Source organism: Pelodiscus sinensis, chromosome 3 (genome assembly GCF_049634645.1).
Source record: "Pelodiscus sinensis isolate JC-2024 chromosome 3, ASM4963464v1, whole genome shotgun sequence".
NCBI lineage: Eukaryota > Metazoa > Chordata > Testudines > Trionychidae > Pelodiscus > Pelodiscus sinensis.
In genome coordinates this window covers 15,789,112-15,933,290 of record NC_134713.1, presented here as the reverse complement: position 1 = coordinate 15,933,290, position 144,179 = coordinate 15,789,112, and the positions used below count along the sequence as shown (strand labels likewise).

The 144,179-nt window shown below is 42.1% G+C and overlaps 1 long non-coding RNA gene across 1 annotated transcript; it reads right to left on the bottom strand.

Moving 5' to 3' along the window:
• Window positions 1–34,935: 34,935 nt before the first annotated feature.
• LOC112545058 (uncharacterized) lies at window positions 34,936–135,911 on the bottom strand. The gene is made up of 4 exons (XR_003088462.2): window positions 135,774–135,911; window positions 123,301–123,419; window positions 72,505–72,657; window positions 34,936–35,262 (listed from the first exon to the last, which is right to left on the bottom strand). It is a non-coding gene; the product is annotated as an uncharacterized LOC112545058 (long non-coding RNA).
• Window positions 135,912–144,179: the final 8,268 nt, after the last annotated feature.

Genomic DNA, 144,179 nt, shown 5'->3' with positions numbered 1-144,179 from the left:
ACATAGAAGTCCCATTGAGTGGACTAATGCAGAGCAGAATGCAGGGGAATGTCCCTGTTTGCTGTTTACTACTCTCTACTCACTTTAGGGTTCAAGTTGCCTCAAGGGAAGTAGAGAGGGTGCACTTCCCACACTACTTTCAATGTAAAGATTGCAATTGTGTGTGGCTTTTTTATAGGCTGTGAAAAAATAGTAAAGATTACATTTTGTGTCCTCCTCTCCAACTCCCTCTTGATCATCCACACCTTGGTTCATAGCTTTTAGCACTGAGAGCAGCAGCGCCAGAATGGATTTTTTCCCAACTCTGCTCTGAGGCACTTTCTAAAATATATTTGCTTTTCTTCCTGTTTTTAGCAAAATAATTCTTTTCCCCTATGCTCCGAGATGGCAGCCTGAAATATATATGTGTTATCAGCTATGCAAAAGTTATTTCCCATTTCCCCCCTCTAAGCCATAGCCTGAAAAATATATTCCCTTCTCTGATTTGCAGAAGCGATTTCTCCCCTTCAGGATCTTAAACTATACGCAGCAGCCTGTAAAATATTTTCCCCTGTGCTTTGCAACAGGTATTTTTTCCCTTTTGAGCTTTTAAACTACAGCTTTAGAAATTGTGTGGGTGTTTTCATTCAAATTCCATTGTTTCTGGCCCATCTGTAACCTCATTTTTATCTCTTCTCTCCCCAACAGAGTTGAACAGGAGGTAGCTACAAAACAGGGATGTTTCTATGGGCTTCAAATCTCCCACAGCAAACATTTTAATGAGATTTCAGTCTACGAGGAAGGAGGTGGTGCCTTTTTTGTGACCTGTGGTTGGAGGAGTGTTTCTCTTGGTAGAGAAGTCAAGTTTCACTTGTATTGAACAGAAAGGAGATTCTCTGTTTCTTGTACAGGACAGACAATTCCTGGGCTCTTTCTGACTCACATACTGATTAACACAACCTGCCGCACCACAGGATCTCCATAAATCCTGACCTGAATAGACTATGGGTTGCACTCCAATAATGTATGTTTTGAAGCGTTAAGGAGTAGCCTGAGTTGCACAAAGCAAGGTGCGTGAATGGCACTAATTTCCAAAGCCTCAAGACTTCAGTAACTTTCAGATGATTAGAAAAAAGGCAGGTATTTTTAACAGCAAGGGTGATGCACTTTTGGAACAAACTGCCAAGGGAAGAGGTGGATTCGCTGTCTCTGGATGTCTTCAACTCAAGACTAGATGATGGCTGTCTGGAAGAGGTGATTTAGCCAAACACAATGCAGAAATAACTTGGTGACATTCTACACCCTCTGTTATGCAGGAGATTAGACCATCTGGGGGTTGGACTTGATGACTTCCTGAGGTCTCTTCCAACCCTACAATCATAGTGTTCCATTTTGACATAAATACTGTGAATTACTGAACACAGATTTGCCATTCTTCATTCCTCTCCCCAAACCGCATTTTAACTCTATCAATATTTAATTCTGATTTTCTTCCTAAAAAGGTATAGACTGAAAGATGAAAACCAGTGTGCAGAAAAAAGAAGAGCTGAGGAAGTCAGAACTTTTTTACCAGTGGTTTTTTTTCCCCATTGAAGAATTTTTTAGCTGTCATACTAGTCGCAGGTCCCAGAGGTTAGAATAACAGAATCATATAAATGTAGGACTAGAAGAGACCGCAGTGGGTTATCTAATCCAGCCCTGTGCATGAGGCAAGACTAAATACTGAGGGAGGTTTCTGTATTTCCTGTTGTGGTGCTTTCTACCAATAAACTTCCTTTCCATTTAAATTATGTTTAAGAAAAGCATTCCCTGAGATGTACATAGTAAGGCCCACACATGGCAGTCCTTGTGCTGACTTCAATGAGGCTCCTGGCAGAGTAAGGTCCAGAGTAATCCTTATCCTATTGACATCAGAGACAAAATTCCCATTAACTTGAACGGAACAAGTAGTTGGACCTACCGATGTCATCACCTGGTTTCTAAGTAGATCTTTGTTCTGCCTGCTTTTCTTCCAGCTGCAAAAGAAAAAAAGGGGACTAAAAAAAAGATTTAAAAAAATAAAAAAGCCTAATATCAATATTAATGAAACCATAATTAGAGAAAGCTGGTGTGATATATATTAGTCAGACGGGGAAATGGTTCTCTTCATAAAGTTAAGAAGATGAGGCTTCAAATGAAAAAGGAACCAAATCCTTCTAAAGGGTGGTGACATGCAGTCCCCTGTGTTGTCTAACACTGTATTGCAATCACACAAGCCCTCAGACAAAATTTGTTTGCAAACATGGGAAAAATAGTAATAATAAAAGTCAATTAATTTGTGGGTGCCCAGGACCAAAAGTCTCCAAGCACTTTAGCAGAAAAATCATTATAAACATAGTAACATCCTCTAAGGCAATAAGCTTATATATAACAAAAATTCAAAAGTCCTAATTCACAGTGTATCACCTGAGATACATTAGGAATTAATCTGGCAGAGATAATAGTATGTACTCTAAGATTTTTTCTAAGGAAGTGTGAAAAGATAGGCTTCTAAGCCCTTATTGGGACACAAATGGAACTGATGGGGAATTGATTTTGAAAACCAATTGTGGGCATCCATTTAAGAAAAAAAACCAACCTTGGCATAAGCTATGTAAGACCTAACTGGGAAGTTTAAAGAAATGACTAGTGTAGCTAACAAATACCCACAAATCAAAACCCAAATGGAAACAGTCAAACCTTACCTTGTCAGGCTGGCAAGCATAATCCAATTTGTGTGATATTTATGCATTTGGTAGCCCTACCATCCATTCCTTATAAAGCTCAATTGCTGGAATGGCCTGTCACTACAGCTGATAGTGATAAGAACAGGTAACAAGATGGCCACACCCTGTAAGATCACTGGCTCAAGGCACTGACACTTGCAGTCTGCTTCCTGACCCTGGGTGGCTGAGGGAATTATTTTCACTGTGTTGCTTTCGTCTGCTACCTAGAGGATCAGAAATGCTCAAACATATCCTTAACTTGAGTCTTTGAGATACAGTAGCACGGTTTCAAAAAAGTGCTTTTCTTTGTTCTACTTCACTGGTGGCTGTCATGCAAAGAAAGGGGGTGAGTGACTGTTTACTGCAGCTAAAGCTTTCATTGCTATTCAGAAGGGGATTTTTCATGCAAGCAGTAATTAACTCTGTCCCTCTGGAAACCAAACACTGTAGAATAGATCTGACATGGCATGTAGTCTTCCGTTTAGCAGCCAATAACCAAACAGAACCAGCCAACATCCTTGGGTCTCCACAGCAACATGATCTAAAAACCCCGGTCAAGCTGGCCTGAAATGGTGCTCTAAGTCTGTCATTTTGCAAGTCAGCCTTTACAACACTGTTATTTATATCAGCACTTTTGCAGAGCACGGATTTGTATAAATATTTCAGTGCTTAATGGTCAACGAGTTAATTATGCCATTGTTCTGTGGCTCAATGTCTATAAAACAAAGACTAACATGATCACACTTAAAAAACAATGACTAGTCTAACAGCACCTTAGAGATTAACAAAACATGTAGATGGTATCATTATCAAACGTGGGTACCTAAAATCAGGCACATAGGATGAAATTTCCATAGTAGCCCACAGGAGTAAGTACCTATCTATGATAAGCCCACTGGAAAATCACAACCTCAAATAAATAAAGTAGTTTGATAATTCTCTGTATTTGTCCCAGTTCCAATGCAGGTTGAACCTCTCTAGGCCGGCACTCTGTGGTTCAACAACATCTGGGGTCTGGTATAATTTTGGTTAGCTGGATGCCCACTTATCTGTGGCCAAGTTTCTCACAGTCCCATAAAATTTGTTTACAGCCACCAGCTCTGGCTCTCAGTGTTCTGTGCTGTTTTTTAGATCTATTTAACCTTCTAAGAGCCCAGTGAGCAGTGGACGTACTGGTAATGCAGCTAGACAATATTGACCTCCTCATGGGCAGCCAATATTCTAGGCCAGGGAAGGCATTGCCTTCCCAAATTGCCAACTTGGCCCTGCCCTCACTCCTCCCGCAGAATGTCTACTATAGGCATACTAGGGGCGCAGTGTAGCTCCCCCTGACCTCCTGCTGTCCCTGTTCTCCAGGCAGGGAGGCTGCATCCATGTGCTCTCCTCCCTTCCCAGTGCTCCAGGGTGAGGAGACTGGGGCCACACGCCCTCCTCCCGCCGCAGTACTCCAGGGCCAGGGAGGCTTGGGCTGTGCCGTGTGTCCTCCTCCTTCCCCAGTGCTCTGGGGCCAGAGAGGCTGGGGCTGTGCCAAATGCTCTCCTCCCTTCCCAGTGTTCTGGGACCAGGGAGGATGGGGCATGTGCAAACCTGCCTGCTCCCCTCCCCATGGGGGCGGGGCCACAGCAGGAGGGGCAGAGCTGGAGGTGGCACTGGGGGCAGCCCTACCTTTACTGACCACCCATGGACCTCCCGCGGTCTGGTAAATTCTCTGGTTCTACACCAGCCAGGTCCGGAAGTTGCCAGACTACAGATGTTCAACCTGTGTATCTTTTTTTGATATGGGGTGACCAGAATTGCATGCAGTATGCAAGGTGTGAGCATTTAATGGATTTCTATAGTGGCATTATGATATTTTTGTCTTACTATTTATCCCTTTCCTAATGGGTCCAACTTCCTTTTAGCATTTTTGACTATTGCTGCCCATTGAGCAGATGTTTGCAAAGATCTCTTCATAATGTCACCAAGATCTGTTTCTTAAGACTTAACAGTTAATTTAGAGCCAGTCATTTTCTATGTATAGCTGGGATTATGTGTTCTAATGAGCATTGCTTTGCATTTATCACAATTAATTTAATCTGCCATTCATAACAACCAGTTTACAGTTAAATAATGTTTGTCAATATGGGGACTGTCATAGCAGATTGGACCAGTGCCTCATTTCATTTTTGAGATTGTAGCCAATACCTGAAGCAACAACAACAAAAAAAGTAAAAAAACAATGATAAATTTAGCTAACTGCATGAAATAGGAGAGAAAGAAATTCCTTCTCCACCTCCATATGTGATCCCTGGAACATGATATGTGATTATTTCATGTGACTACTAACTGGCATTGAATCATCAATTACTTAGCAAATGCTTCTAATTTTCTTATCAAAATATACAAACTGTATCTATTTATTAATATACAAATAATTAAGGAGTTCATCTGCAAACATTTGGAAAATAATAAGGTGATAGCACAATGTCAAACCAATCTGTAAGGAAAAATCATGTCAAACCAACCTGATATCTTTCTTTGATAGGATAATAAGTCTTGTGGATAAGGGAGAAACTGTGAGTGTGGTTTACCTAGACTTTAGTAAAGTATTTGATAAGGTCTCTCATGACCTTCTTAGCAATAAAGCAGGGAAATACAACCTAGCTGGGGCTACTATAAGGTAGGTGCATAACTAGCTAGATAATCATTCTTAGAGAGTAGTAGTTAATGGTTCATGGTCATGCTGGAAAGCCATAAAAAGTGGGGTTTCACGGGGGTCTGATGTGGGACCGGTTCTGTTCAATATCTTCATCTACTATTTAGAAATTGGCATACAGAGTATGATTATTAAGTTTGCAGAGGACACTAAGCTGGGAGGGGGCTGCAAGTGGATAGAGTCATAATTCAAAATGATCTGGACAAACTAGAGAAATGGTCTGAGCCAAATAGGATGAAGTTTAATAAGGACAAATGCAAAGTACTCCACTTAGGAAAACACAGTCATTTTCACACATACAGAATGGGAAGTGACTGTCTAGGAAGGAGAGCTGCAGAAAAGGATCTAGGGGTCATAGTGGAGTCAACAGTGTGACACTGTTGCAAAAAAAGCAAACATGATTCTCAGTTGTATCAACAAGAGTGTTGTGAGCAAGACACGAGAAGTCATTATTCCCTTCTACGCTGCACTGATTAGCCTCAGTTGGAGTATTCTGTCCAGTTCTGGGCACTACATTTCAAGGAAGATGTGGAGAAATAGGAGACGGTCCAGAGAAGAGCAACAAAAATGATTAAAGGTCTAGAAAACTTGACTGGTAAGGGAAGACTGAAAGGCTTGATTAGTTTACAAAAGAGAAGACTTAGACGGGACACAATAGAAGTTTTCAAGTATCTAAAAGGGTGTTAAAAGTAGGAGGGAGAAAAATTGTTCTCCTTGGCCTCTGATGATAGGACAAGAAGCAAAAGGTTAAATTGAAGCAAGGGAGGTTTAGGTTGGACATTAGGTAAAACTTCCTGTCAGTGAGGTTAAACTCTGAAATAGATTGTCTAGGGAGGTTATGGAATCTCTGGAAATATTTAAGAGCACATTAGATAGACATCTATCAGGGATGATCTAGTTAGTACTTGGTCTTGCCATGAGGGCAGGGGACAGGACTTGATGACTTCAAGGTCCCTTCCAGTTCTAGTATTTTATGATTTTATTATTCTATATGGCAGTTTAACGTGAACTTATAAAATGATTGTGTATGTTTACTAGTAAGATCAATAGATTTTTAACTGTGAGTCTGTGTCTAGACTACACCTCTCTGTTGACAGAGAGATGTATATTAGGCACATCGAAATTGCTAATGAAGCGGAGATTTAAATACCCCATGCTTCATTAGCATAAACATGACCATCGCTTTTTTTCTAAACGGAGTTTTTTTGAAAAAAAAAAACCGGCAGTCTAGACATGGATCTTTCAAAAAATAAACCCTTTTTTGAAAGATCCTACAAACCTCAGCGTCTAGACTGCAATTTTTTTCTAAAAAGCTCCTTTTCGAAAAAAAGTGGCGGCCATGTTTATGTGCTCTCTTGCGCAAGAAAATATGCAAATGAGATGAGGTGGTGAATATTGCCACACCTCATTTGCATATTTAATGAGCCACCATTTTTTGCGCAAGGGCTGTTCTGCCACTTTTTTTTCAGGCAAAATGGCTCTTGCACAAGAGGGGGGGTTTGCGCAGAAAGGAGCTGTCTAGATGGCTCCTTTTTGCACACAAGCCCCTTCCACAAAAATCGTGGCTTGTTAAGTATGCAAATGAGGCACAGTGATATTCACCACTTCCCCTCATTTGCATATTTTCTTGCACAAGAGAGCACAGTATAAATGTAGCCTTGGAGTTGCCCTTGCATTTTGCTCTCATAGAATCCTTCTGCAAGACTTGCAGAATACTTCTTTATGCTTCCATTGCAGCCTAGACCATTTTCACATCCAGTGCATGGGGCCACGCTTTCAAAGAACAATTCGTCTATGTAGTCTAAGGATCCCAAAAATGAGTAATCCAATCAATATCTATGTGTAAAATGAACAGAATTAGGGCTGAATTTGCCTTTTTTTCTGTGACACTCTCTTTCTGAAGTTATAATTTTTAAAAAGAAGCAAAAATGCAAGCAAATCTTTACCACACTGGGGACATATTTTCTCAAAAAATATGTTTCTAATTTGTCCTTTGTGCAGCAGGGAGCTGCCGTTGCCGTGCTGTGATCTCAGGTGCTCCTGTGTTTCTTTGCATGCAATTGTTCTTCATGCTGTTGATCAAAATGTTTCTATTGTGAAGGGCCTAATTTTATTTAGTTGAGGAATTTCTTATACACAGTAATATCTAAGGCTCAGATCCTGCAATAGATAGCGTCTGGGGCAGGCTGCTAAGGCCTCAGGGAGGCTGTTTGTCTTCAACTTGTTGTTATGTGCCGTTTTTTATCCCTTGCTTCTGTGGGGTTCTGCCAGGGTTGCAGCAGTCCACTCAGCTGCCATCTTTTGCGGAATCAAGGCCTTATTATTGGTTGTTTCTCATCTTATTTGGAGGCATGACTTGAAAAAAACCACAAGAGGCACCTAATGTGAAACCCTAGTCCACTGAAAGTTCATGGGAGTTTGCTGTTGATTTCAGGGGATCTGTCATTTCCCCTGTGAGAGATTAATGCATATTTAGAGTGGAAAAAGTTTTGAGACTGTTTGTTTGTGATGCCCTTCATACAGCAGTGTAACTTTCAAGTTTTATAGATATTACAAATTAAAATAGGGAAACTAATTATGTCTATCATCATTCTTATTGTTGCAATCCTGCAACCAGAGTAAGGCCACAGTGGCTTTCATGGAGCTACGCCATTTAACATCCACTGAGAATCTGACCCAAAGGTTGTAATTTTTATTCAGGTTTGCTACTTTCTTCTTGACAGTAATCCAAAGAGGAAGGAAAACTACACTGTTGTTCCTCAAATAGAAAAGCAAATCTGAGGGCTTTTGTGGCTGGTTTATTGCAGTGCAACAGCCAAAGACCCTTGTTTAAAAAAAAAAAAACTTCTTCTACCTGACATACTCAGTAATGACATATTTTATCATAGCTTGACATAGTATAATTTAAAAATTGAAAAGCTATGATATTATTATAATGAGCTCAAAGAAATGCCTGGCATAATAAAAACAAGATTAAAATGCAATAAAAGCGTAATTTAAAACACTCTCAATAAAATCCTAACAAATAAAGCCTTTCAAGGAGACCCAGTACAGCAGGAAAGGGGAAAAAAGGAACTAGAGGTCAGGATAGGCAAACAAAAAACAAGGGTATTCAGTGGTTGTGCTGAAATACACCCGTGAAACACATGTGGTAGGAATCTCAGGGGTAGCCATGTTAGTCTTCAATGTTAAAAACAATGAGTAGTCCTGTGGTACCCTAGAAATAATAAATATATATTTATATTGTATCATGAGCTTTCATGCGCAAAACCTATTTCTTCAGATGAGAGAGACTGAGAAGGAGTACCTCTTGGAGCTACATTACCCGACACATTATCAGCAGCCAGCCTAAATCCCAAAAGTGAGTAATACTTAAATCTTGTAGTGGTGTTTGAACTACAGATGTGAATGGTTAATTGGTTAACCCATTAACTAGTAAGCCTCAGCCTTAATGGGCAAGGCTTACTGGTTCTGGTTAACCACACTTCAGCCCAGCTGGGTTGGAGGAGCCCCCTCTCGTACCCCTTCTTTAATCAGTTAACTGGTTAAACTTTACGTTAACTAATTAAACAGGATTTTACATCCCTCGTCTGAACACAGATAACCCTCAGAGGCTAAAGAAGGCGGCCCTACTATAGGCGTATCCCACTGAGGGCTTTAAAAGGCAACAGTGTTAACTCATAATCAATCTGTCATCTCTCGGTGTTAATTATTCCACCAACTGTAATGTTAATCTGCCTTCTGTCTATATATTTAAGTCCCCGCCGCACTATTAGGGCTGTGCAGTAATGTTCACTTCACTCTGTTGAGGGAAATGATCCCCCCCCACCACCTTGTCTGTACATGATTTGAGCTCAGTAAATTCACTGTAGAATGGCTAGGGAAGAAATGCTGGTGAGAGAAATGTTTGCAAGCTGGTCATTTTGATGAGGGGAGTTTGCAAGCTATGAATATGTCATTAGGGACAGGAAACCCATCCTTTAAGCACATGGTCAAGTCTCACTGTGAGCACAGAATTTATCACCTGTCCAAAGTAAGAAATGGGGTCAGCCAGAAGGAGGGAAATGGGGCCTCTTGGATGATTGTGGGTGTAAATATTAACACGGGGACTCTTGAGTTGAGCTGTCATGTCACCTAACCCCCAAATTTAAACGTAGCCTGTGAAGTCTCCTTGCCTGCACCAAGGACTTGATCTTGCAAGATGCTGAACACTCTGGCCAAGACCCAGCGAAGCATCTAAGTGAATGTTTGCATGCAAGCGCACATGCATGCACACACTTTGTCATTAATAGTTCTAGTGATGTTCTCCCTGGCCAATCCTGTCTAACTGAAGTTATGGTGAGCATTGAAATTTAGTGTCATATGTACATCACAAGGCCACGCTGCTTAGTGAGTTTCATTATATATCTCACTCAAACTCTTTTAGCTCCAATCCTGCAAACACTTAAGCATCTTCTTAACTTCACACATGAGTAAAACTGTAGATTTGCCAAAGAATTTGCAGGATCAAGTCTTTCATCTTGTGTCTCTCCTCTTCTTCTATCCTCCTACCCTGGCTGTGAGACCTCACTGTGTATAGCATTTGCCTGCATGCTGTGAAGATGCACTCCCATAATTGCCTTTTTTATGAAACCAGTGAAAAAAGCCAAATGATTCCCATTTTTGTTTCCATTTGAAATATTTCACATAGCTCTATCATTCGTGACATCTCTGACTGTTTATCTTCTATACACACAGGAGAGTGTGAAACTATATCCATAGATTAAACGTGTTATTCATCAGCTGCCTGTAGTTGCAGATAATTATTTCAACTGCCATTTTTTAAAAAACATCAGAATGGTGCCAAATTAAAAAATCTGTTCCTCACTTCTCTTGGTGCACAAGGTCCCTTGTTGGGTTATTGAAATTGCTAGGCTGGTCTCGTAGCCAAGAAAGAGAGAGAAGACAGATGGAGCCATGCATTTTAGTAAAAACTCTTAAGAACTGTCCTCGTGACAACCCCTCTTCTGTCTCTAAGGCAGTGGGTAAATCTTGTTATGTGCCCTGCTCTGCACTAAAGATATTCCTAGCAATGCCTGACAACTCTGGCATGTTTTCTATGGGGATTTTCTTGTGCTGCATCATTAAAGAAAAATATTTCTCATATTATCAACTAAAATTAAAAACAAGAAACCAAAGTAAAGGCTCCCCCTTTTCAGCAAACACATATTCTTCAGTATTTTACTATTGATAATGAAATTAAGTATTTATTTTTTTACAAATTATTTCATTTTAATTGTTGTGGTAATATATTTAAATCATGCACAGGATAAAAACCCGGAGGCAATGCAGATCATGTTCTAATGTGTCCCGGGTGTTACACAGGCAATACACTTAATTTCACACAGAAGTAAATCCCATTCAGCAGACCTACATAAGAAGTTAGGCTTTTTCAACTCTGCATATAAAACATTTAAATCTTCCCTTTCACTTTTCATCAGCTGCGAACAAAAAAAGGTTTCCCATCAGTCTCTGAAGTCACTTTAGCATTGCCCTCCTGCTTTTCAAGAGGATTTGTTACACTCCTTTTTTCTGACCTCATATTAACCTCCTCTGTCCACTATTTTGCTTCTCAAAATCACAGCATTGTATCTGTACTCCTCTCAACTCTCTATAAAGTATATTTCTTCACCTTTTGCCACCCATCCCTAGATCTTCAGAGATAATGCAAATGTCATATTACCATATTTTGCACTTCAATAGCACCTTCCATCCAAAGTGCTTTACAAATATCAATTAGTTAAGTTGAACACCAGCACACCACCCTTAAGAGGCATGGAAGTGTAAATATCCTCATTGGCAGGTGATAAAATAGGCTTCAAAAGATTATTTTTAAGTGGTCTTATTTTTAAAGGTGTTGAGCACTCTCAGCTGTCTTCCACTACAGCAAGAGATGCAGATACTCACCACCTTGAAAATAAAGGATCTCTCCTTGGCCCCTTCTGATATGGGCTGAAGTGCCTAAAGTTCTGTAATTCAACTGCAGAGATATGGGCTTAATGAAATGATCCCTGGATAAGAATCCTTGACCTGTGCTACAGAATCATAGAAACATAGTGTTGGAAGAGACCTAAAGAATCCAGTTCTGCCCACCCTGAGCTGAGGCAAGACCAAATAAACCTAGACCATCCCTGACAGGTGTTTGTCCAACCTGTTCTTAAAAAACAGGTGACGGGAATTCTACAACTTCTCTTGGAAGCCTACTCCAGTGCTTAATTAGAAAGTTTTCCTTAACATCTAAGTTGCATCTCCCTTGCTGCATATTAAGACCATTACTTTTTGTCCTACCTTCAGTGGATATGGAAAACTGTTGATCACCATCCTATTTATAACAACCCGTAACATAGGTGCTTGGTCCTGCAGTGAGGGCAGGGGACTGGACTTGATGACCTCTTGAGGTCCCAGTTCTTCCAGTTCTAGTGTTCTATGATTCTATACAGGCAGTCCCCGAGTTACGCAGATCCGACTTATGTCGGATCCGCAGTTACAAACGGGGCCCTCCCTCTCCCTGGTCCCCAGCAGACCAGGGAGAGGAATCAAAGCGGCGGAACACGCGGGCAGCAGACAGCCCAGACTCGTCTGGGCTGTCCACTGACCGCGTGCTCTGCCGCTTTGCTCTGCTTTGCTCCCCGTCCCCCTGGTTTGTAGACCAGGGGGACGGGGAGCAAAGCGGCGGAACACGTGGGCAGCGGACAGCCCAGACGCGTCTGGGCTGTCTGCTGCCCGCGTGCTCCGCGGCTTTGCTCTGCTTTGCTCCCCGTCCCCCTGGACTGCAGACCAGGAGGACGGGGAGCAAAGCTGCGGAGCCTGGGGTTCTTAAGTTGAATCTGTATGTAAGTCAGAACTGGCGTCCAGATTCAGCCGCTGTTGAAACTGATCAGTTTCAGCAGCGGCTGAATCTGGACGCCAGTTCCGACTTACATACAGATTCAACTTAAGAACAAACCTACAGTCCCTATCTTGTACGTAACCCGGGGACTGCCTGTAGTTGAAAATGGTTATTAGGTCCCAGCTCGGTGTTCTTTTCTCAAGTCTAAATATGACCAGTTTTTTAAGCTTTCCTGAAAGGTCAGGCTTTTTAAAACCTTTTTATCATTTTTGTTGCTCTCCTCTAGATTCTCTCCAACCTATCAACATCTCTCCAAAAGCGTGGTACCCAGCTGAGTCCTCACCCATATCAAGAAGAGCAGGGCAGTTACCTTCTGTTTCTTGCATATAATACTCCTGTTAATACATCCCAAAATGATGTTACCCTTTTTCATAGCTGAATCACACTGACTCACATTCCATTTGTGATTCAGTATAACCCCCTGATCCTTTTCAGCAGAACTGCCTCCATGCCAGTTATGCCCCTTTTCGTATTTATGCATTTAATCTTTTTCTTCATAAGTAAAGTATTTTGCACTTATCTTTACTGAAATTCATTTGTTGAACTCAGACCAATTTTCCCATTTGTCAAGGGTGTTTTGAATTTTAATCTGATCCTCCAGAGTGTTTACAAACTCTCCCAGCATAGTGTCATCTGCAATTTTTTTTAAGCATACTCTCCACTCCATTATCCAAGTCATTAGTGAAAATGTTGAATACAGGACTGACTCCTACAGCCCCGCTATATTTTCTCTCTGGCTACGTCTACACTGGCATGATTTTCCAAAAATGCTTTTAACCGAAAAGTTTTCCGTTAAAAGCATTTTCGGAAAAGCACGTCTAGATTGGCAGGATGCTTTTCCGCAAAAGCACTTTTCGCGGAAAAGCATCCATGGCCAATCTAGATGCAGTTTTCTGCAAAAAAGCCCCGATCGCCATTTTCGCGATCGGGGCTTTTTTGCAGAAAACAGTACTGTGCTGTTTACACTGGCCCTCTTGTGCAAATGATTTGCACAAGAGGGCTTTTTCCCAAACGGGAGCAGCGCAGTATTTCCGCAAGAACACTGACGATCTTACATGAGATCATCAGTGTTCTTGCGGAAATTCAAACGGCCAGTATAGACAGCTGGCAAGTTTTTCCACAAAATCAGATGATTTTGAGGAAAAACTTGCCAGTCTAGACACAGCCTCTGAGTTTTTCAACCATCTTATAGAAATGTCATCTAGAACAGGGGTGGGCAAGATAGGGCCCGCTGGCCGGATTTGGCCCATGAAGCCATTTGATCCAGCCTGCAACTGGCCTGCCATCCCCCTGCCACTAGCCAATCCAGAACAGGGATGAGGGAGCCTGCAAGGTCTCTTCCCCCTATCAGGGGCATGTGGCACCAGAGGGCACCTCCAGCCTTTCAAAATGGCTGGCAGCTCCCTGTAGATGCCACGCAGCCCTAGCAGAGTGGGATGGGGGAGGGGTTGAGGAACTTCACATGCTCCCCCGCCCGCAGGCCCTGATTGGCCTGAGGGTGGAGGGAACATGCAAAGTCTTCTCCCACCACTAGGGTCATGTGGTGCCTACAAGGAACTGCTAGCTGGTCACAATGACTAGCAGTTCTCCCTAGGCCCTTCGCGCCACTGGCAAGGTGGGATTGGAGCCGGGGGCAAAGACTTCACGTGCTCCTCCACCCCAGGCTAATCAGGACTGGTCTATAATTTCCTGGATCTCCTTTGTTCCCCCATGAATTTTCAACAATAGTTGTTAACAGTACCTAGATTGCTTCAGCTAGTTCCTAACATACCCTCGGAAGAATATCATCAGGTCCTGTCCACTTCAATGGATCAAACTTATCTAGATATTCATTAACCAGTTCTTTTCTTGTTTTGATGTGCATTACTTCCTCCTTCTTATTAATATAATGTTCACTGTCTGGGCACAATTAATTTTTTAGCAAAGAATGAAACAAAATAGGCATTGGATACCTCAGTTTTCTTGATGTCAGCAGTTATTAGTACGTCCTTCATGCTAAGTAGGGGACCTACACCTCATTTTGTCTTTCTCTTGTGCCTACTATATTTAGAGAGCCTATACTTATTGTCCTTTAAGATCCTCACCAAGTATATCTCATATTGTTCTGTAGCCTTTCCAGTGTTGTCTCACATTGCCTTAAGATCTAGGAGAATATAATTTTTTGAAACTGTTAGCTTAGGTAATTTGACCACAGTAAGTCTTTGATCAAGTTAGGAATAGAACCTAAATCTCTGTACTCTCAAAATATTCGAATTAATTTTTGAGATGGATAAAGACAAAAATTATGCATCATTGTATCAGAATAACCAGTATTAATGTTTAGAAAGTACACTGGTCGTTACATCACAGAACAGTGCAGTATACATGATGCATTAGCCAATAATAAATTCATTTACAGAATACTGTGTTTAAAAAAGATTATTTATAACAAGTCCTTTGCTTGTTATCAGTTTATTGTACTATATCACAGCACAATGTCCTTTTTTTAAGATGAGGGACAGAATTGATTATATGATTACACTAGAACATACTGTCCCTGGGAGTCAAATTTGCTGAGTTAGTTACAAGGGTGAATTTCTCTTCTTTTGTTGTTTGACAGAGAACAAAAAAATTGCCACATATATTCTGTCTCAGTGGTATTTTAGAAAAAAAAAACCACATTATTCCTCAGCCTTCAGTCATTTTTGTCCATGTAATTAATCTAGGCTCAATAAGCAGTGTTAATAATATGAAGTTAAATTAATGTAAAGACTGTTTCAAGAATGGCATGCTAAGAATAATGAAAAGTTACATTTGTTTTCAGTGAGGGGATAAAATGCAAAGAAATGAATATTGCACAGGATGAAAACAATCCTACTCTTTTTTATTATCTCAGAAACTCCACAGTCACTTTGTGGTTTATGTTTTCTCCTTTCCTTTGATTTATAAGTAAGTTATTGTTCAATCTAATTGTTAACAATATATCACCAGAGTACATTTGCATTTCACCATGTATAGCTTCATAGAAAAAATTATACTAATAAAAGCTCTTGTTTTGTTTTATTTTTCCCCCAAAGAAGTCTATGAAATCAGATCATGCCAAAGGCATCGGTAAATCAATAAGTGCAATGCATTAATGCAATGTATTATGTACTATAGGCTACCAGGCAAGTATGTAAATATAGCCTGATGAACCCCTATTTCCTTTGCTCCCTATGTAAAAATGGTATTTTTGGAATCTTATGGTTATTATTGAGGAGTACATGAAATGGCTCAAATCAAAGGTTACAAAATAGCAGAGTAATTTATGAGCCAAACTGGTACAAAGTGTGAAATATCAGCATATTCCTTTCCAAACAGTCCCTGAAGCATTCCATTTTAGCAGGACTTGTCCAGACCCCTCCTGGTGAGAAAGAGCTATATGGATCAGCCAAAAGGCTATTGTTTGCACCTTTTGCCTATTGAACATTTTTATATTGCTTTAAAAACTAAAGCTATTCCCAGCTGGGCCATTCACAGCGTTAGTCAGTTCACCCTACCCCACAGTCAGATAAGTCTCCTTTCCCTCAGGAGACTTTGCCCTGCATAGTGCTGTGGGACCACCAGAACCATAGGGCAGCTCCTCCTCTCTCTGCTACTCATCAGGGAAAGGTCCCAGGAGGTCGCCAGCCCCAAAATGGAGGAAGTCCAATGTCAGCGGTGAAGGGCTGCAATGTCAGCAGCATCTAAAGTCATGAGAGTGCCTCTTGGCAACCCTGTTGACTCACAGGAATGTCACGCCCCACACTTGGGAAGGCCACGCTGTTCATTGTGACTGAGGCTCAGAGCTCACTTCAGGACATAAGCCTTCCAGAAGGGGTTTACCCTCTAACTGTTGAGCATGGGATTGCCCAGATCTCTTTGCTTCTAGGGCTGTCTGTAAGGCTGGGCAAAGACGGCTATTTGGGGCATGTGACTTGCGGATTGAGGTTGCTCTTCCTCTCTCCATTGCTAATTCTGAGCTCAGGAGCAGGAAGGGTGCCCAAGCTGTGCTGCTTACCCCCCACTAAGGTGGAGCTGAATCTGCTTGCTGTGGACTCCTTAATATTTATGATCCATTCACTGCAGATTTACTAGGTGACATTTGCCTTCTGCTGGGGCTGAAAGCAAGCCCAAGGAAATGATTCAGTGTACTCTAGGCATTCTAGCCCACCAGACTAAGATGCGACTGAATTTTTGAACGACCTGTTTATCAGCGAGGTGTCAGCAGCAATTGAGGAAACCCTAAAAGCCCTGGTTAAACAGCATGCAGCACGAGGGTGGAGAGCACAAGATGCTGTGTGCGCTGTGTTACTAAGCAAAAAGCAAGCCACTAGCACTTTCATTCTTCTCCCATCTGTGAAGAAATATTCAAAGTAGAATTAATAAGAAAGCACCATGAGCCACTGTGGTGAGGACAGGTCATAATGGACTTGTGAGACAAAACCCCTTTTGAAGCTTTGCTCTATGCAATGATATAATGTCAATAGAGCAGATAAATAACTGAAATCTGACCTTTCAGGGTTCATTGAAAATCCTGGCTGATTTTCTCACATAAAAGGTTATTATTATGGTTGCAAATACCTATTTTCTTCCTCTCACAGTTAAAACTAATTGTAGTGATGATGGTAGTCTCTTTAATTACAATGAATGTCCTATACTTGTGGGCATGTGTGTGCACACACACACACGTACATACTCAGTGATGTGTCATTTGTAATTCCCATTGTGGAGACCCAGCTATTGCCCTCTCCAGCACAGCATTGCATAAATATCACCTGGTGGTTTCAGAATTTTCCAGCAGTATTATATTTCTGCCCGAATGCAATAAGGAGTCTGAACCTGATGCAGATCTCTCCACATTGTAATTCACGAATCACCCCAACGAAGTCCACAGAGTTCAGCTATTATAAATGAGAAGAGAATCAGGTCCTGTAATCAGTGTCTTAGTTCAAGTGCTGCCAGCAATCAACTTGCACTGCTGCTCATACATGAGCACAGGACACCAGAAGAATTTGCAATGTGTGTATTGAGGTACAGCCAAGTGATCAGTGAGTGTCCCAGATGTCAACAGGAATACAGAATAGCAGCAACCATATTTATAGTGATGATATTAAAAATGTATCTATAGTGTGTGAATTGGTTAATGCACATTGTTAATGAGATTAAGTCTATAATTACGGCAGTCACATGCAGAGCTCTGAGAACTTGGGAAAACTTGCTTAGAAAGCAAGCTCACATAAAAGAATCAGCTTTCCAGATTGAACAAACCATGACCTCAGGGTGGTGAATAGCACTAGAGAAAAGCAGGGAGAAAATTGCAGCCAATAAAAGGAAAAGAAATAGCTGGAGAAGGAAGGAAGAGGAGAAATAGAGCAACGCAAGGAAAACAAACATGTTGTGTCTTAATTGTGCTGCTAGCTTTCTCGCTGGAAGACTACCTGCCCCACTAAGTAAAGCCAGTTGCATGTGACGTGGGCTCTACAGATGCAAAAATCATAGCTCCATGCAGCATTATCTGGTTAAAAACAAACCACAGTCCAAAGAGCAGGGTTGTTCTCACAGGCAGGAGGAGAAACTTCTGAAGTAACTTGGAATAAATGCAAAGATCATCAGTCACTTTTCATTGGGTAGCCTAGCACAATCTCAGCTATTTGGCCTCTAGATACAAATGGCTGGCTAGGAAAGTGTCAGGATTTTGGCAGATAGTGGCAATCATTGTGGCTTTTCTGCACAGAAAAAAAGAGAGTCTCCTGCTAATAATATTCCTACAACACAGATGTAAATCTGGTGTCTCTTGTCGAGACTGTCTGCTTTCCTCTTCTTGCCTGATTTGCAGTCACCAAATTGATATAACTGAACAGTTAGGCTACATCTAGACTACATACCTGTCAGCAGAGGCATGTAAATTAGGCACTTCGAAATTGCAAATGAAGCCGGGATTTGAATTTCCCACGCATCATTTGCATAATCGCATTGTGGCGCTCTTTTGAAAAAGCGCTATTTCAAAAGTAAAACTGCAGTCTAGACCTTGAGGTTTACAGGATCATTGGAAAAAGCCTTCCCTTTTCGAAAGAACCGCATCTAGACTGCGGTTTTGCTTTCAAAATAGCGCTTTTTCGAAAGAACACCATGACACGATTATGCAAATGAAGCATGGGAAATTCAAATCCTGGCTTCATTTGTAATTTTGAAGTGCCTAATTTACATCCCTCTGTCAAAAGATGTACCTTTAGGGTACGTCTAGACTACACGCTTCTTCCGAAAGAAGCTTTTTCATAAGAATCTTTTGAAAAAGCTTCTTTCAAAAGAGATCATTTAGACAGCCACAACTTTTTTCGAAAAAGCGATCCGCTTTTTTGAAAGAGAGCACCCAGGCAATCTGATTGTGGTCAAGAACTCCTTTTTTCTAAAGAGTTCTGTTAGAAAAAAAAAAGGCATTCTCCCTCATAAAATGAGGTTTACCACTGTCAAAAAAAATGCCACATTCTTTCGATTTAATTTCGAAAGAATGCGGTGGCAGTCTAGAAGCAGGTGAAGTTAAAAAAAAAACACTTTTCAAAAAAACTCTGTGGTCTAGACATAGCCTTAGGGTGGACACGAGCAAGGTACCTTGTGCAGAAGTAACTCTACAAATTAGACAATCTAGTATTTCATATGGGAATGGCTATTCTAGTGCAAGTGTTAATCCTCTCTGCATGCCTAGTCTGATCAATATGTCAGTGAGCTGAGATCAAGCATACACTGATCTGCCCTTCCACCATCAGGAAGCTTGGGAGAACTTCAATTTACCCCTCGGTTTAGAACAGTGTCAAAAACTTAAAGATTCTGCTTTTATCTTGCAATAATGTGAAATGCTTGCCTAAAAAATGCATGAACAGTGGTCTAAGTGATGCATAGATACAGAGCTTCAGCTATCCAAATGTAGAAACCACTCATTGGTAGTACCCAAGTCACATGGCAATTGTCTCCTGACAAATACGTCATGCAAACGATTTGTGTTACAGATCATGAGACGTGGTGACTCGGTCAACTGCTCCCACAGGAAAAGTGCTACCAATATGGTAACAGAGACAAGGTGGGTGAGGTATTATCTTTTAGTGGACCAACTTCTCATAGTGAAAGAGGCTAACAAGCTTACACACAATGTCTTCAGCTGCTGTAGCACTTATATGAAGACACTCCCACACCAATGCTTCTGTTGACGTGGTTAATTCACCTCTGCGAGATGGGAGACATTCCCTTGCCAACACAGCGGTGTTTACACTTGCGGTTCATCAATCTAAATACCGACAATACACTGATATAAATCGGTAGCCTAGACCAGCCCACAGTTCTTCAGGTCTGAGAAGGGCATGTCTACACTACACAGCTTTTAGGGTGTATCTAGAGTTTTGTTGACAAAAGTGACCTTTTGTCGACAAAACTATACCTGCGTTTACACTACTGCTGAGTTCTGTTGACATAACATTGACAGAACTCGGCAGTTTTGTCGACGGCGGTAAACCTCATTCTAGGAGGAACATCGTCTTTTGTTGTAGAGTTCTGTCAACAGAAGGTGTTATTGCATCTACACTATCCTTTGCGTCTATACTCTCATGTCAACAAAGCGGCTTGCTTTGTCGACAGAACTGGACATAGTCTAGACACTCTTTGTCGACGGAAGCTTTGTCAACAGTATCTGTCGAGAAAGCCTCTGTCGACAAAAGCTTGTAGTCTAGACGTACCCTTAGTGATATGGCTGTGTTGACACAACTGTATCTCTAAGGCCTGGCCTACATTAAATGGAAAGGTTAAAGTAAGATACACAACTCCAGCTATGTAAATTACGTGGCTGTAGTCAATGTATCTTACATTGCATTTCCATGCTGTCTACACAGCTGGAGGCCAATGGGAGCAAATGCTCCTGTCAACTTCCCTTACTCCTTGTGAGGAGCAAGAGTACAGGTGCTGATGGGGGCACTAAGTCAAACCCTGGAAATTCGATCGCCGCAGCATCAATGTTCTATGTAGTGTAGACATGCCCTAAAAGTCAGGCAGTGTAGAAACTGTTTGTCAGCACTTTTGATGACAAAAAAAACTTTCACCTCCTAGGAGCAGAGTTTGAAAAGCACTCCTGCTGACAAAGTATTGTTTACATTATTACTTGTCCTGGCAAAACTTTTGTGATTGTGGGGAGGAGAGGAGCTAAACACCTGCAAATGACAAAATCTTTGCCCCTGAATTAAACAGATCAGATGACACATGTATCAGAACACCATTCAAGGTGAAGTGGGCAGTTAACACTTTTACAGCCATAGAACAAGGAGGTTAGGGAATTGCAGATCGTGAATTTGCAGATGTTTCTGGAGACCTCCTCTCAAGCAAGGAAAGGTACCAAGGGAGAAAGCTTATTTAAAAATGTAACAAGTGGACCATGGGGCCTGGCATCCTGGAGTAAAAGCTGACATTTTAGTACTGCAAGAGAGGCTAGATAGAGTGGGGACAGATTATGAAGGGCCTTGAAAATGAAGGTGAATATCTTGTGTTGAATAGATAGAGCTAGTGAAGGAATGCCAAGAGAGAGGTGTTGTAGTCAAAAGCGATAGACGAGGAAAACGATCTTTGCAACAGCATTCTGATAGGACATGAGCAGGGTATGGTTTTACTTGTAAAGGCCAGAGAGAAGGATGTTGCAGTAATTGGGATGAGAGATGGTGAGAGCCTGGACATACATTTTGGCTGTGTGGCATATAAGAAAGGGCATATGTAGTTTTGATTTAAAGACCTAAATCTCAGTGGAAAATCATTCTGTTTAAAGATAAATCTTACCAAAGCATATGTTATGTTTTCTATTTTTTGTTTTACTTGCAGAAAAACTGGATACAAGTGATGATCATGGGAATATTGGTATTTGTCATAATTAACATTACCATAGCATGGCACATAACCCTTCTATTAAGTATAGTTCGTGCTATACCTCTCATACTTAGATAATGTTATTTTCAGACACTAACATTTTAATAGCAAGCACTCCACATGATGCTTGGAAAATCGTTAACTCCCATTCTTAATTCTTCTCCTGAACTCATAACCATCAGCATGGACCATGGTGAACCAAGGGCTTGGCCTGCTAACCCCCAGCCAGCCAAGTGGCCTCTCACACTGAGAGATACCTCTGGTTGCTTAAGCTCTGACCCTTACTGCTCTGCGTAGTGGGTGGCCCGGCAGTGCAACCCACAGCCTGAGCCCCACAGTGGCAGGCAGGCAGGAAGCTGGGCATGGTCCCCCGTGCTGCGGGGAGGCAGCATGCACCCCAGCCCTGGAGATCGACGCTGATGGGCATCATTCTTGGCCCTAAAATGTGGGAGGGACCATGCAGGCAGTTTGAGTAGGCTTAGCTTTCCCCCGCCTCTGATTCCTGCCACCTGTGATTCTTCATTTGTGAGATCTCAGTTGTTTCCATGGCAATATGTTCTAATGTCACAAACGGGGTGTCTTCAGAGCAGGAAATATGGAGGAATAAGCACGGAATGCTTTAGCAATGATCCATTTTTGATGGCAAATTCCCTGACTATAAGGACTCTTGAAGGGAAAGATGGTTACTGACGACTGATTAACTTTCCTGGTTAAATCTGATGTTTCCGCTTTGTCCCACTGAGTTGTACTGTATATTTCAGTGAGAGTGCTGGTGCACTTTCAATAAAGCCAAGGGATCTTCAAATTAAGCCAACATTTTCTTCACTGCATCTGGGGACTTGCAGGAAGCCTAACATTCATTTGGGTAGTGTCTCCTTCATTCTAGCCTCTCTTATACTGCCCTCTTGAGTTAGGGGCATGAGAAGTCTTGTAGATGATTTATCCATTGGCCAAATCTTTTTATCTGAAGACCTAATGTATCCCCTATAAACAAGGATGTACTGCTCATAAAAGAAAAATTGTCACCAGACAGAATGCTTGTCAAAGTTTTCCATGATGCATCAGTGGGTCTTCAAGGCTAAGTTGTGAGCCTGAAGATGTTGAACTGTTCTGAAAAACATTGACAATTTAGTTAAGTCCAGTAGAAAGATTCAGTGCCAAATAAATCCTTTCCAGTATACCACAGGCATGGTTTTACTGCCTCATAGGTCTCAAGTATTATAAACATAGATTGCTGGATTTATTCTCATTGACCAGCAGAAGTTGGAGGAAAAACTATTCCACAGACACCATGGAATACTTAATTGGCAATGTTGGGAAAACAAGCACATATACCATATCTAAATGGCAGTAGCACTCCAGCACAGTCAATGTCATGTCCTTAAAATGCTATTGAATAGAACATATCCTTAGCTGGTTTATACAGACGTGCCTCCACTTACTTCAATAGAATTGATGTACACCTGAAAAGGCTTAAATTTGTATTTAGACCCAGATCTGAAGAAGAGCCCTGGGTAAGCTTTGAAACTTATCTCTCTCACCAACAGAAGTTGGTACAATAAAAGATATTATCTCACCCACCCTGTCTCTCTAATATCCTGAGACTGTCACAGCAACAACAATACTACATTTGAAATTGTTACACTTTGAAATGAGGGACAGCAGAGGAAAGACAAATGCAGAAGTAAATTAAATTATTTTCTATGGAATGGATTAGCAGCTTTCTACGGAATGGGTTAGAGTGGATTTTCCATCCCTGGCAATTGTCAAAGCAAGATTAGATATTTTTCTGAAAGATGTGCTTTAATTCAAGCAGCAATTATTTTGGAGAAGTTCACCTGAATGACACAGGCCATAGGTCTGATGATCACAGTGATCCCTTCTGGCTTAGGAATCTATGAGGCTAGCTGCAGCATAGCATAGAGCATAATAGTTTTCAGACCTCTGCCAGGAAATGCTTGCTCAGTTTTGTAAGTTTCTAATGCAGCCATTATCTTAAATTACAACAGGACATTACACTCATTTTTGGAAAGGGGTGTTTATTAAGCACAGTGGAGAATGTCTAAGTTTTCTGAGGTTCCTTCTACTGCAGATATCTTCGCCACAAACAACCTAGTTATAACTTTGGAAAAAATACTTAGAAATTCAGTCATTCCGCTAGCTCTAATTAGTGGATCATCTAATCCAGTACCCTGACAGTAGCCAGAACCTAATACTTCAGAGGAAGGTTCATAACCTCTCCATGGATAATTTTGTAATTATATGCCAATGAGGAAAGTTTCACCTCCCCACCCCCCATCTGTTAGCAGCCATATTCTTTTCTGAAAATAGGGCTAAAATATTTATCTTAGCAATGGATAATATTCTTATTAGTGCCTGATTGCTTAAATACTTATTCACTGTATCATAGTTCTCTCTCTTTAAAACTAAACTGGCAGAATTATTCTTGATGACTGCTAAAAGTTGGAATACAAAGAATACACAGAGTTAATGGACATGGCTCAAATACTACAGTGATGAATTCTATAAAAGAATCTAAACAGTTACAAGACATAAAACCTTTATTTTAGCTTACAGCTTTATTGATTTATTGATTAAGCCCTAACTATAGCTTGTGGCAGTGAGTTACACAAGTTAATTCAATCAGCCCTTTCCAAAGGAATTCACAGATTCATAGAATACTAGAATTGGAAGGGACCTTAAAAGGTCATCAAGTCCAGTCCCCTGCTCTCACGGCAGGACCACGCACTATTGATCATCCCTAATAGATGTTTATCTAACATGTTCTTAAATCTCTCAATGGTGGAGATTCCACAACCTCCCTAGGCAATTTATCTCAGTGCTTAATCACTCTGACAGTTAGGAAGTTTTTCCTAATGTCCAACCTAAACCTCCCTTGCTGCAATTTAAGGCGATTGCTTCTTGTCCTATCACCAGAAGTTAAGAAGAATAATTTTTCTCCCTCTTCCTTGTAACATCCTTTTAGGTACTTGTTATGTCCTCTCTCAATCATCTCTTTTCTAAACTAAATGAGTCCAGTTCTTTCAGTTTTCCCTTATAGGTTATGTTTTGTAGATCTTTAATAATACTTGTTGTCCTTCTCTGGACCTTCTCTAATTGGTCCACTTTTTTCTTGAAATGTGGCACCCAGAACTGGACACAGTACTGTAAATGAGGCCTTATTAGCTCATGGTAGATCAGAAGAATTATTTCTTGTGTCTTACTTACAACACTCCTGTTAATGCATCCCATAATGATGTTTCCTTTTTAGCAGCAGTGTCACACTGTTGACTCATATTTAGCTTGTGGTCCACTATGATCCCTAGATCCCTTTCTGCAGTACTCCTTCCTAGACAGTCGCTTCCCATTCTGTATGGGTACGTCTAGACGGAACCATGTAGATTAGGTTTCTAGACATAGGGAAATGAAGCGACGATTTAAATAATCGCCGCTTCATTTACATCAAAATGGCTGCCGCGCTGTGCTGATCAGCAGTTTGGTGGCACAGTGCAGTAGTCTGGACACTCCGCAGTCGACAAGGCCTTGTCAACCACCCTGTTATGACTCGTGGAATGAAGTTTACCGGGGCAGTTGACAAGGACTTCTCTTCGACTGCAGAACATCCAGACTACTGCGCTGTGCCACCAAACAGCTGATCGGCACAGCGCGGCAGCCATTTTGATGTAAATGAAGTGGTGATTATTTAAATCGCCACTTCATTTCCCTTTTTTGAGTACACTAATCTACATGGCTCTGTCGACAGAGCCATGTAGTCTAGACGTACCCTACATGTGAAACTGATTTTTTTCCTCCCTATTTAGAGTAGTTTGCATTTGCCCTCATTGAACTTCATCTTATTTATCTCAGACCATTTCTCCAGTTTGTCCAGATCATTTTGACTTATGACCCTATCTTCCAAAGCACTTGCAACCCCTCCCAGTTTGGCATAATCTACAAACTTTATAAGCATACCCTCTATGCCATTATCTCAATCTTTGATGAAGATATTGAATGGAAGTGCTACCAGAACTGATCCCTGCAGAACCCCTCTTTCTATGCCCTTCACATGTTCTCAGCCATTGCTCCTAATAGCAATGTATTATCACGTAAACACATACTAAGGGTATGTCAATACAACACAACTTTTAGCAACACAGCCATGTTGCTAAATCTCAAACAATGTAAACACTGTTTGTTATCATTGTTACCGATAAAAAACAAAAAAAGACAAAGCCTAAGACTCTCTTAACTCAGGATGTTTGTGCCCCAAAGGGCTCAGACCTCAGGGCCAATTTGGGTTAGGCTTTATCTCCACGACACAGCTTTTAGTGACATGACCATGTCAAAATGGCCCAGTTGCTAAAAGTCAGGCAGTGTATATGCTATTTGTCAGTACTTTGGTGGACAAAAAATTTTCACCCCTCTGAGCGGTGTTGGTGTTGTTGGCAGGATTTCAAAGCTTTTGTCATTCAGGGTGGAGGGTAGGCTAAGTCCCTGTGAATGACAAAAGCTTTGTTGTTCCATTATCATTGTAGACAAAGCCTATCAAAATAATATATTTATCTTAACGATTTGAAACTTCAAAACTGGGCAAGAAATCTCAGAGAAAAGAAGCGATTTCTTATATTTCTGCTTCTGACATTGAGTTTTGGCACTTTGAGCTCTGATCTCAGGCAGAAAATAAAAAATGAATAATAATTATTCAGTCATTACAGAATCTTAAATAATGTTTGGTTATTTTGAAGGAATGAAATTTTATTTATTTTACTGATTTATCCATTCCTCCTCCCACTATATTATGGGGCTTTTCTTTCTCTATGCTGTTAATTCATCAAGATATGTAAATATGTGCCTCCTATTGGAGCATTAGCATAGCCCCAAAGATTGTAATGGGATTATGGATGGTCTTAGGGTGTGTCTAGATTACAGGGTTTTGTCGACAAAAGTGGACTTTTTTCAACAAAACTATACCTGCGTCTACACTACTGCCGAGTTCTGTTGACAGTAAGTCAACAGAACATAGTAGTTTTGTCGATGGTGGTAAACCTCATTCTACGAGAAATAATGCCCTTTTTTTGACAGTTATGTCGAAAAAAGGTGCTATTGCATCCACACTGTGCTTTTTCAAAAGAAAGCGTCTAGACTCTGTTGAAAAAGCGGCTTGCTTTGTCGACAGGACTGGCTGTAGTCTAGATGCTCTTTTTCGACAGAGGCTTTGTTGATAGTATCTGTCGACAAAGACTGTCGACAAAAGCCTGTAGTCTAGATGTACCCTTAGAGTTCAGCATGTGCTTGAATACCTTGCCAGACTGGTTTAATTTGGCATTACACTGAATCTAGGTAATAGAACTAGTCATTCTTTAACTATTGCTTCACAAGCATGGCAGATTATAAAATGTCTACAATAAATGTGTTGAGAGGAGAAGGGTTGTGAGTTTATTGTTGCTAGACTAGGACTTGGGAGTCTTAAGTTCTCTATTCCAATATAAACTTCCTGGCAAGCTCTTTTGTGCCTCGGTTCCCCTCTTATAAAATGGGTTAAAAAGTAAAGTTTCCTTTCCTCAAAGGGCAGTTGAGGACATATTAAAATTGTGAGGTGCTTTCATACTGGGCCAATTGAGGCTACATAATTACTATAGAGAATGATTGACTTTAATGACATTTTCCTAAAATATAAAAGAAGACTCTGCATTCTACAATTAATTCTGCATTTTTATAGAGTGGTTGAGCTTGTGAAATAAGGATTTTTATTAGAAGCCCTGACATGATCTAAATTATAGTGTCATAAACATGATGCTTAAATTAAAATAGAGCACTCTTGGAACTTCATTGTATGTCTTTTTCAGTGAATTTTTCATTTGAATGTAGTGCTTATTAAAAAAAGAGGCAGATTGACAGCCCTAGAAATGCAAGTTTTCTGTCGGTGCACAAAAATGTGCAGTGCGGGCAACAGAAAAGAGAGCTTCCACAATGTTCCTAAACTCTGATCTGAAGGGACCCTTGTTAGCTCATTACAGTCCTTGTCCTTTTGGCTGAGACTGGTAACAAGGGTGCCAATTAATGCTGCCAAGTGAGATGATGGCTTTTCTGATGTGGATCCTCTCCACTCAAAACTAGAGCGACAAAACTCATTTGAAATAGCCCATTGAACAGCTATCAGATGGTAACAACTTTCAGTCATGCCGACCCAGGGTGCCACCGCAGAGGCAACTTTGAAATGAAAGGCTGTTTCCTATTACCAGTCCCTTGAGCCATCCAGTCTCCCTTTCTATTGTATTTCTGCAGAGGAGAGAGATTGCATAGATTCACAGATAAATCATATGAATGGAGGTGTCTGAAATGTTTTCGGCTCTTCCAGTTCAATCCCCACTTTAATCGGCTTTAAATACTTGTAAATATCTGCCCAGATGGGAAGAAGGAAAAATGAATGGTAGGGATAGGTGAAGAAATATAGAACCTCTCATCTGTAGGTCACTGGTCTGGATTCATCTATCATAGGTTAGTGTGTGATGGAAAGTTGTTACTTTCTTATGGCTATATGCTGGGCAGTAATGTGAAATGTGTTGATTATTTCAGTCTGGATCCTAGCAGACAAATGCCCACATTTCAAAAACCACACAATTAACAAGTTACCTCCTTGACACTCTTAGTAGAGAGTCTTGACAAAGGATGGACTAGCCTAATACCCTTACAGATAATTCCTCCGGCACATTATCGAGGCTCATTGGCAGCACACTGAAGGGAAGTGTACACAGTTTCTATCCAGGTTGCACCTGTTTGGTGGATAGTGTGAAAGATTTAGTGGTGGATAGTGTGAGTTTCTTTGCATTGCAACTCAGTGCTTTTGAGAAGAACTAAATTCACTTAAAATATTTTAACTACTCTCCTGCTGTGAGATAAGGCATTCTTTAGATTCATACACATCATTCCCATTAGCACTGATGGGAGTTACTTAGACATTTGACAGGAATATAGCTCTGATACTATGGTGATGGACAGCAGTAGAAAACTCTGCCTTTTTTGTCTTCAAAATCTCTCACACACACACACGCACGCACGCACCTGCACATGCACATGCACATGCACACACATACACATGCACAGCCAAAGGCATCTTAAGCGTGACTGTTTTTTAGTCCCTATGATTTTTCATGTGGACAAATATCTCCTTAGAAAATAAACTATAATAACATGAAACCATTTAGTATTTACATTTTCAGGCTGGCTTTTTTCCCCTTGGTTATACCCATTACAGTATGAAGGATGCTGTTCTTTCCTATACATCATTCTGAAATGTCTCAAGCAACTGAAGCACAAGACATCTGCTCAGCTGAGGTAAGAAAAAGTTTCTAGGTCATAGGGATTTAGGGAACACATATGAGCAGTTGGGATGAAAAAAAATCCTGGAAGCTCGACAGTTACCAATAGACAGTGGCTGTGTCTAGACTGGCAAGTTTTTCGGCAAAAGCAGCTGCTTTTGTGCAAAAACTTGCCAGCTGTCTACACTGGCCGCTTGAATTTCCTCAAGAACACTGACTTCCTACTGTCTGAAATCAGTGCTTCTTGCAGAAATATTATGCTGCCCCCATTCGAGCAAAAGTCTCTTTTGCGCAAAGCTTTTGCGCGAAAGGGCCAGTGTAGACAGCTCAGATTTGTTTTGCGCAAAAAAGCCCCAATCGCAAAAATGGCGATCAGGGCTTTTTTGCACAAAACTGCGTCTAGATTGGCACGGACGCTTTTCTGCAAAAAGTGCTTTTGTGGAAAAGCGTCCATGCCAATCTAGACACTCTTTTCCGCAAATGTTTTTAACGGAAAACTTTTCCGTTAAAAGCATTTGCGGAAAATCATGCCAGTCTAGACGTAGCCCGTATGTATAGCAGAACCCAACACTAAGGAGTGTATTCAAATGTCATTGCTACTCTAGCATGTAACCTGGTTCCTGAGATTCTCTTAATCTTAAATGCCTTTAAATTGAATACACTAGAAGGAGCTAAGTCATTAAAGCTCCCTTCTCCCTCCGCCTTTTGCAACAGACATGAGTAGAAAAGGTACAAAATTGCATTTTTATGTATTGGAGACAGGCCCTGCCCCTTCCGTTGACCCAGACGCACCTTGCACAAAGAACGGATCAAATCAGGACTGAATATTATGATCTCTGCAGAGAAACTTCTTTTCAATCTTAGAGCCCCAATTCTGCTGCACATCATAGACTCTAGTCCCCACAGAACTCCACTGATGTCAGTGCACCCTTTCAGAGGCAATAGTGTTGAACTCTCTGGGTATGCCTACGCTACAGAGGTTTTCCGGAAAAACATCTGGTTATCTGGAAAAAATACTTACACATCCACACTGCAATTGCATTCTTTCAACAGAAAGTCGAAACAATGCAGGGGGTTTTCAGACAGCAGTAAACCTCTTTCTATGAGGAAGAAGCCTTTTTCAGAAAGAACTCTCTCAGAAAAAGGTGTGTGTGTATGGGGGAAGAGGTTTTTTTGTATATATAAGAGGCCTCCAGGAAAAAATATAGGTGCCTTGGTGACCACTCCATCCATAGTAATTACAACTGAAATGCAAGATAGTGTCCACACTGATTGGATGTTATCTTTCGAAAAAATAGATTGCTTTTTCAATACACTTTTGCTGTGCGGACGCTCTCTTTCGAAAGAAGTTTTTCCGGAAGATGTCTTCCAGAAAAGCTTCTTCCGAAAGAAGACTGCAGTCTGGACATAGCCGCTGAGTCCAGTTGTAGACTCGGTGCCCATGACTGAGAAAGCAGCCCAGAGAATGATTGAAGTAATGAGCGTGAAGCATACCATGGGAAGCCAAATCTACAGTCCTTACCCTGGCAGCACTCCCACTGCAGAGAACTGGAGTTTGAATAGTAAGGTTTAAGCAAACACCTATGCAAGGACTTTATGTTTTGGCCTGACATCAGTTGCACACATACAAATAAATGAAATGCACTGATTCCTGCTTGATTGTTCTATTAATTATGTTTTATTTGATATTATAGGGAATTCCAGGGGGCTCATTTTACAAAACCAATCTTGGAGGCTTTGAGTTGGCAGAATGCTAAGTTGCTATTAATTATACCTATGTTACATTAACTGGAGTGAATGTCAGTCATCTTATTTTAAAACAGCAAGAATGCAGATGATCTCTTTGAGTGCATATATAGTTTATAGCATGATAGTTTAGTATAAATGTGGAATAAAAGTATTACTATTACAATTTGATCAACTGCTCCTAGAGGGATATCACTCCACAGACATTATTTAGCACTAAGGCCCTAACCCTGCAATAAGTTGCATACAAGGAGATCTATGCGTCTGTACAGAGTTCATTGCAATATAAAGGCTTTCGATTCTACAGTGAAGGGAGCTATAGAAGAGCTCAGCTAGATGGACACATAGGAGACTTAAAACTATGTTTGATGATTTAAACTGTTAGTTATAATGGCATACATCCACCACAAATTCTGCTTTTACATTTGCTGGTGTACTTTCACAGAGAGACAACTAACTTTAATTGTTTTCATTGTTCTAAAGGATAATTTTTTTCCGGAAACAGTAGGCTCATCAACAGAGCCAGGGCAATGAGACAATTGCCCCAGGTGCCAGCAATTCTAAAGGGCCCAGGTTTCCCAGCCATCATCCCTGCTACTGTGGCAAAGGTATAGCCAGAGCTTCGGGCCCTTTACAGTCACTGCTAGAGCACTGCACGGAATGTTCCAAAGCCCCACGCCATGCACTTGGGCAGCTCCGAGGGCCAGCGGGGATACATGGGCACCACACAACTGGGCAGTGCTGGAGGTTGGCTGTCCCAAAACCCAAAGCTCCGCCCCTTGCTGGAGCATGGAGCTGCCCCCCCAACACACAGTGATTTTTGTGGGTTTTCTTAGAGAGGAAAAGTCAGAATGTAAAGTGTGTCTGAAAGGCACATGTGTCTGCAAGCCCCACCATATAGTACTTATTTTCCCAAATGGCTCTCTGTAGGATAAACTTTGCAGGCCAGGCTGAGGTCCCTTTCATTTACACATGCGCACAAGTGGATGCACGGCTTCTGCTCACTATAAACAATGCCTGCAAATGGCAAGCACAGCATGGTCAAAATCTATTTGCACCTTGGTTGTACAAGCAAATGACAAGATGTATCCATGTGGCTTCTAGTGATTATTCAAGTGATGATAGTGCAGGAAGATGCAAGTGAGCACAATGCAATGTTTCATGTGCAGAGGAAACACACTTTGAAAATGTGTCACCATATGTACTAGACATCCTTTACAGATGCCTATGCCTTTTTTTTAGTTACATGACAGACTGCAGAGAATCCTAAGAAGCTGTTACTCTCATATTCATCTATTTATTGTCACTTCCCCTTTTTGTCTTTTGTATTTTAGTAATACTTTAAGATTTTGCATGATTGGCCCTTTGAAGTACACCTTCCCAATGAAGTACACCTTCCCAACACAATTTCTGGATGATGTTGCATGCCATATACACAGCTATGCATAGGCAAAAAGATAAACAGTACTAACAACCTACTTTCATGGAGCTTATCACAACAGCATCCCACTATCACTGATGAATTTGTTCTCACAATACACCCTGTGAGCTAGGAAAATATTATCTCCCTATTATAGTTCAAGAGCTGAGGCACAGGGACTTTTATCCCAAGTCACAGAGGAAGTCTGTGGCTGAAGCCAGAATTTACCTAGGTTTACTGAATACACTCCGGCTATGTCTACACTGGCATGAATTTCCGAAAATGCTTTTAACGGAAAAGTTTTCCGTTAAAAGCTTTTTCGGAAAAGCGTGTCTAGATTGGCAGGATGCTTTTCTGGAAAAGCACTTTTTCTGGAAAAGCGTCCATGGCCAATGTAGACGCGCTTTTCCGCAAAAAAGCCCCGATCGTCATTTTCGGGATGGGGGCTTTTTTGCGGAAAACACCACTGTGCTGTCTACACTGGCCCTTTTCCAGAACAGTTTTCCTGAAAAAGACTTTTGCCCGAATGGGAGCAGCATAGTTTTTCCGGAAAAGCACTGATGATTTTACATTAGATCTTCGGTGCTTTTCTGGAAATTCAAGAGGCCAGTGTAGACAGCTGGCAAGTTTTTCCGGAAAAGCAGCTGATTTTCCGGAATAACTTGCCAGTGTAGACACAGCCTCCAAGTATTCTAGCCAACTGTGTTTACGCTGCCTGACTTTTAGCGACATGGTTGTGTCGACACAGCTGTATCTCTAAAAGCTCTATAGAGTAGACATACCCTAATTTTGCTGCTACTCTGTTGGCCTCTCATGCACTTATTTTGACCTGCTCTACTCTTCTTTTCTACACATGGACTACTGTCATACATCCCAAATGACTTAGCCTCCCTTCTCTGTCTAGATTTCTACTTCATTTCCAGTCTGCACTATTTCTCTTCCCATTAGATGTCCAAAGGAGAGATTCCCCCTCCCCATGCTCTCTTTTTATAAATCCATTTTGGTGACTTGAAGGCTCTGCTCTACTGTGTTCCCCCCGTTTAAAGAACCTTCAGTAATACCCCCACTAGAAAGCAGAGAGAAAGCATAAGGTTAAACTGCTAATGAACAGATCAAAGGATAAGGATCCTAATTCTGAAATAAACTGACTATAGGAAAAGATTAAAATGGAGAAAGAGCAGGGATTATAGAGTGATAATTGTGAAAGAAGACTGTGAGGGAATTGGATGGAAAACAGAGAGTAAGCTTTACTCTAGAGTTCAGAGAGAGCAAAATGCATATGGAATGGAGATTTGAAAGATAATTAAAAATCAAGTGGACCCCAGGGGAAGAATGGAGGCTAAACATAGATGATACTCAAGCATCAGAAAAAGATGAAAGCTCACAAAGGAATGCTGTACCCTCAGTGAATTCCAGGATAAACCCACCACCACCCATATCCATTGCCGTTTCCTTCCTCAGAGTTGTGTGCTCTGGTTGTTCATCCCTGAGAAACAGAAGTCCACTACAAGGGTATAAGACAATAGAAATTTCCAGCTTTACCGCCATCTGCGTGTTAAGTCCCTATCAAAGGTGTTTCTTCCAGACATTGGGAGGCCCTGGCCATGCCTAGTTATCTACAGTAGCAAAGGTGATGCATGGGAGTCGGTGAAGGCAAGGGTAACTTCCTTCCCCAGTTTGACCAATCATGTGGCGTATCCATCCCGCTCCTGGCAGGGAAAGGCAGAGGCAGGAAGCACAGCTGGAAGCTGCAGAGAGGGACTGCTGCTTTCCAATAAGGGGAAAAGCACTACCTTCCAAGTGGTGTGTGGGGAGGCTGCCTGGGTGAAACCTGACTTAAGCTGTTCTGGGGTACTGCCCTTCACTATCAGCAGGCACATCTCTGGTGCTGGAGGCTTCTGTTCAAGCACCATTTTCTTAGTCCCTGAAAGGGGGACTACGCCCATTGCAGTATTTTTTTTTGTCTTTCCCAATGAGGGATCAAAAGGAAAATACATGTTCCACTGTGCCAGAGAATAAATTCTCCTCAGATCAATCTCAAAGGGGAAAGGGCTAACAGTACATCTTATTTCAAGGCTATTTGTGCAGTTACTTTCTAGGAATCCTTCTGGATAGGTTGCTGAATCGGATTCACTCTGTCAAAATTGACCCGGGAGTTTCTCTGGTTCAGACTAGCTTTTGATTTAGTTTGTAAACTAATTAGACTGAAAAAGGTTGTGAAGGAGAAAAAAGCCAAAACTGATGCAAAAATGAAATTTAAATGTAACTATTGACTCCCACTGAAAAAGATTTTTTTTTGTTTGTGAAGATTTTTGAGATTTTGAATTTTTGTCTCGATTTTGACCTGTAAAAAATGTTTAAACTTGTAGCACTATTTACAAAGCAAAATAAATGTTTCCTGCTCATCTCTAGTCTCCAAAGAAGATGTAAACTGTGAGTTATCAAGAGGAAAGGGAAACTGGGAAGTGCCTCTCTAGTTTTGAGGAGGCTATCTTTCCAGCCAATACTGACATTGTGGCTAGGTCTACACTACACCCTTCTGTCAGCAGAGGGATGTAAATAAAGCACATCAAAAGTGCAAATGAAGTGGGGATTTAAATATCCCGTGCTTCATTTGCATAAACACGTTCTGGCACTGTTTTGAACAAGCGCTATTTCAAAACTGAAACTGCAGTTTAGATGTGGTTCTACCAACAGCGGGGTGATTTTTTGACAGATCCTATACTCCCTGCTTCAGTTTGCTTTATTTACATCCCTCTGCCGTCAGAGGGGGGTAGTGTAGACCTAGCCTGTGATATATTGGTCTGATTCTGCTTCCATTGAAGTCAATAGAAATTTACACTGACTAAAATGGGAACCAAAGAAAAACCACACTCCTGAACAAGTGGCAATAAAACAGAGTATTGATACAGTTTGGAAAGCCAAACCATCTGTGGTGGGCCACTCATGTCTGGCCCTCCCACAGGACCTCTTAAGTCCAAGGACCTCCAACCTGAGTCCAAAACACAGTTCAGGGTTGTAGCAGGGATGCACTCCAGGTAGGGGGACCCGGGCCCACCCTACTCCACTGGGTCCCGGCCCAGGGCCCTGTGAGTGACCGGATAGTGGGTCACTCCCTCGGTGGGGCAATCCGGCCAAAACACGCCGAGGTTCTCAGGGCGGGAGAGGCGGTTCCTGCCCCTGCCCTGGGCCACTTCCTACCTGGTTCACTAGGATTCCTTCCCATGTACTCATCCAGCTTGCTGCAGCCTCCGGGCCGGCGTCTCCTCGGCGGGCAGTCTCTGGGATACACCAGCTCACCTCCGCATCCCCACAAGTCTCTTCTGGAGTCTCTGGTGACCGCTGTGCGGGAGTTCCCTTCACAGGTCCTTCTCCTCCAGCTGTCACCCCTGACTGAGTCCTTCCCCAGGTTTTTATAGTGGAGCTACAGCCCAGGCATGCTCGGTAGGGCTGTGGGGGGAGAGGCCACTGTAGCCAGGTAACCCTGGCTGGGCCCTGCAGGCTCAGTGCGGGGCTGCCTCGCCCTGTCACACCATCTGAAAAAATTATATGAATAAAGAAAGAGTTTATAAAGGACTTCAGCAGACTATAGATGTGAGTATATTCCAAAAGCCTCAACCTATAAACTTTTCAGCAAGGAACTGCTTATCACGAGTATGAGAAATTTCTGTTGCCACTCTTCAAGCATGTGTAAATGAGGCAACTTTTCTCGAAAGTAGCTGCTGTATCTGAATCTTCAACTTGTGTAGTGCAGGACCCCAAAATCCAGCGCCTCTGTCAAACTATTCTGTAGGAAATATAAATTCATCTGTGAGTGAAATCCTTACCCTATTAAACTGAACGGAAGCTTTGCTATTGATTTCACCAGGAGTTTCATGCATACGTCTTGGGTCTTGATTTTCCAGAGTGATGTCTCAGAAACGTCGCTGATTTCATGCCAATACAACTACCACAAGCAGTAGCAGTGAAGCAGGCCCTATGCCTTTTTCTAGTGATTAGAGATGGCACTGCTTCCCTCTGTCTTTTTTAGTCAGGATTTTTGCTTGAAAACATTATATTTCATTGAGATTGCCACAGCCAGTTATGGAACTTAGACAAACTAATGGGAGTTATATATTTAAACCCCATTTTTGGATTTAATAATCTCAGCTTTTGTTTCTGACAAGGTAATCTGCTCTCTTGAAAGCTATTCTCTACCCAAAGTCATATTCCTGTGGTGCGGTGCATATGTAACAGAATGGATTACTATGGAAAAGATTATGACACTGTTTCACAATCAGAGTATTATATCTTCAGTTGGTACATGAACTGCAGGAACACAAGATGCAAAGATTGTGATTTCATACAAACTTCATTAACAATCAAAATGAGAGACGTAAAAGGCAGTTAAAAATATATATATACAAGTAAAATGTCTTCTTCAAGGTTCAGTAGCTCAGATAGATCTAGGAGCTTCATAAAGAGGAGACATTGTACTGTACTATAATTTTCAGCCTCATATTATTTAATCTCTAACCATAATTTTCATTCCCCTAATATGTATATAAAGCCCGTGATTTTCCTGTGCTTATTGTCTTAAATAAATGACAGAACTGTTTGCTTCTCCCCAAAGAGTAATCAACCTTGTGTTAATAAGCTCAGGCCTAGGAACACTTTTTCAATAAGAAAAACATTACACATTATAAAATCAATAACACAATCTGACAAATGAGGCTGTGGATACATTTTTGACATGCACTCATAGGCTGAAGTCTAAATTTACATTTGGCAATGCTTTCAACGGCTTCATCTTTATGATGCACAGAAAGTAATCACTTCATTTATATATTGTAGGATGCATTTGTGCAACTGGTGCAATAAAAATACTTTGTCATGATCAAAGCGGGGTTGCTCCTGATCAAACTTGCAATAGGAACCTGAAAATACAGGGATACTCCAAACCCCAGGGGAGTCTGACCGGCTGCTGTGGAAAATCATGTAAATAAAACATTTAGCACAGATCTAATAGTCTTCACCCTCACAGCACTTTACAAATATTAACTAATTAATCCTCACAACATTGTTGTGAGGTAGCTGTTAGAGCTGAGTGAACTAAGGAATCACTCATTTGACAGATGGAGGCTCTTTTTCTGTTTGTGAGTTAACAACAGATGGATTTTGCTTTTTGTTCACTTTTCTGCTATTGAAAAGTGTTTTACAGTTAGTGTGTAATGCCGACAGGTGTAACCAAACTTGGGAATTTCTGGAGCTTAGTGCTATTCCGGAGGATCGGGCCAGTCTAGATGCTTTTTTCCGGCTTTTCCCCAAGCCGGAAAAAAAGCGGCGGCCATGTTTATTTAAATCCCACGGGGGATATTTAAATCCCCTGCGGATTTCCCTATTCTGACTTTCAAAATTAGCATGCCCCTTCCAAAGAAGGGGCCAGTGTAGACGTAGCCCCAGTGTTGAGTGACCTCTGCTCTGTCTCTGCAGGGGACTTGGGGACAGGATGGGTTGCCAGAGTAGTCATGAGCTGCAATTATTCTGTGGTTCTTTGAAACTCCAAACGAACCTCTGAAGTAGGGCTGCATCAGTCCCAACGGCAGTTGCATAGGGAGGTACAAACTACCACCTTTCTCAGCATGAATTGGCACATGCATTGGTACGGGGATGAATGTGGCTCACAACATTGGGGTTCTGTTTCAGTATGTCATGGAATAAACACACGCTAGCTTTAGGGTTCAAGTCAGACAAAACCACGTTAATAACCCAGCTGGAGGGGTTGTCGCAGATAGCAGGGAATCAACTCTTACTGATACAAGGCCCCTTTTACATTAAAAAATCTGATATATTTATACCTTTTTACAAGGGCACAGTGGAAATTTACAGAGAAAAGAGGAAGTAAGGCACTTTACTCTTAAATGGTAACATCTGCTTGACCTATTTACCTCTTGCAAGCAGTGTGGGGTTTTTTTTGCTTAATGGCATTGTGGTTTCTTGCTCAACTTACTTAAGAAGCTCACTTCTGATGCAGAACGCATTGTGTAAGATTCAGTCTTTGGCCAAGCTGTACGAGGCCTACCTCCACAAGTATGTGTCCCACAGAGACTCGGACTCAGCCACATGAAGGTATAAATGTTGGTGCTTTGAGCAGTAGTAGAGAATCTTAATCATACTGTGGTAATAATGTTGTTTCCTTCACTCTATTTCCTCTGGGTGTGTCTAGACTACACCTCTCTGTCAAAAGAGAGATGTAGATTAGGCACATTGAAATTACTAATGAAGCCGGCATTTAAATATCCCGCACTACAGTAGTATAAACATGGCCACTGCGTTTTTTTAAATGGAGTTTTTTAAAAAAAAAACGGTGGTCTACACGTGGATCTGTCAAAAATAAAGCCTTTTTCGGCAGATCCTGTAAACTTCATTTTTTGAGGAATACAGGATCTGTCGAAAAAGGCTTTATTTTTAACAGACTAGTCTAGACTGCCGTTTTTTAAAAAAAACTGTGTTTCGAAAAAAGTGGTGGCCATGTTTGTGCTAATGAGGCATGGGATATTTAAATCCTGGCTGCACTAGCAATTTTGACATGCTTGATTTTGCTAAACGTAGCCTCAGTATACATCCCTAAAGAAAGCCCTACCCTCCTTTGCTGTGAAGCCAACAAAAAACAACTCAAAAGCAGTTAGGATGATTGTGGGTTGAAGTCATGCTGACCAGCATTATCTCATTGTTTCCAATACTCCCCCTTGGTCGGTCTGTCCGTCCATCTGTGTTCCTTAGATTGTAAGCATTTTGGTTGCAGGGATCAGTTTTTAGATCTGTGCTTGTTCATTGCTGAGCACAAGATCCTTCTCAATGACTGGGCCTCATAGGCATTACACATTACCAATTAATAATTAATAATTAATCATTAGACATTAATATTAATGATTAATGGTTAATCATTAAACAACATATATGAAGATCTAGGCATCAAAAATAGTGGTTCCATTCTGAGGAGGATGAATGAAGATGCCTGACAAATAAAAAGTAGATTAGCCTTGACAAAGGGTTTCAAAATACAAAAAGTTCAGTTCTCCTTTTTCATACTCTCTCATGATACAAAAATAAGAAGTTTCACAATGAATCCAATTGCTGTTAAATTTAGATCAAATAAAAGGATATGCTACTTCAGTTCAAGTATAGTCAATGAACCATTCATTGTAGAAGGAAGTCATTCAGTCAAATCCTGTGGCAGGTTTCATGTTTTTCAAAAACTGGACTACTTTATTAAATAAATAATTTATTCTGTTAAAAGTCATTTGTTTCTGCACGGTGTAAGGTAAAGAGTAATCAAATCTTATGCTTTGGGGATTTATACTGACTGACACAGAGATTGTACAGAACGTTTCCCGTATATTAATAAAAGGTGTGTGTATGTAGTCTAAGATGAAGGCTTTCTTCGTAAATAATAGGTATTAGCCACTACAGGAAGCTAGTCACTGGATTTGATGGCTCATGGTTTATATATTCCTAGTATTCCTTAGGAGAAGAAAGGGAGATTATGGGAACAAACTTCATTACAAACATGACATTTTGTTAAAGCAAAAATATGGATATTCATTCAGCTTTTCTAAAAGGCTCTAGAGTATAGAAAGCCAAAGATCACTGATCTGGTTAAGTGGGCAAATCACCTACAGTTACTTTCACTTGACTGGGTTTGAATAATCTCGGATATTTGTTCAATGTGTGCATGATTTCCATCAGCCTTGCTGTTGTTTAACAGGTAATTGATATGATTTTTAAATCTCTGACATATTCTTCACCATTTCCTGACAGGAAAAACTCTTAAGAGTGCCCTAAATTGGCTGATTAAGGCAATAATTCAATCTAGTATTTTTCTCAGTCAGTAGTCAGGAGTGTTTCTAAATTACAAGATATGAAGTAGGGTGGAGAAGACAGATGCCAGCTGGGATTTTGGTGTAAAAAGTGATAAATGCTAATTTTTTCCCCACGCTTGTTAGCAGACTGAAGACATTTTTTACATAGCAAGATCTTTGGCACAGAGACTGTCATTAACTACATGCTTATACAGTACCTATCATAGTGGGGCTTTAATCACATTGTGGCCTCTCAGCACTAATATAATACAAGTAAATAATAGTTATGATAATAATAATAATAATGATCATTAATAACCTTCCTACTTTTATTTAATTAGTCCTCTATCAAAAAACCACTCCTGTGCATTACTTTACCCAGGTGAGTTGTCCCACTGAACTCAGCTTAACTAAGCAATAACCAAAGGGAAGGAGGGGTTTGAAGAACAGCCAATATGTGGGTAGGAATTATTTTAGGTGACAGAAGGGCTAAGATGAAATTAATGTAAGGGTGAATTCAGGTTCAACATCCTGAAAAAAAGATCTTAGCTGTCACTTCCACAGTACTGCTGAAGCACTCCCCAGGGGAAGTGATTGGTACATTTAAAACTAAACTTGACTATGTTCATAGGGAATAGTCTTGAGGGCTGAGGAATACATTAGAAAATCCAAGAGGAGGTTTGAGTTAAGTGCAACTTCCTGATCCTTCATAGTGGAAACAGCTTCTGAAGAAGCCTGAAAAACACCCTTTGCACTGGAGACTGGGAGAATGTCTTGGGGAGTACAGGCACTAATGTTTGGTTTTGCCAGAGGGCACACCTCTCCTCCACAGGTAAGTGGTGTGCAGGCACTCAGGGACCATAAAAGTTTAATCCAGCCCAGTGGATGCCGAGCAACCCCTATATTTTTGGTGGGTGTTTGAGCCCTGGAACACCCATAGAGTCGGCACCTATGTTTGGGAGGTTCCTTCTCATGAGAGAGAGGCAGGTTGGAGCACTGCAGGAAATGGTAAGGCTGCGTAGCAGAGTTAGTGGCTGGTGCTGCAGTGAAGGAGGAAAGTGATACCACAGATGTTAAACTGAGCCTGTCTATTGAGGAGCCTATGGTCCTGCACCCCTAGAGGAAGGTAAATCCCATAGGGATTCAGAGAAAGGAACACCTGTGACTCTCAGACACTTGAACATAGTTATCAAAACATTTCTTAGGACCTGTCTTACTTGTTCCTGTGCATGTCATGTATCTCTTCATGTACAGAGCTTCTACTGAGATCATCAGGAATTCCATATGCATATACATACAGAACTAGGAACTCTAAGGGTATGTCTACACTAGCTCATTAATTCGAGCTAGGTAGGCAAATGAGGCGAACGGAGTTGCAAATGAAGCCCGGGATTTAAATATCCTAGGCTTTATTTGCATGTTCCCGTCCGGTCACCATTTTGAAATTTCACAAGCCCAAACCCACTGCCGCACGGCTACACTCGTAGAATAAGGAGTAACAGTTAATTTGAACTAAGGACTTAGTTCAAATTTATGTTTCACTGCTGCGTGTAGCCACGTGGCAGTTAGTTCAGGCTAGTGAAATTTCAAAATGGTGACCAGATGGGAACATGCAAATAAAGCCTGGGATTTTTAAATCCCAGGCTTCATTTGCAACTCTGGTCGCCTCATTTGCCTACCTAGCTCGAATTAATGAGCTAGTGTAGACATACCCTTAGAGAAGAGTAGGGAAATTCAGATGCAGTCTTGTTCAAGGCTATATGGATATATTGATAGACAAAAATTCAGAACTATTTCCCTCTCCAATACTGAAAATTATCTCATGTTTGAACATTTTTCATAGTCTCTTCTCTACTGGTAATCATTTTTAGTACCTCCGTTACTGAGAATCCATTCAAGTAGGAACGTCCAGCAGGACTGAAGAGGGTTCTAAGAGAATTGTGCAGTTGAGCTTTGACTTCTGATCTTAAGGGAGGCCAAAAACATTTGTGACTTGTGGTCAGATTTGAATATACAGGCAAATACCTGCAATGGCCCCCTTAAAAAGATGTGAAAGATGTGTCCATCTGTTTGAAAACCTATTATAGAAAAGGATGTAAACCACCTAAGATGAGACTTCTGCTAGTGAGAATATACAATGGAGATTCATGAAATGTCAAAATAACAGAAATAGGCTTTAGCCAGAGTTGGCTCATCCAGTTCTTTTGAAAGTGAATTACCTACCTCTTTTTTTTTAAAGTTGTTTAACATTTAATGCAGTGTGGCACAGATACTGTAGCATGACAGCTAAGATCAAATGAGATCAGGCATTACAGTTTATCCTGATTTAACTCGGTGCCATGTTGCATAAGCATTGTTTGTGTTTCAAGAGAGAAGGTATGTCACTGTTATACAGGTTGTCTATCTAAACCCATCACTCCTTGGAATTTATGCCCTAAGGCAAATGTCTGACCAACTCAAGAACAGGCACCAGGATCACATCTTAATAGATGGCCATAAGCACAAACAACCAAGAAGTTATATAAATGCATCAGGTGTGTTCACTAGAAACAGGGTTTCCAGCTGCCCATAGTAAAAGCAATTATTTTCCATATATTTGTTTTATGGAAATGTATTTTACTTTATTCAGATATATGCAGTAGTTGATAGCATAAACAACAAATGCAATTTAAAATATGTACAATGTAATCTGAATATAGTAAGAATTGACTTACTCCCATTATTAGCATCATCACATTCTGCACTTTGGGGACAGCCCAAATGCATATGATTTTTAAGAAAGCATTTAGAAAGAGATCTATTACGGATATAGCTACCATAGCTTCTCTGGTTCTACCATATATATTCATAGAAATTCTATTTTTTATTTCACGGTATGCACATTTGCCAGCCTAGGCTCCATCATCATGATCTACTCTTACACGTATGCAGCACTACACGAGCATTACATAATTTTAAACCACAAATTCATTTTGGAAAACTCACAACAAAATCCAAACAGATGTGAAAAATCAGTCCCAGGGTTATTCTCTACTTCCTATCCTATCATCCCCTTTTTCCCCACACTCAGAAAAGACTGAGAAAGAAGTGAGGGTGGCAAAATGCCCTGAAGGCCATCTCTTGCAAGAGAATGACAGAAAAAACAAACCACACATGACAGATATTCACTATGTCACTTAATTCTGTACTGGAAGATACTCAGGTACTTGAGTGATACAGACAGTAAAAGAACCTACATGAAAATAGAATAGGAAACAGCATCTCTTCCAGTCCCAGACTTCTCTTATTTCTATGATTGGACATGCAAGAGAAGGTCAGGGAAAAGGAAAAGGGAAGGTGTATATAAGAGTCGTGTTCAGTCCAAAAGATAAATAAAAGAATTTTAGTCATATTATTCTGGAAAAGACTAGATCAGGGCTACTCAACATGTGGCCTGTGGGTGCAGTTGGGTTTACGCAGGACTCAACACACAGCCCGCTGGTGGGATCCTTTGAACATAGCCTCCACTCCATAATGAACATACTCCAAAATGGTCAATATAATGGTCTTCTGTTGTTTTAGTAGTTCAATTCCTGGACTGTCACTGCTCATTAACAGTGTTGTCATATGAGTGGAAATGGGGTAAATAGTGCATTTTATTAATATCAACAGAACTGACTTAAATGGGGCCTGCGTATTGTATAGTCTTGCCTTAATCTTTGTATTCATACCCATCCATGTGAAAGACGCTATTTGCGTATATTTGCATATATATTATCCTATACATGCAACCACACTAAAGTTGCAGCCCTCGGCATGTGCTATGAGTATCATAGTGGACCCCAGGGCTTCCAAAGTTGAGTAGCTCTGGACTAGATGGAGGATATGGATATCAGGATTGCCAGATGAAAGACTTCCATCAAAATGGGAGATGATTAGGGGATAGGTGAGTTTTCATAGGCCCGATTGCTTTTTGAATGTTATGTATAGGAAGAAACAAAAGAGAGAGAATTGATCCACTTATGCCCCTATCCAAGACAGATACACAGACGGCTAGACAATAATTTAGTATTTGGGCCATTTTCCTTTCACAGCTGAACATATTTCACTGGACATTAGCACAGCCATTTTTTTAACTGCTGAAGATCCAATGAGCCAGCCAGGCCTAATCCAATCTAGTTTGTATTAAATAATACATGAAAAATGTAGAGTTAGAAATATATTCCTGCTGCAGGTAGTAGGGGATGGGACATGCAACAGTTCTGGACATTGATATAAATAATGGGAACATCCACCAAGATAGGGGATTGCTTGATTTTGTTTTTAAAGTGGAAAATATATAAAACTTCATGTGTCAGGGCATAAACCAAATTGAGAAGTTTAGGAAGAAATTCTCCATTATCATAGAATCATAGAATACTAGGACTGGAAGGGACCTCGAGAGGTCATCGAGTCCAGTCCCCAGCCCTCATGGCAGGACCAAATACTGTCTAGTCCATCCCTGATAGACATTTATCTAACATAAATATCTCCAGAGATGGGGATTCCACAACCTCCCTAGGCAATTTATTCCAGTGTTTGACTACCCTACGGTTAGAAACTTTTTCCTAATGTCCAGCCTAAACCTCCCTTGTTGCAGTTTAAGCACATTGCTTCTTGTTCTATCCTCAGAGGCCAAGATAAACAAGTTTTCTCCCTCCTCCTTATGACACCCTTTTAGATACCTGAAAACTGCTATCATGTCCCCCCTCAATCTTCTCTTTCATAAACTAAACAAACCCAATTCTTTCAGCCTTCCTTCATAGGTCATGTTCTCTAGACCTTTAATCATTCTTCTTGCTCTTCTCTCCCTCTCCAATTTCTCCACATCTTTCTTGAAATGCGGTGCCCAGAACTGGACACGATACTCCAACTGAAGCCTAACCAGCGCAGAGTAGAGCGGAAGAATGACTTCTCGTGTCTTGCTCACAACACATCTGTTAATGCATCCCAGAATCATGTTTGCTTTTTTTTGCAACAGCATCACACTGCTGACTCATATTTAGCTTGTGGTCCACTATAACCCCTAAATCCCTTTCTGCCATACTCCTTCCTAGATAGTCCCTTCTCATTCTGTATGTGTGAAACTGGTTGTTCCTTCCTTAGTGGAGTACTTTGCATTTGTCTTTATTAAACTTCATCCTGTTTACCTCAGACCATTTCTCCAATTTGTCCAGATCATTTTGAATTATGACCCTATCCTCCGGATTAGTCACAACCCCTCCCCGCTTGGTATCATCTGCAAACTTAATAAGTGTACTTTCTATGCCAATATATAAATTGTTGATGAAGATATTGAAGAAAGCCGGTCCCAAAACAGACCCCTGCGGAACCCCACTTATACCTTTCCAGCAGGATTGTGAACCATTAATAACTACTCTCTGAGGGTATGTCTACACTACCCCCCTAGTTCGAACTAGGAGGGTAATGTAGGCATACCGCACTTGCAAATGAAGCCCGGGATTTGAATTTCCCGGGCTTCATTTGCATAAGCGGGGAGCCGCCATTTTTAAAACCCCGCTGGTTCGAACCCCATGCAGCGCGGCTACACGGGGCTCGAACTAGGTAGTTCGAACTAGGATTCCTATTCCGAACTACCGGTACACCTCATTCGAATCCTAGTGTAGACATACCCTCAGTATGGTTATCCAGCCAGTTATGCACCCACCTTATAGTAGCCCCATCTAAGTTGTATTTGCCTAGTTTATTTATAAGAATACCATGCGAGTCTGTATCAAATGCCTTACTAAAGTCTAGGTATACCACATCCACCACGTCTCCCTTATCCACAAGACTCGTTATCCTATCAAAGAAAGCTATCAGATTAGTTTGACACGATTTGTTCTTTACAAATCCATGCTGGCTGTTCCCTATTACCTTGCCACCTTCTACGTGTTTACAGATGATTTCCTTAATTACCTGCTCCATTATCTTCCCTGGCACAGAAGTTAAACTAACTGGTCTGTAGTTTCCTGGGTTGTTCTTATTTCCCTTTTTATAAATGGGCACTATATTTGCCCTTTTCCAGAGATTTCTGGAATCTCTCCTGTCTCCCATGATTTTCTAAAGATGATAGCTAGAGGCTCAGATACCTCCTCTATCAGCTCCTTGAGTGTTCTAGGATGCATTTCGTCAGGCCCTGGTGACTTGCAGGCATCTAACTTTTCTAGGTGATTTTTAACTTGTTCTTTTTTTATTTTATCTTCTAAACCTACCTACTTCCCATTAGCATTACCTATGTTTGGCATTCCTTCAGACTTCTCTGTGAAGACTGAAACACAGGAGTCATTATGCATCTCTGCCATTTCCAAGTCTCCTGTTACTGTTTCTCCCTCCTCACTGACCTGTGGGCCTACCGTGTGCTTGGTCTTCCTTTTGCTTCTAATGTATTTATAAAAAGTCTTCTTGTTTCTCTTTATTCCCGTAGCTAGTTTGAGCTCATTTTTGTGCCTTTGGCTTTTCTTATTTTGCCCTGCATTCCTGTGTTGTTTGCCTATATATTTCCTTTGTAACTTGTCCTAGTTTCCATTTTTATAGGACTCCTTTTTTATTTTTAGACCATGCAAGATCACGTGGTTAAGCCAACGTGGTCTTTTGCCATATTTTCTATCTTTCCGACACTGCGGAACAGCTTGCTTTTGGGCCCTTAACAATGTCCCTTTGAAAAACTGCCACCTCTCCTCAGATGTTTTTCCCCTCAGTCTTGCATCTTAAGGTTACTTGCATCTTCCTCTCAAGAATCTGGTACTGGTCACTGTCAGAGACAGATACTTCATTAGATCAACCACTGCTTTGATCCACTATAGCAGTTTCTACATTACCATGTTTCTATCTTATCTATTTCAAAGAGATGCTATGAGAATTCTATAGCTAATCTTTGAATAGTCCTTTAGAGATGAAAAAAGACTATATAAAATGTATTATAACCAGGCTTGTAGAAGTCTCATGTTATCTTCTTGCTTGTGACATCTCAAATTGTAAGTCCATCACTCACTGTACACCTATTTCACTCGTTACCGTTAATAGCTTTGTAAAGAAAAGAATAAAAAAGAACATGTGGAGAAGTCCTGAAGAACATTTCCTTTATTATTATTATTATTTTAGTATTATTTTATTAGTGAGATTCAAAGCACAAATAATTTTGAGGAGCCAAGAAGGAAAATATTTTATTATCATCCATCAGAGCAGTGTCTATATTGGAATTTCAGATTTCAGTGGTATGATATTCAGATAGATGGGAAACATCAGCTGCTCGAGGTGACAAAAATGACCTACGAAGCAAGCCACGGCTTAAACGCAGAGCTGAGATAAACGGTTGACATTTTAACCCTCTTCCCCCCAAAAAACAAAATAACCCCCCAAAAATGTATGGGAATATTTTATATTTTATGAAACAATGGAAAATTCATATGTTATAAAGAAGCAAAATATTTTTTTTTCTTTTGGAACTTTTTGCAGAAAAAAATTACCATTTTCCAGGCAACATCCAAACTTTCCAGAAAGCTTGCATACCATGATGAAAGATGCACAGAATCATTTTATAGTAGGGATCCTAGACTGATTAGAGTCTTTAGAGAGTAATCAAGTAGAAATTTTGTGCAAAATCTAGGTTGTTAATATTGATGCAGGGTAATGCTCATAGAACCCTAAGAAAGCAGTGATCTTTTTTAATGATAGCATTGATTTGTAAAGATAATAACAGTGGCTACATCTACACTGCACAGTTATTTTGGAATAAGCTATTCCAGAACATTTATTCCAAAATAGCTTATTTAGAAATAGCACGTCTACACTGCAGGGAAGCCTCAAAATTGGTCCAAGGCCGGCTTCCCTAATGTAGACTTGCTGTCTCAGTTTAGAGCCTCAGGGGGTATGTCTACACTACCCCGCTAGTTCGAACTAGCAGGGTAATGTATGCATACCGAACTTGCTAATGAAGCCTGGGATTTGAATTTCCCGGGCTTCATTAGCATAAAGCCAGCGCCGCCATTTTTAAAAGCCGGCTAGTGCGAACCCCGTGCCGCGCGGCTACACGCGGCACGGGCTAGATAGTTCGAACTACGTAGCCATTCGTGGTACAGATAGTTCGGAATAGCTACGTAGTTCGAACTATCTAGCCCGTGCCGCGTGTAGCCGCGCGGCACGGGGTTCGCACTAGCTGGCTTTTAAAAATGGCGGCGCCGGCTTTATGCTAATGAAGACCGGGAAATTCAAATCCCGGGCTTCATTAGCAAGTTCGGTATGCATACATTACCCCGCTAGTTCGAACTAGCGGGGTAGTGTAGACATACCCAGGAGGAATAACTTAGAATGGCCCTGGTGAGGGGCTATTTTGAAATAGCAGAAGTGGAGCATCTACACATGCCTTATTTCGAAATAGCTATTTCAGAATAGGCATTATTTTTAGAGTGAGGTTTACAGAAGTCAGAATCAGCTGTCCGTTATTTCAGAATTATTTCAAAATAACAGAATTGTTGTGTAGATGCTCACATAGTTATTTCGAGATAACAGTCGTTATTCCTAAATAACTTCGCTGTGTGAATACACCCAGTGGATAGGGAGTATATAACTTTCAAAAGACATTGATTACACCAGAGACCACAGGCATTCCACAGTGACCACATAAAATCTCATAGGATTTGCTATGAAATCTTCCACTCTTGTGCACAGCAATGCTCTCTCAGTGATTAGCACAGAGGCCTGGAAATCAGGATTCTTAAAGATAAAATTTGTTGGTATAACACATTAATATGACGTGCGTTTGGTAGATACTGATACAAATACACTCCCTTTCAGGAGTGTCCTCTTTTTGAAAGTTCAAATATGATAACCCTATAGAATTTCCCCCAAACAATTTTTAAAATATGCCTTAAAATATCCCATGTTGGTTGGAAATTGCCAGGAATGGAGATTTCATCATGACCAGTGTTCCCTGTAAAATGCAGGGCAGCACAGCTTCGCAGGTGATTAATCAGCCCCGGCCTGTCAGCAGCTCAGGGCACTGAGCATGGAGCTGACTGACTGGGCGGGGCTGAATAATCATTTGTGAAACTGTGCTGCCGCGCAGCTTAGAGGGAACACTGATCATGACCCTTCGTAAATTTTGTTCCATTGGTAAATTACACTCACCGTTAAAAAATTTATACCTTATTTCCAGTCTGATTTTGTCTAGTTTCAACTTCCAGCCATTGGATTGTGTTATACCTTTCACTGATAAAATGAAGAATTTGTTAGCAAATATGTGTTCATCATGTAGGTACTATGGATTATAATAAAGCCATTGCTTAACCTTCTCTTTGTTAAACTAATAGATTCTTCAAATCTATCTCTATAAGGCATGTTTTCTAATTCGTAATCATTCTATTGCTCTTCTCTGAATACTCTCCAGTTTATCAACATCTTTCTAACAGTGGGCTTCAGAGCTGGACACTGCATTCCAACAGCAGTTGTACCAGTGCCAAGTACCAAAGTAAAGTAATCTCTTTTCTTTTATTTGAGATTCCCCTGTTAATGTATCCAAGTTCATATTATCCCTTTTGGTCACAGTGTGCTACTTAAAGCTCATATTTAGCTGATTATCCTCCACAATCCCCAAATCTTTTTCAGAGTCATTGCTTCCCAGAATAGAACTTCCCTCTAATAAGCCTGACCTGTATTCTTTGTTTTGAGACATATGTATTCAAAGTATATCTGCTTTTAGTAACACCAACAGACACCCATTGTCAACTGGCAGGACTGGACATTGGACCTCTAAAGGTAAATGCATGAGTCTCAATTGCATGAGCGAGAAGCTGTGTGGTCTTTAACTAAGAGCAAGATCATTAATCTCTTTCTAAGTGACATTAGATGGGACAGAACACTCTACCCAGGATTTCCTGTTTACAGTTACATTTTGAGACCTCTCGGTTGGCCTGCTTTTAATCCTTTTAATGTGTACCATGTGAATTTTATATTATCTCTTTTTTAGTAAAAATATTGTGCGGTACCAAGTCAAATGTCTTACAAAAGTCTATTACATGAACATTACTACTTTTATATCTATCATAATCTAATGGCCCCTCTGAATGTAGAACAATCTATGAATCTATGACATTCTGTTTCCCATGTCTGCAACTGCTTTGCTGGCTGTTCTGGGGTCTATAATTTAAATTCTCTATGCCTTTGTTTGTCTATCTGTAGTGTAAAACTTACCTACCTCACAGGAGTGTTGACACACACTCATCAAATATTTATTAAGTGCTTTAAGATCTTAGGAGCTACTAAATTATGCTAGCACCCAAAGGCATCAGACAGAGTCAGCACTGTGTAAACACACAGGTAGACAGTTCCACTGTCCCCAAAGAGTTTACAGTCTGTTTATCACATAGTAGTATTCCTCTGGGGATAATGGTGGTAACACCAGTCAACCTAAGGAAGTAATGCAAATACTAAAATAATATGCGCGCTTTCATGGTGATCCAATGATAACTGTTTTGCTAAATCTCTCTTTCCTTTCCATCACCTGCTTTGGAAATTAAAATCAGGGGTATCCACACAGGTGCTGCACTAGTTCTATTCACACCATTTTGACATGCATCCAGATACTCTAATCTTGTTCTCACACCTCATATTTGAGTCAGGGACATGTAGTGCAACATCAAAGTAGAGATAATGCAGCACAAAAGGCCTCCAACTTTGCACTGAGTAATTGGGACAAAACGACACAGGTAGTCTCCGTGTAATAGCAAAGCTGCACATATAATAATCTCACAGATGAATACAAAAATGAATCTATTCATTTTTATCTCTTGGTTATGCAGTTTGCTATGTTTGTTTTTGCTTTTGTTTTGTTCTATTTTGTTTAAAAATTGTGGAAAAATAACCTATGTGAATATTTTTCTTTGTTAGCAGACTGTTTCTTCTTTGATTTAATCATAAATACCATTAAAAAAACCATGAGAACTGAATCCCAGAACAATATTAAAGGAAAAAAATCATGCTGTGAATTGACCAGGAAAAAGATTGTGGGAAATCTTAAAAGCCTGCGATATGCCACTGTATCCCTGCAAAGAAAGAAAGAAAGAAACGAACAGGATACTGGAATGTGTCAGCATAGGTATAAAATATCAGAGGAAGAAGTGTCATTTCGGGAAAACTTGAAAGTTTAAAATATCCAGCTGTATCCCTGTAGTTAAAAAAAAACAAACCTAATAGGATAATGGGGGAGTTAGGAAGAGAATAGAATATCAGTCAAAAAGAAGTGAAATAGTTGTACAAAAGATCAGGTATACTTCAGTCAGCTAGTGTGCTCATTATGAGTCAGTCATCTCTTCATGGGAAAGACCTTTTTTCCCTGGAGGAGCAAATCACATGTCTGTTAAACTACATTGGCTCCAGGCCTCCAGAATTTATCTATAGAGGGAAGGTTAAAGAGCTTGAGCTGTTCCTCAGTGGCAGGTGGCTTTGAGATGACCTCACAGACCACATTCAAAATATGCTCAAAGGTAGAATGGCACAAAATGTTCTTATTCGTGAGAGGCAAATCCACCTGAAGTCATAACCTATGAATGATGCCCTATGACCTGGAGTCACAACCTATGAATGATGAAACTAAGACTAAACACAAATCAGGCATACTTATTTCATAGGTGGAGCTGGTAGTGCAATCTATGATTGAGATTATCCAGCACTTCCTGTTATAAGGTCCCATTTTCAGTTGATTATAACTTTGTTAGACTTTAAAACTTGAGACTGAAAGTTACCATGCCAAAGAAGAATGGGGGTGGGGGAAGGGAAAAAAAACTTTGTTTTGCTCATGTTACAAAATTCTCAAGAAACTTTATATGAAGTACTCTAGCACACATTGCCAAGGTCAGCCACTGCAAACCTGTCTTTCCTGTGTTCTCAGTGAGCATCCCTTGCTGGTACCCAAACAGCACAGTGAGGGAAGGAATCTGATTCAAAAGAAGAAGGGACAAAATCGGGGGGGGAGGGGGAGAAGAAGCATATTGGGAAATGGAGTCTGGTAAGATGAGCATAGGAAGGAGTGGGGAGAAAAACTGGCATTGGCAGTTCAAGGGGAGACATTGGGACCAATTGGATAAGGAGCTCTAAAGAGGGGAAACTGGAGAGCTGATAACTAAACAGGGGGTCCATTGGCTGGAGTGGAGGGCAGGGGTGACACTGAAATAGGATGAGAAGCTGGAAGTGGAGTGGAGACTGGGGCTGGCAGTACAAAGAGACTGGGACTTGGAACCAGTGAGGTGGAGTGGGCAGAAGCTGACAAGGTTAGAACAGGGACTGGATGGGGAAAGAGTCAGATGTAGGGAGAGACAGACATTGGAGGAATCCAGAGAGGGAGACTAAGAGTCAGTGTGGGAAGTGAGGGGAGGAAAAAGGGATGAGATAGTTTGGATAGAAGTGGTTACTGAGCACAGCATGGCAAGGAAACCAGGAGTTGAAAGATCCTAAAGGGGAAGGCTAATAATAGCTGGGTGAGAAAAATGAAAATGGAGGGCATGAGAAGCCAGAAACTTGGTGACTGGAACTGGGCATGCAACAAAAAAGGGACTTGTTAGGGAAGACTTGGACAGGCATGAGTGGTAGGCAATAAGATGGAAAGGTTGTGGTTGGGAGCCAGAAAGCAGAAGAGTCTGTTCCTGTTAAAATGTTCTCCTTTCCACAGACTGCATTGGAACCCTAAATTCCTAAGTATTTCTCTGCTGTCAGCAGATATTCATGAACTCCCCCTGAAAAGTATGCATCTCATCTCCCTCTACTGCTGGTCCACACAGTGCATGACACTGTACGACTGCTATCATTTACTCTGGTAGCACAAGTGGAGGAGGACTGTGTGGTGGATCACAAAATTCCAACCCTGCTGAGGAGCTATGTTTTTAGGGTGGAATTTCCATTTTTTTAATTTGCTTCTTTTTTTTTTAACCCTAGGAGGTTACACACAACAAGCTAAGCAAAAGAAGACTATTAAGGTTGAAAAGTTAGGAAATTCCAGAATTAAGGTTCCCCGCATGTGCAACTGTGATTTCGCCCCCTTTCTGCATGCTCATTATTATTACAGTCTTTAATTACATGTTCAAAAGCTTCAGAGGTGGTAGCCAAGTTAGTCTGTAACTGGAAAAACTATAAAAACAACAAATAGTGTAGCAGCAACATAAAGACTAACAAAATATGTAGATGGTATCATGAACTTTCCTGGTTACAGCCCACTTCTTACATGTTTTGTTAGTCTTTAAGGTGCTGCTAGTCTATTAGTTGTTTTTTAATTACATGATCGCATACTATTTGTTTCCAAACAACTCCTGACTCATTCAGTGCACAGGACAGACGGTGCTCACTTAATTAGCAGCTACTGAATATTTTCTTTGTTTTATCGTCATTGTTCAGTGTGTAGATCCAGGCCCAAATTTTTTAGTGCTTGACTTTGCAGCCTTCATAGTGTTCTTTTAACTAATGTTTTGTGTGTGAGTTGAAATAAGCCACCACGGAAGGCCACTGTATATAATTTTTACCTTTCCATAGGGAACAAAAATGGAAATAAAAAGGGCCAAATGTTTAAAAGATAAAATGTTGGCCTAAATGGCTTACTATGAACTGTGGGAGAAAGTATCTCATGAACTAGAAATCAATTCAAAACCCATTAAAGCCAAAGAAATATTCCTGTTGTCTCCAATGGGTAATGGATTGTTCCAAAACATGCTAAACTGGAGCCCCTCACTCAGGCTATATCTACACTGCAGCCTTTTGTCAGCAGAGATCATGCAAATGAAGTGCTCATTAGCATTTGTTGCACTGTCATTTGCATATCCTCTGCCAATGCTTTTTGTGGAAGAGGTTTTTGCGCAAAACAAGGAGTGTAGACGGGTCTGTTTTGTGCAAAAAAACCCACCTTTTGCACAAGATCCCTTATGCCTCAAAAAAGGAGGTATACAGGATCTTGTGCAAAAGAGATTTTTTTGTGCAAAATTGCCCCATCTACACTGCTTGTTTTTGTGCAAAAACCCCTTCCGCAAAAAGCATTGGCAGAGAATATGAAAATGACAGCATGACAAATGATAATGAGCACTTCATTTGCATTGTCTCTGCCAACAAACGGCTGCAGTGTAGACATAGCCTCAGAGTGAGTAGTCAACACTTACTCATTTGTATAAATTATTGTAGGATATAACTATTAATTGCTACAGATACAAAACCTTTTATTCTACTGCCTTCTTAGGAATGACCTAGTAAGTCAATGAGTACAGTATCAGTATAAAGATTCAACTAAAACTAGAGTTTATTAGTATAATTCAAAATTATAGGCTAGATGCTCAAAATAGATGGAGCTTTATCTATGCAAACCATATGAGGAGACAACCTCTGCTTATATCAGTCAGTAGAATCATGAATTCACAATTACTTTGCAACTAAACCTACAATAGGTATCACATGACTACAATGGACTATATATAAAAGTTTCATTTTATATGTTAATAAAATCATAACTGAGTTGTATTCAAAATTATTAGACAGAAATATGCTATATTTTCCCTCTCATCCATATTTTTTCTCTCAAGACTGTCTCAAATTAGGTCATATGAAAATGTAAGGGAGGCAAATGGTGCTTTCCAGTGTACACTCCCCATTTTGTTCACAAAGCAAAACTGGAGCCTTTTACACCCTAATGTGGTTCCATTTGCATTTCCTTAACTAATCCTAGTATTCATACTTGTATTTATTATAAATCAGTTTATATATCCCTAGTTAATATTTACTTAGGGCTTATATTGATTTGACAATACCTGCAATTTTCTGGCACTGTCTTTATCTTCAAGGATTAGATTGAATTGAGCTGCCTTGTAGTAATTTAGTTTTATCTTGTGCCTTACAGTTTTATGTTCTTGTAATAGCACTTAGCTTTTCTATTTTATTTAATTAAATATATCTTATTTCACAATGACAACATTTTTATTTTTGAGTATGTTCTCTTAGCAGCTGGTATTTCAAGGAGAGTTCAGGGTAAGAGAACACTTATTTTTATGAAATAGAGGAGAAAAGAAATTTACAAGTGGGGGGGAGTTGAACTTCACATATGATAGCTCAAAGATTAAACTTCAATTGCTTTGGCTGCCATCTGCAGCTAATGTCAGATGAAGTTTTTGAGGTTTATTTGTTTTGGAGGCGGGGGGGGGGGTGCTATTTAGAGGACACATCGATGGAAAGCAAAAGTGGCTGATCTTTGCCAAGCAACTCTGGAAGATTTGTGATGGTGATTATGTTTTTTGGCTGTGCTTCACAATGAAATAGCAGGTAGGTGCTAATTATACTTTCAATGCCACCAGTTTAGTAGTAGTCATGTAATTTTGGTGCTGAAGGGTATGGGCTAATAGTCAGTGTCTCCACAAGAGTTAATGAAAAGCCAGGGATCCACATCTAAGGACCAAGAGCTTCCTCCACCTCCTTTAGTTTAAATGGACAAACTGTTTTGATAGAGCCAAATGTTGTGCAGGTGTGCAGGTCCCTGTAGAAGAGGATGCTAAATGGGTTGGATCCTAAATTGACTAGAATGTGCAGATTGGATGTATTTGCTCTCAGTGTTGGCAGCTTCTTCAGTAAATAATCTGGCACTGTATGGTATAAGCATGTGCAGCTTCCAGTCTTGTTTGGCCTGAAGCTGTATATGCTTATTTGCCCTCATTTCTACTCTTAATGGAAGTTGCAGAATAATACCTGCCTAGATATTCAGCAGAAACTGCTTTTTCATTCCAATAAATTCCCTGTATGTAAAGACTCATTTCTAAAGCAACTCATTTCTGATACTCTGCAGAATCATGCAATTTTATTAAATAGGAGACTCAGCCTTTACAGATGTGGGAACCCTTTAGTCAATTTCTCCCATTTAATCACATCTTTCATGTCACCCATTACCCTTAAAACTACAACCTTATCCTTGTATGCCTAGTACTCTCCTTTTCCATCTCCAAATCCCTCTTAATAGCTTTCTTTCACAAAACCTTTCACTGCTGATCTTCTCACCAAGGGAATGTCTAGACTACATGGCTCCATCGACGAAGTCCTGTAAACTAGTGTACCCGACATAGGCAAAGAAGCAGGGATTTAAATAATCCCTGATTCATTAAAATAAACATGGCCGCTGTGCTGTGCCGATGATCAGCTGATCCGGCACAGCGCGGCAGTCTAGACACGGACCTGTCGGCTGGGGAAGCCTTTGCCGACCGATCCCTTATGCCTCATGAAACGAGGTTTACAGGATCGGTCGGCAAAGGCTTCCCCAGCCGACAGATCCGCATCTAGACTGCCGTGCTGTGCCAGATCAGCTGATTGTCGGCAGAGCACAGTGGCCATGTTTATTTTAATGAAGCGGGGATTATTTAAATCCCCGCTTTTTTGCCTATGCAGGATAAACTAGTTTACATTGCTCCATCGACGGAACCATGTAGTCTAGGCACACCCCAAGTGTGTCTGCATATTTGTGTGTTTTTTCAGCCACACTGTACACACCTGAATGAGACAGGGACAGGGATCTGGCTTCTATGAATTTTGCCAACTTCCATGTTGGTCTTAGTTCATTCTAGCTACTTTGTGATGTAACAATGGCACAAAACATCTAGAAATCCAGCACATTCACCCCTTCAGAAATCTCTCTGTGTAGGAACAATCTGAATATGCTGCAGGGCCAGCATGGTGGCCCCTTGTATAGAGAGTATTCTCAGAAGAAAAAGAGTATGGACAGGCATACCTGTATCCCATTGGTGCCTATGATGGGCTACACTTACCAGAGGTATTGAAAAATGCAGGTACATCAAGGCCAAGTCAGCGGAGCCCAGAATTACTCCCTCATCCCTTCTTTTTCAATGTGGGATTTATACACACCATCACATGCCCTCATTCTCAGCCCCAGAGCCAGCATGCTACTATGGGAACCTCCTTCTTCCCTTTCATTTGAGAAGGAATCTGCATTCTTGTGCTCTTTCCCTGCCCGATGGAGAATTTGGAGTACAGTCTCAAGGAAGGGTACTGCCACATAATCCTGGGCTTGTAGTCTTTCATGGAGCTTAACCAGTGAAGAGAGAGATCATCTTGCACTGGGAGGAAAGGATTCCACAACAAATAATACTATAAAGCATCCATGGCCCAATTTGCTGACAGAGCCTCCTTCTCAATGATAGAATAGGATTTTTTCAGGGGAATAATTTCCTATTGAAGTGGAGGTCTGGGTGTTCTTGTCTGTCAACGTTCTGAGACAGCATGGCCCTAAGCCCTACTCAGAAGCATTTGCCCTGAGGATGAGTTGCCTTGAAAATCTGGGATGGAAAAGGACTGGTTCCTGACTCCTGGTTCTGCAGTGTTCTGAAATCCTTGTCACAGTCTGGGTCCCCCAGATTTTCTTTGGGTTTATGTCTTTCACTAATTCCATCAGAGGCAGCACAATCATGGTAAAGTTTAGCACAGAATGCCTGTAATAGCTGGCTAGGAAGCACTATGCTTTTTTCTTTTGTGTCAGGATAGGGCACTGCATTAGGGCTTGAACTTGGTGACCATTGTCCTAGTTTTCCATTTCCCATTGGATGGGCCAGATAAGTGTTTCCTAGTTGGCCAGTCCTTTGGCTGTGTGGCCATTTGTCCATCCTCCTTGAGGTCCTATAAGACTGTGCTGACATGCCTTATAGGTTTCTTCCAGTCAGGGCTGTACATGAAGATGTTGTCAATGAACACCACTGCATATTGTCCATGATGCTGCAGTACTGATTTCATTAGATATTGGAAGATGGCTGTAGGCTTATAGAGGCCAGACAGCATGGTCTTGAAATGGTATAGGCTGAAAGGGGTGGAAGACGCATGTTTTTGGTAGCTCAGTCATCAAAGGGATCTGCCAATCCCCTTTAGTTGTGTCAAGGGGAAGATGTAGTAGAGATAGCTTTTAGTTTCTCCAGCATCAGATGTCAAAGGACCGTGGCCACCTGGACAACAGTTTTGATTTCAAGTTTGACAGTAACACCCTATGCCTGGGCTGGAATTCTAACAATATAGCTGCCATAGTTGTTGAGCAGAGGGGGTTGGCATAGGACACCACATGGCATAATTCAGTATTGCCACATACAAAGAAGCTACCTGTCAAGAAACCCCAACCCAACCCATTACTTTCCTGCAGGGGGAGAACTGGGCCCTAACTTGACATCAGCTGTTCCTCGCTCTTTTTGGTCCATGTCAGGCCAGGCCTTCATGGTTGATAGTGCATTTGATCCAGGCATACACTTTCCTGGATGCTGCTCTCCAGGGGCGGATATAGGGCAGGGTGAACGGGGCGGCCGCCCTGGGCCCCATGCTTCAGAAATCCCCACGCATGCGCCGAGGCACCGCTGCGCATGCGCATGGCTTCACTGCACATGTGCCGTGGCAAAGGGGGGTCCCCGTGGAATTATGCTGCCCGGGGCCCCGCAAAACAGTCATCTGCCCCTGCTGCTCTCTTCACTTTGGCCTGTGGACCTGTAAGAGGCAATCCACTGAGATAAGCCACTTATGGCTTCACTGTTTCAGGGTATAGACTTGCAAAAGCAGTATAATTCTTTGTATAATTCCCCCGAAAGTCACTAAATAGATTAGCATCTCAGGTCTATGTTCCTGCACCCTCTCAGTTCCCAAGATGGAAGGATCTGGTTTTTAATTGCAACAGAAAAATCTGTTCCACCACCTGCAACCTAGTACATTTTTCACTATTTTGAACCAACACCAACAACGTACCTTAATGCTTTGGGACACTTGAGGTCAGGTCCCAAGTGCATATCTCTCCTAGCAAAAGCACTGCCGGTGTATTTTGGCCACGATGTTGAAAGCATCAGAGATGTTTGCCATCACTCATGCAGTTTTGTTAGATAGAAGTCAAGAAGTCAGCCTAGTGCTTGAGTAACCACCAAGCTACAGAGGTGACTCACGCAAAGGTGACAAGGAAAGCTTTCAGTTTGTCTTTAGGTCCCATTTTTGTGAGGGTTACTGGAATATTTGCAATTTGAATGGCCCTTGGGGGACTCCAGCTGGATTGCAATGGTCCTTTGTGGTGTTAAAAGGATCACCACTTGCTAGATTAGGTCTGTAGGTTCCATTTTTGGGAAATATTTATTCATTGACTTGTGTGTACAGTAAAATTGATATTTACTCATAAAAATTTAATCCTTCCAAGCTATTAAGTAGAATGCTAATACCTTAGTACTTCCTCCCAGGCCTGTGTTTGTTTGGGGCCTGATCTGATCCTCCATGTTCCAACAATGCTTATGAGATCTGGCACTGCAAGGAATATAGACAGGGAAACACCTAGTTCAAGTATGCAGCCAGGGCTTGGGCATGAGCTAACTCTCAGGCATCATGACTAAGGTCGTTTTGCACATGCTTCATTGCCAGAAATGTAGGCAAATCTTTCTCAGAAGATATTTAGATGGCAAAGACATTTAAGCATGTACAGCTTTGGAGTGGGGTCAGATCCTGGTCCTGAGTGTGAAGTCAATGTTGCCATGGCTCCAGGTGGTCCATGAATCATTAGTGGGGCTACTGCCATACTGATAAACTGCATATCATGAAACAGCTGTGGATTCGGGGGTGGAACATAGGGCTGAATGTGGAGCCTTTTCCCTATCTTGGCTGCTCCATTGCCATACTGGGTGGGAGAATGAAAGGTTTGGCTAGAGCTATGTGAAGTTCCATGGCGTGTAGTTTATCGGAGGAGCAGTAGCTCCACTAATGGCTTATGGACCACCTGGAACTGTGGCAACATTGACTCCATGCACAGCCCCATGATCTGCAGATCGCTGGAGTGCCTGTGCACTCAACAAGACAACAAGATCCAATAGCTGGAAGCTGAACGAAAAAAAAAACAAGCTGGAAATGAAGTGCAAATGTTTACCAGTGAGGGTAATTGAACAGTTGAACAGCTTAGCAAAGGACATAATAGTTTCTCTGTCACTTGAAGTCTTTAAATTAAGATTAGATATCTTTCTAACAGATACACGTTAGCTTACCCAAAAGCTATTGAGCTCAATATGGAAAGCACTGAGTGAATTTTTTTAAATTTCTGATATGGAAATGGTCACACTAGAAGATCATGATGATCTTTTCTGACCTTAACATTTATGTATCTGTACTACTTATGGCAATGATGTGAAAAAGAAAGTGCTTAAGACATACAGTAGATTTCTATGACAACATTTTCTTTAAGCCGTGCTTGTAGTAAATATGTTGAAGACCATATGCATTTGGGAGTAGCCAGAACCTAACACATTAACCCAGAATCTTTACTAATCTATATAGAGTAAGATAAGAAAAACTTACACTGTTGTCGTAGTGCTTGTTGTATATTCGAGTTGACTGTGTAATGTCATTAAGGACAGTTGTATTGTTAGTTGCCTGTTTTTTAACAGCTCACTGCTTTTTTACCTTTACACTCGTAAACAGGATATATTTTTGTACAGACTTTAGCTGACTCCTAATTTTGCCTTGCTATGAGGAATGAAACCTCACAACTGTGAGGAAAACCTCTTCTCCTTCAGGTTCCCATCCTCAGCTACACCCTGCAGCAATACACTCACAATATTGTGTCTAGCTGTAATCATATGCAGTCATTTCCAATCAGAGTGGCTACATGTGGAAATAACAACAGACCAATGTATCGTGGTGAGGAAATGTCAGACCACATTAAGCTGTCTGAGAAGAAAAAGAAAGAGGTTCACAGCATGATTAAGGAAGTTAAAACCATACTGGACACCTGAAAATATCAGGGAACAAGAGGTAGACGATGAAAAGCCTGAAAAAAATATGAAGTGTAAAAATGAATCAGGATTACTAGACTAACAAATGCTATATAATAGCAAAGGGAATAAAATAAAGAATATAGCATTTAAAAATATCATGACCTAGAACAAGCAGGTGTTAGTCCCTGGTTATGTAACTCTGATAACACAGAACCTGGAATGCTGTGTTCACCTGAATCCTAAAAAAAAGGATAGATAAGCTGAAGGGACTTGAAAGAAGAGCAACCACATTTCTGAAAGTGCAGAGGAAAATTCATTTTTAAGAAAACTAAAAGAAAAAAACAAATTCCTTGGTTAAAGATACTAGAAGTTATGAGATAGGATAAATTCTGCCCCAGCTTACATTCTCGTACACAGCTCCTGGGCCCTGTTACTCCATTTCTACACTTACAAAAGGAATGGAAGGGGTAACAAAAATGACTGCTGGGCATGCTTGGGGCTATCCGGCTCCTAGTGAAGCCTCAAGGCAGCTGTAACTTAGGTTATGCTTTCCATTGCCTCCAGGTACCCTCAGAAGAAGAGAACAACTGGTGTGCTAGTCATTCCAAATGCTATTCATTCTTGATCACTTCTCGCAGGCAGGTGACTGGAAGAAGTGTCTGGGTAGAACACTTCATGCCCATTCTGCATTGTCCAAACATTTACTGTGGTTATAACAGTGGCCCACTTTTCTCATTCCAAGGTCCTTTTATATGGACCTTTGTGTACATGAAAAGCAAGTCCCTTGAATTCAGTGAGGCTGCATGGGTATAAAGGAGGGAACATTTGCCCTTCCTAGGGATAACAATATAAGGTTAAACCCAGCCCTGGTTGAGGACTGAGGCTGTGGAGTAAGCAGGTGAGGCAAATAGCAGCCAGTTAGGGCCCAGCTGGGATAGTATAAATACAGGCTCCTGGAGAGGGGAAAAAAAGATTCTTACTCCATCTGTGTAGCAGGAGGGGCCTGGCTCTTGAGTAAGCTAGAGAGGGTACCTGAGGCAGAGCAGGGCTCAGCAGCTCTGGCCAGGCAAACCAAGGCCATACTAAGGCCTTGCTTTCAAGGCCTGAGTGTATTACTAGGGCTGTAGGGGGAGAGGAGGCAGTCAGCCAGGATAGGAAAAGGCAGCAGGTCCAATCCCTTGCCAATAATGAGTGGCCATTTCAGACTGCAGCTTGCCCCTGGGACAAGGGTGACTGACTTGATGACTGGCTGTGGGTCTCTGAGGCAAAGTGGGTATACGGGGCTGGGTTCCCTTGGAGAGGAGAACCCCAAGGTATGGGGGCATTGGTGCAGGCCAGTACCACCAGGAAAGGGCACTGTGGACCAGGAGGGACATGGGGCCTGAACCAGTGCAGAAGACAAGTATCAGAGGGCGAGACAATGGCCAGCAGAAGACTAAAGAGCTAATTCCCGAGGAGACCAACGGGAGACACTGAGGTGTTGAGTCCTGACCCATTCAGTTGCATAAAAACAGAAAGGATGGAAAGAAATTATTTGAGGATACAAGTGTGCCTTACTTGGAATACAGAGTTAAAATTAAGACAGGGAAATTTTAGGCTGCATATCAGGGAAATCTTCCTGACTGTGAGATACATTGGAGTGATTCCCAAGGAAGTGCTTGGGACATTTAAAACTAGATTGAAGAGAGAATGAGAAAATACACTGCAGGGAACAATCCTGCAGTGGCAAGGCAATGAACTAGATGACCTAATAGCTCTCTTATGTTTCTAATTTCTATGAGTCTATGATTCTAAATATAAATTCAGAAGCCAACAAGAGGCAATGAGACAGCAGGGGCATTGAGGAACATGAGTGGAAAGTTTGTGACAGATGAGGTTGATTCTGCTGCAGGCCTAAATGAATTCCTCACCTCATTATTCATAAAAGAAGGAGAAGGTAACATCTCTGAGACTGAGAGACATTCTCCTGGAGGGGAAAGTAAAATGTTAAAAGCCTTTGCCATTGCAATGGAGAAAATAATAAGGCAATTAGGATGGTTGCATTTGACAAAGCACTGGGCTAAGATGAGTTGTAACCCAGAATCCTGAAGGAAGCAGTGAAGGAAATAGGAAAGCCTTTAGCAGATTTTTGACAGCCCACTAAGGAGAACTGTGATACTCAAGGACTAAAGGGGTGCTAAGGCTACACCCAGATCAATTAAAAAGCCAAGTCAAGATTCAAGGAATAAGACCCCATTGAGAGGAAGAGATTGGAAATATTTTAAGGAGTCACATTAAAAACATTGTATAATTTAGTACAGGAAGAATCATGAGAGATTTGCATTAATATTTTAGCATATTATTGGAGTAGTAGACAAGGATGAAAAGCCTCAGCTCATTTGCAATTTTCAATGAAATATATTATGGAATAGAAATTATGATACAAAGTGCAGGGTGGGTTGGTTGGGGTAAACATTCTAAAACCTGCTGCATTGCACTGGATGTCCTTTTAAAAATGCAGAAGAATAATTAATATAGGAGTAGCATCAAAGAAAAGACCTATAGACAAACCTTGTGGTTTGTTTAGATGAGTACCAATATTACCTGAGGATATGTGGGGAGCTTGTTTAGAATTGGAAGATTGGGCCAAAAGAAATCTGATAAGGTTCCACAGGGACGAGTGCAGAGTCCTGCATTTGGGACAGAAGAATCCTAAGCACTGGCATATTAGGGTTCATTAGGAGAAGCACTGCCAGCAGATCTAGAGAAGTGTTTATTCTCCTTTATTCTGCCTCCCCCCACCTCATTACAGAAAGGATGGGGACTCCCAGCAGAGGGCCACAAAAATGATTAAGGGGCTGGAACACATGACTTAAGAGGAGTGGCTGAGTGATTTGGGCTTCTTTGGTCTACAGAAGAGAAGAGTGAGGGGGGATTTGATAGCAGTCTTTAACTACCTGAAGGGGGATTCCAAAGAGAATGGAGCAAGGCTGTTCTCAGTTGTGACAGATGACAGAATGAGGAGCGGTGGTCTCAAGTTGAAGTCGAGAAAATCTAGGCTGGATATTAGGAAAAACTATTTTATTAGCAGGGTTGTGAAGTACTGGAATGGGTTACCTAGGGAGGTGATAGAATCTCCACCCCTAGAAGTTTTTAAGTCCCAACTTGACAAAGCCCTGGCTGGGATGATTTACTTGGGTTGGTCCTGCTTTGGGCAGGGGGTTGGACTCAGTGATCTCCTGAGGTCTCTTCCAACCCTATGATTATGTGATTCTATGATTTGGCTTGTGTAGTATTTTACACTTCACAGAACAAAAGTGAATATTTGCAGGCCCCCAGGAACTTTCAAAAGGCTACATTCTGAAATGAAAATTGAAGTGAACCAGGTCCCAACAGTGTGACTAAAAGCACAATTTGACCTAGAACTTTCTTCAAACACACAGGATACATACATATGTGCCACACTGACTGAAGTCAATGAGAGTTGTGTATATAGATCTGAAGGCACAATTTTCCCCAATACTTCAGTTTCAAAAAAGTGGCTTTCCCTGGCTCACTTGTCTATTTTCAGCTTTATGGCATCAGTAGTAGAAACCTCTGAGAAAAGATTAAAAGGATTAAAGTACCACATAGCTTGGCTACTAGAGGGACTTGAAACCACCTGCAAATGTTTGAAAAGTACAAGGGCATAGGAAGGAAAGAAATTACTTAGCTGTTACAAAAGAGCATAACTAGAAATGTTGGGCCAAAGTTTAAAAAGGAGAATTTAGGATACATTTCAGAGAAATGTTTGAGACAGTGAGATTATCTGTATTCTTTAATTGCTTTTTGTATAGTATGCTCAATGCATGAGGCCCATTACAAAAATGTGGAATCTTTCAATCCAAAGCTGAGTCCCTTGAGTTAAGGGTATGGTGAAGGGGGGAAACAGGTAGCAGTAGTAGGCTGTTGTCCTCTATTTGAATCAGTTTCAACAGGGAAATAAGACACTTCCTTTCCTATTGGATTTCACAGCTATTTGATGACTGAAATTATGAGACTGAGATTCCTGAAAAAGGGAGTACTCTCACATTTACAGAAAAAGATGTGGGAAACTAACTGTCAATTCTGGTGCCGGAACTAACGAGGCTAATTGAGTAGTCTGGAAGTGTCCCATACTTAGCTTTTGATGTCAATTGGGTGTTGAATATAAGGAAAGCAGGTTTTATAATGTGCCATCCATTTCACGTCTTTGTTCAAGCCAATAGAGTCAGTGTCAAGTTTGCATATAAAGGCCAATTCCACTTCCGCTCTGTAGTTGTCTTGTGGTTTTCCTTTTTAAAAGAATGACTGCTTTAAAATCCATTCGTGAGTGCCCAGGAAGGTTAATATGTTCCCCGTATAGCTTACCATTTCTCATATCTGACTTGTGTTCATTTATCCTTTGTCACAGAGGCTGTTCAGTTTGGACAATATACATGGCAGAGAGGCATTGCAGGCACTTGAAGCTCAACACAGACCAAAAAGATGGGGCTTGTCCCAATGTGATTACAATCTAACTAGGTTTCTGTAAGATGGTCTTCTGATCTTAACCTAGTGTAAAAAATATGCTATAGATGCACATGGTGCTCTAAAAAAGACAAATGACTATGCAAAATGTAAAACATGTTTTGCCCCAAAGAGTTTGCTATCTAATGATACAAAGAAAATGCAGTTAAAAAAAACAGAGTGCAATGTAGCTTTCCCTTTGTACCTTCCTTCTCTATTACATTTAGTCATGGCTGCTGTTTTGGTAAGAATAACTTCTCATATACAATAAGAGAACATCAGAGATCTATAGAGATAAGTTACGCCTCGTTACATTTTCAATACCTTGATCCCTCAGAGACTGTCTTTTATTTTCTTAAATTGCCCTAGTGTTTAAGTTCAACAGTATTTCCTGGTTGGTCACTTCATAAATTTATGTTCCTTTGAAAAGAAAAGTATTTCCTCATTCTCCTCCAAATGTATTTTTCTTTTAATTTTCACTTTTACTCCCTGTGCCCTATTATCTTTGCATGGCTGAAAATACTAATGTAGCTTGACAGTCACTTTCCCATTTAGATTTTAAATTCCCTCCTTGCTGTCCTGAATTCTAGGCTATGGTAGATTTAAGGTTTGGGGTTTTTTTAAATCTGGCATTCATGTCATAGTTCATTTCTCATTTAGTATTAGAATTGGTTTCTGTATCCCTGTTTTGGAGCATTACAATATTTTTATACCACAGTGGCCAGAAGCCACGTTAATGGTTCTGAAATGGACACAACAGAATTACAGTATTTCATACAAGTATATTCTTTCACAGTATTTCATACAAGTATATTATTTCATTTTTGTTACATGCCTGACAATTGTGGACAACAATTGTGTCCATTTCCTGTAGAGGTAATCTGAAGTACATGTTAAACACTTGCATTTTTTATGAAGTTTTATTTTGTACAGTTGTGCAAAAAAGGCACTGACCTATGAATATGTATTTTTCTTGATGTTATTTTACGATAGCACTCTAGCCCTATGTGGTGCCTTAACACTAGTAAAACCAAAAGGGATGTGATGAAGTAAGAATTATCTGTAATATTTGTGTGGGTTCTGTGTGTGATAGAGACCTGGGCATGCTTTATGAATATTAAGACAATAGCCAAATCTTGTGGATAAATTGAGGATGATGAGCCATGAAAAAAGGCAAATGTGATCGTAGGATGTATCAGGCAAGGGTGTTTCCAGTAGAGTGTGGAAGCATTAATGCCACTATGCAAGGCACTGATAAGACCTTATCTGGAATACTGTTTACAAATCTGGTCACCTCTATTCAAGAAAGACGAAATCAGCCTGGAATAGGTACAGAAAAAGGCTACTAGGATGATCAGGAATATGGAGACTGTGCCTTATGAGAGGAGGCTAAACAGCTTGAATTGTTTAGCCTAGCAAAATGGAGGCTGAGAGGTGATATGATTGTTCTCCATAAGTATATCGGGGCAGATGGTAAACACTAGGGAGGGAGACTAACAATTCTAACTAAAGGACAATATTAGCATAAGAAGAAATGGGTATAGTCAAATCATGAATACATTGAGAGTATGTCTAGACTACAGGCTTTTGTTGACACAAGTTTTGTTGATGGATACTGTCGACAAAGCTTCTGTCAACAAAGAGCATCTAGACTACATCCAATTCTGATGACAAAGCAAGTCGCTTTGTTGACATGACAGTGTAGACACAAAGGACAGTGTAGATGCAAAAATGCCTTCTGTCGACAGAACTCTGTCAACAAAATGCATTATTCATCATAGAATGAGGTTAACAGCCATCGACAAAACTGTGAGTTCTGTCGACGTTATGTCAACAGAACTCAGTGGCAGTGTAGATGCAGGTATAGTTTTGTCAACAAAAGTTCACTTTTGTTGACAAAACCCCGTAGTCTAGACACTCCCTTAGACTGGAAATTAGAAGGTTTCTAACCAAAAGAGAATGAGGTTCTGGAAAAGCATTCCAATGGGAAAGAAGTTGTTTTCCCACTCAACAAATATTATGATGGTTCTTGATCAATTAATGAAAGAGATTATATGATGAATAGCAGTGGCCTGGATTTAGGATTGGAAGGGACTTTCTGGATCCCAATATCCTATATTCCTGGGTTCTTAATACTGCCTTCTACCAAGGCTTTCTTAAAATGAAAAGAATTTAATTAATGTAATTCTCTGCTTCAAGAGCTATTAAAATGCACCCCAAAATGTAGATCCACTACTGATATACCGCATGAACATTGTAGCTGATAGGCCATGTCCAATAGATACATTTTCATCCGTTATTTGAAAGGAGAGGGAGCCTCAATAATAAAAAGAGACATTTATATGGTGTGTATAAATGTACATTACATCCACAACTTGATTTGCTCTCTTGTTAATTAAAATGAACTTAAAAGTCTTTATGGATAAAGGGAACATTTAGGTGGAACTCTAGTCCTTTCTGAGAAGAAGTCACCTCTTTCTACTTATCTTTTAAATTTGTGATGTTGGACTTTGCAAGTGGTCTTGTGACCGTGTCTTGATTTGTTTCGTAACTTGTTTCCTGGTGCAAGGAATGACAGTAGCATGTTGCAGTAATATCGTAATTGCCCAGTTGGCTTTATCTTTTTCAAAATCCCAACACTCAATTATATTTTTAAAAAGTTGCTTATAAAAGGTGAGGGAGATTCCATTGACATAGTAAGTCAGCAGATGTGGCTGTTTTTCATCTGAGGTCAGTTGAATGGGTTTTTCATTCGTTCTTAAATGTAAATTTAGTATTTGATGAAAGGTACCAGACTAGGTCTTCAACTAATCTGCAGAACAGAGTGAGAAATTAATGTTCCCTTGTCCCTTCCTCTTCTCCCACCCACCACAGTATTCCAAATTAACTCTGGAAGATCCATTTCTGCAAGTGAGATGGTAACTCTATTACATGCCTAACTACACCCTTATGGAAAAGTCCTGTAGAACCTATTTTTCTACATTTTGTTAATTATATCTCCCATATACAATTAGGTACAATAATGAGGAAAGGATATCATTCGTTATTATATTTTGTGCCTGTTTAGAAAACTTTCGGTAGCATTATTTGATTTCATCCCTCTTAAATTTTGTTCCATTTTGTAATTATAATTAAATATTCCTTGTTCTAGAAAAAGAGGCTATCTCTATAGTTCTGTGGTTAGGGCAAGCACCTGAGCCATGAGACATCTAGATTCAATTCCCTTGTCCAAATCAGGTAGCACAGGAATTTATACAGATGTCTCCTACATTCCTGGTGGACGGATCTCTGGGCTACAGACTATATTAAAGTATAGTCTCTCTTTGTAAGAAGTCAATGTTAGTCTAGCCCCAGGAGAGGTTTCTTAGTTGAGGATTCCACCCTCATAATTATACTACAACTAAATACCTCACCCCAACAAGTGCAAACCCAAAAGTGCAAGTCCATAAGTAGTCACTAGATTGCTTATAAGTTGTCACATACAGTGCTGAGTGTTTGAATCACAGGTTGCAACAAAGGGTACTCATGTATTGCTGTGTGATCGAAAATATGGCAACATTTTTTGAGTAACAAAACTGGATTTCCCAAAACTTTTTAAAAACCATCACAGAATTCAGAGAAAGCATCTATCTAAAACATAACATTTTTTTTAAAGTTAAGTATTTTAAAATGTCTTCAAAATATCTCCCTAAAGTACAGTAAAATCTGTACACAAAGGCATAGCAAATGCATTAATTTTATGGGAGATTTTATTGGCTTTAATGCAGTATACATATAAATAGGCTGTGACAAGCTATACAGACATTTCACTGTGCCATATGACATATTTTATTTTTTTATTACTTCTGACATGTCAACAGATTTGATGAGAAGATTTTTCAGTAAGCACAGCTGCTAGCAATTTGGATAATGATAGTCCATCACCATTTTTTGTATGTACAAAAAGAGGGAGTGAATATTCATGCAACACAGAGACAGTGTCATTTCAATTTTCAAACCACTTCCAAACTGTACAGGGTCAGGACAAAATTAGTATTTTAGATACTGGCTTTAGCTGAGCAAAAGAAGAAAGTGATCTATAGTATCGAATATATATATTAGTCTCTAAGGCTACGTCTACACTGGCCCCTTTTCCGGAAGGGGCATGTAAATTTCATGAGTCGTAGTAGGGAAATGCGCGGGGGATTTAAATATCCCCCGCGGCATTTAAATAAAAATGTCCGCCGCTTTTTTCCGGCTTTTAGAAAAGCCGGAAAAGAGCGTCTACACTGGCCCCGATCCTCCGGAAAAAGTGCCCTTTTCCGGAGGATCTTTGAAGTAGGAATAAGATCCTCCGGAAAAGGGCACTTTTTCCGGAGGATCGGGGCCAGTGTAGACGCTCTTTTCCGGCTTTTTTAAAAGCCGGAAAAAAGCGGCGGACATTTTTATTTAAATGCCGCGGGGGATATTTAAATCCCCCGCGCATTTCCCTACTACGACTCATGAAATTTACATGCCCCTTCCCGAAAAGGGGCCAGTGTAGACGAGCCCTAAGGGTATGTCTACACTGCACTGCTATTTCAGAATACTGGAGGTATCTCAAAATAGCTACCCCGTGTCTACACAAGCCGTCTGTTATTTTGAAATATTTTTTGAAATAACAGGCGTGCTATTTCGCCATTCCAGTAAACCTTGTTGTGTGAAGGTTAAGGGATGGCTCAAAAAATGCGTTATTTTGAAATCTGGCACTATATAGATGCGCCAAATTTCAAAATAAGCTATTTTGAAATAGATTCGAGATAAGACACACAATTTGCATAGCGCAAATTGTGTATCTTATTTTGAGTTTAGAGTGCTGGGTAGATGCACCATAAGGGCATGTCTACACTAGGAAATTATTTTGAAATAACAGAATTTGAAATAACTCCCAAAATAACAAAATTGAAATAGCATGTCCCCACTATGGGGGATCCTCAAAATTAGTCCAAGGCAGGCTCCATTAATGTGGATGGGCTATCTCAACTTAGACCCCCAGGAAGCATTGGGGAGTAATTCCTTTAAATTATTCTGCGGAGTAGTTATTTTGAAATAGCAGAAGTGGCGCATACACACTAATGCTATTTCTAAATAACTACTTTGAAATAAGCATTATTTCCCAAGGAAAGCAGGCGTACAGATTTTGAAATAAGAGGCTCCTTATTTTGAAATAACGGGCTTGGTACTGTGGTCTTCAAACTATTAGGTGGGGTTTATTTCGAAATAACTGCCTAGTGTAGACCAGGGCTAAGGTGCCACACGACTACTCATTGTTTTTAAAGTTACAGACTAACATGGCTACCTCTCTGAGACTTTTAAAAGGAGAAAGACTTATTTTTGTATCTTGGCAAATTTTTCAGTTCACTGTTGTCATAATATTTTATAAAAATAAGTAGATATCCTCAGATACCCTATCTTAATGGAAATTTATCCTGGTCAACATAGTTATTCATAGTATATTTTCCATCTCTCCTTCTCCCTGTTTCTCACTCCTTCAAATCTCCACTTTCAAGACCAATGATGTGCTTGTATGATCACTGCTAGTGGCTGCTGGCTAGAAAAGTAGCCAAGTAAGCCAGTGTTCTCTGTCTCTCTTCATTAGTCTACAGTGAATGTTTAAGCGCAGGACTCTGTCTCTCTCCTTACCAGTGCGTGGTAAATTTTGAGGGCTTACAGTACGAAAATTTGAATATTTATGATAGTACTCCTCATTAGTAAAAAAGTATGTTTGGGTTTCCCATGGTTCAACTGAATTACCTCTGCCTGTTTTAAAAGATAACTGTTTCTTTAGACAATAGGCTAATGGAACTTATATCTAGTTAAAAGTTCCTCAAGAAGTCCCACTTTTCTCATTGCATGTGTAGGGAGAATATTGCACATTTCTATCATCTCAGAAAATGGCATAACCTTTACAAATAGACCATGCTTCAGGGGGACACCTTCATGAACATGAATGGACTCAACAAATCAGAGGCTGACCCATGGTTCCCTTACAGAACATAGAGAGGAAACTTTCTTCATGACTTTAATCCTTCCTTCCAGTAATGAGATCAATAGTGCAGTGAAGTCATCCAGTTCCTCTTGCCACGCACTGCATGAGTGAGATCATACACAGAGACAATTCACTGTGGCTACGTCTAGACTGGCCACAAATTCCGGAAAAGGGATGCAAATCAGGTAAGTCAGCATAGGGAAATCCGCGGGGGATTTAAATATCCCCCACGGATTTAAATAAACATGTCCGCCGGAAAAAAAGCGGCGGACATGTTTATTTAAATCCGCAGGGGATATTTAAATCCCCCATGGATTTCCCTATGCTGACTTACCTGATTTGCATCCCTTTTCCGGAATTTGTGGCCAGTCTAGACGTAGCCAATGAGATTTTCAACAGTGTCAAATGGAATATAAAAGACTGAATGGAGAAGGTGTCAAACTCAATGCCAAGGACTTCCTGTGATCTGCTACCCAGACAATTAAATTCTCTGATTCAGATTGCTTCCACCCATTTCTGTCTCTATACATTACCTCTCTCTGCGGAAGACATATATGACCTACCTTTTGAGTACCTGTTTTCATATATGCCTCAGGCAAAGGTGTTTCTCAAGCAAAAATTTCTTAAGTGTCTTTGCTGCATGTAAAAGCATCATAGATTATTGGTCGATAAATGTTGGCCATTTTGTCTGGTTTAATCCAACTTGATGTCAACTATACCGCTAGCATGGACCACTTATCTTGGGTATTCAGTTCCACTATTTGAACTTGTGTTGTTCTTGTATGCATTTGGAGTACTTTTTTTTATTGCCTAACCCACAAAGTCTTCTTAAGAAAGTTACTTTGCCATGGCAGCCATTCGCTTATTCTCCCTTTGACTTAGCAAGGTTACTTATTAGAACCTGTTAGAACCTCAGACCCACTTACCACATGTAACTTACATGCCAGCCACTGTTGCCCTCACACATCACCTCTGAATAAAGAATCAACATGAATGGAGTTCAAGTATCAGTGCATTCCCTTTAGGCTCCCTCTAGACTTATTTAGACTCACCTCTGAATTTGGTCTTGTGTTTCAGAAAATAAACTACAGCTGCTGTGGGAGTATACCCTGAGCTACCTGGGTGAAAAGTTCAAGTGAGCTGTGAAATGATTGATTAAGCAAATTATAAAAACAGCTGAAAAAAGGCCAGTGGAGCAGGAATGTAAGAATTTTACCTGCATAGAAATACAGCAGACTGGAGCATATTAAGGGGAACAAATGAGAGGAGATATGTGGAGACTAACTTTCAAAGATGCCAGTATGGATTTTTCAGAGTGACCCTTAACACTGCTACAGGCACACCTAAGATGCTGCTCACTTTTCAACATATTACAAGTACACTGAAAATTCGCTGAGTTGGACACCTCTGCTGCTCTGCACAGCTACAAACAGAATCCTGGCCTTATCCAGATTTCTGATAAAGTTAGATGGTGCCTACTAAACCAGTTTTTTAACTGATAGATCTCAAGAGTTTTAAGCCTCTTTTTCTCCACAGCATTTATCTCATAGAGGCTACATCGTCAGAGCAGGAGACTTAATGGGAAATTGGGGTTCTGCTGCTGAATCGATGGCTGGTTCAATATGTGATCTCAGCAGACCACCCTGACTGTGAAATAGAAATGATACTTACTCCTTTTGTTAAGCTCCTTGAGGTTCTCAAAGAAAATGATGGGATGTGTCATCAGCCACAGGGAAACCACGGTTGTGCAGAGAAAATGTATGTCGGTCAGATCACTTCTTGTGGTTCAAATCATACCTGCCTTCCCCTTGGCTAAAATTGTTTCTGTAAACAACAGAAGATATTTTGCTTTTTTTAAATCTACAAACCTGGCTAATAATTAGAATGAAATTTGCTGGCTAATGGTGATGTCCAGAGAAAGGGAATTGTATTAATAGTAATGGTAATAAGAGCCACATGAACATCACCACGTTAGCTGATGGAGAACTGTTTGAGACTTTTGAACAATTTACTTAAATCTTTGGCGCTTGATCACATCCCCTGATTTGAGACCCTTGCATATCTAAAGAAAATCTTTGTTAGGTGTTCTTTACTGAAAAGCATATTCCAATGCTTAAAAGTTCATTAAGATGCTGCTTTCAACATTGTCCTTCCACTGAGATACCTAAATGGCTTTGAAAAAAGAGTAAACAGTGAGTGGGCAAAATTTGAAGATGATGCAAAACTACTCAACATAAGTAAGTCCAAAGCAGGCTGCAAAGAGTCTCAAAGGGATTTCACAAACCTGGGTGACCGTGCAACAAAATGGCAGATGAATTTTAATGTTGATAAATACAAAGTAAAGTGCATTGGAAAACAAAATTATGCAAACAAAATGATGGAGTCTAAATTAGCCGTTTCTACTCAAAATACATCTTGGAGTCATTGTGGAGAGTTCTCTGAAAACATCCACTCGATGTACAGCAGCAGTTTAAAAAAAAACCACACCAATAAACAACCATAGTAGCACACTGAGAATCATTAAGAAAGGGAAAATATTGTATCATGGAAAATAAGCTATTTTGAAATAGATTTGAAATAAGATACACAATTTTCACACCCACAGTGTTAGCTCTTAGAAAATTGTTGAGGTAAAAACAAAATTATTTGTATCTCATAAAATCTGGCAGGCAACATAGTTTTTGGATCGTAGAGCTGCAACAACCAGTTGTGTCAATTTATTTCTGCCTTTGGGGCTGATGGTGGACTTGGAATCATATGGTTAATTTGCTGTGCACAGCTACAGCTCTACCATACAGAGACTCATACAGGATGTTTCTTAGCCAAGAAAATTATTGACAATAGACCTTATTTCCTTGTCCTACATTAAAGGGTTTCATATACCCTGCTGCTGAATAACAAGGAGTTACAGTTGTTTGACCACTTCTTGGGATGTGTGCCTAATTTAACTCTATCTTGGTCACCATTTAAATTCTTCAATCTGTCTCATAGAACCAATTTTGACACCCCCGACATGGCTTTTATGGGTTTCCAATGCATCAACTACAATGCAGCTTGTCTTTTTGGCAGCCACCACCAACTGTGAATTCTCAGCCTGCCTCTCCATCAGTATGTCACGTCAATACAAGATAGAGTAACTGACTATAGCTGGCAAATATTGCCAATGTTGTTAAGCTGGCACAGAGAAGGGACTTCCTGAAGAAGAGAAGGTTTCCGAGTTTTTTTTTGTTTTGTTTTGTTTGGTGCTGAGAGTTTTTTTTTTGTTTGTTTTTGGGTTTTTTTGCAATATTACGTTGTCTGCTCATCTAAATTTATAATCACAAGGAACCTATATCCAGCAGCAAGACTTTGACCAGCATGTGAGCAGACTACATGCTGCTCCAACAGATGTATATGAATGTAGACAGCCAAGTGATTGCATGTGCATCAGTTCTGAATACTGGAAACATAATTCTCAGCTGAAATGGCTACATGGAGTTCATTTGCCTCTGGTTTAAGGGATTTGATATTGTTTTATCACCTTTCAGCTGGGAAAAGTGGACAGTTCAGGATGGAGAGCAGTAGTGACAGTGTTGTTGCAGCAAAGCCCAGAGTTAATAATGAGGATGATGCAAATTAATAATACTTTGCACTTATATAGCATTTTGAGTGTTCAGAGTACTTTACAAACCTCTAATTAAGCATTAGCTAATTAAAAGTGACTTTGAAAAAGGCAGGGGCATGTATGAATTTAAAATGTGCCTTTTTTGATGATGACACAAAATAAGAGGAGGGAAGAATGCACCAAGGCACAGAGCATACACAATTTTTTTTTTTTGAATATTTGAAGATTATGGTCAGATAATTGGTGTATGCTGTTCAGCACAAAGGAATGTGAAGTAATGAGAGAAGGAAGGATCCAAACTATCCACAGAGCTTATAACCTAAAATGAAGCACACAATACCAACCAAGAAAAAAGTCTTTGGACATGATCATGAAAAATGTTTGACACTAATACAAGAGGCTTTGGGATTTACACTGTGTGTGTGTGTGTGTGTGTGTGTGTGTGTGTGTGTGTGTGTGTGTGTGTAAATAATCAGTGTCTTTTTTGTGTAAATAGAGCAGTAATAAAACTAAATTAAAATGTGAACCAAATTTTGTACTAATTTACCTGCTGGGCAATCTTCATTACAGTTCATGTAAGTCATTGGCTTTAATTTTACCCCTTATTAATAGTGAGTATAGGTCCAAAGGAATTCAAGTCCTTTGTTATAGACCAGGATCATGACCACAGATATTACTGGTGTCAACACTTATGGGTAGGGTTGCCAGGTGTCTGGTTTTCACCCAGACTGTCCATTATTCGAGCCCCCTGTCCAATAAAAAAAACAGAGAAAAAATTATGTATCTAATAGTCTGGTATTTCCTGTTTCCCTTGGATGGAAGCCCGGTGGGAACAATTTTCCCGCCACATCTGGCGGGAGAGTGAGGCGCTCAGGGACATTTAAAGCCACAGCTTGCCCCTCCCCCCTTTTTTTCTCAATAACTTTGGTCTCCCCCCTCCTTTTTTTTCCCCCGGTGGGTTTTTTGCAGGAGGGGCGGGGAGTGTTCAGTGTTTTTTGCTAAACCATCTGGCAACCCTAGTGACAGGCTTTCTGCATCAAAGCCACTCATTCATCTCCCACTGAAGTCTTCCATGTGACCAGTTTCCCATGTTCAAAAAAGATTCATTCATACTACAATATATGTAAAGAAGAGATGCTATATGATCAGGGTACTGCATAGCCTATCTTATGAGAGGAGCCTAAAAGAGCTAGCAAATCAAAGGCTGAGAGTGGATATTCTTGCTCTTTATTTAGACAGCAAGGGTATGTCTACTACCACCCTAGTTTGAACTAGGGTGGTAATGTAGGCAACCGGCATTGCAAATGAAGCCCGGGATTTGAATTTCCTGGACTTAATTTGCATATTGCCGGGCGCCGCCGTTTTTGGAACGAGGAGTAACGGTAGTTCGGAATAGGAAGCCTAATCCGAACTACCTAGTCCATGCCGCGTGTAGCCGCGGGGCACGGAGTCCACACTAGCGGACATTTAAAAACAGCGGCGCCCGGCAATATGCAAATGAAGCCCGAGAAATTCAAATCCCGGGCTTCATTTGCAACTCCGGTTGCCTACATTACCACCCTAGTTCGAACTAGGGTGGTAGTGTAGACATACCCCAAGAGGGTAAATTTTAGGGAGGGTAAACAGCTATCTAAGTTGAAGGACAAAATTGACAGAAGAAAAATAGGTATAAATTTGCTATAAATAAATATAGGTTTTTAACCACCAGAAGAGTGAGATTGTGGAACAGTCTTTCCATAGGAGTAGTGGGGGCAATCAACCTAACACGTTATAAGCTAGAGCTTGATAAATTTATGAAAGTGACTATATGATGGGGTTGCCCTTAATTAGTAAAGGACTGGACTTACTGTCCCTTCCACTCACATATCCTGTGTTTCTAAGTCAATGGGAATATTTCCATTGACTTTAATTAAATGTAATGGATTGGGTTCCATCAGGCTGTCTGCTTCCTTAGCCAAAGGAGTAACTGTTACCTTTTTGCAAGACTCTTGCCTTCCGCAGGTCTGAGGAAGACATGATCAAAAGTCAGCATGTTGAGCCATCAAATATTACAGTTAACTAACAAATATGTAAATTGATATGCAAGTTCAGTTCAGTGTCTAGGCCCAGCCAGGATAATAAACTTAAGAAACCCCTGCTTATGTAATCAAGCTCTTTAGAGCACTGTTTCTTAACCAGTGGTACAAGTACCCTTAGGGTTACTCGAGAGAAGTCTGAGGGGTACATCAACACAACTGAAATGTGGAGAAAACTGAATTTTTGTTTTAAGTTTTACAGCATTTTATTATTTTTGTATTTTTTACACCCAAAAATTTCATTGCCCACTCAGGTATGATTAAGATGTTTAAACAAATGTGTTGCAATGATAGAAAAAAATGTTGTGTGTCTGAAAACTGAAGTTACTGGGGGTACTTATATATATATATGTAGTCCCCGTACTAAAGGGGCCTCTGTTTTTTCTGGAAAGACTCTGTGTGCTGCAATCCAGACTATAATTCCCATGAATCCTTCGGAAAAACAGGAAGGAAGGACTCTCCTGTGTGGGAGAGGGGAGGCTCTCCATGTGCATGAAGAAAGAGGCCTAGCAGTCTGGGACTCTGCCTTGGAGATTGGAACCGAAGGAGAGCCAGGCTGCTGTGGAGGAGTTTGCATCAGTCCAGGGGCTGTTGAAGTGCAGCTACAGACTGGGACTAGATGCCTGTTGGAACTGGGATCTAGCAGGCTGCTTCTGATAGGCACAGCATGAGGCAGTAAGTTTTGGGCCTTGTTGGGAAAGTGCTGCCTGGGACAGAACTGCTGTCTAGCTTGGTCCGAATCTCCACTACAGCTGCAACATCAGCGCGCCAGCGCAAGCAAGAGTCTGGGACTGAGAGTCTAGGGGTGTGCACACGCTGGGGTGGGATCACTGTTGTCAGTACAAATGTTAGCTATATAAGCTTCATTTAGTGTTGTGTGTTTTGTTAATGCTATTCATTGCTAATCTGTTAACCCCTGTTTATTTAAATTAATTAAAGATTGTCAATTTTAAAGTATTCTATTAGATGTATATGATTTGTAGTTGTTCTGGAATTAGATCCAGATTATAGATGGAATGAGTGTGTTCCTGGAGGGTCTCAAGGCACACTAGTAAGTGTGTACAAGGCCAGCCAGGTGGAGGCACCGCCATTGTGCATTCATTACGAGCAAGGGACTGCAGGAAGGGGGTGGAAAGAGTGTTTTCCCCAAATTAAATACCATCATTACTGAGGTGCTCAGGATCTCATTTTGGGTTAAAACCATCAGGTGCCCAGGCACACCCGTGAGTGTGACCTGCTCCCGAGTAACCCGGGGAGGAAAAAGGGGGTTACGTGTGTGTGTGTATGTATATATTTATTTATTTATTTATTTATTTAAAGGGGTATTAAAAAGAGGTTTGGTTTCCAAAGAGGTTTGGTTTTGGGGGAGGGGTGCAGCATATCCAATGAGTTTTGGCTTGATCAACTCTACTTACTATAAAAATACAATAAGGAGTTCTGTGGCTCCTTAAAGACTAACAGATTTATTTGGGCATAAGCATAAGCCCACATAAATCTGTTAGTCTTTCAGGTGCCATGGGACTCCTCATTTTTTTGTAGATACAGACTAACACGGCTCTCCCTCTGAGACTTATTATAAAACAGACATTCTTAAGAATGAAAAGGCACAGCACATGGCTTACAGTAAGGGAAAAATAAGATATCATGGCAGTATATATGATTCTTGAAAGGACAGATTAACCAGTAAGCTGATTAGAATAGCTTTTTTTTTTTTTTTGAAAAGCTGTCCATCGTGTTCCCTTTGGGGAGGAGCCTAGCTTTCCCAAGAAGAAACATAGGCACAAAGATAGTGAGGTAAAAATCAGGACAGCGAGCAATGAAAGTAACTGAATCCAGTTTTAACCAAATCAATCTCAATGGACATGACTAAAGAAAACATAATTTGGCCCCATTAGGGGAAGGGAGCTCACTGTTGCGAAAGATAAAAATGTGACCTTGTGCCAATTTTCTTATTCTAATCTCCATTCATCTCATACTTCTGCTGATCATCTTACACTCCCAGTCATGCATGGCAATGAAAGAATTAGTATTCCACAGAGAGCTGTTTGGTGTCATGTGAGTTCTTTGACAGTTGAAAGTAATGTGCAGGCATTGTCACAACAGCTGGCAGAATTGTCATCTCTGCCAGACTCAGTTTCTCTTCAGCATCAGTATGTTTCAGTATGGCTACATCTAGACTGCACACCTTTTTCAACAGAGGCTTTATTGACAGATACTGCCGACAAAGCCTCGGTTGAAAAGAGGGTCTAGATTAAATTATTCAGATTGAAAAATCTATATGCTTTTTCGAAAAAGAGCATCCAGACTGCCAGACGCTCTGTCGAAAAAAGAAGGTATCCAGAAATGCTTCTGGTAGGGCGTGGGGGCAGCCTTTATTTCCAGGTGCTGCTGCCTGCCCTTTGCAGAGACGCATGCTTAAAGGGATCCCCCTGGACAGCTGTTGCTCTGCTCCTGCTTCTGGCTTGCCTACCTCCAAGGGGGAAAGCAAAGCTGCTGCAGAATTTTGCTCTGGTTGCCCTGCTTTCTCGGACATCACAGCAGTTTATTTTCTGGGTTTTTTTTTTATTTTCACTGGTTTTGGCCATGGACCTTGAGCTGACCCTGGGCAGGCAATGGCCCCACACTGCCATACTGCAACTTCTGCTGCATCTCCATGACTCTGTCATGAATCTCCTGCCCCATATGGATCCGGACCACACTGAGGAGACCCTCCTCCCGGATGCAGGAGCTCTGTCCTTGCTCCCAAACTTTTGTGGGGATAGGCAGATTTGGAGGCACGAGACGAGTTCGGACCAGCGTTCAGATGAGTTCAAAGGCCACATTCCTGGAGCTTCGTGTCTGGCTCGCCCCTGCTCTGGAACTCCAGGACCCACCTGCGGCCCGCCATCACCCTGCAGAAATGGGTTGCGATTGCCCTGTGGAAGCTGACCACCCCTGACAGCTACCGCTCTGTGGGACACCAGTTTAGCGTGGGAAGGTCTACCATCCTAGTGGACCTCTTGATGGAGGTAAGTCACTGTCGGGGGACAGGCCCTGCTGAGTGGGGGGGTTGAAAAAGGGGGATGGACAACATTGCCAGGTTTGCCGCCCTTGGCTTCCCGAACTGTAGAGGAGCCCTCGATGAGGGATACATCGCAATCCGTGCACCGTTCCATTGAGCAGCCCAGTTTATAAACAGGAAGGGCTAATATTCCATGTTGCTGCAAGCTCTCATCAACCACCAGGGACACTTTATGGACTTTTGTGTCAGGTGGTTGGGGCGGGCACATGATGCCTGCATATTCTGGAACTCCTACCTGTATCGCAGGTTGCAGGCAGGAACATTTTTCCCCAAGCGGCACCTCACACTCAGGGATGTGCAGATGCCAGTGTGCATAGTGGCCGACGTGGCCTACCCCCTGATGTCGTGGCTCATGAAGCCCTACACCGGCCACCTGGATGCAAGCAAGAAGAGTTTCAACATGCATCTTAGCCAGGCTTGCATCCAGGTGGAATGTGCCTTTGGCCGGCTGAAAGGGAGGATCCGTTGCCTCCTCACACACCTAGAGATAGGCAACTGCAATATCCTGGAGGCAGTGGCCGTATGTTGCGTTATAACCCGGTGGAGAGGAAAGGGGAGGTCTTGCTGCCGGGGTAGGGAACAGGTCCTGATGGTGAGAAGAGGCAATTTCACCAGCCCCGGATGGCTGCCATCCACCAGGCTCACCAGGCTGGTGTCCAAATCTGAGAGGCCCTGAGCAAGAGATTCTCAGAAGGAGCCCACTGACTCTCCCCATGGGGGGGTTGGCCTGGCACACCCCTCTCTTCCCCTCCACAACCCTCACTCTCTTCCCATTAAGAAGACATATTTCTTATAAAAAGCCTGTTTTCTTTGTAAACAGAAATTTGTTTTATTAGAAACACTAGCAGTAAAGAAAATGTGTGAACTATTCAACAAAACTTTCTCTTTTTACTGTTCAACTGTTAATAAACAAAGTAAATCTGTCAGTCAAAAATAAAGATTTTGTAACGTAACAGAAATGTCCTTTAACTGAAGTAGCAGGGGACTGAAAACCTGGAGGGGGGCTGAAAACCTGGAGAGGGAAGGGAACTCAATTAGGCCGCTGCTTCCCTGATTGCAGGGTTCTGCCACCTTCCTGAACCCTGGCATTGCCACGGCCTTGGGATCAGGTGGAGCGAGATCCAGTCTTGGCCTGGGCAGGAGGGGGGGCAGCTGTTGGGCCTGTGATGGTTCGGGAGCAGGAGGGACTGGGGGGAAAGAGGGGTCTGGAGGAGCAGGAGGGGCTGGGGGGAAGCAGGGGCTAGAGGAGCAGGGGAGGCAGGAGCCTGGCATGCTGGAGGAGCGGTGCCCATGACAGGGCCAGGCAAACCGAGGACCTCCCGCATTGTGGCACAGATGTCAGTGCACTGCTGGACCAGCTCATCCAGCAGCCTGGTGCACTACTCGGCTTCTGCCTCCATCCTTTACTGGAGGGTCCTGTTGAGGTCCTGCAGAGCCACTATGTGCTCCCTCAGCAGGTCCGTGTAGACACGCCAGTGCCTGTGGGTGCCACGGGTCTGTAGCTAGACAGGAACTTTCCTTGTAACATCTATTTTTGCTTGCCTGGAGCATACAGGGCACACAGAGCAGAAGGCCCAGGCTGTGTGACCGTGAATGGCTGTAAACAGAGATACGCCAATTGCTGACTAAGAGGCTGCCAAGGAGTGCCCTTGACTCAAACCCATATTGATACGAACACACATCCATCCACGGGGGGAGGAATCTCTCGCCCAGTAAAAAAAAAATGTCTAGTATTCACAATTTAGTTATCTCTCTTGCAAGTGTAAATTAACTTGAAACTTGCTTGTAAGAACTGGCATCACAAAACGGACCAGTACAATTCGGCATCTTAGATAAGAAAGAAGATACGGGCCTCCAGGGGTATAAAGATAGGTCCAGCAGCGCATTTTCTCTGAGTGTCAATCTACCATCTATCTGCTGGTCGGGTTAGGTATTTGATCTCCCGAGGTTCCAAGGGGACGCCCACCTCGTATTCGTCTTTCCTAGGAATTGAGAGACCGGCCCTGGCCTGACACGCTGGAGTCGAGAGGCACAGAAAGGGGTAAAAATTGTACCTGGATGTGGTCCTTTGCTTAAGTATATATATACATAGTGTTAGAGCTCTTTAAAGATTAAGCTGTCACTTGGTACCATTATTTCTATTTTCTATCTTTATTTTCTTTGTAACCATTTTTAAAATCTGTATTTGTTAGCATTTAAGAAATAGAGCAATAGCCATTGTAACCATATGCTTTTATAAGTCTTTTAATAAACCTGTAACTGTTTAAGCTTTAACCTGACTCCTTCAGTTGCTGTAACAGAACCAAGCACAATTTAAAAGAACTTCAGCCGGTCATAAAGGGACAGACATAGGGAGAGCTTGGGCGTTTGGATCTGTGTCACTCCCAGGTGACAAGATCCGTTAGGGCACCTTTCCAGCCTTTCCCAGGCTGCCCGCTGCGAAGGAACTTTGTGTTCTAGCAGTTAAAATCTAAAGTGTAATAAGCTCTTCCTATATAACGGGGCATCTGTTGGCCTGCTGGCCACCCTCTGCGACGGGACCCCGGTCCTAGCAGTAAAGACACGGACGTTAAACCTTTTCTCGGAAGCATACACACACACTCTGCCCTGACCGTCGGCTGACAGGGTCCGGGATGGTGGTGGGTCGGGTGTGGTGCTCCCCTGTTGGCTGTGGAGGAAAAGAGGAGAAGATAATCACTGTCTCTGTGCACCCCTGCTGTTTCTGAGGGCATGCTGTGGCTGTCAGGGGCTCTCCTTTGGATAGGAGACTCAGGGGTGTTACATGTGACACCACAAGTGAGTTGGGCAGCGGCCTGAAAGCCTCACAGGGGCCCCACAGTGGCAATGAGACTAGATGGCCTCCCACACTGTCGACAAAGCTTCTGTCGACAAAAGCCTGTAGTCTAGACGTACCCCTATAGAGAAATGGGGTCCCATGGTTCTAGACACAATACAGATGTACAGAAAGGGCACGTCTATACAGCAGCATTATTCTGGAATAATGGATGTTCTTCCAAAATAACTCTGCAAGTGTTATAATATTGAAATAACAGGTGTGTTATTCTGGATTCTGTAACCCTCATTCTATGAGGAATAGTACCTATTCCAAAATAGCTATTTTGGAATAGTGCGTAAGTAGACAGCACAGCTGGAGTTATTTCAAAATAAGTGGTCCCCTGGCAATACCACAGGTGCCCTGCTGGCCGCTCTGTCTACACTCATCAGAACTCTACAGCTTCTCTTCCACTGCAGCCCTTAAAGCTGCAGGCAGACAGTAAAGGGCTTGTGGCATGAAGCAGACTTCGCTCAAATTGTGTCACACAGAAGGACCCTGAACAGACTTCCCTGATGCCATGGCTGAGCCCACCGCTCCAGCTGAGTCCCCCACACCTGCCAGCACTGCCACAGGCAGCTTCCAGGACCTCAAGAGGAGAACACCCTCCTGGCCTGGTGCAGAGATCCTGTATCTCCTTGAGATCTAGGTTAGGGAGGAAAACCAACGGGATCACCACATGAGACGCAGGAATGAGGACACTTATGGGTCACAAGGATCACATGCACACCCTGGAGAAGGTGCGCATGAAGTTCAAAGAAGTGTGCCAGGCTTACACAAAGGCCAGGGAGCCCAGCACCTGCTCAGGGGCTGCACCTTAGACCTGCCCCAACTATCAGCAACTCCATTGCATCCTGAGAGGGGGGACAGTCTCATCCTGCACTCCTTGTTGTGGACTCTAGGCTGGAGATGCCTATTGTTGCTCTCCTGGGAGGCAGAGCCAGTGAGGAGGAGAAGGAGAAGGAACCAGACAAGGCCAGCACCATCTCCATGCCTACCAGCCAGGACCTCATGCTCTCCCTGCAGCTGGTACCCCTCCCCAAGGATGTCTCCCGGGCATCATCCAAAGTGAGGGAAGGCCCATCAGGTGAGTGCCATTACTTTCCCTAGATACACACGGGTGGAGGTGGCAGGCAGCAAGGGGCTGCTGCGTGATCCTCACTCGGTCTTCTCGGCCTGGGGATCGTGCAGCAGCCTGTGCACTTGGGCACACGTGGAGTGCCAGTCTGCGGCACAGCGCCCCAGAAGGCTACACATGTGCTCAGGCTCATAGGAGAGGCCTGTCTTGCTCCCAACACCATGATGGGACACCCTTCTACCACAAGCCACCATTAGAAGGAGGCTGGGGACATGGAGACACACACACACAAACACTCAGGAGTGCTGCACATGGCATCCGCTCCCAGGGACACTGCAGCAAGGTGCAGGAGTGTGTGTCTCTCATACATACCTCCCCCCATCACTCTGCCCTCCTCTCCTCCAGCGGCCAGGGATACAAGTTCTTGCCCTGTGGGACGCTGCCACTGCTGGACCCAGCATATATGCAGCACGGAGGGAAGGTGAGCCACCCCATGGCCCCCTCCCATCCGTAGGCTCCTTGTCTGGCCGGCACATTCCCAGACCTCCTTGTTCCCAGGATGTGGGGATTGCAAGGCTCCCCCTTGTGACATCTGTGCCCCTGCAGGAAAGAGCCAACTGTCTAGGCCTTAGGTGGCCTTGCCCAAAGCACATAACCTTTGTCTGACCCGAGGCCTTTCGGTCTCAACTCAGATAAAGACTAGGCCTCATGCACGGTGTCCCCCAGGATGACTTCCCTTCTCCTTGTTCTACACAGCTGGACCTGCTGTGAGAGAGGAGCGGTTGACACCTCTCATGCCATCCTCCCAACCCCGTATGATCCGCCAGTGCCAGAGAGCCCACAAGGACCTCCAAAGGGAGCATATTACTGCCCTGCAAGCCCTGCAGCACTCCGTGGACCATCAGGACTGGAGAAGAACCTCCAGCTGTGCCACGACACTTGGCGGGAGCTGCTGCAGCAGGGCTGATCTATGTGTGCGGCGTTCCACACAGTCATCAGCCACCTGGTGGCTGATCCCACGACGGCTCACTCACACAGCTCCAGAAAGGTGTCTTTCCACACCCAGAAATTCTGGAGCCACTTCTGGTCATCCACTGTTCCAGGATGATCTGGTTCCACCAGTTGGAGTTGGTGGCCAGTTGCCAGAAAGGCAGTGCTTGATGTGCAGGGGAGGGTGGGTGAGGTCATGCTGCATGGGCAGCACCTGGAGAGAGGTGAGGAATTGCACCACAAGGAGCTGGGATCCTGTTTTTGCAGGGCCAGGAAGGCAGCCCACAAAGACTGCAGCAGGAGGTGTACTAAGACATATAAGAACTATTGACTGCTTGGAAGCAGGTCTGGCTCCATAGCTTGAGAGCTGAGGTGTCCGCAAGGGCTACTACACAGGGAAAGAAAAGGCTTTGCTGTCCCTCAACGAAGTAGGCAAAGGAGAAGAGCCTAAGACATGGCAGTGCAGGGAGGTCGAGCCTCAGACAGCCTCAGGCAGCAGCGCCAGGACGAGAATGCTGCCCTGCCTGAAGTGCTTCCGGGTGGCCTTAAATGCAAATCAGCATCCTCTGTGTGTGGACATTCTATTTCAAAATAGCTCAGTGCTATTTTGATTGGCATTTGCTGTGTAGACTTGCTATTTCGAAATAAGCCAGTTCAGAGTTTCTATTCCCAAATAGCTTATTGCAAAACAAATGTGCAGAGTAGATGTGCCCAAAGAGATTCTAGGTTCCAATAGTGCTGGAATTTTAGAGTGGGGTTGCTAAGCTATGTCCCCCCACACTCTTAGTCTGCACCCCTCACTGCCCCAGGCTGGGGCCAGAGCTGGGGACTGCTTCAAAGAACAGAGGCAGGGGAGGAGGGAGGGATCACCAGGACTCAGGAGGCCAGTGACAGGATCTCAGATGAGGGACCGGTGGCAGAGACCCTTGGTCCTGCAGTAGAGCCCTCAGGTTCAGGGCTGCAGCCAGGACCTTGGGTGATAGAGGAGCAGCATGGGCAGCAGAGCAGTTCCCAGATACTGGCTGGTGGCCAGGAATCCAGCTCATGGCCACATTGTATGCAAAGCATGTGTAAGCGGGGGAATGGTCCCGCTATTGTGGAGAACTTTCCTGGCTTCTATACACCCCGGTGAAATGAACCAGCGAAAGGATCTGAGTCCCCGCTCCCACTTCCTTTACCCCACGGCTCCCCTGATCCTGAGGGCTCCCCCTCCACTCTCCTGAGTAGCAGAGCCCTTGAAACCCCAACAAGGCTGGGCCCAGGTTTCCTGGGGCTTAATCCCTGACCTTGTAGTCACTAGGGGCAGGAGTTAGGGTGTCCCCACTCCGAGGTGCTCTCTTTACACTGCAGGCCTTCTTGGCCCAGTGATCATTTCATCAGGTTCAAAGCAAATACAATTTATTAAACATCAACTGATTAAAGAGAATAGAATAATAAACAATGAGAATGGTTAAATGAGAACACACAGCCCTGCTCTGTAGCACAGGGACATCAACACAGCAGTCTGCAGAGTGTAAGGACAGTCCACAGTCTCTTCCTTAGAGGCCCTGGATGTGCTGCAGGGGGGGGCTGCAGGCTGGACACGCTTGCATTGGCAGTGACCACACAGCCTCAGTCTCTAAGTGGCCAGACCCCTCTCCCAGTCCAGAGCCTTTCCCCACACTTTGCAGGTCCCAGTAGCTCACCACATCCAGCTGCAGGCTGTGCTGCTTGGCCAGTTCCAGCTCCTTGTGTTGCTTCTCTGTTCCTTTTGGCTTTCTGAGCACTGCCAGTCTGCTGCTCAACACAGGGTCTGCACTGCTTGGCCTGTCTGTGTCTGGTTCTGTCGCTGCAGGACTTCTTCTTGTTCTCCTCTTTCAGCTCTCTGTCTTTGCAGGACCTCTTCTGCACACAGCTGGCTCTGCTCTTTCAGCTCCCTGTTTGCTCAGAGAGAGCCAGAACAATCCCCACTTACAACCTGTCAGTCAGGCTGAGCTGGAGTGTTGACTGCTTTCCATTGTCTCTGGGGTCTGTCAGTCTCATGAACCCTTCTCCTTCTGAAGCTGGTAAACCAAAAAACTCCCACAGAGTTTTAGTAAGGGGTAACAGTCCCCTTACACATGGGGGTGCAACCACACACCCCTCTCTGCCGCATCCCTACTTTACATGTTAATGGTAGGTTCTCCATTCAGTGTTTCCCTCATACCACCTGATTTTCTGCAGTTTGTGAACTTTCACCCACTCCAGTTTGATGATTTGGGATTTGTCTTCTGTGATTAGTTGGCTTCTCTTTCTTTTTGGCCCTTCCTCTCTCTGGAGTTCTTGTGGGAAAGCCCGCCTTCCTGCAGAAATCAAATAGACTGGAATTTACTCTGGGGCATGATTTTCTATAAGATGTCCAGTGAACACCATTTTCCTGACCATTTATCCCTACTCTTAATGCACTTCTGAATTGCTCCTCACAAATGGTTGGTCTTAAATATATTTTGGCTCCTACATCTTTTTGACAGCACAGCCAATCTGAATCTTTGGGGTTGGCCCTTTTGGCCTTTTTCCCCGAATTCATTTGTTACCAGAACTTAAGTTTCTGATAAAAAAAAATACTATTAAAGATTTAAAAAAACAGAATTCTCAAGAGAACTGGATGGTTTTAACTATGTTTATCAAACTGACTATTTTAATATTGTTTAATATTTAGCAATTTCCAAAAACAACAAGCAAAGAATATTAGTGTGCTTTTCTACAGACATATAAACTGTCTACAGCCTGTGCTCAGTCATAGACCCGGAAGTTGAAAGGAGCACAACACTGACAAAAGTAAGAAACTTCCAATCCCTACTATCTTTCTTTCTTTTGAAAGGGGTCAGTTAGAGCAAAAACACATGAGGTTTTTTAAGTGCTAATGTCGAGTAAATGTATTTCAGGCTGTCATTGAAAAGTTGATAATAAGGTTTCCAGATGATTCATTTGGTAATGTGCAATGTCTGAAGACAGCCTCTAACTCAAGTGTGTGTCCATAGATTTGACATGCACCTGGCACCAAAGGGCATCTTGACAAAACGACCTGAAGGTTTTCATCCGATGGAATGGAAAAAAACATAGCAATTACTTCACTGAGAAATTCAGAGGAAAAAGAAAAATGCATTAACTTTTTCACTAGACACGAACTTAGAAAATATGACAACTAGTGTGGTCTACCATGCAGGAAACGCCATGTATCAAATCTAGGTAAAGTGACAGGGAACCAAGAACTCAGCTTTGTTTAGATTGTCTTTGTCTTTGTGCTCTTTTATTAGATTTTAGCCACTTTGCATTCTTATTATTGGGCCACATCTAAAGCATCGTAGTGTTGAGACTGTTATTAAACAACCCGAGGAAGAAGAAGGGTTGGTTAAATGCTCATGGCAGAAAACATATCTGGCAATGGAATCTAGTGCTGCAATATCTAAATGTCAAAAGAAGAGTGTGTTTTAGCACATTTCATTGTAAAACTATCTTTCTTCTTATGGCAGCCAGTCAATGGCATTGGCATTCTGTGCCGTAGCAGTATGATCCCCCCGCTGTGCTCCAAGGCCAGTTAGTATTTGGGATTATCACTTTAGCTGTTTGAAAACACAATGGGCTGAAACATGCAGGCTGTCAGCCCAGAATGATTTTCTCAAATGTTTTTAATATATATATTATACACACACACACACACACACATACACAAACACTTGCCTGTGTTCACAATACTGGTTTTGTTTTGCCTACTTTCAGGAAAATAAGTCAAGCTCTAGATAATAAACAGCTTAGCTTAACAATATGCAGGCCATTAATCTTAAAACTCAGCTAAGCCTCTGTGGGTTCTTTTAAATTTCCTGAAGGAATTTTTGAGACCTCATAACCCTGTTCATTTAAGTCGAGCTGAGAATAAAAGAGAGAAATAATTCATTCCTCCATTCCTCTCCTTCTCTCTCAAACACAGCTGATCTGATGAGGCTAGTGGAGGATGTTAACGGTACTGAAGGAACAACCAGTGGCCATTTAAAAAAGCATTAGGTAAGGAAGAGTATGGTGTTGTCCACAGGAGCTAGAAGAAACTTGAAGAAAAAAAAAAGTGATCTTTTGGAAACAAAGGGAAGAGAGGAAAGTGGGGATGGGCCTGCAGAAAAGATAAAGAAACCTTCATCTTAAAGCAATGGAAGAAAGAATCCTTCAGCCTAGAGCAAATAAAGAGCATTCTAAAGCGAAGAAGGAGACTGAAATGAAGAGAGATCTCTGTAACATAGACAAAGAAAGACTTGGTACAGAGGCACTGTTTCTACTAAAACATAGCCTTACTTGTACTATTAAGAGACAGACAGTGATCTAAAGACACACACATGAAAGACAAGTATTTAGGAGTTTGACTATTACTTATTGACTATTCAGGAAAGAATGGTAAAAGTGAAACCATTTCATTCCTATTTTTGAATGCTGAGGGGAAAATACTTCCAGCAAATAATAGGATATGGCCTTACCAAGAACAGTACGTGTCAGATATAGAGCAAACCATAAATCCCATGGTGATGGTACAAGTTCTGATGCATTCAGTGGTATTAAGCACTGAAAAATAAGGCTCAGAGGGAAAAAAATTAAATAATCAGTGCAGTTTAACTATTTGCGCTGATGAGGCACTTTTATTTCTCTTTCTACATTTGCTGTATCACGTTTCCTTTTAGAATATGAACAAATACTGCTTTTAAGGACTTGATCCTTGTACTGATATCAGATGTTGCACTTGTCAATTGCATAGCTTATTTCAAAATACCTTATTTAGAAATAGAGAGCATCTACATAGCACTTATTTTGAAACAGAGCACTCGTCCACCGACTTCCCTTATTCCTCGTACAATGAGGGTTATAGGAGTCGGAGTAAGAAGTCCTCCAGCTTGACAGTATTTTGACACTATTTCAAAATAACTGCCTGCTGTGTAGATGCGGACTAAGTTATTTCAGAATAGCACTAGTTATTCTGAAAGTGTGTTGCAGTGTAGACATACCCACACTGATTTCTGCCACTCACGATCAAGCTCTCAAAACTGGGCTGAGTTTATTTATTTCGGAATTTGCTTCCATAATATTGTGGGGGTGGGGTTATTTTGAGTAAACATACACATCCCTAATAGCTGTATAGAATTAGACAATAATGGCAGAGGGAAAGAGAAATTCAGAGATATTGGAAAGGTAAAAATATGTTTCCAGGCTATACTTGAAATGACACAGAAGGTCAGAGGTTATTGCAGATGCTGAGCACTTCAGCCTAGAAGGTTCTCGCACCAGCAGTGACTAGGTTTTGTGAAGTGGGAAAGAATGGAGACAGTGACATTTTAATTAGCATTTGGTTAATGCTGGATCAGCATTTCTTTGCAAAATATGCAATGAAATAGGTAACAGAGGTGACTGTAAGTAGCTGTGTTACTTGTTAGATGTCTCTAAATATTGTGTATGGTTGTGTTTGTGTCTCTGGTGCTTTTGCCGGTTGAAACAACTGACTTCCTTCATTTTTCAACTTCTACATCTGATGATAGATGGAACATTTGCATTTGGTGTGACAGCTGATGACTGACAGCACTTGCAGGCACATCAATGAAAAGGCAAACAGGCAAAGTCAGTGTGCTCCTGAATGGACTTTCCAAATTAAAGTCTTTTGGGATGATATTTCGACTGTGTTTTGCTGCTCTTAAGAGGAAATTTGTTTCCCCTTATATGAGGATTCAGGAAAGAATTCCTCACCTGGAGTGTTTTAAGCTGCTCAGCAATGACATCTAACTAATTCATTGCAAGGAATATTCCTCTCTTCTCTTCCGATGTGCTTGCTCCTTTTTGTGCAGAGTTCTGGACCATTTTAATGGCCATTTCCTAAAATGGAAAACCTTTTTCTTCCTGCTGTGCTTTCTTAAACAGACCACACACAAGGGCTACGTCTAGACTGCAAGCCTCTTTCGAAAGAGGCTTTTTCGAAAGATACTTTTGAAAAAGCCTCTTTTGAAAAAGAGCGTCTAGACTGCAAGCAGTACTTTCGAAAAAGCAAGCTGCTTTTTCGAAAGAGAGCACCCAAGCAGTCTGGATGCTCTCTTTTGAAAAAGCCCTGTTTGCATTCAAGAATGTCTTGAAAAAGGCGTTCTTCCTCGTGAAATGAGGAGTACCGCCGTCAAAAGAAAAGCCATGTTCTTGCAATATAATTTCGAAAGAACGCGGCTGTAGTCTAGGCGCAGGTGAAGTTTTTTCAAAAAAAGGCTACTCTTTTCGAAAAAACCCTGCAGTCTAGACACAGCCAAGGAGAAACTAGGAAGAGAGCAGCAAGGCCGATGGCCCAGACAAGTGTTCAGCATGGCCCAGACAAGTGTTGATAGCTGTCACTCTGACCTTCCATGTCATTCCAAATATAGCCTGGAAACAAGGTGTGGGTGTGGGGGGCGGGGGGAAGAACAGCTTTGCATCTCTGGAAGGGGTGGAACCTTGAATGGAAGGGGTTGGGCAGGGCTCGGTCAGCCTCAGCATCACCTGGCCCTTGACACTTCCCCTCATCCCTCAGAGTAATGTGGAGCACAGTAGTAGCAGCGATGGCCAGGAACTCTGAATACCTGGGCCCCGAGGAAATTGCCTATTGTTGGAAGGGTTGGCAGAAAGGATCACCAGTCTGTTGGGTGAGACCTGGCATATGGGAGGGAAGCTAGCCAGAGAAATGACAACTGCTGAAAGATATGTCTAGCCCCCTTCGTGAGAATTGGGGGGGAGGAGGGAATTTACTGAAGAGCCATCCGGGATAGAATTAATACCATCAAAGAACAAGAGGACTCCTTTCCTCAAACTGTCCACAATCTTGCTTAGAAATAATCTAAAATAAGACAAGCTTCCTTCCTTTTACCCACCAACAGAAGGTGAGGTTGATGAATCTCCATCCTCCTTTAAAGGTGATGGATTAAGGTGGCAGAAGGGGCAGAAACGTGCAGGATGATCAGGTGTAACAATCATATAAATGTAGGGATGAAAGGGACCTCAAGAGATCATCTAGTTCATCCCCTGTGATGAGGCAGGACATGGTATACCTAGACCATCCCTGGCAGGTGGTTGTCTAACCTGCTCTTAAAAGCCACCAACGATGGAGATCCCATTACGTTTCTTAGAAACCTATTCCAGAGCATAACTGCCTTTACAGTTTGAAAATGCTTTCTAATATCTAATCTTAATCTCTTTATCTGCAGATTAAGTGCACTTCTTCTTGCCCTACTTTCACTGGGCAGGGAGAACAATGGATCACTTCTTTATAACAGCCATGGACATATCTGAGGAATGCCATCAGGTTTCCATCTTAGTCCTCTTTTCTCAGGCCCAGGTATTCCACAAAGATCAAGTTTTTGTTGCTCTCCTCTGGACTCCTCAATTTGTCCACATGAGGACACAACTGCACCCCACTTACCTCAGTGGAATTACTCTGAATTTACATCATCATAACAGAAGGCAGAATTTAAGTACTCTAAAACTATGCCAGTTTTCTCTCTCCATATTGCCCCACCATAATCTCCCAAACCTCCACTTCAATCTTCCAAAGTGTTTAGTGGCCAGATAAATTCTCAGTCATTTTTTCCAGACATTGGATTGTCCCAATGTTATATTTCAGTGGATTGCTATATGTGAAAACACAAAAGTTGAAATTGGACTGGCTGCTATCAACTTTAATAGACCATTAGAGAATCCAAGCCTGAAGTCATAGTGTTTAACGGTTGGAATAGGACGGTCAAGCAAAATGCTATCTCTTTCATTTGGAATCTGGGAATAAAGCCAACCTAGATGAAAAAGGGGGGAAAAATCTGATTAACCTGACAGCTGTGGCAGAGCACAGTGATATCAAATGCCAACCAGGCCAGAAATTCAAATACTGTACTGCAAGTGGAGCATGCTTATACTGTACACTGGTAGTGCATACAAGCTAGTGATGGGATATTATGTGCAAATGATTGGAATGCAGACATCTCCAGTACTCTGTATTCAGTATGAGCATCATGCTATGTCATAGGCAGAGCTGGATTTCTGAAAGCAAGCAAATTCAATTCCATCTGGGATGTGCAAATTCAGTTCCATTTGGGATGCACAAATTCAGTTCCATTTGGGATGTGCTAACTTTAAAAATGTGAGATCCTGTCTGCTTTGAATAGTCATTAAAGATCTCAAGGACTTTTCCCAGTTGCAGGGATATGCTTAACCAGCATTCCATTTCCCTCTGTTATGCAACATGAGAGTAGGTTTCCCTCCACCTGCCCCATGCTATCCTGCAGGTGGTTGTGTGGCTCCTGTGCTTTGGGAAGATTGCACTACATATACTAAATATGAGATTATCTCATACAAAGCTTCTTCCCAAATGGAAATAGCTCCAGGGCTGACACTCCACAGTCATATTAGGATGATAAATCATGATTCAATGTCACCACATGATGACACGGAGATGTAATGTGTTCAAATTGCACCGTGATGAGATGGTACCTCATCATTAGAAGTGGGTAGTCTAAAGTTTACAGTCATTAGATTATCCCAGCAATGATGGATGTTTTCTGTGTCCTTGGGATTTTTTTACATATACACTACACTTGTGCATACTTTTTTTATCTGCAGGCTGATTCTTAGAGTAGGCTGCAGATTTTAATAAAAAAAAATAAAACAAATACCAAATCCAGGTTTATTTGTTCTTCACACTGATAGCTTTTCCTGCTATGCCTCATGAAATAAATTGGAAAGAATTGATTTTGTTATGATGAAGCAACTATCTACAGCTCTTGCTCCCCAAATGAAGATTCCAACTGATTCTGTTTCAGTCATTTTCTTTAGATGATCAACACAAGCCCCTCCCTAAAAATGTTTCAACAGATTTCAAACCCACCACTTGCTCCTTGTTCAAAGTTAACGTGAGGACCTCTTTACATTGACTTCAGTGCATTTCTAGGGAAGCCTGGCCATAGAATTCCTTATCTTATTGAGATGCAGAGCTGGGCATAGAATTGGAAACAATCTTCCTGCTATTTAGCAAATGTAGCAATTATTTTATGTTCAAGAACAGTCTATATGTTTTACAACTCCGTTCTCCATTCAAAATTGTCTTATTTCAACAAATTTCAGTGTACGGATTTTTTTATCACACAAGTATTCAACATAGCTAAAAATGGTGAGGTCCTCCCAAGAGCAGGACAAGAAGTAATGGATTTAGTTTGCTAACTATATGGATAGTGAAGCACTGAAATGGGAAGGCTGAGAACTCCTTATCATTAGGGGCTTTTAAGAGTAGGTTTATTGGTCCTGCTTCAGTGCAGGAGGGTGGATTAGATACCTGCTTGAGAAGTGTGCTGCTTACCAGGAGCTCGCATTCAGGATGTGACTGAGAGTCTTCCAAAAGTGATTAAACCTTTGGATCACTACCCCTTCCTGCTTCTCTATGTAGGAACTAACGATACAGCCAAGAGTGACCTTGAGCGGGTCACCGCAGATTATGTAGCACTGGGAAGAAGGATCAAAGAATTTGATGCACAAGTAGTGTTCTCGTCCATCCTTCCAGTTGAAGGAAAAGGTCCAGGTAGGGATCGTCGAATTGAGGAAGTAAATGTGTGGTTGCACAGGTGATGTCAGAGAGAGGGCTTTGGTATCTTCGACCATGGGACTCTGTTCCGGGCACAAGGATTGTTAGGAAGAGATGGGATCCACCTAATCAAGAGAGGAAAGAGCATCTTCGTGGGCAGGCTTGCAAACCTAGTGAGGAGGGCTTTAAAGTAGGTTCATTGGGGGATGATGACCAAAGCCCTGAGGTAAGTGAGGAAGTCAGACACAGGGAAGAAACGCAAGGAGAAATGAGCAACAAAGGAGGACTCCTAACTCAAATGGAGAAGGTAGGGCGATCAACTGGCTCTCTCGGGTGTTTGTACACAAATGCGAGAAGCCTGGGACACAAACAGGAAGAATTAGAAGCCCTGGCCCAGTCAAAGAATTATTATTTGATTGGAATAACGGAGACTTGGTGGGATGACTCACATGGCTGGAGCACTGTCATGGAAGGGTATAAACTGTTCAGGAAAAACAGGCAAGGGAGAAAAGGAGGAGGAGTTGCACTGTTTGTAAGAGAGCAGTATGATTGCTCAGAACTCCAGTATTTAGAGGGAGAAAAGACTTGAGAATCTATGAGTTAAGTTTAGAGGTGGAAGCAACAGAGGTGATTTTGTGGCTGGTCAAGCTGTGCATGGCCCCTGGTCGGTTCCTTCAGCACTTTTACCAAGAAGTTATCCCCAGCATTCTCCAAAAACTTCCTGGATTGTCTGTGTACTGCTGTATTAGTCCCCCAACAGATGTTAGGGTGATTAAAGTTCACTATGAGAACCAGGTACTGTGATTTGGAAGCTTCTCTCAGTTGTCTGAAGAAAGCCTCGTCTACCTCATGCACCTGATCTGGTGGTCTAAAGGGGCCAGGGGCCATGCACAGCTTGACCTGCTGCTCACAAACAGGGAGGAACTAGTAGGGAAAGTAGAGGTGGGTGACAACCTGGGAAGCAGTGATCATGAGATGGTAGATTTCAGGATCCTGACCAAAGGAAGAAAAGAGAGGAGCAAAATACATATCCTGGACTTTCGAAAAGCAGACTTTGACTTCCTCAGAGAACTGATGGGCAGGATTCCCTGGGATGCTTACGTGAAAGAGAAAGGAGTCCAGGAGAGCTGACAGTATTTTAAAGAAGCCTTTTTAAAGGCACAGGAAGAAACCATCCCGATGCGCAGCAAGAAAAGCAAATATGGTAGGCAACTTGGTTGGAAACTTGGACAGATGACTAGGGAGGAATATAAATATATTGCTTGAGAATGCAGGGGAGTTATCAGGAAGGCAAAAGCGCAACTGGAATTGCAGCTGGCAAGGGATGTGAAGGATAACAAGAAAGGTTTCTACAGGCATGTTAGCAATAAGAGGGTGATCAGAGAGGGTGTGGGGCCATTATTGGATGAGGGAGGTAACCTAGTGACAGATGATATGGGAAAAGCTGAAATACTCAATGCTTACCTAGTGACAGATGATGTGGGAAAAGCTGAAATTCTCATTCCACGAAGAGTAATGGTAGTTCGAATTAGGATCTTTAATTTGAACTACCTAGTCCATGCCACGTGTAGCCGCAGGCACGGAGTTCGGACTAAGGGGAATTTAAAAATGGCGGCACCCAGGAACATGCAAATGAAGCCCGGGATATTTAAATCCCGGGCTTCATTTGCAAATCCGCTTGCCCGCATTACCCTACCTAGCTCGAACTAATGAGCTAGTGTAGCCGTACCCTCAGCTATTGGAAAGCTAGCACCAGTAGCTCCAGTTACCACTTTTAGGGCTGACTGGTCCTTTGTCCAGAATCAGGTCCAGTATTTAAATTATTTTAAGGTTGAGAACCCTGCTGCGCACAGTTACAACACTCACACTATACACACTCTTGTATACTTATAAATATAGTTTACTAGAAGCTGGGGAGCCCCTGGTTGGCCACCCCCAAATTATTCTTTATAAAATTCTACCTTCACCCATGAATTTTACCTAATCACAGACCCAGTAGTTTCTGACTCCGGCCCTTATTTAGCAAAGAACCTGCTTGATTCTGAGAAAGTCAGTGTTTCCAATGTAGTCAAATTGTGCAAATCGTAAAATGTGTTGCCAAATCAGAGCCTAAGAGAATCCTGTCTACTGACCTGACATTTGCTTTCCATGAACATTCATGAGCACAGTTTTATTCCCACTGTTATCAAATAAAAAAGAGGGACAATTTGCAATAGTTTCTGTCTGGAAGTCACCTCTCTCTTTGTTAGCAATTTCTCACAAGCCATCCAGTTCTGTTTAAATGCCTGGTTGCTATCTCCCAGTTGTCTTCATTCCACATGGCTAGGAATATTGTAGGCAAATCACACAAATGCTTCCCGAAGTTTGGCTACTCACAGTTCAATTGGGTTGAGAACTGCTGCTTTTCTTGCTTTTTCCTTTTGAATTGACAGACCACTTAGGATTATCACTACTGAGAATTCCTTCAAGCACTTTCTATTTGTCAAAACCCTCCTCCTCTATTTGTCAAAACCTTGGGTATGAGTTACATTATGGAATCCTCTGTTTTAGGAGAATCTGAGCAGTGTATGGTTTGCCATTCTTTTAGCAGACGATGTGGGCTTTCCACCTAAATGCCACTTAGTCATCCATGCCATCCTTTTGCCATTCAAAAAGCTTTTCCTTTGATTTGGGGCAAGAAGGGCACATGTCTAGAAACTTAATACAGACAAAATTAATGCCCAGGACTTTATATTTTGAAAGCACTCTTCAAACTCAGGGTGTCTTCACTGCAGAGGTTTTCCAGAAAAACAGCCATTTTTTCCAGAAAAATTACACTTACATCCACACTGCAATTATGTTCTTTTGACAGAAAGTCAAAGGAATGCAGGGTGTTTTCCAACAGTGGTAAACCTCTTTCTGTGAGGAAGAAGCCTTTTTCCAAAAGAGCTCTTTCAGAAAAAGGTGTGTGTGGATGGGGAAGAGGGATTTTTTTCTGAAAGAAGAGGTCTCCAGGAAAAAGCACCGGTTCTCTGGTGGCAACTCTGTCCATACTAATCGCAACTTAAATGCAAAATAGTATCCAATCAGTGTGGACGCTATCTTTGGAAAAGACAGATCACTTTTTCGATGCGCTTTTGCTGTGTGGCCACTCTCTTTTGAAAGAAGTTTTTCCAGAAGGTCTCTTCCAGAAAAGCTTCTTCCGAAAGAAGCCTGCAGTCTAGACATAACCTTCAGTCTCTGATTAAAATACCAGCATAAAATGATTCTGGCCTTCCACAGAAATACAATACACCCACATTTTATATGCCTGTTCATAAATAATGATGCCACTCTAAAGTCCAGGTTTGTCTGTTACTTGTTTACAAATTCATTTATTGCTCCAAACACCATCATGACTTACTACTACTACTACTACACCCATTACCAAAGTAACACTGGACTGTCTAACTGTCCTGTAGTTCTTCCTCCCAGTACAATCTGTGTAGGCAAAGACCTGTTCGTTCCCACTGTGGTTCTTTTAAAACACAAATGGTTGAGGGGGAAAAACAATCTAAAGCCTCAAAGCTTCCCTGCATCAATTTATATCCACTCGAAAGAACAGAGATTTCAGAGCAAGAGAGAGAAAGGCCCAGATTCTGATTCACTTTCATTGAAGTGCACTCTGCTCTATGAGCTGCCCTCTTGATTTTGGAGTGACTATACAGGTAGCAAAGTAGTACTACACGTGAGTAAGAGTGCCAACGTCTGGCTCTAAGTGACATGCAAAAGACCTTACAGCAAGCCTGGAAAAACTGTGGTTAGAACTCTTGAATTCATGGTGTCTTAGCTGAGGCTCATTCCTCTAGCTAGTTCATACACTCCTACTATGTGCTTTCTGAAGGCAGCAATCTTCCAGTAGGCTCATTCTTTATTTGCTATGTCCGTTTCTTTTCCATATTGCACCATATTTCTCCAGCAGCTTATCTATTCTGTTTTTTTCTCTCTCTCTCATAGAGCTGTATTGCTCAAAGTGATCCAATTTGTCCAGTGTGGGTTACAGATCACTTTAGTACTGAATGAGGGGGTGGTGAAATATTTTCAGTGTTGATGTCTTTATTGTATGAGTAAAGAGGAACAGAACTGGGCTTAATTGTCCTGACTGAGGGTGTCACGCTCCATTGAAAGTAACTCACTAAAGGTGCATCTACACAGTAACATTATTTCAAAATAACTAGCGTTATTTCAGAATAAATTAGTCCGCATCTACACAGCAGGCAGTGATGTCAAAATAATGTTGAAATACCATCAAGCTGGAAGACTTTTTACTCTGACTCCTGTAACCTCATTGTGCAAAGAGCAAGGGAAGTCAGAGGAAGAGTGCTCTATTTTAAAATAAACGCTGTGTAGACGCTCCCAATTTCAAAATAAGCATAGTTATTATTAACTTATTTCAAGTTAAGCCCTGCTGTGTAGACACACCCTAAGTTAGGATTTCAAATGCCAGACTCCTGTGAAAGTAAGAGGAGTGGGGACAGGTGTGGCAGTGTGGACTCTGTCTAAAGATCCCTAGTTTGGTCTAACCTGTTCTCCACACTGTTCAAAGACAGAACTAAATAGTCTGCATTAGGAGTCTTTTGGGGGAAGGGAGGGTTAAGCGCTTGCTAACAGCTGAAATCACTTGTGATGGGACAGCATATCTGTGCAGCCTGCTTCAGGTTCCATGATTAAGAGCTGAAAGTCACTAAGAGCTAAGTAGCACCTCAAGAGACCAATCTGCAGGGATCACACGGGTATGTCTACACTACAAGCGTATTTTGAAATAAATAATTTTGCAATAATAATTCCCAAAATAACTACAGGTTGGACCTCCCTTGTCTGGCACCCACAGGACCTGACTGGTTCCAAATGAGGGGATTTGCCAGACCAGGGGAGGCCCCTCCCAACGTGACCTGAGCTGTCCTGCTGCCCCGACCTAGAGCTCCAGCTTGGCACCACTGATGCCTGCCTGGCCATGGCTGACACTGGGGTTGGAGCTCCACAGCTGGGGACAGAGCTTCCTGGCTGCTGCCAGGACTGGAACTCCACAGCCAGGTATAGAGCTCTGCTACTGCTGGCCCTCTCTATTGCCTAAACACAGGGGCCAGAGCTCCCCGCATCCTACCCCCTAGCTCCTGTCTGAGTCTCCGTGCCCACCCTGCTGCTCCTGCCCCACAGCCCAACTTCCTATTCCTGGGCTCTGTGATCCAGGAACATCCATGGTCACCATGGATATTGCCGGACCAGGGAGTCCCAGTTAAGGGAGGTACAACTTGCGTTTTGAAATAGCACGTCCATACCACAGGGAAGCCTCAAAATTCATCCGAGGCAGGCTCCCCAACTGTGGATGCGCTGCCTTGATTTAGAGCCCCGGGAAAGCACTGGAGAGTATTTACTTAGAATGGCCTTGGGGAGGAACTAGCATCCATACTACTGTAACCCTTCTGCCAGATAGCGCCAGCAGCAGCCAGGGCCAGGTTCAATATCTAGGGATCCCTTTTCATCCATCTCACACAGAACCGGCTCGAGCCCCCACTCAGTAGCCAGGGAAATTCACACACCTCTGGGCCCCTCTGAGAGGCTATGCTTCCCCACTCGCAAGCACAGAGTCTGGGTGTAGAAAAGAAACTTTTAATGAGAGAGAGAGAGAGAGAGAAGTAGCATGACATTAGCTTTGGAAAATACCACAACCAGAGTTCATAACCAACCCATAAGTCCCAGCTCAAATGGATTGAGTAATGTCCTTTGTCTCTCAGGCTCACAGGTCCAACAATGTAAGGGTCCCATTCACCTACCCAAAGGCTATGTCTACCCTGGCAGGTTCTTGCGCAAGAATGGCCATTCTTCCACAGAGCATCCACACTGCCTGCCCGCTCTTGTGCAAGAAGATTTACAGTAAAGCGTGGTAAGAGAGGGATTCTTGCGCAAGAGCTATGCTCTTTTCAAACAAGTGTAAGCCCTTGTGCAAGAAGGGCTAAGCTCTTGTGCAAGAAGGCAGTGTGGATGCGCGGCAGGGGTTTCTTGTGCAAGAAAGCCCTAGGGCTAAAATGGCCATCAGAGCTTTCTTGCGCAAGAGAACGTCCACACTGCCATGAATGTTCTTGCGCAAAAGCACATGGTAGTGTGGACGTGTTCTTGTGCAAGAACCCTCCAGTGTAGACATAGCCAAAGTTTCTCTGTACCCCACTTCAAATGCCCCACTTACAACTCTGTCCAGTAAGTGAGGACCCAAACACATCACCCCGATGACTCCACTCATTGAGCCTAAGGCCATGCCACCTCTGTGCTGCTCCTGTGGTCCGCTTGCTCCTGCCAGCCATCCCACTGGCCATCTGCTCTCGCCAGCCACTGTGCTGGCCGCCTGCCACTGCTCCTACTGGCTGCCTGCCAGTTGCTCCCTTCAGCCATCCTGCTGGCCGCCTGCCACTGCTCCTACCAGCCTCCTGACGGTCACAATGGGTCAGGCTCCAGGCCAAACCAGTGACTGCAGTTCTTAGTGGTTTCAATTCTTAGCCACCACCTAGGCTGGCCAAAAGATTCCAGCTTCCACTGGAATAACAAAGAGACTCCTTATGGAGTCTACTTTAGGTCTATCCATAGAACAGGGGGGAAACGAGACAAGTTGAACCAGTCTTACAGCTCACACCTGGCAGGCATGAAGTAGGCTGGCTCAAGACCCTTCCCCCCAATTCAGTCCACTCAACTCTAGAAGGGGGAGGCTTGTTTATCTGAGACCCCTTATAATGATGGTGTCTCTCTTGCAAGCACTGGTGTCATATTTTACAGTTTCTACATTTAGGGGTAGCATTTGTGACCCCACTACAGCCAAATTAGTTACAATACACCACATTCCATTCTAAAAACTAATCCTTCATCATCCCTGGCTGAATTGGATTTACATAACCACACCCTGGATTCCTTCCCCATCCCAGCATGAGCTGTATTTACATATCAACAGTTAATTATCTTACAGGGCTGAACCAGTCTTACAGCTCACACCTTGCAGGCATGAAGCTGGTTGTATCGCAAGCAGTCATTCAGACCACCCTGCCTACACTACCACTATTTCAAAATAGCAATTTACAAATATGCATTATTCTTCACAAAATGAGGGTTTATTATTTTGAAAAAAGAAGCCCGATATTTTGAAATAATTTTGAAATAATGGACTTGCTATGTTTGACACTCACCATGTTATTTTGAAATAATGTGAGTTACTTTGAAATAATGCTGTAGTGTAGACATGCCCTGTATAGAGATGCAGGTGGCAGCATAGAATCATACAGAGACGCAGGTGGCAGCAGAAGATGACTGATGAATGGCTGGCAAGGAATGGCAACAGGTCGGGGGTGGAAGGGGTCAGCAGAGAGATGAGCAGCTATCAGGGCAACCAGTGGAGAGGAATGGTGGCTGGTGGGGAGGCCAGCCAGCCAAAGCAAGTGCTCATATTGTAGTACAAGCAAAGTGCCTTCTTCCCACACATTCACCTCTGGACCCTGGGTCCTCACTGACCAAGGACAACTACTGCAAGTGAGGTATGGTGAGGAAGCAGAGAGGGGCATAGAGAAGGCATTTTTTATCATAGAACTCAAGATCATGAGGTAGAAGGCACTGCCCCATGCGCTTTGGGGTGAGCGTCCTGCTCTCAGTTTTATGAATCCTTCTTGTGGCATTTTTCCTAATTAATATCAAGTGATTTTTTTCCTTTCATTAACAGTTTATTTTCTTCACTCCAAACTTTTTGTTTGTGCTTCCCAAAGAGCCTCTCAGAGGAACTTAAAGGTGGTGTGTAATTTTCCCAGATTACTGGGGTAGGAGGCCTTGAGCCAGTTCTGTGTTGTGAAAACAAGCTCCTTTATACTGAACCCAGCCCTGATTACACGTACACACACACACACGGTAGCCACATGTGGACTGATTAAGATGAAAATCCTATCTTCACTCACGTTGCTCTCTCATTGCAGGAGTCACTGACTGCTAGAAAGATAATTACAGAAAAGAGGAGATGGGGAGACTGCAGCTTAGGAGGCTTGCTTCAGGTCTAGAGCAACACAGAGTCCTGAACTGGCAGCACTAAGGGTATGTCTAGACTACATGGCTCCGTCGACAGAACCATGTAGATGAGTTTACTAGACATAGGAAAATGAACCGGCGATTTAAATAATCACTGCTTCATTTACATCAAAATGGCCACCGCGTTGTGCCGATCAGCTGTTTGGCAGCCCGGCACGGTAGTCTGGACGTGCCGCGGTCGACAAGAGAAGCCCTTGTTGATTGCTTCGTTATGCCTAGTGAAATGTAGTCTAAGGATATGTCTACATGCTGACAGAGGCATGTAGTCTAGACATACCCAGGGGCTATGTCTACACTGGTGGGTTGTTGAGCAAGAAATATGCAAATGAGGCTAAGTGTGGAATATCGGCGAGCCTCATTTGCATACCTAATTAGCTGCCATTTTTGCAGAAGAGGCTCTTGCGCCAGAAGGAGCGTCTACACTGCCCCTTCTTGCACAAGCAAATCACTCTTGCGCAATGCCGTTATTCCTGAAAATAATCAGCATAGCAGCATTGCGCAAGAGGGTTTTTCTTGCGCAAGAAGTGGCAAGAGCCTCTTCTGCAAAAATGGTGGCTCATTAGGTATTCAAATGAGGCTCTGTGATATTCCACGATTTGCCTCATTTGCATATTTCTGGTGCAACAAACTGCCACTGTAGACATAGCCTAAATGTTGCTGTTAAACCACTTTGTTCATCCACCTCTGCTAGGAACTATGTGTATGTTGTAAATAAAATCAATTGAGATAATATTGTTGGTCTGCAGCTTTTCCCACCAAGGAAGAAATTTTTAGAGTTGTCAACATTTTTTCAGACTATTCTGAAGTCAGGACACTAGTATCACTTCAGACTAAAACTAAGCAGCCAAGCTTTCAGGTAACTGGTAGAATTAACTTTATGGATTCAGTGTTGTTACTGAACTTCAGAAGGATGAAGACTTTATTAATGAACTGTGCAGTAGACATGAAATGGAGGCTTCATTAACTAATTGGATGGGGATCTCCCTCAAAATACCTATAGAAACACAGAGCATCCCACATGATAAGACCAAATAACATCACTTATTACTGTTGTCAAGACATATGAAGCAGCATTCCCAGGTGCATGGCTTGCAAGATATAGAAACATAACAGTTGCCAGAACAAATCAGACTAGTGGTCCATGTAATTCAATATATGCCTCAGACAGTGGCCAGTACCAGACGATTCAGGGGATGGTGCAAAAGACCTTGTAGTAGACAATTATGGAATAATTTCACAGGGGGAATGTCTTCCTAACCAAGCAGTGGTTGTCTTACTCTATGCCCTGAAGCAAGAGGCCTTACAAAACCAGTCTTTTTTTTTTTTCACTCTAATGCAACTGACTGTTTACATTTTCCATATTAACTATCTATTTTTTTTCTGTTTCATTGAACTTTTGGCCTCAATGACATCTTGTAGCAGTGATTTCCATAAGCTAATTATTAGTTATGTAAAAAATGTGTCCTATCCATTTTAAATTTGTACTTTTCAATTTCATTGAATGTCCTTTGATTCTTGTATTATGCAAAGGGACCAATAGTAGGACCCAGTTTATTTTCTCTATATTGTTCACTATTTTAAATGCTTCTGACATAACCTTTCTGGTTCATCTCCTCTCTAAACAAAACAGTCTTCATCTTTTTAATTTTTCCACATATAGAAGTCTTTGCACACCTCTTTTCATGTTGTTACTGGTCTCTGAACCTATTCTGTTTCTGCTACATTTTTTTTATTATGTGACCAGAGCAGAACATAATATTTAAGGTGAGGGCATACACTGGTGGATGAAATGTAATCATAATATCTTCTCTATTATTTTCTATCACATTCTTTAAATATGGTAACACTTTGTAAATTATTGTGATTAGTATGTTACATTCCACAGAGACAATCACTGAGCTGCATTTATTTATTTATATTTTGGGTGGGTGCGGGGTGGGAGATTAGTTAATTTTGAACTCAGAGATGTCTAATAATTCCTTCTAATGTATGTTAGGTTGAGCTTTATGAAGTGTCCCTGGAATACCTCACAGCATTCTTAGGGCTTTTCAAACTGAAATAAGTCTGTAATTTTTAAGTGTTGCCAATGCATAGTTCATTCCGTCTCTAGATCATTAATAAATAATACTTTAACCTACACTGATCATCCTATGGATTCTTGGGGCACATCCCTTTTAAACATCGGCCATACTGAAAAATTGTTACTTATTCCTTCTGTTTCTTATCACTGTGCCAATTTTTGATCCATATTAGCAATTTTCCTCTGACCTCTGGCTACTAACAGACTCATAGGAGGGATATAATCAAAGTCTTTTTGAAAATCCAAATTAATTTTATTAACTCATTTTCTTATCCTTCATTCTGTTCAGATTCTCAAGGAATATATGTAAATATAATAGGTGTGGGATTTAAACAAAATTGTGATCAAGCTTGTTTGTGTCTATCATGTCACATCAATCTACATTCTGTAAGATAATCTTTTGTTGTTGTTTTGATCACTGGTCTACTGTCTGAGGATCACATTTAGCATCTTTTAAACACAGGTGCAATGTAAACTCCTTTGGTATAGTATATTGTTTTCATGAGGTTATTTTCTTAGCAACTCAACCACTGCATCCTTGTACTCTTTAAGAACTCATGCATATCTGTCATCCAGCCCTGCTGACTCGTACCTTTTAAATTGCCCATTCCCTCCAGCACCTCCTCACTTAACACCTTGACCTCTCACATTGCTTCATCTTCACCTGAAAATTTAATTACCGTATTTGTTTCTCGCCACCAGCCTCTATGGAAAAGACTGAATCAAGGAAATTATTTAGTTTCTCTATAGCCTTATCCTATGTAATTGCATTATTTTCTCCCTTGTAATGTGATAGAGTTCACTGGTTTTTCACAGATGCCTGATTTTTTTTTCCAAAGCCTTTCAGCCTACCTCTACTTCTGCATTGCACTGTAAGTTTATTAAATAGGCAGGGCATTCAACATACTGAAAAAGGTAAAAATTCAGACTTTGGGTGTAGCTAGAAATGAGTTTTGTTTTTGGTATACTGAGCATCTTGTCATTACTTCTGAAAACTCTTCTCTCTTCCTGAATGTATTTCTATGACCTCCACTATGATCACATTTGACCACTTTGTGATGTTCGTAAACCAGATGCCAGCTCTCACAACAGTTTTAGGCCTCATCAAAGCACCAACAAATTCATTGCTGGAAACAAGTCTTTTTCACTTGTATGTTAGTATGGCTAAGATTGGTATTGCACTTATAACAATGGGTATAGTGTTTAGCCATTAAGAAACACTTGTAGGTTGCTACATGCATTAATTTTACCTAAATATCTTTATCACATTCCATAAGGTAATAAAGTTTGTGCTTTATAATTGTATAAAAAAAAAGTTTGCACTGAAATTAGGAATCAGTCAGAAGAGATCATCTCCAGCTCATTAAGAAGGCTATCAACACAAAATGGGCCATTATGAGACATCGCAATACAGAGACTTTGTTAATCATCCTTTCATACCATGAAGATATTATGTTCAATATGGCTCATCCCATAATCTGGAGTTCTTGAAGAAGTAAATAAAGATGGTGAACAAAAAGTGGTAGGATTTTCAGCTCAACCGCACAAGGTTACATTGTAACAGGATTTGATAAACAGAATAAAAGATGCTTCGAGGGGGTAGCCAAGTTAGTCTATTAAAGAAAAAAAACCAAGTGCTCTGGTAGCACTTTATAGACTAACAAAACATGAAGATGGTATCATGAGCTTTCACGGGCACAGCCCACTTCTTCAGATGAGTGGCGTTAATAAAAATAAAAGATGTTCCTTTTGCATTAAGCTCTAGTAGGGCAAAAGAGAAGGAGGGAAAAAAACAGGTATTTTATTGCCTTTTGTGGTTGATGTCTACATGTTGAAATGGTGGGTGCAGCTCTCCCTTATGTACTGTCATAGAATCATAGAATACTAGGACTGGAAGGGACCTCGAGAGGTCATCGAGTCCAGTCCCCTGCTCTCATGGCAGGACCAAATACTGTCTAGACCATCCCTGATAGACATTTATCTAACCTACTCTTAAATATCTCCCCAGATGGAGATTCCACAACCTCCCTGGGCAATTTATTCCAGTGTTTGTCTACCCTTAAGTTAGGAACTTAAGTCAGAGGCCAAGATGTCACAACCTGTAAAGTATCAGTAAAACCAAAGTTAGTCCAAGGGCTTGTCTGTACGTATGTTTAGTTTGCGGTAAACTTCAGTGTGACCCCCACACTCTTCTGCCATGGATTAACTATCCATGTGCACCCTGTCTACATGCATTAACAGTTTGCTAGAGCATTTTTTTTCTAGTCGAGTTTGACATGGAACTAGGTCAAAGTGCTCTAATGACTGGCTAGCACACAAAAGCAGGGTCCTCGTGCACAGCTAGTCTGCAGCAGACTATTGCATGGTCAATTCACACCCCAGCTTGTCGCAGATGAATTGTTTGTGTACACAAGCCCTTAGTGGAGTTTTTTATATTGAATTCACTGCTTCATTCTGAATTGTTTTACCCATTTTATTTTTAATCTCTTATCTCCCCCAATCCATTATTTCTTTACATTTAGTCTCACTTGTTTCATTAACAGAATAATCACTGATTTCAGTGAGGAGAAAGTTCATCTTTAAAAAGAAAAATCAATTATTCAATTTGATGTTTCCAGTTCAGGATTTATGAGTGACAAGGTAAAGCTGGCACTTAGTGGTCAATGTATGAAACTAGCAGACTGACTCCCCTCGTATTTTTTTGAACAACCCGCTGAATTAGCCTCATTGATTTAGAAATGAATATCAGAAAGAAACTTCCATCATTTTAAGCAAGAGTTAAACTGCCAAGCTAAAATACAACCTCTCACTAGTAAAACTAAATTAAAAGATACCAGAGCAATCCAGGGGAGTTAAGTAGATTCGAAGGGGAAAGAAAATATAGTCTGGGTTAAGTTTTATTAAGCTCCATCAGCAGCTGGACTCCACGTTTTCTTGATGGTTTTTTATCCTTACAATAAAGGAGATCCTCTAACTATAGAACAAGATTTATCACAGATGCCAAAACTATGAAAGGGGAATCATAATTTTTGACACTCCTTTCCCATTTTCTCCTTGTGCCCTCATATAAAAAAATATCCAGAAAAGTTTTATAAAGACTTAGTCGCTGCTTGTTGTGCAGTTCAGGGTATATATAGCCAGGACTTGGTCCCAGAATGTACTAACAGCTTTCCACTGAGAGTTGTGGCATTGTTTTAGAGACTCTGGCCCCATAACTATGGTTTGCATTGTGCTACTTTCATATGTGATTTTATTATAAATGCTTCCTAATAGATGGTTGCTTAGACATCCTGATAACCAATCTCCTCACCATAGTTACAGTATGGAAAATATTTCATGTTCAAATTATGTGAAATATTGTCTCTTCTTATCTCTTGGATACATTATCCCTACAAATACTGAAAATACTGTAGCAAAGGTTTTATCTGGCCTAATTATCATGGACGGAGGAAAGAAAACCTTGCATAATTGCATTTTGTTCCTTATGAGCATTTAACTCATTTATGTGTCCACTGAAAAAAATGACCAAGAATGATGATTAGTTCATACTATTAGAAATTGACTTTAATAGAGACTGAACGGCTCAGAGGAGCATTAATAGGATATCCAATCTTTCACTTCGAGATCATTGATTCAAATCCAGTTTAGGTCAGTATTGCCTGAAAGGTTTTATAGACATGTATCTACACTAGGAACTAAAGCTGTGATTCTCTTGCTAGCGTACAAATACCCATGCTAGTTTCATTAAGCTAGCACAAGAATAAATAGATGTGTAGCCATGGTCACAAACATAATGGCAGCTGCACCATGCCAAGAATTTACCCACTAATTTCAAGTGGGTTTGCACTTCTCCATGGCTCAACCAGGTCTCTGCTGCCACCAACCACCTCAATGATAGACACCCAGTTATTACTAGATGATGCTAAAGAGACGGAGAATCCATCACCACCTCTGATACCTTGTTCCAATGGTGAATGACTCCCACTTTAAAAAAACCACACATCTTGTTACTAATTTAAGTTGGTTTGGCTTCCACTTCCAGCCAGCAGTTCTTTTAAGCCTATTCCCACTAGATCAAAATCCCTTTAGTATTTTCTCTATGTAAAGGTATTTATACACTGCCCTCAAATTGATAAGTTAAACAGACTGAGCTCTTTAAGGATATGGCTATTCTGTTGGTGAGTGAACCTTCCCAGCCCAGGTAGACAAATTTGTACTAGCTGGACTTATGCTACCACACTAAAACTAGCTGTGTGGACATTGTGGCTCCAGGGGACACTCAGTCTAGCTACCTTAACTCAGATGCAGGTGGTAGGGTGGGTGTGAGCCTGCATGGCTAAGCCCAAGCCGCAGCTGCTGGTGCTGCCTCATGCACTAAGCTATTTATAGTTAAGTCCTTCTAGCACAAATCTGTCTAGCTGGGCTGGGAGGCTCATTCCAGGATGCAGAATAGACATACCTTATATCTCCCACTGTAAGGTGTTTTCTTCTGACTTCAAGTCCTTTTCGTGGCACTTCTCTGCCTCTCTCTTGTTTTCCAACATCCCTTTTGAAGTGTGGACGCTATAACTAAAGGCACTATCCCAGCACTGCTCTGCTGTTACAGAGGTAAAGTCACCTCCTGCTTCTACTCACTGCTCCTTTACTTCCACATCCAAGGGTTGCATTAACACTTTTTGCCACAGTATTGCCCGAGGAGCTCATGTGCAGTTGCTTGTCCATTATGGCCCCTAAACGTTACTGCTTTCCAGGATACTGTCCATCATTCTTTGAGTGTCACCTGCATACCTGGTTCCGAGATGTATAACCTTGAATTTGACTGTGATAAAACACATTATTGGAATGGGCCCAGTCTATCAATGAGTCTAGATCACTCTGTATAATTCTCTGTCCTCATTGTTATTTACCACGATGCCAATCTTTGGCAGATTTCATCAGCAGTGATTTTCTGTTCACTTCCAGATCATTGATAAACATACTGAATAGGACTGGGCCTCGAAACAATCCCTATGAAGCCCCACTAGAAAGGATTCCTCATTGTCAACTGCTTTGTGAGTTCTGTTAGTTAGCTTGTTTGAAATCCACGTAAAGTGTGCTGTAGTGACATTGTGCAGTGCTAGACTTTTTTAATCAGAATGTTGTGTCGTACTAACTCAAATGATTTTACAAAAGTCCAAGAATACTACATCTATGCAGCCACCTTTATCAATCAAACTTGGAATCTCATCAGAAAAGGTTTGAAAGAACTATTTTCTACAAAACCTTGTTGGTTGGCATTAGTTATATTCCAGACCTGTAATTTGTTATTGATTGAAACCCATCTCAGTGTTCCAGTTACTTTGCCTGGAATCTATGTCAAACTAATTGGCCTATAATTACTGGGGTCATCTGCCTTGTCATCTTTGAATACTGGAATAACATTTAGCACTCTTCCATTCTTCAGCAATTTCCCCACCATTCCAAGATTCATTAAATGTTAATGACAGTGGGCCAGGGATTTCCTTGGCTAATTCTTTTTGTGATCCTTAGGTACAAGATCTATTAAGCTGTTTATTTTTGGCAGCCTCCAGGAAATGAGCTTGAGGGTCCAAGTCCTGAAATGGACAGGAATCCATGTCAGAAAAAAACCTTTGTTTGTGCTAGTTTTCAGCAGCATCAGAGAAAAGGCCAAACACTGAATAGGCAGGGAATCTGGAGTGCCTTTCATTAGCAGAATAGCATCTTCATAACAGCTTAGGGGGTAGCATGGGGAAGTTGGCACAGACCCTGCTCTTCTTGCACCTCTTCTGCCAATAAAAAATGGACTTTAGTTTGCAGGGTTCTCTCCATCTAGCTCCTTTCCTCTGAATTAAATTCTCACTCCTACCCCCAAACTCAAGCTTTTAACTTGTTATAAATGATATAGTAGAATCCTGACACTGATAATCAACGAAATCGCAATATGCAGTGTTGTTGTAGCTATGTCAGTTCCAGGATATTGGAGAGACAAGGTGAGGGAGGCAATATATTTTATTGGATTAATTTCTGTTGGTGAAATACAGAGACAAGCTTGTCTCTCTCACCAAAAGAAATTGGTTCAATAAAAAATATTACCTGACCCACAGCTTGTCTCTCTGAATAAATTGTAAAGCAGCTTAACCTGAGCATTTGAAGGTAGTGGGATAAATTAATGGCTGGCAAGAGCCAGCAAAGCTGCACGGAATTCAGTAGAGTTGCAACAGCTGTTGCTAACCATATATGTAATATGCCTCTTATAGTATAGGAAATACACTAAGGGAGAGTCTGGAAGTGAAACAGCACAAGAAATACATTTTACCAAGAGCTCATTTGTGTTCTTTGGGCAAGGTGCAGTCCTAAGATGTTGCTGGACTGCATCAGTGGGAGGCATTCTGCCTCAGAGAAGCAGAGCACCTGCGGGACCTCACTGGAGTATAGTTTACTCCCTACCATATGTGACAGACATACCGCCTCCTATTTTTAGTCACTGTGTTCCCTTCTGGGAATAGAAGGTGAGCTCCTGACATCCCTTTTCCTGCCCATCCTTTATGCATAAAGGCCGGGCACAAACTGGCCTGCTAGAACATGATTCAGTGCCCACTGAAGTTAATGGGAGTTCCGCCATTGGCCTTACTAGTCTTTGGCTCACACCTTAAAAGATTAATTCATTGATGGATATAGAAACCGCATGAGCAGACCTTGGATAATTTCATTTGTGCCTGGTACCATGGAAACCCCAACCAAACAAGGCTACCTGCTGAATTTACCAGAATTCATCATCATTTACTAATCATACCCTAAGGACAGGAACAGTGATTCTAGCAGTTTTTGAAATTAAGCCTTTGAGACCAAATTGTGCTCACCTTACTCATCTGAGAAGTCCCACTGCCTTTGATCCATGTTCATATTCAATACCCAAGTCAACCAATTAGGAACAGAAAAGATTTTTTTTAAACTAGGTTGCTAGTTACAAAATTGCAGTTATACCTTGGAGATCAAAACAGAATGTTCTCTATTGTACCTGACTCCCACAGTGTCAAAACATTTGTTATCTTAAGGACAGCATCTGTCAACCTTACCTCCAGTGAGTAGCAGATTCAGGGTGGTCCCAGTGGCTTCAAACTGGCATCAGTGGGAATCAGTACAGAACTACAATGAGTTGTAATGCTGAAGTATTACGAATACAAGAAAACTCTGAGTGGTGCTGAGAAACATGCATCAGTCTTTATTGAGTGTGGGCCTGATCTTGTAGTGATCTTACAGGTAAAACTCCCCAATACATTATAATGTGATAAAAAAGATTTTCTAATCAAAGTTATACATCTAATTACGTACAGAAGTTAATCACCATTTTTTTTCCAGAAGCATTTTAAAAATACTAGAGATCTTGCTTTCACTATTCTTTCCTACATCAGCCAGTCCCTTACTACACAACTAGTCCCACCGATTTTAGTGGACTTACTACTCAATGGCAGAACTGGATCCCATCATAAATGAATAATTAAGAATGAAGAGAAAAGCTGCTATCTTGATAATGTGCTTATATGCTCCAAGACACAGATATGGCCACTGAGAGTATGAAAGACTCAAGGAAGTGGGAGATGTGGAATTTGTGAGTGATAACAGTATCTAAGGTGATAGAAGTAATTACAGCAAGTTTTCATTAGAAAGCTGCATGTAAATTTCAGGGTGTGACTACCATCCATATTTGTGCTACCAATTGAACAGCACTTTTGCCTCCGCCCTAGGAAGTCCTTATTTCATGTCCTCTAGGGAAGGATCTCTATAATACTGCATCTGCTGACAGGTGAGTGTGGGAGAAAGTGTCTGTGTGTCAGAGCACGCATCAATATTATCTTCCATATCTTGTGCCAGGTCTTCTGGGAAGACACACACTGAACAGAAATTAAAGGTGCAGTGGAAATTTCCAAAGCAAGAAAAAGATTTCTGCAGCATTTCCTCACCTTCGTTTAGTCCCAGCACCGATCAATGGACTCGATGGTTTCTCTAATTCCCTGCAGTCATTACTTTACAGGTGAGTAATTTATGGCTTTGTAAAGGGCTCTGGGATGTTTGATTATGTCAAAGGTGTTATTGAAGTTCAGATTCTAGTTGTATCCTAAATAGGATGAGATTACCAGTGGGATTTACATCATTACTTTCCCTAATTATTTACAACACTGTGCCAATCACACTGCAGGCAAACTCACAGCAAAAAAGAGATGGTTCTGCATAGGGGAACACAAGTGACATTAGGTAATAAGCTATGCAAACTAGTGCATGGCATTGACCTCCACAGGACAAGTAATAATAGGGCTTTCAAGTTCAAGGAAATCTGGAGTGCAAAGCAAAGCCACAAGACTGAACCCCAAACTTCCCAACTATCATCCTGAGCTAGATTATTTTGCAGTCTCAGCTGAATGTGGGGTAGAGGAGTCCAATGCCACATCAGTAGGCTATGAGTCTAATTCCCTAACTAGTGTGAATGTCTGAGGAGGGACTCAAGGGAACAGTAGAGGGAGGACTCTTGTTAAACAGGCAGTGACCAGAACCTGTAATGCAGCCTTGACAAGGACCTTGACAAGGAAGTGATAAATAGGGAGATAAGACAGGCTTATTCTCCAAAGGAGTCAAGCTCTTATCCCTACAGTACAGAAAATCATCTATACCACACTATGTTAGTTTTCAACATGTCCATGACACTACACCCCAAGTTCTTCACAATGCTCTGATTATGCCATAATTATTACACATTGGCTACATCTACACTGGCATGATTTTCCGGAAATGCTTTTAACGGAAAAGTTTTCCGTTAAAAGCATTTTCGGAAAAGAGCATCTAGATTGGCACGGATGCTTTTCCGCAAAAACACTTTTTGCGGAAAAGCGTCCGTGCCAATCTAGACGCACTTTTGCGCAAAAAAGCCCCGATCGCCATTTTAGCCATCGGGACTTTTTTGCGCAAAACAGTACTGTGCTGTCTACACTGGCCCTCTTGCGCAAATGATATGCACAAGAGGGCTTTTGCCCGAATGGGAGCAGTACAGTATTTCCACAAGAACACTGATGACCTTACATGAGATTCAAGCAGCCAGTGTAGACAGCTGGCAAGTTTTTCCGCAAAAGCAGATGATTTTGCGGAAAAACTTGCCAGTCTAGACACAGCCACCGTGTACAGGATGGGTCACCTGAAGTGTCATTGGAAAAGCTTTGATTTTCTGAATCTGATTATTCTACTTGTAAGCATATATCATTTTTGGACCTAAAGATATAAATATTCTCTGTGTATATGCATTTCAAATGTGCTTATTCTGGGTGAAACCCACATTTAGCCTTTCAGGTACAACAATAAAGAAGCTAGACAGCACCTAGGAAGAGGTTAAACTTCCTGTAAATGTTCCATTCAGCCTACAAGTAATGGACGCTGCAACTCAGCAAGTTATGCAAGAACATGTGACCAGGGCTCCATCTTGAGTTGTCAGTATTTTCCCACAAACTGGTCTGGAAACCAAGTTTTGAAACAGAGGGTTCCCACGCTATGCTAAAGCCGCATAAGGCAGAGAGTGACATCATCGGCAGGTTTCACGCCCCACTCAAGAAGACTCCTAAAAATACCTAAGGAACAAAACACTCAGCTGAAGGAAGTGCTGGACCCAGCCTAAAGGGAATTTTAGCCTATGTATGAAAACCTGGGGAGCCCACTGCATCCTAGAAGATTAGGACTAGAAAAGAACTCAGGAGGTCATCTAGTTCAACCCCCTGCTAAAAGCAGGACCAACCCCAACTAAATCATTCCAGCCAGGGCTTTGTCAAGACTGGTCTTAATAACCTCTATGGATGGAGATACCACCACTTTCCTAAGTAACCCATTCTAGTATTTCACCACTCTCTTAGTGAAATAGCTTTTCCTAATATCCAACCTCTCCCACTGCAACTTGAGGGGCTGGGGCTGGATAATAAATTCACACTTGTTGGGTTTTGACCAGAGCAGGACTGTACAGGTCCTGGGCTAGGAAGCTGGTGATTGTTTTTGCTGTAGCCTCTCTATTCTTGGTTCATGCAGTAGGTGGTCAGCTGCCACTGTGTGAAAGCTGATGGAAGGGCAGGACCAGAAGTAGGTCACTGCAACTTGTTACAGTAACTCAGTGTGAAAGTGTAACCCACACACCTAGTGCAGTTCACTGTCCCATGGAGTGGCACTTAGATCGCTTACAGTGAGAGTTAAGAACAAGGGTGCTCTAAAGCCTAAGCTAAGAGCCAGCAGGCTTCATAACTCAAGCTACAGAGGCCCCTACACTACGCTCCAGAGGTCCCAATTTTAAATCTCCCTGGTGATGGTTACAAAAGGGAGCCCAAACTGATTAGTCAGAGCTCAGTAGTACCCCAGTTCCAGCCCCCACCCCTAGAGTGGGGAAATCCATCACAACCACCATGGTGGGGAGCAGCTTACTGAAATGACATGCTCGACAGCATGGCCACTCACACAATCGCTTGAGAACACTTTTTCGTCAGAGTTCCATGATAGTATTTTCACTCATTCAGATGAGTAATGTGACAGACACTGCAGCTGCATGCAATGCCTTTACATATGTAGTGTATGAAGTTTATGTGGGTCAGAGATTGTAAACAAGTTTGGGGCAAGGCAGGGGGCCATAGCTCTGCCAGGAACTAAGAATAGGGAGGGGTATGTAAGGTGAATCACTTACATCCTAAACACTTCTAAAGGGACACTACCCACTAGAGAGGCACCCATCCATTGGTTCAGTCTGGATTTTACAGAGACCAGCAGACCAAGGGCTCAAACTAACTCAGAGCTTCCTTTCTGATCTAGCAAATGGACAGGGCCTTCTGTCCAAAGGCTTCCGACCTTCTACAAGGGCTGGAAACATTTCAACCTGCTAGGACCTCAAAGGCTGATAGGTGAGCTCAGATTTAAGCTTTTAACGTGTGTAGAGGAACTTGCAATGTTTGTTTTACCTTAACAACAAAGTGTCTTGCTTAGAAAGAGCTGTGTGACAAATTGCAACTGCGGACTTATGATGCGCCTGGCCTTTGGAGAGACAGAAAAGCGCAGGCATTGTCCGTTAGGCTGACTGACAAGGAGCAGTGCAGCCTTAAAAGTATCAGTCAGAAGGGAGCTGGCAATGGCTGAAGACTTGAGACCACATTGGAAACTCCTGGAGCTCACCATGGATGTGGGATACAGATGCAGCTACCTTGAAACTATGACAGGAGATTGTGCCATTTAGGCACAGCCCATAATAAGGGTTTGCACAGAGATGCACCACTATCAGGAAGTTTGCCTTCCTGAGATTTCTATCTGGCAGTGCTTAATGTATTATGGATTGCTACCTTGCTGTGCTGAACTGACTCCATGGGCAAGTGAAGAGCAGTTGTAAAGATCCTTCTCCTTGCCCCTGTGCTTTGGGCACCCCAGATTTGTTAACAGACTAGATAGAAATCATAAGCCACTTGCCTGGGAGAACACTGCTGCCGCTGGAGCCCTGGTCCTTTAAATTACTGCCAGAGCTCCATACGGTGTGCCCTGGGCCGCAATAAGGGCTGCCTGTGGTAGGTCTGGTACAGTCCGGGCAGTGCTGAGGAAAGTTAGCTGCAGTCATACCTCTTTCCCCACAGCCCCACCCCTTCCAGGAATGCAGAACTGCCTCCCCTGACACACTCACCCATTGCCCAGGGGCCCAGAGAGTCTGTTGGCCTCAATGGATGTGGGAGATGCTGGGCATGGTTAATCCTGGTTTCTGCTGCCTCAGCTGATACCCAACCCTCCACTCACTCTACTGATCAGGATTCCTGTGCTGAGGCTCAGGGCCAATCAGGTGTCCTGCAACCAATTCCCTTTGCTCACTTGTATGCTGAGCTCCCAGTCTGGAGTCTTGAGAGAAGGGCTGGGTTTTCCCTTGAGAGAAGGGTTGGCAACAAGAAGTGGGGGAGATTTCCTACTAACCCTTTAGCCTACTAACTCCTGTGTCTGTCCATCCACTAATCAATCAGGGCTCATGAGGGTAAGTCTGCTCTTTAACACCGCTGCTTATCTGTAGGGCCACTGACACCGAGCCAGAGTGCCTGGCCTTTACAATAGCCATGACAGAGCTGGGGATGGCAGGGAGTCCCATTTTAACCACCATCCCCTCTGGTCACACATCTAAAGTCAGAGTATAATCTAGCCCAGTGTTCCTCAACCTTTTTTTAAATAAAGTAGCCCTTTTAAATATATATAAAGTACCTACAGTTTTCAGACACACACAAAAATTTTCTACCCCTTCAACACATTTGTTTAATCATAGCCTGGCAGGTGATGGAATTTTTAGGGTGTAAAAAGTACAAAAATAATAAAGCACTGTAAAACTTGGAACAAAAATTCAGTTTTCTCCAAATTTCAGTTGTGTTGACGTACCCACCGGACTTCTCTCAAGTACCCCTATGGGTACTCATACCACCGGTTGAGAAACACTGATCTAGCCCACATCTGTTACAGGGCCTCAACTGATATTTAGGCTATGTTTACACTGCAGGCTTCTTGCGCAAGAACAACTGTTCTTGCAAAAAAACTTGTGGAACGTCCACACTACAAGCCCATTGTTGCGTAAGAAAGTTTACAGTAGATTGTCAGAAGAGAGGGCTTTTTGTGCTAGTTATTCCTCTCCCCAAGAGGAATAAGCCTTTTTGCACAAGAGCTCTTGCACAAAAAGGCTAGTGTGGACGGGAACAGGGGTTTCTTGCGCAAGAAACCCATGTGGCTAAAATGGCCATCAGAGCTTTCTTGTGCAAGAGCGCATCCACACAACCACGGACACTCTTGCACAAAAGCACATGGCAGTATGGACACGCTTTTGTGCAAGAACTTTTTCGCAGGAACTCTTCCGCAAAAAGTTCTTGTGCAAGAAGCCTGCAGTGGAGACATAGCCCTATTATATAGCTGTTGACTTCCGTGGCTTTGTACAGGGTGTGACTTAGCATTCAGTTCTTTCTGCATTCAGAGAGCTACATCCAAAATTCTGCTTCTTGTTTGTTCTAATGTAACTCTTCCATGGGCTACACTGGTATAAGTGAGCAAGAATATATGGGAGCTAAGAACTGAAATGTGACTCTCAATTTCCAGCCAGAGAAGCAACAGTTTAAGACATTCCTTAGTCTTTCATTTCATTATTTAGCAGATAATCATTTGATATTAGGTAGATCATTATTCATAGAAAGCAAATCCCTTCACTGGGGAAACATAATATTCTGTTTATGCTGCACATTGCCAAGCCTCTGTTAATTTGACTGCAAGAGCATGTTTCATGGGATTAGTTACTGGATTTGGGAGCATTATGGCTTCACCTTTCTGATTTAAGAAAAATAAAACCTTCTAGCCAATTAAAAATACTCAAAAACTGGAAAGTAATTATGAATGTATTGGGTTCAAATTACATGCCATCGGAGATGTGAATACCATAGGATCACTGCTAGAGAAAAACAAGCTAAACTCCTCTTTGCAGTGATGTAAAGAAAATATTTCCCCTGTGTGTCATTGCTTTGTTTGTCACCAAGGTAAAGACTTTTTTGAAACTGAAAATAATTTCTCACAACAAAACTGCATGGGGAAAAATCGAAGCAAGTTTTAGAAGAGAAATAACTATCAGTGCTAACATCCAGTGAGTGGCATTCTGGCATACTTTGGGGTTGGCCAGAACACTGGGATCCAATTAATGCTGCATAAGTGCTGGCAACAGCAACTTCTGCTTGTTTGTTTGATTGAATACAAATAGCAGCAAATTGCCATTATTTGTAGACAAATCAAATACATGACAAAGATTCACTGCATCCCTTGCTGGCCAGGCATAGGTATGTCTATTATTGACCCTGATCAGCAAGGTGACCTCATACTAATTTATGGCTTTCAGTTACCTCTGTACATCTCCACCAAGTACAAGTCATGCTCAGCCAGCCAAATGCTCTTCTCACCTGCCTGCTCCCTACAGACATGTTAAATCTGCAATTAAACACCTATGGCTGGCCTGGGTCATCTGCCTCACGCTCATGTAGCTCAGGATGCCAGGCTAAAAAATTGCTGTGTAGACATTCAGGACTGGGCAGGAGCCTGAGCTGTGAAAATGTCTCTCTTCGTGAGCTCAAGGCTGATAGGCCTCGAGTAGCTCTCATTAAAATCAGTGGAATGATCCCTACTGGGAACTGGACCATTAGGCGTGGGCTGAAATGCCTAATGAATTAGGGGCCTCAGTTACCTTTATACACTCATGTTTACATGTTATTGTTTCTTTCCCAGCCTTCCTACCAGCTACCCTCCTCCATTTGCCAAGTGCTTTTTCTCCCCTCAAATCCTGCCTTAAATCTTACCTTCTTCCTGCCTTCTGGCATAATTCACTCCCTTTCTTACTGATGAAAATTGAAACCTGTGGACATGGCACTGTGGGATTCTGTGCTCTGCAGCTTCATTGATTAAATTTGTAAATAAGAATATCTGGTGAGTAGGTGTTTGCTTTATTTATTTGTTTACTTTCCTTCACGGCTGGTGCTGGAAATTCAACAAAGGTTCTAAAAGACATTTTTTACCCCCTATTACCACCTGTAATAAAAGCTCCACAGATCCACATTAAACTCTCACTAAACCTTTTGAATCCCTGCCTTCTCCAGATTAACACTGCACAGTCCCATTGCCCATAATGGGTTTGCCCCATAGGACTGATTAGCCACATAGATGAAATACAATGCTATAGTCAAAAAGAACAGGTTCCACTGTTTTAATTGGCTTGACTCTTGAGGGCTAAAAAGCAATGAAGAATGTATTTTAATCACTCAAGTAAGGAGATATGATTCTGGATACATACAGGGGCATAGTAATTGGATAGGACAGCACCATTTTTAGTAATTCTTTTTCAGAACAGAACTATCAGCGCCCATCTGTCACAGCATATGCAAGTGCAATTACAAATCCAGTTACAAGAGATGATGTTAGTTTCTGACTTGATTATGTAGTTTCTCCCAAGTCCAAGCTTTCTTACCAGCCCAGGCACAGCATTAAAATGGAAATATTGTCATGTGATCATGGTAAGTGTTTTGGTTCTTGTCTCTGCAATGGAAAGGAGACTCAAACCCCTCACCCTTGTTTAAGATAGCACAGAGGCTGGTTGGAGGAGTGGTGGTATTGCATGTGCAAAGGAAGAGGATCTCTGCAAATTCTCTGACAAGAAAAATTTGGGCAAAGGAAATTTAAAATGGAGTTAGACCAGCCAGAAGAAAATTTACTACATAAAATTACACATAAAATGATAATTAAGGGAGCCAAAGTTTCCAGTTGCCTTTGTTTAGATATATTAACACTAATCTTATTTTGTGAGCTGAAAAATTAACAGAAACAAAAACAAAAATGATCAAGTACCTAAAACCTGATAAAGTTATTGCTTTGAGACCTTTTCTGCATATGAAAACACTAGATTCTAATTTAATTCTAGAAACCTACTTTTCTATGGTCTGACAAACCTCTCTAAAAATTATTTTCTTGCTGATTACAGAAGCAGACAATTGATGCCCAAACTATCAAAGAAGGTTGTATTGTCAGCATGTTAATCATCATGTTTCTTAGCAACCACATTTTATTTACAAGTAACAATACCTCTGCAGAAGGCTGCTACAGTTAATGACAAGCAGCTTTATGGGGAGGGGAGAGGGGGAGACACAAATACTTAGCACCTTTGATGTTGAAAGGTTTGGGAAGAATGAAGAGACCTACTTTCGCTACAATTTAGGCCTTGTGTATACTAAAGGGCTGAGCCTTAGGTAGCTGAACTAGTGGGTCAGCACCAGTGTTAGTATATACCAGTGTCCATTCTAATAATGTTTTGGGTCCAGTTCACTTGCCCAAATTAAACTGCTAGTGTAACACTGACAGGTAGAACTGAACCTGGGACTTATGGAGCTTAGTGCATAAGCATCTATAACTTCAGCTATAAAACCAGATGCCTCTCAGTTAAGACTCTAGAGCAAACACAGTCTCTCTGGGTATGTCTACACTACCACCCTAGTTCGAACTAGGGTGGTAATGTAGGCAACCGGAGTTGCAAATGAAGCCCGGGATTTGAATTTCCCGGGCTTCATTTGCATAAAGCCGGGCGCCGCCATTTTTAAATGTCCGCTAGTGTGGACTCCGTGCCACGCGGCTACACGTGGTACGGACTAGGTAGTTCGGACTAGGCTTCTTATTCCGAACTACTGTTACTCCTCGTGAAACTCAAATCCCGGGCTTCATTTGCAACTCCGGTTGCCTACATTACCACCCTAGTTCGAACTAGGGTGGTAGCGTAGACATACCCTCTCTCTGTAAGTGATCTAGGTGCCACTACGCCGGTCAGTGAACCACACCCAGTAGGTGCATGGGATACACTAGCACTGCACTTTGGCTACATCTACACTACACGCTTCTTGCTCAAGAAGCCTTTTGTGCAAGAGTTTTTGCACAAAAACTTCTGCACGAGAGCACGTCCACACCACACTGCGTGGATGCTCTTGCGCAAGAAAGCTCATAGAATGGCCATCAGAGTACCTTGTGCTTTTTCCCTCTGGAGTGTCCACACTTGCCATTTTGCGCAATAGCTGTAGCACAAAAAGGAGTTATGCCTTGTAAAAGGAGGTTTACCTATACTGGAAAAAGCCCTCTCTTCTACTGTTTTACTGTTGATTTACTTGAGCAAAAAGCACATTTGAGGTGTGGATGCTCCAGGGGTTTTTGCACAAAAACCTTGCAGTGTAGACATAGCCTTTGTGTGCCATTACACTGGCCATTGGGTACCCTTCAGACAGTTCCCAGCACAACTCGTTGGCTTTTAGGTGATTTGGAAAGGTTTTGTAGGAACCAAGGTCATTGTGGGAGAGAAAGTCAAACTCCCATGATTCCTGCCTAGCACTCCCAGCACTAACTCAATGCCAAGGCTATTCCCTGCTAGTTTGTCTTAAAATGGAAATGCTACCCTTCATCTTCTCAGGTCACTGCTTGCCCCACCTGGCAATGGCCCAATCTGCCACCATAGTACATTATTGGGTAGGATTAAGTTAAGGAGTCCCTAGGATTTGTTCTTTGTCTTCAGAGGTTAACCAGAACCTACATCATCCTCAAATAAGATAGCGGTATGTTTGTTAGTAAAATGGTTTCTTCCAGAAACCTGCCACTGATCAAATCCATGGAGAGGCAGAAATAAAAGATTTTTATGTTTACTGTGACAATAGCATTCCAGAGAGCTCTACAGTGTATCAGACACCTGTCTTCTGGCCAGCTTAAACTCCTCTGGCCAACACACCTAGCAATCATCTGCTTAGAATGCGCAGTCTGTGCCCTGTGGAAAGACTGTTTGCACCAATTGGGCAATTATTCCAGGGATATCTATCTATACTGACTCTAGGAGCATAGGAATTGCCAGACAAGACCAGATCCATGATCCCTTGATAGTGGCCAATGCAAGATGCATCGAAGAAAAGTGGAACAAATCTCCCAATGAGTAGGTGAGCATAATCTATCCCCATTAAAGTCTCAATTTAATTCCTAATAATGAGGGACTGGCTCACTCTGAAGAGTGAGGCTGTATTTTGCTTCCACAATTTTGTTAGCATTTTTATAAGTCTAGCTATTCTTGTTAGCCATATAAACGTCCAATCCCTTTTTGAATACTGCTATTATTTTTAACCTCAATGGCATCCTTTGACAATGATTTCCTAATGATTTGTTGCATGACTAGTACTTCCTTTTATCAGTATTGAATTTTCCACCTTCTAATTTTATCAAATGTCTCCTTATTTTTGTGTTTACAAGACAGGGATAAGATCCATGGAGACTGGTAGGTTGGAGGACTACATTGTGGCTGGCCTTGCTTTAAGAAGTTCTAATCCATGTGGTGATAGTAGCAAATCTGTGCACCATTGGAAGCACATTAGTACATGGACGTAAGGTAGATGTCAGGCACAATAGAGGGATGGCACAGTGACTAGTATGATAAATGTGCATAGCATACATAAGGTCACATATTTCAAACAATGAGAAGTCCTGTGTCACCTTATAGACTAACAGATTCATTGGAGCATAAGGTTTCATGGGCAAAGACCCACTTCATCAGATGCATGTCCCACAAACTGGGTCTTTGCCCACGAAAGCTTATGCTCCAATAAATCTGTTAGACTATAAGGTGTCACAAGACTTCTCATTGTTCTTGCAGATTCAGACTAACATGGCTACCCGTCCAATATTTCAAACAGTGCAGAGTGGTTATAGTTCCTTGGATTGCAGATATCTTTGAAATTTCACAATAAACAACTAGAGGGAAGCGACAAGTATAGTAGTACCCACGTCATATTTATTTGGCCAGATTTGACATTTTTGTGGATGCTCTTTGCTGTTGTTATATTATAAAACTATCAACCATAAAGATAGGCCCAAACCAAAACATCAGATCAGAGCTTTGGAGAAGTTTGGTGCCAGAGCTGGATCTCAATTTCATTGCTTAACCGATACAAACCCTTCCAAAACAGCCCACCTGTCAATCTGAATCCAGAAAAAAATGTTGTAGCTTGGGCCTACCCAATAAATACAGCAATTTTTTTTTTTAGAAGAAAGGCATTCCTTGTAAAGCATCAGCAGTCAAATTACCCTGTTTGCCCTGTCCACATTAATGAGTGCTGCCTGGCAAAACAGTACTATCTAAACCAGCAATGAGCAACCTAATCTTGTGAGAGGGCCACATGAGTGATCCTCCTTTATCTCAGTGGGCTGCAAGATTGTTGTAATGAAAATGGTCTCCTGTGCTAGGATAGTTTTGCTTAATGCTCATGCATACCTAGAATCCTTCCTACACCTTTTGAGATGGCTGGAGGGAGCAATTCCTGCATTCTGCACATTAGTATATGGACGTAAGGTCTTCCTACAGGTCATTTAAGAGGCAGGGAGAGCTTATTTTACCCTTCTCAGTAGACTCTCGTAACCCTGCACATGGGCATTGGTAAACAAAATGTCTCGCGGGCCACACATCAAACCCCAATGGCTCATGTGCAGCCTATAGGCCACAGGTTGTCCACTACTGATCTAAACACTTCATAGGATTGATTCTTACCAAACTTATAAAGACATGTCAAGTTTCCCGGTGTAGATGAGGTCAAAGTGGCATTGGCTGAATCAACAGGAACCCACATCCAGGCTGTTATCCAAAAAGACATTCATCTTGATACCATCCTGAAGGTGAAGCAAATGGGAAGGTAATGGGGAAATTACTAAGGAGGAAAATTGCTTCTTTGGAAGCTTTCTTTAACATTCAGTTATGCCATTTAGGCACACTTCTGTAGTGAGATAGGGTCACACAACTGTCAGGGAGACACAACTCTGCCCTAAACTCCCAATCAGTGTGCTAGGGAGACTATGGCAGCTTCTTAGGAAAGACAATTCTACTCTCCCATGTGCACCAGCCCTGCTCCATGATCCATTGTGAAGTCAGGGCCATGAATCCTTCCTACACCTTTTGAGATGGCTGGAGGGAGCAATTCCTGCATTCTGCAAGGGGTAGGGAATGCAGTTGTTTCTGGCCTTCCTGCCAGTCATTTAAGAGGCAGGGAGAGCTTATTTTACCCTTCTCAGTCACACTAGGGCCCTTAGTTATTATGGCAATGTTTTCTCTCTAATCACAAATCAGCTATGTTAGTCATATCACTCTGGAAAAGTAACCAAATGAAAAATAAATCACCATTTCAAAGCAGCAACAGTACTACTGACAATGACATTCAACAAAGCACATCAAGCAGATTTCAATGAGGAGTGTTTGATAAACTTAAAAGCCTCAGGAGACTTTGAAGTCTTCTAAGCACCCTGTATAGCTGCAGTTACGTACTGTGGTTGCATCCAAGAAAGAGCCACCAATATGCTGCTCAGATATCCTGGAGAAAGACTCTCTCATATATATATATATATATATATTTATACGCATATCCCAAAAGAAAATTCATGACTTTGTATGAAGTAGCACAGGCCTGAACCTATTGCTAATGTTTCTACTTTGAAGGTCATTTGAGATCCAGACTACTTATATTGACTGTAGCAACACAAGAGGTTAATGTCTTCAAATTGGTGCATACAGGCTAAGGTCAATTTGACCAAGAGCATAAGAAGTTCCTTCAGATATTATATTGAAATTTTATTTACCCAAACAGCTTTCCTCCAAGGATGCCTAGATTGTTTATGAGCTTCCTAGTGGCCATGTGGGGTGTTGAAAAGGTTTTTACATTTATTTTAGAAATGAATAAATGGAGGTTTCCAGAGAATAAAGATCTAATTTGCAGAGGTGCTATGCATCAGCAAGTTTCATGTACTTCAGTGGGAGTTGCCTCCACATTTGAAAACTTTTATTTCTACTGTTGTTATTAATTAAAATTCCTTATCCACAGTAGACCTATTGGAGCTAGCCACAATCTCTTGAACTAATCTGTCTGAAAGTTTGCTAATGCTGTATCACAGGAGCACATGGTAGCAGACACTCTATTTAGAATGTCTAACATTTTTATACTTGCTACCTTTCTTTGAGAACCATTAAGATCTCCATTGTTTGCAATAGGCCTTTGATATCTGTCAGGGGGAAAAAACCCCTCACACTAAGGAAGTGAGACAGGGCAAGTGAGGTAATATACTTCATTGGACCTCAGTTGGTGAAAGTAACCTAGAATGTCATAGCTAAATACAAGGGGGAAAAGATTTTTTACCGTAAGTAGTTAACACACATCCTAAGAGATCATTCACAGTGAAAGAAAGCTAAGACTAAATCTATATTGGCACTTTATGGGACGTTAACTTTCCAGCTCAGGGGTGTGAAAATACATACACATCCCTGAACACAGCAAGTTACCGCTCTGTAAAGCTCTAATGTGAGCCAGGCTACATCATTGGGAGCCATGCTCCCAGTGCTGTTAGCTACTCCCTTCGCAGAGGTGTTTTACATAGAGCACCCAGGACAGCTCCCTCCCACAGCTGCCATGGTTCCACTTTAAAAATTTAAGTGTGGACAAAGCCTAACACATCTGTATGTTTAGGAAGACAAGGGGGAAGGTAAATGGGTTGTTGTAATAAACCATACATCCTGTGTCTTTATTAAGTCCATTATTTTTAGTGACAAGCAAAGTTATAAATTTAAACTCCCAGGCTTGGCTTTTCAAGGTATTGTGCAAGTTTCTTTTAAGGTCAAGGACTGATAGGTCAGATATGGAGTCATTGCTCTGTGAAAAGTCATCACCCACAGGTGATATGATGTGTTTGTCTTTTATCATTTCTCTGCGTGGGTTCATTCGAGAGCATAGTGGTTGTCTGTATTTACCCACTGGATATGTAATATATAGAATTTATATTTTAGGTATTAGAACATGTGAAAAGCTGCCTACTTGTCCATCAAAGAAAGGCAATAGCCAGGTACAAAGCTTGGTTAGAAACCTGATCAAGTAAATAACTGGGTCAGCAGTCCAGTCAGGTAAACAACTAAGTTAGCAAACTAACCTTAGTGTTAGGCAGAAAAGTGTTTCAACATAACATAATGAATAACTTTTGAACAATGTGTTTAAGGTGAACACCAGAATGTAGAAGTGCCCATGTGGTTATCCCTAGGCTGTGCCCTATTTCAGTGGACTGATCGCTCACCGAAGCAGTGAATAATGACATACTTCTTCTGTTCAAGAATCTGTGAACCCCAGGGGGTAGGGTCAGGGACAGACAACACCCAACTAATTCTTACTGGAGCATTTAGTGCACTGGAGGAGGTACAGCACATCTTGTGATAGCCATATATTAGCAATGATGGTCATGTGTTGATCATAATGGAGACACATGTGCAGGTTTTGTATATGTTATTCTGGCAGGGTATGGTGCTGCTTTCATAGAATCACACAATACTAGAACTGAAAGAGACCTCGAGAAGTCGGCAAGTCCAGTCCCCTGCCCTCACAGCAGGACCAAGCACTGTCTAAATCATCCCTGATAGATGTCTATCTGACCTGCTCTTAAATTTCTCCAGTGATGGAGATTCTATAACCTCCCTAGGCAATTTATTCCAGTGTTTAACCTCACTGACAGAAAGTCTTTCCTAATGTCCAACCTAAACCTCCCTTTCTGTAATTTAAGCCCATTGCCCATCCTCAGAGGCTAAGGAGAACAATTTTTCTCCCTCCTCCTTTTATCACCCTTTTAGATTTTTGAAAACTGCTATCATGTCCCTCTCAGTCTTCTCTTTTCTAAACTAAACAAACCCGATTCTTTCAGTCTTCCCTCATAGGTCGCTAGACCTTTAATCATTTTTGTTGCTCTTCTCTGGACCTTCTCCAATTTCTCCACATCTGTCTTGAAATGTGGTGCCCGGAATTGGACACAATACTCCAATTGGGGCCTAATCAACACACAGTAGAATGGAAGAATGACTTCTCATGTCTTCTTCACAACACTCTTGTTAATGCATCACAGAATCATGTTTGCTTTTTTTGCAACAGTGTCACACTGTTGACTCATGTTAAATTGTTGTCCATTATAACCCCTAAATCCTTTTCTGAAGCACTCCTTCCTACACAGTCACTTCCCATTCTGTATGTGTGAAATGGATGGTTCCTTCATAAGTGGAGTACTTTGCATTTATACTTATTAAACTTGATCCTTTGAGTTGGTGGGTCCTGGTCTGTGGGGAGCTTACTTCTGATTATGAGTTTGGTGGAGCTGGGGAGTTGATTGAGGGCCAGAAGTGGGAGTTCAGAAAAAATGTATTTCAAGATGTGGTTGTCATCCAGTATGGATTGCAATTACTTAATTATAAACTGAATAGTTTCCAGTTTATAAAAATATCTGGGGGAGGGAGGGTGTAAGATGTTGGGGGAGGTTCTGTCTTGAAGAAGGTTCTCTTGGGGCATTTGTTAACCTGGCATCTTCTAGTGTTTGATTTTGCAATTTACAGTAACTTTCTTTTAATATTATTAAAATATTAAACAACACCCAAGAAACAGCAGTGTTTCAAAAACAATGGTATTGCTACCAAGGAATACCATCAAAATCCAGAGAATGAACAGTAGTATTCTATGAAGAACTATTAGTATACCGAGGGATTTAAGAAGAAAAAAGTATAAAGCTCCCATCAGATAAATAATGATATTTAAAAGCACCACATTTCAATAAAAACTGAACTTGCAATATAGCCCAGAATTTCAGTTCCTGTTGTGGCAATGTAGCAAAAATTCAGTAAACACAATTTAATCAACCCACTCTACTCTATATGAACTATATAATTAATCTTGCTAAAGGCAGACTAAAAGTGCATTTCCCCCCTCATGCTTAAGTTTAATGCTATCAAGCAGATTTGTGATCATTAATAAAACCTCAGTGTTTTTACTATTATTCACCCTCAGAAATATGCTTTTTTTCACAGCCGTTTACAATTAAAATTCTATTCAGAAAATTCAATTCATGTTTAAAAATATTGGAAAAGATAGACATGCCTATGCTAGCAAATAGCATAACTGGAACAAAGATCATGCATAAAATATGAATGTGTCCTTAAATAGACACACGACTTTCATGGCATGAATTTTTCTTACATGATCCTCACCATTTGCCAGAATCAGTAGCTCAACAATGACATTTTTGTATCTCCAAATCAAAGTAAGTGTCTATTCAATACCATAAATTGAACTGATGTTGCATTGTGAACTCCAGGGCATTTTTTGCTTATCTTTTTTAATTAACTTTGTATTGAATTTTCCATAAAGGAAGAATATAGCCAACGAGTAGAAGTATTATAATATGAATTTTACTTTTCTAATTTACTTCAGCCAATTTGCTTTATTTCCTAATGAGCCAAGTTGTTCTAGCTTCAGTTGCAGTCACTCAGTCAAATAAATAGTGGAAACAAAAAAATTCAAAATGACAAGAATTAATTAGATGAAATACTTAATAAAGTCCAGTAAAAATGAAAGAAAATGTTTGCCACCAACAGTTATTTTCAACCTATGTGACAATATTAAAAATTAGAAAAAAGTAATGGTTCAGCTAACAGTTGAATTGAACTGTGTACCTCGTGAGTTTATTCTGACATGATACCTTAATGGGAAAAAATTGTCATAGGAAATAAGGTCAAAATCCAAGAGCAATTTATCACATTTTTACAGACACAACTGCCCGTGCAAAAGTATGTGCACATTGCCACATACAATTGCTTTACTCGTGACTTAATATTTTGTCTATGCCTTTGTGAAAATGGGCATGTCATCTGTGATGCAAACACATTTTTTTCAAAGCAGTACTATATGCTACAAATGGATGGCTCAGGAAATTGGTTTCAAAGTCTGTCACCTTAGGGTATTTCAGTTCTACCCAGAGTAACAGCGATCAAGAGCTGCCTCCTTATATATTTGTATGGCAACTTAGGTGAAACGAGTTGATAGGTTTAGATCAATGATCCGCAAACCTTTTAAGTAATATCCTCTTTACCCCTAATATAATCAGCCCACCCCCCATGAATGGTGTTTGGGAGTGAGGATTCAGTCAGGGCCAATGGGCAGGGGTCGAGGTTGTGGGAACAGGGATAGGGCTGAAGCAAAGCTAGGCAAGGTGGCACTCCCTCCCTACCACTCATGGGGGCTGGTATGGGCCCTGCTGTGCCCTCACAAGTGTTCCTGCTGACCTACTTAGAGGGGCATGTCCCACAGTCTCTGGTTTAGATTAATTTTAAGGAGACACATGTCCACAATCCCAAAGCACAATTAGATTTAATTTTGCTTAGTGGTTTCTTTGGCAGTCTCAGCAGATATCCAGGATGAAGCCATGACTACATGACGAGCACGTAGCCAATATAGGAATATCAGCATACTCTACCAACAAATCACTCCTAGACGACTTCTAAATGGCAGCACTATTTCGGTTTACCAGAGGTATCCTGGAATAGCTATTCCACGTCTTTTGAGCGCACCTGTTATTTCGAAATATAACAGGCTCGCTATTCCGACGTCCTTGTAAGCCTCATTCCAGAAAGAGTAAGGGCCATTTCGGAATAGTGATTTAGTTTGAAATAAGTGCTGTGTAGACAGCGCCAAATTTCAAAATAAGCAATCTTGCAATCATATCACAATTTGCGTAGCTCAAATTGCTTATCTTATTTTGACTTACAATGCAGTGTAAACACACCCCTAGTGTTGACATAGCTATACTCACAAAGAGAAATCTTTTATCAATAAAATAAAACTATTCCCCATAAGCAAAACAAGCTATACCAGTAAAAGCACCACTATGTCAATCAGGATTCACATCTTTTCACACTCCCAACTGGCATAGCTAAGTGTGTAGGGTAAGCCTAGCTTTAATTATTTGCTGGTTGTCCTGAGAGGTGAAAAGGTCGACCCACACTGACAGGGCCCAGTGGAGATACTTGCAGTGTTGTGCATACTGCACCAATTTTGTACGCAAATTCAAGCTTTCTGAAAAGCTGTCAATTTGTCACCTTTCATGAGCAAATAAATTTGCTTAGAAATTCTAAATAGAAAAGAATAAAGGAGGATGCTCTAATCTAAATAATAAAAACCTGCTTTTGGGAATATTTATTATTTGCTGGAAAACATAAAGAATTTAGCTTTACATGAACAGCAACACTAAAGGAGCAAAATAAAGACTCTAATTAATCACTGAGTGCTTGTCATGCTGACAACTAAAGAATTGGAAAGTTACAAAGTACCAAAGTGAAACCGCATCAATCATCTGATGATGGCAAATAAATTAATCCAAAATCATTGGGTGCCATCAAGGTCCAGGGAGAGGGAAAAGAAAAAGGAAGAACACTAGCGGATATCAAACAGAAAATGTACACATGACCCTGTTTATATTCATATTACATATCCCTGGCAAACCACTACCATTCCCAGTTCTGTGCCAATCAAAATAGCCAGATGCCACATTTAGGGTACGTCTAGACTGTGTGGCTCTTTTGAAAGACGCTTTTTCGAAAGAAACTTCTGAAAAAGTGTCTTTCGAAAAAGATCATCTAGAATACAATATACGGATCGGAAAATCGATCCGCTTTTTCGAAAAAGAGTGTCCTGACTGCTGGACGCTCTTTCGAAATAAAAAGCCACCCAGAACCGCTTCTGCCAGGGTATGGGGGTAGCATTTCCTTCCTTTGCAGAGACTCGTAGTTAAAGGGACGCCCCGGAACACCCGTTGATCTGCTCCTGCAGCTGCCTTTGCTGTCCCTCTAGAAGGAAAGCAAGGCATTGCAGTGCTTGTTTGGAGTGACCAGCTACCTGGGACACCCCAGCAGGTTTTTTATTTGGAGGTTTTTCTGATTTACAACGCTTTTTTCGGCATGGAGCCAAAGCTGCCCCTGGGCATGCGATGGCCCCACGCCATCAAACTGTAAGTTTTGCTGCCTCTGCATGACACAGTCATGAGGCTACTTCCCCATCTGAACCCAGACCAGAGGTACGAAGGGTTCGCCCATCATACAGCTCCACTGCCCTTGCCTCCAAACTTCTTCGTGGACAGGCGTTTTTGGAGGCTTGACACCAGCTCTGACTGGTGGAACCGGCTCGTTATGGAGCTCTGGGATGACCAGAAGTGGCTCCGCAACTTCCGGATGCGGAAGGCCACTTTCCAGGAGCTGTGTACCTGGCTCGCCCCAGCTCTGCAACAGCAGGACACCTACCTGCGGGCCACCATTGCCCTCTGGAAGCTGGCCACCCCCAACAGCTACCACTCCATGGGACACCAATTTGGAGTGGACAGGTCTACCGTTGGGTCCATCCTGATGGAGGTAAGTCATTGTCGGGGGACAGTCACAGTTTGGTGGGGGGAAGGGAGACTGTCAGGAAAGGGCAAGATGGAATGGCAGTGGGAGTGGGAAGGAGCTCCTCCACTTACCCTGAGCTGTGGGGGGGGGGAGGGAGGAAGTTCTGAGGAGGGGATTCCTGGGGTGTTTGAGGGGGAAAGTGGGTGGTGGGGTCTCCTCCTAAGAGGTAAGGCACCCCTTCTAAAATTTTGTTGTCTGTCTCTTTCTGCAGGTGGTGAGGGCCATCAGTTGTGAGCTGCTGAACAGGCTCATCCGTCTAGCACACCTGGATAGCGTCATGGCCGGTTTTGCTGCCCTTGGCTTCCCAAATTGTGGAGGAGAACTCAATGGAACACACATTCCAATCTGTGCACTGCCCCATCGAGCAGCCCAATTCATTAACAGAAAGGGCTACTTTTCAATGGTCCTCCAGGCCCTGGTCGACCATCATGGCCAGTTTACTGACATTTGCGTTGGGTGGTCAGGGCGGGCACATGAAGCCTCCATCTTCAGGAACTCGTACCTCTACTGGAGGCTTCAGGCAGGAACATTTTTCCCGCATCGTGACTTTGCGGTTGGGGACGTGCACATGCCAGTGTGCATAGTGGCTGATGCCGCCTAACCCCTGATGCCGTGGCTGATGAAGCCCTACTCCAGCCACCTGGATGTGAGCAAGGAGCAGTTTAATGCTCATCTTAACCGGGCTCACAACCAGGTAGAATGTGTGTTTGGATGTTTAAAAGGGAGATTCCAGTGCTTGCTCACATGGCTAGACATGGGGGAACACAACATCCCTGAGGTGGTGGCTGCGTGTTGCGTTCTCTATAACCTGGTGGAGAGGAAAGGAGACGCCTTCCTACCAGGGCTGGGTACAGGTGCTGATGGTCAGGAGAGGCACTTTGCCCAGCCCCGGACAGCTGCCATCCGCCAGGCTCACCAGTCTGCTGTTCGCATCCGGGAGGCTCTACAGGAGCAATTCTCTATTGGAGGCCACTGACGCTCCTGAGGGGCTCCTGTCTGGGAGCTTGGCCCTGGCCCAATATAAGCTTCCCTCCTCAACCCTTATCCTGACCCTGTTTGTAGAAATAATAAACACCTGGGCTATGTCTAGATTGGCATGATTTTCCGCAAATGCTTTTAACAGAAGAGTTTTCTGTTAAAAGCATTTGCGGAAAAGAGCGTCTAGATTGGCACGGACGCTTTTCCGCAAATCTAGACACGCTTTTGCGCAAAAAAGCCCCGATCGCCATTTTAGCCATCGGGGCTTTTTTGCGCAAAACAATACTGTGCTGTCTACACTGGCCCTCTTGCGCAAATGATTTGCTCAAGAGGGCTTTTGCCCGAACGGAAGCAGCATAGTATTTCCGCAAGAAGCACTGATTTCTTACAGTAGGAAGTCAGTGTTCTTGCGGAAATTCAAGCGGCCAGGGTAGACAGCTGGCAAGTTTTTTCTCAAAAGCAGCTTATTTTGTGGAAAAACTTGCCAGTCTAGACACAGCCCAGGGTTTGTCTGAAAAGAATAACTTCTGTTTTATTGTTATAAATGTCAATAACTGAAAGAAGGTATAACTGTTGCAAACATAAAAAAGCTTTTGTTTATTTTTGCTGGAGAAAGTATACTTTACTGACAAACTATGTACAATAAACATTTTCTTAAACACAATGTTTGGTATTTAACTGGGGTGATGTGGGTGCTTGAAACCTGGAGGGGGAAAGGGAACTTGAAACCTGGAAGAGTGATGGGGGTGCTTGAAACCTGTTGGGGGGAAGAGGATTTGAAACCTGGAGGGGGGAAGGGGATCAGGTTGCACGGTGCTTGCCTGCTCGCAGTCTCCTGCTGGTGCCTCGTGTTCGAGGTCCACCATGGCCTCGGGATCAGGTGGGGAGACTGTCTGTTGGCACTTGGGTGTGGGAGGCCTGGGGGATAGGAGGGCCAGGGGGAGAGAGGGACTGGGGAACTGAGGGGGCTGAGGGAGAGGGAGGTACAAGGGGGGAAAGGGATGGTGCTGTGGAAGAGGGGTTTGGTGGTGCGGGATCATAGGGTGCTGGAGGAGCAGGACCAGGCACAGGAGCAGGCAAGCCACAGACCTCCCTGAGAATGGCACACAGGGACGCACGCTGCTGGACAAGCTCCTCCATCAACCGATCATGCCACCGAGCCTCTGCCTCCACCCTCTCTCGTAGCATGGTGTTGAGCTCCTGCACGGCCGCCACATGCTGCCTCAGGATGTCTGCATAGACACGCCTGTGTCTGCAGCTCCCATGTCCCCAGGATGGAGGTGGGGCTGGAGTGCTGCGGCCCTCTTGCACAGCTGGTCCAGCTGTGGAGGAAAAGAGGAAGACACAATCAGTCATGTGTGCAACAACTGTCCAAAAGGGCATGCCCTCTCCTTCAGACAGGGGACTCAGACATTCTGAAGGTAACACCATGTGTGACCTGGGCATCAGCCTGAGCATCACAGAGGTCCCAAAGTGCCAATGGGACCTTGCACTGACAACCCACCTGGGTGTGTTCTGGACATGGTTTATGCCACCACGTGGAGCACCCCCACATGTCACACTCTACCACTGAACATGTTGGCACATGCACAGCCAGCTGCATGATGGCCATGGTGAACATTACAGGTTTCCCTTGTGCATCCCCCACCCTGTGTGTTACACAACATCACTGCACTCACCTGCTGCTTCATCTCCGGCATCAGATGACACCTGGGAGGCCTCTGGGATCTGGGTGACCGGCTCCAGAGCGAGGGTCACTGTCTCCTCACTGTCCTCCTCCTCCGGCACCATCTCCCCATCTCCAGACTCCCTGGACTGCTCTAAGTCCTTCTCTGGCGCTTCCACCCCAGGGTCCTCCAAGCCAGACTGGACGAGACACAGTGGTGTGCGTGCTTCCCCATCACCAAGGATCTGGGCCAACTCCGAATAATAGGGGCAGGAACGGGGGTGCTGCCCCAGAACGGGAGCTCTCCTCCCTGGCCTTTACATAGCCTTGGCGCACCTCCTTTACTTTAGAGCGCGCCTGGTCCTCAGTGTGTGGGTGGTGCCCTCTCTTGGCCAGGGCCTTTGCCATGCGGCCAAAAATGTCCGCATTTTGCCACCAGGGCTCCGTCTACACTGGCCCCTTTTCCGGAAGGGGCATGTAAATTTCACGAGTCGTCGTAGGGAAATCCGCGGGGGATTTAAATATCCCCCGCGGCATTTAAATAAAAATGTCCGCCGCTTTTTTCCGGCTTTTAAAAAAGCCGGAAAAGAGCGTCTAGACTGGCCCCGATCCTCCGGAAAAAGTGCCCTTTTCCGGAGGCTCTTATTCTTACTCTTACTCTTACTCTTACTTTGAAGTAAGAATAAGAGCCTCCGGAAAAGGGCACTTTTTCCGGAGGATCGGGGCCAGTCTAGACACTCTTTTCCGGCTTTTTTAAAAGCCGGAAAAAAGCGGCGGACATTTTTATTTAAATGCCGCGGGGGATATTTAAATCCCCCGCGGATTTCCCTACGACGACTCGTGAAATTTACATGCCCCTTCCGGAAAAGGGGCCAGTGTAGACGGAGCCCTGGTGTTTAGGGCTTGTAAGGCCTCCTCCTCTGACCAAAGCTCGAGAAGGGTCTTGAGCTCTGGCCCAGACAATGCCAGTGCCCGGCGTTTGGAACCTCTGGTTGGGTCCCCAGAAGGCTGTCTAGAAGGGCCAGGAGGATCTTGGGGCTGAGACATGGCTGCACTGGAACAGCCGTGTGCTCTGGCTGCTTTGCTGCCACAACTGGCTGTGAGGGTGACTGTCCCTTTAAAAGATGGCTGCAGTCAGGAACCAGAGACATGCAAGGCATGCCCCAGATTGTCCACCAGGGCTTCTTCCTGGAGGCCCTTATTTTCGAAAAAAGGGGCTCCCCGCATCCACACTCACTTATTTTCAGTAGATCTCTGTCAAAAAAGGCGTTCTTCCTCATGAAATGAGGAGTACCGCCGTCGAAAGAAAAGCCGCGTTCTTTCGATTTAATTTCGAAAGAACGCGGCTGTAGTCTAGACGCAGGTAAAGTTTTTTCGAAAAAAGGCTACTTTTCTCGAAAAAACCCTGCAGTCTAGACACAGCCTTACTTACTTAAGCGGTGACAGCCAGCGCTTTATTTAAAGCAGAGTCAAACAGGTTCATGGTTACAATACAAATCCATTCTGTTAGCATGCATCCTATGCATTTAACTCATCTCACCAGCAAACAGGCTTGCTCAAACTCAAAGAGCACTATCATGGCTGTTAGAACACAGTGCCACAGTTTTGAACTGTGCTGTATTGACATGGTCCCTTCAGACAACAGAGCAAATAATGAAAATAAACTACAGGAGCTGGCTGCAAAGAAGGGGCAGATATTAGCAAATGATGGGTAGGGAATGCTCATTGTATTACAAGGAAAGTACGTGGCAGAGATGGTTTGTTTCATAGCTAAAGGTTTGGGGGAGGCATAATGCTGGGGTGAAAACTTGTCTGAAAGAGCTGTGTTTTGAGGCTAATGAAGTGATTCCAAGGAGAATATTTCTGAGACTGTCAGGGATAGGTTTGCCAGGTGTCCAGTATTGACCTGGACAGGCCAGTATTTTCGCCTCCTGTCCAGTAAAAAAAATCAGAAAATACTGGACACCTAAAATATACGGTATTTTCTGGGGGGGTTTCTCCTGCCAGGAGGCAAAAATACCGGACACCTGGGAACCCTATGACACACTCAGCAACTGGGCCCAGCCCCCGGACTTCCCCTCCCCAAACCCCTGCTTACCTTCTGTCTCGATCAAGAAAACAAGATGGCAAAAACCCTAAAGACCTGAAGCAAGGGGAAGCAATGCCTTCCCTGGGTCTTCCCTGAAAATTGTGGGGAGCAGATACTGTTGACACCAACTCAGCAGAAGGCTCTAACTGCATGACAGCGTGGTGCTCATGGTGACCTCACAGAAAGCCCTGTCATGCAGTGTCATGAGGTTCTCCACACATAGGCTCTCTGTTCCTGTTGGCAAGAACTTTGACAGTAGGCTTCCTCACACAGAATATTTTTTGCCTCCCAAGATGGTGAGGGAATGTTAGCAGAGACCCCTCTTCACAAAACGTCTGTATTGAGTGACAAGTGGGGAGCTTGCTAGTAGTCTTCAGATAGGCCTGTTCTCAATTTGCTTCTCACTGTCTGCAGATAGGCTGTGGCCTGGCCTAGCAAGAGGAAGTTAAGGACCGTTGGGAGGGGGTTTTCTTACCATAGCAGGCATTTCTAAGGCAATGTCAGTAGAGACTTCCCAAATACATCCCCCTAAAGATCCAGATGCCATTAAAAAGAGCAATCTACTACTCATATCACATAAATATTTTCCACCAGATAATTCAATTTTTCCTCACTCATGGCAAGACTGTTGCTTTCAACATATCATCTAGCCTTTTGTCCAGCAGGATTTAAAGGAATCATGCAATGATGCTGCCACTATTTCCCTTGGGCAGCTTTTCAAGAGCACAATAGGACACAATGGTAGGAGATTGTTTCTAATATTTATACTAAATTTCATCTGACTCCTAGAAACACTCTGTACTACTCCTCTTCCACCCTTCCAATACTTTTGTAGATGCTTAGCATATCCCCCTCTGTGTCATAGGCTGGACAAGCATACATTCATTTCAACCCCCTTCATACATCACACCCGCTGGATCCTTAATCAATTTCCTTGCTCTCCATACTGTAGAATAGCATCATAAAATCCTAGCAATTAGAGACCCCCCCCCAAAAAAAAAAAAAAAAAACCTGTAAGATCATCCAATCTATCACTCTGCCAATGCAGTGTATTTCTTATTTTTCTGACAAGCTTGTTTTCAAAGTTCTGAGTCCAGGGCTTGCTATTTCTTCTGTCACTTCCTCCAATTTGTCAATAATGAGACATCAATAATAGATTTTGTTTGTAAAAAAAAATCTTCTTTCAGGGGAAGTTTTGTGATCATACTGTCAATATTTCTTGCCAGATAATTTTTCAAGAGTTGGCCTCCATGAAAACTGAAGTCTTCTCATTCATATTCACATGCCGTGTTAAACATGCAATGCTCCAGTAGTTTAGCTTCCCACACTAGCTTCCAGCTGCTGTCAGTGCTGAGTTGAAAGGACTAAGTCCTAAGGGTGAGAAGTTATTTAGTTTCCTCGTCATCCTACCTCTGTGCATTTCCAAATAAGAGAGCCTGTTGTCATTGGTGCCAAGAGGTGACAAATTATGTGTGGCTAACTTTCCGATATAGTAATCTATCTCCCTAAGAGTACTGAGAATACTGGAGGGAAGCAGTGCATGATAGATCTGAAACATACTGAAAGCTGTAGCTATATTTTCAAAATATAACTATAGTAAACAGATAATCATGCTTAAGTTAGAAGCAGATGGGACAAAAATCTGGTCTCTCACCATTTCCCCATAATATGTATTGATTGATTGAAAGCCCTACCCACCATGGCTTTGGGGTCATACACAACCTTTAGTAAATATATACGGTTTTTGCCTCTTTTTGAAGAAGCAAAACACAAAGAATATATCTCCAGAACCTCAGAAGTTATACATAACCAATTGCCCTGCAAGGACAAGAAGACAGATGGCTTGCACTTGTGCACTGAAAGCCAATAGGTTTATACTCTCTCTGTCACATAATAATAATGCTTGGTACTTTACATGTTCATTAGCTAACGAACCTTCACATAACCACTGTGAGGTACTAATGTACTTTTGGTCTCCATTGTACAAATGGGAAAAAAGAGAAAGAACACAAGTGCTTCATCACATATCACAGCATAAAACTGGTCAAACTGTGAACAGACCCCCAGCTCTACACAGTTCCATGTCTAGTACATTAGATCATATAGTCATTCAACAGCTCAATCAGGGAACTAACCACCAAAATTGAGGGGACTCTACCAAAAATATCCTGCCTTCAGCCATCATATATGTAAGTCTAGCATCTTCCACCGTATTTCCTCGTTGACTGAAATAGGAACAGGACTGGGTCACAAGAGAACACTTGTCTAATGACAATGAAAGGTACATATATTTTTTGCCAACAGGTGCCAGTTAGTTAGGGTACATCTTGTATCCCGAAATAGCTACCCCACATCAAGCTTCTCATTATTTCAAAATATTTTTCGAAATAATGAGCATGCTATTTCTTCATCCTGGTAAACCTCATTAAACAAGGGATTAAGAGATAGCTTGAAATAGCAAGTTATTTTGAAATTTGGCATTGTGTAGATGCACCAAATTTCAAAATAAGGTATTTTGAAATATCTTATTTTAAGTTTAGGGTAGATGCACCCTTACAGAATTAGTAATAATCCTTTCTCCTGTTGGTTAGCTTGGCGGGTTGTTATCAGAGAGCAGTTGTTTGTTTGTTGTCTTTAAACTCCAGGAAATTACATACAATAAAAAAACAATGCATCATTTAGATATCTTAGGTATATGTTAAAAATCAGTTTGGTTATTTAGAAAAACAAAAATTGAACTAGAATAATATAAGTGAAATACACATCTTTTTGAGCATGCAGTTGTAACGCACAGATCTAGGTGTGGAGTACTGTCCCATCAAGTGACACTGAAACCACTTACAGAGAGAATAATGAGTCTGTTCCAAAGCCTTAGATGAGAGCTAACTGGCTTTTAGTTCATGCAGTAGAGGCTCCAGAGGCCCCAAGTTTGATTGCACCTAGTCAGCATTACACAATGCTCAGTGCAGTGGTGAATCACATGCTCACCCTTTATTCTAGAATAGGTCAGATGGCTTAGACTATTGGGGCTGCAGGAAAAATCTGTTGTGTTCCTATAATTAAAAACTGTCAAATGCATATGTTCATGGAGGTAAAGTTAAAATTGAGCCTGTGACGTTAATATTTTTCAACTTTTGAGTCCTACATAGCATTAGGATTGCTTTAACATAGCTTACTGAAGTGAGTGTATATAGCAATAGATCTTACTTATAATACAATAAGGCCAAATTGTTCAAATTGGAGTGTCGAAAGGTAAGCTTCAATATGTGTCTTTAAGTAAATGTGGCCTGATTTTCAGAGGTACTGAGCAACTGCAGCTCCCACAAAAGAAAGAGGCAGAAATAAAGAAAAGTATAGTAGTAAAAAAGATGTTAGGTTTGTGCTACATAATTATTACAGTATGGTAAATAAGGCCCTACTGTGTGATTTTATATCTGTCCAATCTATTTGGCCTCTTTTAACATGTGCTAAATATAGAGTAAATGCAGCAACACAAAGAAAATGAATTGATAAGAAAATAAGCACAGCAGTACCTTGCAGGAACTGTATAAAAATAAAAGTCTTTAAGAGCTCTTGAAAATATATCCTTAGATTCCTCATTCTGAAGCTCAACGGGGAACCACTAGCCCAACTCACTAGGGATTAGAAAGGAAAAATTATGAAGGGGATTGTACATACATTTCTGTAATAAGAGGGAAATCTCTTTTCCATGTCCCTCAGGCCTCACCTCCCACCATCATGGCATAAGTTCTGGCCCTTTGCCACTGTATCCTAACTAACATAGGCCATTTTATAGTGGCAGTGCAAAATAGCTTTCATGAACATGAGAGTCAGGCAAATGGTGATAGTGCAAGATGACGGAAACTCTCATACTGGTAAGTGCCTTTAGACAAATTGTACTCTTTCAAGACAACCCTACACACACACACACACACACACACACACACACACACACACACACGAGGGCTTTGATAATACAGAAAGTTGAAAAGCTGATTATGCATCCCACAAAATAACTTCTAAATTTCAAACAAAAGTCATCCCAATTCAGGTCAAAAAGCCAAAATTTGGGGTAAAAAAATCAAAATCCTTCTGGAAAAAAATCATTGGGTACTGATAAAACATTTCATTTTGAAAAAATATTAAATATTTCATTTCAATACATGTAACATAATTTGTTTCTATTTTGATCCTTCCTAAATATAAAATAAATGTGTAAACAAACATCCATTTTGGAAAAAATCAAAATATTTTCACTCTAAAAATGTCAAAATAGGACACCTCAACATTTTCAAAATGGGCTTTCCATTTTTCCAAGCCATATTTAATTTAATTGATAGAATTTCACACACAAATAGTTTTTATCACAACAACATTTTGTGATAGAAAACTGTTTTGACTAAAATTGCCCTTCCAGCTCTATTTCATATGTGTGTTTTTCAATTATAACTCCTCCCTCCATTTTCCACATCGACTCTCCCTGCATAATGTGTATCAGAAAGAATCTGTCTCCACTCTACTACCTGTGTGTCATAACCAGATGATGACATTTAAAGTGACAGAGCTTGTACATGAGAAAACATAACGGGGCGTGGTAATGGACTTATCTTACTTATTTTCATTTACTCTAGCATTGATAGTAAATTTTGTACAAAGCAATGCCATTACAAATCCACGACTCACAGCTAGCCCACATTAGGTCACAGCCCTCATTGTACAACAAAATATAACAATCATCACTCAGTATATGAGCCCATCTAGAAATCAGTCTTTATAAAACAAAGACTATCATACAAAATTTCACCCAATTCCAAACATACAAACTCCTTCATCTTGCTCCTTTGGGAGAAGATATTTTCCGCCATTACTTCCAGCCCTTAGACAATCAACTTCCTCATTTCTGGATTTAGCCTCATCAAACTAGCTCCTACCTATCACCCACTTGTCACAGTCAGGGCAAATATGATGGAGATTAGAGCTCTTATTACTTTGCCAAACCTTTTAGCAGCCTTATATACATATTGAATGGAAGGTCTGGTAAAAACTGAACCTCAGAGCTGTTTACATCTATGTTGTCAATTCAGCTGTAGCTCAGACTGGTAATGTCCAGTGGCCTTTGGAGATCTCAGTTCAGTTCTTGTAGAGTTGAAGGAGTAAGATATACAGGTCCAGATGGCAAGCCCATTTACCTTCCCAAAGTCAGAGCAGAGTTGGGATTGGGATCTATACAAAAACAAGGTTAGATTTCCAACATAGACTTACAGAATCATAGAAACATATGGCTAGAAGGGGCCCTAAGAGGTCATCTAGTCCATCCTTCCATGTGCTGAAAGGATATGTCATGTGTAAATCAGTGTAGCTCATTTTACTTCAGTGGAGCAATGTTGCTTTACACCAACTGAATTACTGGTTTATTTGGCTCACTGACAGATTAAGGATGGGATTTTCTAAGGGATTTAAGGGAGTTAGGTGCCAGCTGTCATTATAAGTTAAGCAGTGTAGGCACCTTAAATGCTTTAGGACTTTGAAAATCCCAACGGTGATGGGTTGTATCAACCCTGCACTGGTGCTTAAAGGGTTAACCTGGCCCAGCTGCCTGAGAAAGCCCCACTCCCACAAACCTACTGGGCATGCTCCAACTGGAAGATGGCTATAAAGACCTGTGGAGGTGCTCGGTCAGGTCTGACTGCCACAGGGGAAATAGGTCATGCAGGAGCTTCGGAGAGGAAACACAGCCGGAACACACAGTAACATTTAGACTGAGAGGGACTGCAGCAGAAGCCCCTAGACTAGATTGTGAAGATGGAGAGGACTTACTTAATCTGGGTAAGAAGTAGTCTAAGGCAGGGAATAGTTCCCTGAGACCTTGGCATGTTGCAGTGGGATTCCCTTCTGAGCTAGCAGAGGGATTGCTCCACCGCTGACAGGGCCATGGGCTGAGACCTGGTGGAGAGAGAGGGCCCCAGTCCCTCTATTACCCATCAGGTACTCCCATGTGAAGCAATTTTGTTTATTATATATTGACTTTGGGGCTATTAGGCCGTATTACCCTGATGCCAGAGGAACTTTATGTGGACTCTGAAGCTACTGGACCGTACTGTCTACAAACTTTGTGGCTGCTGGCCCATACTACCCTGAATACAGGGGCCTGCATGTTGACTGTGGCTGCTGGGCCATGCTATGTATCAATTCTGTGGCCGCGGGGCTGTATTACCCTGAACGCAAGGGGGAAGGTTTGGATTCTACGGCCTATAGGCCATGCTGCACTGAGTACACGTCGCAGTACATAGAATTTGTGGCTCATAGGCCACCCTATCTCAAATGGAGGTCGCAGGGGCTGCAGCGGACTTTCCCCGCCCTCTCTGGCAGGTGGACAAGGTGCCCCTTGACACAACGTTCAAGAAATTCTTGTCAATTATAGCACCATTAATCTCCATTGATGACTGTAGAGAGAGCACATTCCTGGCTGAATTCTGACCCTCTCCCCCTCTTCCCCACCAAAGTTTTGAGTGTTTCTATGTCTTATTGGACAATTTGTGCAATCATACTAATGGCACTAAGAACTCTGAGGACTAAGTCATGAGATTGAACTGCCTTTCAGCCCTGTGAGAAGTTCTTCTAAGTTCCAGTTGTTGGAACAATGAAGGGACACTTACACTTCTGCTGCTTGAGCTCACCTTGCATTGGCCTCCAGTCTCCAAGACTGTAAATCTGGAGCCTTTCCCCAAACCACACATTCCCTACCTTGCAATGTGTACAAATAAAGCAGAGCTGGTTTTCCATTTCCACTAATCACATGAAGATGCTTTTTGTTTTTTAGTGTCTTAGAGATTCATTGTCGCCCACATCAGCTATGCAGCAACATGTCACCACAATTTACAAAGGTAAACATCACAATTCTCCTGAGAGGAAATTTACAGGTAAGAAGGCCTTTTAGCTATTAAGAAAAGAAAGCAGCAAGGTTTTGTAATTATATCTGGAGAATCAAAGAGCAAGCTTTTTACAAATCAATATCATTTAACCCTTCAAATATATACTTTGCTTGCAATCCTGTTCTTCCCAAACCCTCTAAGAGCCTGGGAAAACATTGCAGAGTAGACTCGGTTCCCCTCTGTGATACAGCTCACACTTAAGATTCTCAACATGTGTGAAAATAAATTGCATTACCAATAAGGTAAACAAAATGTAATTGTATTGTTCAATTATAAAATTATACAGCACCACAACATTTAATCTTTATCCTTCTTATTAGAGCCATTCCAAAATGCTCCCTTTCACCTCCTCCAGTGCAATACTAGTAGTATTATTTGTTTTGCAATCGCAGAGAGAGAGAGCACAATATTTAAACATTTCTTGCTTTTAAATTATAACTGTGTCATTTTTGACAGCAAGAAAAGCAATCACTGCATTTGCAGGATTCTGGAAATGAGGGATTATCACTAAGGCTGTTTCAATGAATTTGCAGTCATATGGGTATGTCTACACAGCCCCATTATTTCAGAATAACATCCATTATTCCAAAATAACTATGCAAGTGTCTATACTGCTAGCTCGTTGTTTTGAAATCATTTTGAAACAATGGGTGACTTGTTTCAGTGTTTGTAAACCTCACTGCATGAGGAATAACATCTCCTCCAAAATAGCTATTTCGGAATAGCATTAGTTTGGACTCTCCACTGCTGCTATTTCAAAATACCGTATTTTCTGGTGTATAAGGCTACTGGGCGTATAAGACGACCCCCTAATGTTTTAGTTAAAAGATAGGTTTTCATCTTATACCCCAGCGCCCCTCTGCCTCCCCGGCTTTGCTCCCGGTGTCCCTGGTATGCTGGAGACGGTCCTCAGCAGACCAGAGGCACCGGGAGCAAAGCCACAGCAGTGGTGGGGTCCTGCGCCTCTGAGGCTTTGCCAGAGCAAAGCCTCAGAAGCGCGGCACCCCGCCGCCACTTTGGCTTTGCTCCCGGTGCCTCTGGTCTGCTGGGGACCGTCTCCAGCAGACCAGGGACGCCGGGAGCAAAGCCTCTGAGGACGCCCCGGCAGCGGGACAGTCCCGGCGTGCCTGGGCTGCCCCGCCACCAGAGCCCCTTCGCGGCTTTGCAAAGCCTCGGGGGAAGCCGGCGGTGGGGCATCCCAGGCGCGCTTGGGCTGCCCCGCCGCCGGAGCCCCTCCGCAGCTTTGCAAAGCCTCGGGGGAAGCCAGCGGTGGGGCATCCCAGGCACGCCTGGGCTGCCCAGCCGCCTGTATACCTGGCGTATAAGACAACCCCCGATTTTTGGGGGATGTTTTTTAGCATCAAAAGTCATCTTATACGCCGGAAAATACGGTAGCTTCTCTCTCGAGCCATTCAAAGTAATTACACTCCAATGCTTCCTGGGGCTCCAAATCGAGGTAGCACATCCACATTAGGGGAGCCTG